The 144,179-nt window shown below is 29.5% G+C and overlaps 21 protein-coding genes and 1 pseudogene across 21 annotated transcripts; 14 read left to right on the top strand and 8 right to left on the bottom strand.

Annotated features, from left to right (window-relative positions):
* Positions 1-9,370: 9,370 nt before the first annotated feature.
* LOC132923747 (uncharacterized) lies at positions 9,371-10,830 on the bottom strand. The gene is given in 3 exon segments (XM_060987704.1): positions 9,371-10,297; positions 10,300-10,467; positions 10,753-10,830. Coding segments are annotated over 3 exon segments (1,155 nt in total). The 5' UTR covers positions 10,813-10,830.
* A 15,618-nt stretch (positions 10,831-26,448) lies between these two features.
* On the top strand, positions 26,449-27,808 carry LOC132925817 (uncharacterized). The gene is made up of 4 exons (XM_060990181.1): positions 26,449-26,458; positions 26,752-26,926; positions 27,401-27,554; positions 27,611-27,808. Exons 1-4 carry the CDS (start codon positions 26,449-26,451, stop codon positions 27,806-27,808), a joined length of 537 nt encoding a protein of 178 aa, XP_060846164.1.
* Positions 27,809-27,835: 27 nt separating this feature from the next.
* On the top strand, positions 27,836-28,620 carry LOC132925816 (uncharacterized; the record flags this gene model as incomplete). The annotated part of the gene is given in 3 exon segments (XM_060990180.1): positions 27,836-28,003; positions 28,005-28,042; positions 28,317-28,620. Coding segments are annotated over 3 exon segments (510 nt in total), but the record flags the coding sequence as incomplete, so codon positions are not given.
* A 2,366-nt stretch (positions 28,621-30,986) lies between these two features.
* Positions 30,987-33,030, top strand: LOC132927308 (uncharacterized). Its single transcript, XM_060991820.1, has 2 exons — positions 30,987-31,377; positions 31,485-33,030. The coding sequence occupies exons 1-2, from the start codon at positions 31,258-31,260 to the stop codon at positions 32,805-32,807; spliced, it is 1,443 nt and encodes a 480-aa protein (XP_060847803.1). The 5' UTR covers positions 30,987-31,257; the 3' UTR covers positions 32,808-33,030.
* A 2,579-nt stretch (positions 33,031-35,609) lies between these two features.
* On the top strand, positions 35,610-41,645 carry LOC132926566 (uncharacterized). The gene is made up of 6 exons (XM_060990935.1): positions 35,610-36,514; positions 39,736-39,940; positions 40,014-40,241; positions 40,322-40,441; positions 40,976-41,200; positions 41,481-41,645. Exons 1-6 carry the CDS (start codon positions 36,503-36,505, stop codon positions 41,600-41,602), a joined length of 912 nt encoding a protein of 303 aa, XP_060846918.1. The 5' UTR covers positions 35,610-36,502; the 3' UTR covers positions 41,603-41,645.
* An 829-nt stretch (positions 41,646-42,474) lies between these two features.
* LOC132925815 (craniofacial development protein 2-like) lies at positions 42,475-43,533 on the top strand. The gene is made up of 2 exons (XM_060990179.1): positions 42,475-42,671; positions 42,714-43,533. The coding sequence occupies exons 1-2, from the start codon at positions 42,475-42,477 to the stop codon at positions 43,531-43,533; spliced, it is 1,017 nt and encodes a 338-aa protein (XP_060846162.1).
* A 2,327-nt stretch (positions 43,534-45,860) lies between these two features.
* On the bottom strand, positions 45,861-46,748 carry LOC132925814 (zinc finger MYM-type protein 1-like). The gene has a single exon (XM_060990178.1). It carries the CDS (start codon positions 46,746-46,748, stop codon positions 45,861-45,863), a length of 888 nt encoding a protein of 295 aa, XP_060846161.1.
* Positions 46,749-63,637: 16,889 nt separating this feature from the next.
* LOC132926886 (uncharacterized) lies at positions 63,638-65,782 on the top strand. Its single transcript, XM_060991309.1, has 3 exons — positions 63,638-64,544; positions 64,991-65,122; positions 65,579-65,782. Exons 1-3 carry the CDS (start codon positions 64,353-64,355, stop codon positions 65,738-65,740), a joined length of 486 nt encoding a protein of 161 aa, XP_060847292.1. The 5' UTR covers positions 63,638-64,352; the 3' UTR covers positions 65,741-65,782.
* Positions 65,783-66,148: 366 nt separating this feature from the next.
* On the top strand, positions 66,149-68,776 carry LOC132925813 (zinc finger MYM-type protein 1-like). Its single transcript, XM_060990177.1, has 3 exons — positions 66,149-67,372; positions 67,490-68,266; positions 68,747-68,776. The coding sequence occupies exons 1-3, from the start codon at positions 66,149-66,151 to the stop codon at positions 68,774-68,776; spliced, it is 2,031 nt and encodes a 676-aa protein (XP_060846160.1).
* A 7,931-nt stretch (positions 68,777-76,707) lies between these two features.
* LOC132926314 (uncharacterized) lies at positions 76,708-77,779 on the bottom strand. The gene is given in 6 exon segments (XM_060990664.1): positions 76,708-76,737; positions 76,739-76,848; positions 76,946-77,073; positions 77,199-77,387; positions 77,476-77,530; positions 77,626-77,779. Coding segments are annotated over 5 exon segments (474 nt in total). The 5' UTR covers positions 77,493-77,530; positions 77,626-77,779.
* Positions 77,780-81,394: 3,615 nt separating this feature from the next.
* LOC132926493 (uncharacterized) lies at positions 81,395-83,679 on the top strand. The gene is given in 2 exon segments (XM_060990858.1): positions 81,395-81,966; positions 82,050-83,679. A coding segment is annotated over 1 exon segment (1,557 nt). The 5' UTR covers positions 81,395-81,966; positions 82,050-82,062; the 3' UTR covers positions 83,620-83,679.
* Positions 83,680-86,267: 2,588 nt separating this feature from the next.
* LOC132925812 (piggyBac transposable element-derived protein 3-like) lies at positions 86,268-87,612 on the bottom strand. Its single transcript, XM_060990175.1, has 2 exons — positions 87,459-87,612; positions 86,268-86,941 (listed from the first exon to the last, which is right to left on the bottom strand). The coding sequence occupies exons 1-2, from the start codon at positions 87,610-87,612 to the stop codon at positions 86,268-86,270; spliced, it is 828 nt and encodes a 275-aa protein (XP_060846158.1).
* Positions 87,613-108,173: 20,561 nt separating this feature from the next.
* On the bottom strand, positions 108,174-108,819 carry LOC132925811 (E3 SUMO-protein ligase KIAA1586-like). Its single transcript, XM_060990174.1, has 2 exons — positions 108,723-108,819; positions 108,174-108,601 (listed from the first exon to the last, which is right to left on the bottom strand). Exons 1-2 carry the CDS (start codon positions 108,817-108,819, stop codon positions 108,174-108,176), a joined length of 525 nt encoding a protein of 174 aa, XP_060846157.1.
* Positions 108,820-109,247: 428 nt separating this feature from the next.
* On the top strand, positions 109,248-111,533 carry LOC132926693 (uncharacterized). The gene is made up of 2 exons (XM_060991090.1): positions 109,248-109,616; positions 109,730-111,533. The coding sequence occupies exons 1-2, from the start codon at positions 109,536-109,538 to the stop codon at positions 111,059-111,061; spliced, it is 1,413 nt and encodes a 470-aa protein (XP_060847073.1). The 5' UTR covers positions 109,248-109,535; the 3' UTR covers positions 111,062-111,533.
* Positions 111,534-114,674: 3,141 nt separating this feature from the next.
* On the bottom strand, positions 114,675-115,271 carry LOC132925810 (protein FAM200A-like). The gene has a single exon (XM_060990173.1). The coding sequence runs from the start codon at positions 115,269-115,271 to the stop codon at positions 114,675-114,677; it is 597 nt and encodes a 198-aa protein (XP_060846156.1).
* A 3,905-nt stretch (positions 115,272-119,176) lies between these two features.
* Positions 119,177-120,678, bottom strand: LOC132925808 (uncharacterized). Its single transcript, XM_060990172.1, has 2 exons — positions 120,630-120,678; positions 119,177-119,643 (listed from the first exon to the last, which is right to left on the bottom strand). Exons 1-2 carry the CDS (start codon positions 120,676-120,678, stop codon positions 119,177-119,179), a joined length of 516 nt encoding a protein of 171 aa, XP_060846155.1.
* On the top strand, positions 120,677-121,349 carry LOC132928014 (uncharacterized). Its single transcript, XM_060992574.1, has one exon. The coding sequence runs from the start codon at positions 120,677-120,679 to the stop codon at positions 121,340-121,342; it is 666 nt and encodes a 221-aa protein (XP_060848557.1). The 3' UTR covers positions 121,343-121,349.
* A 4,644-nt stretch (positions 121,350-125,993) lies between these two features.
* On the top strand, positions 125,994-128,215 carry LOC132925807 (zinc finger BED domain-containing protein 4-like). The gene is made up of 2 exons (XM_060990171.1): positions 125,994-126,173; positions 126,446-128,215. The coding sequence occupies exons 1-2, from the start codon at positions 125,994-125,996 to the stop codon at positions 128,213-128,215; spliced, it is 1,950 nt and encodes a 649-aa protein (XP_060846154.1).
* Positions 128,216-137,091: 8,876 nt separating this feature from the next.
* On the top strand, positions 137,092-137,772 carry LOC132925806 (zinc finger MYM-type protein 1-like). The gene is made up of 2 exons (XM_060990170.1): positions 137,092-137,104; positions 137,186-137,772. The coding sequence occupies exons 1-2, from the start codon at positions 137,092-137,094 to the stop codon at positions 137,770-137,772; spliced, it is 600 nt and encodes a 199-aa protein (XP_060846153.1).
* Positions 137,773-137,928: 156 nt separating this feature from the next.
* Positions 137,929-138,815, top strand: LOC132925805 (zinc finger MYM-type protein 1-like). Its single transcript, XM_060990169.1, has 2 exons — positions 137,929-138,750; positions 138,795-138,815. The coding sequence occupies exons 1-2, from the start codon at positions 137,929-137,931 to the stop codon at positions 138,813-138,815; spliced, it is 843 nt and encodes a 280-aa protein (XP_060846152.1).
* A 43-nt stretch (positions 138,816-138,858) lies between these two features.
* LOC132927905 (uncharacterized) lies at positions 138,859-139,637 on the top strand (annotated as a pseudogene).
* Positions 139,638-139,767: 130 nt separating this feature from the next.
* Positions 139,768-142,068, bottom strand: LOC132925804 (piggyBac transposable element-derived protein 4-like). The gene is made up of 2 exons (XM_060990168.1): positions 140,953-142,068; positions 139,768-139,842 (listed from the first exon to the last, which is right to left on the bottom strand). The coding sequence occupies exons 1-2, from the start codon at positions 142,066-142,068 to the stop codon at positions 139,768-139,770; spliced, it is 1,191 nt and encodes a 396-aa protein (XP_060846151.1).
* Between the last annotated feature and the right edge of the window lie 2,111 nt (positions 142,069-144,179).

Raw genomic sequence — 144,179 nt, 5'->3', positions numbered from 1 at the left:
TTATTTATTTCAGAAATTTAAACGAAAATGATTCGTTTAACTAATAACTAATCATTTTGTATTTTTAGTAAAAGTAACTAAGGGAGATTGGTTACACTGTAAGGAGGACATTCCCGCTTAAACTTTTTTCGTCTCCCTGTAAAAATGAAGCCAGAAGCCCCACGTTTTTCAGGGAAATTTTTTACACTGCAAGAGGACATTTCCCCTTAAAGTTTTTTCGTCTCCCTGTAAAAATGGAGCCAGACGCCCCAAATTACTACTACTAGTGAGTTATATAAAATCAAAAGAAAAGAAGTTAAACTTTACTATAAACAGAATTAACTTAGCTCTTCTTTTATTATATTACCAAGTGTATCAACGTGGACTTCTTTTGATTCCGTAAAACTATTAATATCAAAACCAATAGCTACTGACCCTTCAGTGCCGGAGTTCATTTTTTTTTTTTAATTATTGTTTTTTGGCCTAATTAGTCTTATTAAATAGTATTACCAAAAAAAATAAGTTTTTATTCAAATCAATTATACTTTTTTTAAAACAAAGCGTTACCATTTGGTTACGCTAGGCGCTGACATTGCATAAAAATATTATTAGTATTATATGGTACTATTAATACAAATATAAGCATAAAATATAGTAAAAATGTTTTTTTTATTATTATTTTTGAATTAAAAATTATAAATATAATAAAAAGTAAATGTATAAGTTATTATTTTTCATGAAATACTCTAAAACATGGAATACAAAGTCCTAAATCACATTTCATACACATAGTTCGAACATGTGATTTACAGTTGTCTCCGGCACAACGACGTCTTTTCTTGTTTGGTACTTCACTTACCCAATGATTCATTTGGTCATATCGCAATTCATCGGAAATTCTAGCATTTGAAATTGATGTTTTTGGTTTAGATGGTACTTTCCTGTTTGTCCATATTTAGTTAGATAGGTAGAGGTAATTTCGCGTTTGAACTCTAACTTAGTAAAATTACTTCCACTTTTTTTCGACAAAACCCATGCATTATTTATTGCCACGTCTAAGAGCCAAGTAAAAATAGGCTACCACCATTTTTTTCCACGAATCCCTACTCGATATCTGGCCATGTCTTCATTCATTCGGTCAACTCCACCCATGTGTTTGTTTATAATTAGCAATTATTGCTGGCCGAGGAACTTGAATGAATTTTTTTTGTTGTTTAGAAAATCGTCTGACTGTTGATACGGGTTCAGTTCCATGATTATTAGAATACATTGAAACAACTGAATTATCCACCCAACGAACGACAATCAACCCATCTTCTCGGCTAATTGTACTTTTATACTCTCCTCGTTCCTTAGACATACTATTCTTACTAATAGGACAACTTTTTGGAATACGATTATCTCGCATTGTACCTGTTCCTCCGTAACCACGTTCACGTAAATCAACTAAGAGATTAAATCCAGTGAATAAGTTATCGAAATAAATAGAATATCATAAACTTTTTTTTTCATTTGGTAAATCATCAAGCATAATCATTAATGGGGTAGCAGCTTTACCATATTCATCTTCGTAAGCTGTGTTTGAATTCGGAGATTTGCCTTGATATATATCAAAGTTTAAAAGATATCAAAAAATCTGTAGTTAAACACCATGCTTTATACCTGAAACGTATAGGCTTACCCCTTAAAAATTGTTTGCAACCATGTCTACCGTAATTTTTAATCATAGATTCATCATACGATAAATATTGATAAGGTTGTAAGCTTTTGAGAAAGTTCACTTTTAATTTTTCAATTAAAAGTCTAAGTTTGTAGATTTTATCTTTAGTATTTATATTCATATTATCCGCACAATGTATAAACCGCAAAATTTTAAGAAACCGATCACGACGCATTGCATTGCTCACTATTTCATTTTTCATCTTTTCCGTCTTCCCAATAATATCGCTTACCCGGAAGTGAATTATAACCACTTATAATGAGAATAGAAATAAAGCATTTTAATTCTTCTACTGTGATGTTAGGGTCTCTGTTATTGCAAAACATGGCATATTTGTTTGACTCGGAAACCAAATGCTCAAAAATGTCATTAGTAAACATTAGTTCAAAAAGTTCTACACAAGAGTATAGAGAAAATTTTGAATAATCAGTGACTGGAAATGGTTTAAAATTATTTCATTGAAGATCTCCTTGTACCCATGCAACGAGCTGACTTTTCAGCCAATATCTTGCGTTTTTTTTTTTATCTTATTTTATGGTTTCATTTGTTTTTTTATGATCATTTATAAATTCTCCCGATTCGAGAGATATTAGAAAATACAAGCTCAGCAGTTGAAGCTAATTGGGGACCAGATAAATTATCTAATATTCCCCCTTCTTCCTCATCACCAGAATCTTCGTCAATAAGTAAACTTGGATTAGGGGGCGTAATGTATACATCTGGAGTACCAAATTCTTCACTAATTTCGGGCTCATTGTCTAATATATTTAAAAGTTCTTCTAAAGTAAAATCATTCCAAAAATGTTGACAAAAATTACTTATAGTTATTTATTTTGAAATATATATATTTGTCTTCAATACAACACGTATAGTATTTTTTTTTTATTATTCAAAATAATTAACAACATTTTTCTGTTATGATATGATCATAAAATAAAATAATAAAATAATCTTTTTTTATTTATATGATTTTGTTTTATTTTTATAGTCTGCAAAGAAGAGATTCCAGATAAATTAGTATAATAGTGACTATCATGGACTACTCAAAAAAAATGTGTTGTTCGTATACAAACTAATCGCTATCCAGCAAGTTGTCAATATTACTCTATTGATAAATATCTGATAATTGATTATCAAACAAAGTTTGTCGGTTTAAATAAAATAAAAAAAAAATTGATACGAATATTATTGTTACAATTAATATTACTTTTTTTTACTTTAACTCCTTATAAGGTGTAAAAGGCTTTTATTTATTGACTTTTTAATGTGTCAACAAACTGGATCTAGGACATTTTGGCGTGGCCGTTTTGGCGTGGCCGTTTTGGCGTGGCCGTTTTGACGTGGCCGTTATGGCGTAGCCGTTTTGGCATGAAGCCATTTTGGCGTTAGGCCGTTTCGGCGTAAATGTTTCAGATTATTATATTAATTAATTTACTAATTAATTACTAATTTACTAATATTTCTATTTTACTATTATAAGTATATATATTTTTATTTTTTAATAATATTTATTGTATTGTTGAAATTTAATAATTTAATGATAAGTTTGTATTACTATGCTGTACTTGAGCCCTATGGACGTTTATAAAAATAAAAATTAACCAGTTGACCAGACGACATTGTACCTATACTATCGATTGACTTGATTATCTACGTTTTTAGTGATACCTACGTATGTTTAATAATAGTATACCTTCATCGATTCTTTTCTGCCTTGGGATAAGTTTATCATTTTTTCCATCCTACATTATGGTCATTTATAACGTGCTTAAAAAAGATTCAAGCTGGAAGGGATACATATTTATTACAATTGGAATCAGGAAGATCTCCCCCTAAAAAACTTAAAAAATATATTGACACAGATAAACGATTATTAAAAATAATTCAAGAATCAGATACACGAGACATGTTAACATATTTAAGAGGTGTAGCACATAATATTTCTTTACAATAGTAAGTTTTTTAACTATGAACTTTTAATTATATTTTTTTTATAGACTGAATTTTTTTAATTGTATAAATAATAATAAAAAATTTTGATAAAATAAAAAGAAGTATTTTACGCCAAAACGGCCTAACGCCAAAATGGCTTCATGCCAAAACGGCTACGCCATAACGGCCACGCCAAAATGTCCCATTTCGATTAAATATAATTAAATGAGATTTTATGTTTAACTTATTATTACTACAACAAATATTATATAGGTAACTAAATTACTAATTTGTAAAATTTTAATATTCCAATTAATAATTGTTCAAAGAACTTTACATGTCAATTTTTCTAAAACGAATAATTTATTAATATTAATTATGATAATAATCTTTATGTAACAAAATATATTTCCAATTTAATTTTTAATATACAATGTAAAATATACAGAATTTTATATTTAAAATATAAATTTACAATAAATAGTTTAAATTTAAATATAATTATAATATTAATAATGACACAGGTTAACACTAAACCATAATAGTTTATATCAGTAGTGTTCCACAAATTCTGAATTTTTTTTCAATTGTATTCATTACTTTTATAATTTTTAGTGACTAATATGTATGTAAAACTGTTTTGTGCTATGTATGCATTGTTTAATATATTATAAAATTTAATAAATTCTATAAATACTGTTATTATTTTACAGCTGTGTTACACAAAAATCTTATAAAATATTAACTGTTCAGACATTCAAAAGAGGTTAAGAATTGGCCTATATTATACATAAAATGTTATATACATTATTATTTATCATATACTAAAATATTATTACTTTTTTGAGATGTTGATTATAGTTACCGAGTGTAAAAATATAAATTGCACTTAAGTAAACAGTGATCTGTAAATAAATTCAATATTGAATTAAGCAATAGTGTTATACATTTTATTAGTACATAATATTGTCATAATTGTCTATCATAAAGTACTGTTCAGACTACAATTAAAGATACTACTATCTTTAATCGTGGTTTAGACTTAAACTATATATTTATAATATAAAATATTTTATTATTATATATTCATCAATAAAGATTGACTACCTGTTTTACATAATTAAACATATTATAAATTATTATATTTGTATAAAGGTATGATTTGGTAGTAATTTGTTTTGAATTTCTTAATATAACATCAGTAGTATTTATATGAGAAAGATTTAAATTATATTGACATCGAACATAAAAAATGTATAATGATTTATTTACATTGTTAATTATTTAAATAATGAATTGTCATATGTAAGATCGTTTATTTAAGTTTGATAAGTTGACCTATGGACTGTAGAGTCTGGGAGAATATTAATGAATTATAAATTAACAATCTTATATTATACTTACTTACAACTGTCTAAGTACATAAATAATGCATAATTATATAGTTTAATATTATTACTTTTTGACTTTTGTCTTACTAGTTAGTTACTATGTGTCTATATTAAGATTCATAATCTATATACCACTGCCTACTAAATATACTTAGTACACAATATTATTGGAAATTTATTTCATTATATCATTCTCAACTTTGAAATTGTATTTATATCTAATAATATTATAATATAAAAAATTTTTGAATTCGGCGGCCAGTGATAATGTGAAATGTGTTGATTATTCCAAGCCGAATTGATATGATATTTTTCTTCCATGATAGTGATATAAACCGTTTTTTTACTGTCTGGTATAAAGGTATACATCTCTAAGAGAATTAAACTTATGGAAAACCTTGTATTCGGATTTTTAACTTTTAACATATTTCGTAAACATTTGAACTTTAAATACTCATCAACAAAAATTGTGTTCGAACGCGGATCTACTAAAGCGCATTATCGCGACTTATCAATTTCCCCCCTCCCTCTTCGAAGTTCGCCATCGTACCGAAGCCGTGAGTGCTAATTTTATATAAGCTGTGCCGCCATCGGCCAGCCTTTATATTAGATATCACTTTTTTTTCCTGGCGTTCGGGCCCGACGCATCGTTGCGTCTGTTCGCCGCCTTGTGCCGGGTTGTGCGGCCAAACCGCGTGTGCGGTCAACGCGTTTGTTCGTATTTTAAGCCGTTGTGCCGTTTTTTACCAATTTATACGCGTCCCTGTTTGCGTCGCCGCCTACAATTCAATACCTTTGAGTGCGCGGTTGAACTCGTCGGATGCTACGAAGTCTATCGCCCTAATAACGTCGTGGCCAGTTAGCTCCGTTACTTGGCAGGAATTAATATTTATATATTACGTGCCGTCGGCATTTACGAGCCGGACACACCGTATATACATATCGTGTATTATTGTTCATCATCCCGTGGATTGCGTACCACGCGGTTGGATCCGCGATTGTTCACATAATACGTAGTTATCTACCAGGCCAATTTCTTACCCGTGGAGAAAGTGCCGAATTGAAGAACCCATTGCAGTCCCCAGAGTTCAGGTGTAACCGGCGGAGAGGTCTTCTGCGTGTTCGCTCAGCTTCAGACGCGATCAGGTCGTTTTATGTTATTTTATATTCTATTGTCTATTTTAATCAATTAGTATTCGTATTTTTTTTATATACTCTGTTATATTGGCCGGAGTGTGTATACTAATATTATAATATATTATTATTACTATTTTATTAGCTATTATAATCTATTATTACAGGGCGCCCGTTAGGTCTGACATTATATACTATATAGTTATACTTTGTTGTATATTACGGTGTTGATTCGATTATTATTATTATATAAGTATATTTGTATCAGTTTTATTAATGTAATTAATGCCATTAATTTATTTGTATGTACACATATACCGAGTAACCTTTTCCCGTTTCCAACATCTCGCGAGTCGTGTCCGATAACCGCGAATTTCCAAAAGTAGGATCGGACGCGGCGCCAACAAATTGTGACTAACGATTTTTGATTTTTTTTTACTACGATAAGCACAACTTATAATAAACCTTGTATTAAATTTTAAAGATTTTTTGGATAGCAAATTTTTTTTTACAGTTATTTAAAAAAATAAAACTTAGAAAAATCGAAAATTTCAATTGTCTTTAAATAGCTTTAAAAAAGTCAAGATATTTTTAAAATTGCTGTTCGCACTAGGGGCTCCTCACACTGCGGTTGGCACCTAGAACTCGCACACCCTGGACCAGGTACAATAGAGCTAATATAAATATTATACAAGTGAATTATAATAGGTGAATATAATAGATCTTTATTATAATTAATACCAATAAAATAATATACTAGCTGAGATGATCAGTCTCAGACTAATAAACATATAAAATAACAAATGATAATTAAATAAAACAAATAATAATGTCAATGGAATACACTTCGTCCCATACCGGAGTATATAACAAATAACAATATATCAATAAAATAATAAAAGGGGAAACGAGACGGCTGCTCAATACATAAAATAATAATACGAGGGGAATGCTGAACTGCGTCTTGAGCTGACTGGTGAGAGATGAACTTGAGATGAAACCACGAGGTTTTGGACCCGAGCTGGACCATGTGAATAATATATTAAATTAGTTCACACTAACACTACTGCGAACTGCTAGCTTGGAATCAATCGCCCACGAGACTGATGACCACAATGGATGAGCTTCCAATCAAAAACAATATTTCTGCACGGAACGGTGCGTTATACACATAAAGACCAAGATGGCGTATATAAGGTGTTGTTGCGAACGGCAACCAGTAAAAACAGAACTGTCCGATAGAACGGCAACGAAAAAACAGAACGAGCGATAGCCGCCCAACCAACGCGACGTCAAAAACATCGCGACCGTTGCGAGCTGCAAGTAGGCGACCGGGGTGAAGAGGAGCGTCTCTTCAGTAGTGTTACCAACCTGGGGCAGTGGGACTGGGCAACACGAACTCAAGTTGACGAAGTCCGAACAATTGCAAAACGACATTATTGCAACACCTGAAATTTGTTTGGTGTTGCAAATGTAACACTTGCAACACCCCAATTACGCCCCTGCTTCACTCCTAAGTTTTTTCTATTAAGCTTCAATATTATAATAACTATAAAGATAAGGTTTTGTTCCTAAATAAATAAAAACAATACAAAATGGTTAATTGTTACTTATAAATTAATTTTAATTACACTCTGTATCATTGCAGTTGTCATTAATTACAGAGGTATTTGAACTTGTGCTGGGGGCTGTGGGTTCTGTAGGGGTAATAGGCGTGGTTGTGGTAGTTTTTTCGTTGCCGGTATTATCGCCTCCACTCAATTCATCTGCCCTGGCCATTATTGATACTAGAATATTATAACATAAATTAATTTGTACATTTCATATAAAAAATTATTAATTTATATGTATTGTTGCAGTGTTGAACAAAGTTTGGAACTTACGAAATTTAGGGCACTTTATGATCTTATGGCCTTTTTCTTTGCACAAGTCACATTCTGAAAAAATAAATGAATATTCACTTTGAATAAAAAAGATTATATGTTATCGTTAGGATGGGGGACGAAGTGGCCGAACGTTCTAAGGCGTCGGTTGCAATGAGCACCGTCGCCGGTTCGAACCTCGGTCACGGGCGGGGGGGAACCTCTCTCGGGACAAGTCACGGTGTCTGGAGAGAGAGACCGCCCCCCCCCCCCCGGGCATAGCAGAAACCTACGGGTGCCCAAATAGAAATATAAAAATCGTTAGGATATGTGTTGTATTACTATAAAATGATCTAATACAATATCGCAAAACTACTGATTTATGATTTATTTCATAAAATTAATTTATTTATATATTTTTATTTTTTTGGTAAGGGGGAAGGGCGGAAAAAGTATTTTGCCCCGGGGCGCCACTGTTGATACCTCGCACACCCGAAAAAACCTGAAATGACGCCCCTAAGTCCTATTGTTTTTTGAGTTAGCTATATATGATACTTACTACCGGTAATTTTTTTTTTTTTTTGGGGTCCTGGCCACGACTACGGCCACGCCCACTGCCACCATCACCATCACCGTCATTTGAATTATTTGAATTCACATTAGAATTTCCACGACCACGGCCGCCGCCGCCAGAATAAAAATATATATTCCCATACATCTATAAAACAAAACAATTGACATAAGTAACTAAACTACTAAAGTAAGTACTTATTTAACATAACTACACATATAATATGATTATAATATTTAAATTAATTATAATAATATAGTGTATATCAATAATTATGTTTATTTGTAATAATTTGTTAATATATATTTAAAAAAACGTAAATATTGCGTTTTCTAGTGGACACGAGTGCGGCGCGTTGTCAACTTGCCGCCTATACATAGTATTATAGCTCGACGTGTCTAATATTATAATACATGGATAAATTTTTCTCTTAACCTATTCAAGCTACAAAAAAAATAATAGAATCATATTTGTAAAATTTTGCGGTCTAGGACGTTTTGGCGCCGCTTTTTTGGCCCTGCCGTTTTGGCGCTAACAAGGTTTGGCGCTAGCCGTTTTGGCACCAATTTATATCAAAATTGTACTTAAAAAATTATTACAAGATATAGTCAAAGTATAAACATAAATATATAGTAAAAATAAATAGTTTTCAAAAATTATTACAAGATATAGTCAAAATATAAATATAAATATATAGTAAAAATAAATAGTTTTAAAACATTATTATAAAGTAATATAGTCAAATTTAAAGTTAATTAAAAAATTATTACATTAAAAATAGTTACCCTAATGAAACATTGTTTGCAATGCCTCTTAAAAATAATAAAATTCTATTTTTATCATAATTAGACACTAATTTTAAAATTCTTTTGTTATTATCAATGTATTTCTTCTTTTTTTTTGGTGGACTTCCACCAGTAACTAATTGTTCATAAAAAACGTCTCTTCCTGTTTGGATTTTTTTAAGGCAATTTATAAATGACCATATTGTTGGATTAGTAACCCCCATTTGAATATTTAAACGCCTATTAGCAGCTTCAGCGTGATTATTTGTGCGGTTTTGGTTTGTTAACACCCTTTGATATAAATTCCATATTTCTGGAGGAAATCGTGGTGATCGACGACCCTCTTTTCTTCTATTTTTTCTTCCTATATAATATTCTTCAAACCATTCAAGTAACGGAACAATGTCGTCATGTAAATCATCAGCAAGCAAATCTGTTGCCACGTCCAGATCTTCAATTGGTACAAATGCTAATGAAATTATCATTTTTACCATCACAGAAAAATTAGCATCATTGTTATAATTTGATATCATTTCTATGTCTCCCATTTTTTCCCGAAAATTTTTGGTTAAATGATAATAACATCCATGTACGTTTACTTGAGGAAACGTTTCTTTAATTGCACTAATAGCAGCAATTTCAAAATCAATAGAAATTGAATCTGGTAATAATCTAGGATTTAGATCGATCAACATTGTAAATAATTTGCGATAAGTTTCACCTTTTTTATTTGGTAATAGTGCGTATATTATTGGATGAATACCACCTACGTCTTCTGCCAAAATAATGTATACTTGCGAAAATAATGAAGGACTAACGCTAAATGTTCTATCAACAAACCATGTCTTGGAACGTTCCAAAATATTTAATCCCGTTTGTCTTCCAAATATTAAAATTCTATTAATTTCTTTACCACTATTTCTTTTTCAGCTAATAAAAATTGTTCATTGATACCTTCTTCCGGCGAATAAGTTTGATACATTTCAGGTATTTCTAATGAAATCAGATCCAATGGTGCTGGTGGAGCAAACTGAGCAACTCTCCTTGTTCTTCTGATTTGCTTTTTTAATGCATCGTTATTTGGAAGAACACCCTAGTATAAAAATGTAAAAATATAAATTAAAATACGCAAATCGTAATATAAAATATAGGTTTATAAAAAATAGTCCTATTAATTTAGTACATTTTAAATTTAAATATAGGTTGCTAGTGGTTTAAATATTTAATAAATATTTAATAAATTACAAAAGGGTGAAAAACATAAAAGTTTTATACAAAAAATCAAAAATATTTTTAATAAGAAAAAAGTCAATATTTGACGAAATAACGAGTATTTTATTAATCTGTATAGTAATATTGTATAATTTTTTTTTAGTACCTTTGCTGCTTGTGATAGACTTGATGTACATTCATTGATAACGCATGATGTTTGTTCCATCGTGGACAATGCCCGTTTTTTAATGTTAGTAATAGCAATTTGTGTTTCCACTTTAGCAGCATCAGAACCATGCGTGTGTAAATTTTCAGATTTTTTTAAAATCGTTAAGTTGTCAATACTTGTATGAATTCTTGCCAAACAATCATTCTTTTGACGACATCTCCAAAACTTTTATTGTTTGTCGACACTAAATTTATCAAAAATATACATGAAACCGTCATTTGCAAGCATTTCTCGATCACGTTTAGATTGAATTTTCTCCATTTTTTAATTTGTTTTGTATTTAACTGTTGTCAAACTTTATTAACACTTCACTAAACGCGTGCTTGTATACTGTATTAGAAAAAAATGACACCGAACTATCAGGTGAACACCAAATTTTACTTTTATTGTTATATTATTTTTATCATCATATATAGATAACGCGCGACCTTTCTTTTCTAATCGACGTTGTAGATTCTATGCAATATATGATCTAATGGTTTTGCGTGTGAACAGCATGATTTGCTTTTATCGTTATACTTTATTACAGTCACAATAGATAACGTGCGATCTTTATTGTCGATTGACATTTTTTCGTCTTGGATTATATGCCAATCATTTATATTATAAATTATTAAAATATATAAAAATTCATGTTTTGCTACAATAATTATTTTTAATATTTCAACTATTTAATTTTTTACTATACTATATTTATATTTTAACTAACTATTTACTATATTTTCATTTCAAATAAATTGTAATATTTAACAAAATTGTAATTTTAAATTATATAGAAATATTAGTTGGCAACAAAACGGGTAGCGCCAAAACGGCTAGCGCCAAAATGGATAGCGCCTAACCGAGTTAGCGCCAAAACAGCAGGGCCAAAACGGCAGCGCCAAAACGTCCGTGTCCGAAAATTTTGTCAGCTACATTTTTGTAAAGAAGTACTTTTGAGATAAAATTAGTATTTTCAAAGATAATTTAAAAAAACTGAAAAAACGGATATAAAATCCAAGATGGCGGACACTTCCGGACAGGGGCGGACTGGGAGATTGTCGGCCCAGGGGGAAATACAGCTTAGCGAACCTAAATATTTTACTATATTATTACCTACTATTTCAGTTGTGATTTTATAAATAATATAAATGTTTTATTACTATAATTTAAAATAAATTTAAATTTTACTTGTAGAACTATTTAAAAAAAATATAAATACCAGAAATACCTTTATAAAATACAATTTCCTTTATTTATCTTATGAATACAATATTTTTTATTTTTTTTTACAATTGAATGTATTTTGATGTTTAACTTAACATTTTTTTCATTAATGGTGAGCTTTGTTTCACATGTTCTAAAATATCATCAAATGATACTTCCTCCAATAACTCTTTCTCAACACTCATCATCATAAATGATTCTAATTTTTCCTGGCTTGGTGATGAACGTAATCTATTTTTTATAATTTTTAACTTACTAAAATACCGTTCACAGTTAACCTGTGTAAACGACAATGTTAATAAATATTCATAAGCTAAAAATAAATTGGTAAAAGCCACTGAATGCATGTTATATTTGTACAGCAACTTATAACAACAAACTAAACAACCAGAACAGTTTGTATTTTTACAACTTGCAACTCCTGTAAAATTAAAAAAAATCTTATATCAATTTATTGATTCATATATTATGTCTTTAGAATACTTTGCTTACCAGGTTTATTGTTAGAATTTCTACCAACCATATTTTCGTCATCATTCAGAACAATATTGTCAATGTATGTTTCGTCATCACTCACATCCTCAACATCAAGTTCGTTTGATTCATTTTCATTTAAATAAATATTCGTTGTTCTTTCACAAATATTTCCAACTAAACCTTTGAATATTTTGGAAAAAGCAATAAGTTCTTCAACTAATTTTTTGTGATCAATACTTACTAATTCTGCTAATTTTTGTAAGCCAAGTTTAGAAATTGGTTGTATGAAATCTTCTTGAAAACAACTAGGGTGTAAAAACTGTGCGTCAGCTATTAATTCTTTATTGTTGGAAAACCTTTCGTTCAAGCTCATATTTAATTGATCAATTATATTCTGAAATGTTTGTACTCTATACTGGTCAAGGCAGGTTGAAAATGTGAAATCTTGGTTATTTTCATCAAAATATGTTTTTTTTCTCCTTATACGGTGTTCTGGAAATGTCTCTTCTATGACTATGTCATCTGAAATATTTAAGTTTGAAAGTTTGTCGTTCATATTTGTAGTAAACAGTTCAGCATTTTTTACAACATTATGAAATGAAATAGTTTTTATATCATTTTTGGTTCTTTCAACCATTTTCCATGCTGATACAAAATCAAGATGTTTTGTCTGTAAGTAGTCAGATGTAGGTCTGATAAAATAAAATATATCTAAGAAAATATGTGCTGTTAATATAGTTTTAAATTCAATTAAATTTTTTAATAAGGAACTTGCCTCCGAGGATGTAATATTATCAATAGAGTCATCCACTGTAATATGTTGTGTAGCACTTATAATAGTTGGAAATAAACAATCGTTACCTTTGAAAACCCATTCTAAAGCTTTATGTCTTGCCCACCATCTAGTATTTGTTTCGGCTACTTTTTGCAATTTTCTTAGTTTATGTGGACCAATATTAGTGTTATTATAACTTTCACGAGTCCAAATATTCATCCGTTTGTAAGAATAGAGTAAAGAATAGATCCGCAATTATTTATTAAGTCTAAATACAAACCAGTTGGAAATTGATCGCATGTCAATAACCAATAGAAATATATTATTAATTATTATTTATTAGTTGATTACTTGACTAAATATATTACAAGTTTATTGTTGGACGACCAGCCCAAATTTCACAATTTTGACCGGCCCAGGGGGATATTTCCCCCTAGCCCCCCTGGGCAGTCCGCCACTGCTTCCGGACCTCGGATGGTGACTTTTTTTTGGTTAATCAGGAGGCTATAACGAAACTTTTTGCAAAGTTTCAAAACTTTCCGATTTAATTCCTTAAAAAATCGTTAAATGACTGGACTAATAGATATAATTAAGTTACTTCAACAAACAAACTTGTTCAATCAAATTTAAATTATATTATTATAAAAACAATAGTAAATAATCAAACTTAAAAATTCATACTTTTTATTATACAACATACAACAAATGAGAAAAAATAATGTAAAAAAATAAACTATTTAATTTGTTTGCGTCTTACTTTTAGTACGTACGAATATATTATATAAAAATATTCACATTGACTGGTTTATAATTAGATTATCGTTCCAATACGAACCGATCGTCACCCGTATTCGTAAAAAATATATCATATTGTATGTATTGTGCGTGTAGTGTGTACGCCGTGTGATCGAACGATCCACGACTGATTATTAATAATTTTTACGAATTAGTAAAAAAAACAAAATAATGAAATATGTTATCTATGGTTTGTATTTAGATTATATATATACTTTCTGGCAGTCGTTCGATAATTTACTTGCGGACGTTTATTGTTATGTATTATAAAATAAAGAAGAAATATTAACAAGAATAATATGTTATATTTAAATATTAAGAGGCCGTTCTGGTAAAAGTGAAACGTATACAACGCTCAAGAGATGGCGTTGAATTTCATATCGCCGCGGCGGCGGTCACCCGTAACCACGCCCACTTTTACCAAAGAGGGGCTACGCGCAATAGTCTCAGGAACGGCACATTATTATTTCACGGACCGCCGTCTAGAACGTTTCGCGTCAATGCTATTTTGTATTTATATTACTGGGGTAATTTGAAATTTGAATTTGATAAGCGCGCGCTCGCTTGCACGTTCATAAACTAATTTTATGATATTATTTATCGTATTATTGATTGAAGTTTCTGTTCCCTAAATATGTATGGAAATACTTAAACTAAACTATAAAAGATATTTTACAACATATAGTTATTATTTAAAAAACTATCAGTAACAATTTAATAATACTAATAATTTATAAATTATTGCCATCGATTAGTATAACGTTATGAATAAAATATAATTACAATTTAATTTATAGTTATAAATATAATAAATGTACATACAAATTAAACAAATCAATATATTAATCACTACATTCAATCATATAAATAAATACATACATTATTAATTTTGATGGTTTTAAACCATTTGTAGCATAAATTTGGATAATTATTGTTTTTTTTTTATGACACTGAAAGTTTATTATTTCTAACGCATCAAACTCTTGATTTTTAATGTACCTATAGCTGTGTTTATGAGACCGAAGTATTAAATTATATGGGTAGGTAATGCTAGAAAAAAGTCTTGCCAAAAAGTTTGATACAAAAATGTGTCCACAAGTATAGTTAATATAACTATTGCAACGAAGAATATCCTCATCATTAGCCCCAACACGCCGTAAACCAACCCCATAATTTAAAAAATTTGTCTTCCACCATTTTTCCAAAAATGTTTTTGTCTATCAAATATTTAAATTGAATACCTTGGTATTCTCTGATACTAAACCTAAGAAAATACATTTTATTTATAAATATATGACCCGGAAATTCATGTATTAAAAATTAGTTAAAAAGGCATGCACTAATACACACTTAAAATCGTCAAAACATGTAGATAATATGTCTTTAATAAATATAGATATCGAATCGAATTAAAAAAAAATATACCTTTTAAATAATACGATTTTACTTTCAATTTATGTTTATTTTAAATGCAACATAATAATATAAATATTTGACAACTTTATACTTTTTACCTCGTACATTTAAAAAAAAAACTAAACATATTATAGTTGAATAAAAAATGTATAAAATAATATAAATGAATGTACTATATGTATTCATAAATTTATCTCAAATATTAGATACCAATAGACGAAATTGGTGTGTATTTAAAATATATCAAATCCTATTTAAAAAAAAATATTTATTATAACAATAATTAGTAATTACTACTATATATTATCATATTATGATATACAAATAATATTCTGATATACTACATAACTTTATTATTTTAATATTTTATACGATTTGACGATTTATTTTGTACTCGAGTGCTTCTCATTCTCGTATCAAATGTACTTATAGTATATTATATTGGTTGTAAATATAATTATTTAATTAATAATTTTAAAAAAAAAATGTATATTGATTGGTGTCAACTAGTTTTGTCATATTTTGAATTGGCTTCAATTTGTTTATTTGTTATTATTAAATTTAATAAATAAATAATCTGTAATAGACGTACCTACTAATTAAAAATAATTACAGTATTTGACTGATTTATGTAAATAATTAATATAATTAGGGATTTAAATCACTTATTATTTAGACTATTATAAGTTATCGAGTTATATCGTAAGTACATTAATTACATTTGTCACTTTATTCAACAGGCTATTATTTATTCATATGTAACCGTGCAGATTGTAGGTATCTAAGGTGTTTTTTTGTTATATCGATTTAAATTTCATAATTTTTTTTTCATATGTGGTTCAGCGTAAATAAAATTAACTAAATTATCAAATTCTCTTCAAGATTATTCAAATCATACTTTTATTAAACAAATTATAATAATTTTATGATAACGTGAGATCTTTAATACGGCGTGCAGAATAAAAATACACGAAATATAAAATTCGATATCGGTTAAAATATTATTCGGTCACCAACATAATTGTTATCGTATTGACAATATTTATTTATAAACTGCGATATGAAAACCAGTTTAAACCTATGGTGCGGTACGGCTGCAGTCGCGCGCGGGGTGGTGGTATGAACACCGTTCTCGAACGCTGCCGCTATACTTAGTAGAGCAGCACATGACGACTTTAAATTTATGATTTTTTAAGCAAAAACATGTTTTCGTACTTCCCATTTTCCTCAGCTCTCAGTAGTCGTAGAAACATGATTTATACACCAAAATAAACTTGAGAAGTTCCTCTAGATAACCTCGTTCCAGATTTTTGATATCTTTTTTTTTCTATTTTATATGATTTTTTTGAAAATTTCAAATGCAAATATCTCTGGTTTGAAAAAAAATTCAAAAATCTGGAACGAGGTCGTCTAGAGGAACTTCTCAAGTTTATTTTGGTGTATAAATCATGTTTCTACGACTATTGAGAGCTGAGGAAAATGGGATGTACGAAAGCATGTTTTTACGGTCGATTTTTCGCTACCAGAACGGTCTCTTAAACACTTTAATTTGCCATCCTTCAGAGTAATCACCCTGCATTAGAAAATAAAAATTAATTAAACTTTCAGTGTAGCAAATTATTTTTATTTATTTATGTACTTACTTATAAATAATTATAATTATAATTATTATAAATTATATTATATTAAAAAAACAAAATTCGTATTCGTATATTAGTTACATGGTTATAATAACATTATAATGTACCTAAGGTATGGTGATGAACAAAAAAAAAAATGTTCAACATCAACAACAAAGATCATTTTATGAATTTATAGTAAAATATTAAAATATTATGTATCTTTTTGTTTTTCACTGTTGATTTGCAAAAGCTTTTTTTGAGGCCCTCAAGAATATTTTGCCTGGGGCCTCGCAAAACCTAGAGCTGGCCCTGTGCGTGGGTGATTACTATTTAGGAAAAACGTAATTAACTATTAAATAATATAAGTAGGTAGATAATATAGCGTAAGAACTTTTTAAAAATAATGAGTTAGGTTTAGTATGTATTAAAAAAATGTAAATTACTCACGGTTCTAACTAGCACGATGTCTCATGTATATTGTATACTCTGTACTAGTTCGCTGGCGTGCAGACGATGAACAAATGTCGAAAAGATTGTTCTACGGTCTCGTATTCGTTGTATACTTGAATGACAAAAATGGTGGGGATCGATTGAGACTCGATAATTAATATTATTTCCATTTTTTATTTTTAGTTTGAAAGATACCAAGTTTACAACACCAAAATTTAAACTTTAATATAAACTTATTTTTGTACAATCAAAATGTAATTAAATATACACAATTATAATATGATATAGGTATTATATTCTCTTCACTACAAGTCTACAAGCACTGATGAGGGTGGGTTATAAATTATAATATTTTTTAGGTACACCAACTATTTGTAACGTAATATTTAAAATCGTTTGTAAATAATGGTACAGTATATTTCTAATTTCTATCATCAATATATTAAATAATACACAAGTTTTAAACCACGTTAATTATTTCACTACTAGCTATATAAATGTATAATACTGTTATAGTGATCAAAATATAAGTAATAAATTAATTTCAGACCACACCAATAGATCTAATCTTTTTCTTCACTCAGAATCTAAAAATAAATAAAAAGATTTAAAAATGGTTTTGTAAAAGACACTTTTAATTATTAAAATGACTGCGGGAGTGCGGGCTGATTATAAATTATAATAGTAGAAGATTTATTTGCATGTGTGTGTTATTTTTGTACACAAGTAAATAATCAGAGACGGCGTAAAACGGTGAACCAAGAAGTTCACATTTTGAGTATTATTTACCACAAAATTTAAGGTGAGGCGCCGCCTCACTTGCCTCACCCTCAAAACCGCCACTGTAGGCGGCTGGTAAACACGGAAAATGTTAAAATAAAATTAATCGTAAATTTATAAATTAAAATCTGTGTCCCATTCGTAATGTCATAGTTAGTCGTTAGATGGCAGTTTTAATTCCCTATATATTGAATATTGTTTTAAATTAAATAGGTTAATTAATTTACAATCATTTAAAGTAAATAAAGTACATTTTTACTTCAAAATTCCTCATTTTTTTATCTTAACTTTCTCATGTAATATAAATGAACCATATAATTAAGATACTTTTTTAATTTACAAGAAGTGGAGTTTCTTCATCTCATACTGTCTGATGGAGGACATTCTCTATAAGTTCATTCGAATTTTTATTCCGGATTTGTAGTGCGTGTAAGTAACATTCGAATAGTTACTTGCATGTTCTACCGGTTGTGTTTAAAAATGTTTGTAATAGGGCTGGCCCTTTGGCTGCCCACCTTCCAAAGCAGTGTTTAGGTTAACATAGACGCTGTTAAATTATAAATTTCCAAATACCTACAAGGAACTAGGAAGTCGAGCCAATGTATTGAACATTTTTGAGAAGTTGATTTTCTTTGAGACAATTCTACAGACCAAGTAAACATTACAAATATTGGAATTCAAGTAATAAAAACATCAATATTAAAGTAAATACTATAACTTAATGGTAAGAATATTATTATTACCTCATGGAATTTTATTGATTTATTAATTGCTAAGATATTGTTAATAGTCTGCCATTTAAGTTTTGAGTTATTTCCAGCTTTTAGTAATTCTGCTTTGTAATAAAAGATTTTTGCATTTTTTATTATTTTTGTAATTTTTTTTCTAAATTTTAAATAGTAATCTTTTAGTTTTAGATTGAGAGGGTGTTTCTTAACATGTAAATGTAGACGGTTTCTTTGTCTTATTGAGTTAATAATCGTGGTAGTGGCCCATGGTTTCAATTTTTTGGTTTTAGAGGAGATGGATATTTCAGCTGAGGCTTGGTTTTTTAGGTTATTTAAAGTGCTAGTGAAATATTGAGTGGCTTTATTTACATCAGTGAATTCAAGTATTTCTGACCAATTGTGGTTTTCAATTGATTTTGATATATACCTTACATTACAATGTAATCTAGCTCTGGAACAAAATATTTACCTATAAATATTTTTATATTTCAAACAAAATTCAAAAAATGTTAAAATCAATAAAATATATTTAAACATTTTAAACTAGGTAACTAATATTAAAGAAAAAAAAAACAAAAATTTAACATAACATATTTATTAATATCAAATATCTTATAATATATTAGTTATAGATGTTAAAAATAAAAAATAAAATTATCAACTACCTATGCTTCAAATGAAAATTTTATTTTTTATTTTTAACATCATCATGATCATCATCTCAACCTACATTATCGTAGATATGTTTATCATCTGCTTCCTTAAATAGTCCATTAAAATAATTTTGTTTTTCCCCTTTATTCTCATAACTCTGTGTTTTTTTTAGTTAACCAAATATGTACAGCTTCTTTTTGATTCCAATCATATAATGGTGGCGTGTTATAATTAATGAATAAATACATATTTTCTGTTTCTAACGACATTCTTGAATGCATTGAAGATTTTAATAAATTACTTGCACTAATCAAGCGCTCTACGTCAGCACTATGTGGTTTAGCTGCTAATATTCTGGCTAATAAAATAGTGATATTTTTAAAGTGTATTGTTGATGTAAACAATTTTGACACTATTTGATTTAAATGCATTTTTTGAAGTTCACAAATATTACTTATATTCAATAATTCATCATACTCTAGTGATACATCTCGTAGACTTAAATCTTCACCAACTACTGTGAGAACATCTTTTAAATTTGCATTAGGCAATAATTGAACAAATGGTTTGACAACGGATAGAAGTTCCTGATCAATTGAAAAGCGTTGAGTGAGAAATTCTTGGAGTGAACACAATATTTCTTGATTTATAGAAGATATATTTCTTTGATATGTTACAAATTGGTGATGTTTGTTTCCACGAAGTGGTTTTTTTTGTTATCAAAGAAATATTATTTAAAGTAAATGTACCATTTTGTTGTACTTTAATTTCCTTATTTAGAGTTTCAACCCATCCACCTAAAAGTGGATTCAATTTCAGTTTCAATTTTTTTTTATAAAATTATTAGTTTTTTCATCCATACTTATGATATATAAGACATCAGATTGAAGTTGTTTTTGATATCTTGAAAATATATATAATACATCAGACAAGATAGAAATTAATCGAATGTTAAATTCATTTGTCAAAAATTTGTAATGTCCAATATACAGATTATCTTTTGAACCTTGAAAAAATGTTACAAGGCAAGTCCATGAAGTCAATACATTATTAAGTATTGAATATGTAAATTGAGACCACCGAACTTCAAACATTTTTGGAAGTTGAAGTAGTTTCAAATTATGCATAGATGCAATATCTTTTAACTCTCTAGTCCGTAAGCCTGACTTGCGGAAAAATTATGAGAGCCCAAAAAGTTTTTGAAATAATAAATTTACTTCATTTACTGAATTACTTACTGATTCCCATGCCAAGTTTGTCCTATGTGCATCACACCATAATGTTATTAAAGGACACACTATTTCGTATTCACTAGCATTTTGTTTCAATTTTTTAAAAGAGCCCATAAACCATTTTTTTCACCAATATTTGAGCTAGCTCCATCAGTGACTAAAGATGATATTTTTCTTAAAATAACCTCAAAATTTTCATTTCCTACACTGTTAATGCAAGCAGTTTTTATAGCGTCGTATATGCCTTCAGCCCCTATTTTAACTATTTCTGTTGCACCTATAAAATACAACTTTTCTTTACCTTTTAAATTTACTGATTTAATTAAAACATACATTTTATCAACTTGTGTTTTGTCAACACTGCCATCGCAACGCAGAGATAAAGCAATTGAATTATCCATAATTTCTTCAATAAATTAAGATCTATGAGATGTAACAATACAATCAAGAAGGTCTTTGTGAGTATGAGGTGTTAAATATTGCAGTTCATTATCGTCAATATCATGAAATATTTCTTTATTAATGCGGTAAATATTGGACGTATGAGACACTATTGCATGACTAGGAAATGTATAAGCTGACAAAGTTAATTTTTTGTTATCATTATATACATGGATTAAAAGACTGCCATTTTTTTTCCAAGAGATTCATTTGCATTATTTATAATTTTTCCCATTAGGGTTTTAGCCATTACTTCTGAAGCATTAAGAGTTTTACACTTATAAGCCTTAAGCGCTTCAATATGAGATGAATTACTTAAATGTTCATTGAGTATTTTTTCTCGGTATACTCGTATTGTTCCACTTTCTTGTGCAATAGCTAGTAATTTTGATTTATTTGAAAATCGTCTAACAACACTTGGTTCTTCAAAACATGCAGTAAAACGTATATAATGTCGTCTATTACTATGAAAATGAAAAATAAATAGATTATATTCATTTGCATTCGAAAACCTTATTTTTGATTTTGGTAAACTACAATTTGATTTTTCTATAACAGATTTCTCAACATTAATATTTGTAGTTTTAAGTTCAATATCCAATATCTTTGATAGTGATGCTTTATCATTTTCAGTACTTGCTTCATTATTTAACTCTTGATTCAAACTTTGATTAATTTTAATTTCTTCATTTGGATTTATTTGATCAGGACTGTCCAGATCTTCTTCTAAAATATATTATTAAATATTATAATTGTTATTTTTTCTCTGTTAAATGAATAATTATAAAAATAAATTTACCTGATGTATTCTTATTTTTTTTTAAAGCTGTGTTAATTTTGTTACTATTTTGTTTTAGAATCCACGATTGCATAAAATTTGATTTGCTTTTGCTCTACATCAAAAGTTAAAAAAAAAAAATGTTTAACTAAACATAGGTAATCAAAATTAGACAACCAAAATCTGACTATGCCATTGATTTTATTTTCAAACACTACTGAAGTTTTTTAAATACTTTAATAAAATATGTAATTTTAAATAAAGTTAATTTAATAATTAACTACACAGTATTTATCACAGCATTTACTTAGCAAAAGGAGTGTATGTAAATCACCGTTTTATTGTTTTCAGTTTGAACTTTGATAAATATACAAATGAATATATTAAAATAAGCTTAGTAAATGTATAGAAGCTATAAGTTTTTCCACTAATAATATTAGTAATATGTAGTTAAAGTATGTTAAAGTATATTACTTTATGAATTTTGTTTATTCTTCAGTAATATTTTTACTTAAACCACTAAGTTTATTTTAACTGAAAAATTAAATTGTTATTTATTTCAATTTACATCAAAACTGGCTATCATACCTTAAAGATAGGTAATAATATTAGTCATAGTAGAATGTAAACACATTTAACTACATAATAAATAATATGAACTAGGTAAAAGATAGTAAAATAAAAATATTAGGGCCGTATTTATAGTCGATTCTTAAGAATAAGTATTGCTTAAGTCATGCTTATGACTTAAATGTGATTCATAAATAGTACTCGAGCTTAAGAAAATGAAAAGTACGACTTATTCAGAAGATTTTAATAAGACTGGTCTTGACCATGCTTAAGAAATTCTTTTAATAATAATGATATTGTATACGAGGTACGTTCATGATTTTTTTTTTTGTTTTTGATCATATCACATTGATTAGTTTTATAAAAATTGAAAATATGGATATAATACACAGTGGCGGCGCGAGGTAAAATTTATATGTGGGCGAAGTAGACTTAAAGAGGCCCTTTTTTTAAAAAATTTTTTAATAAACATTTAAGTAACAATAGTTATTAAGTAAATATTAAGATTTACAATTTTTTAAAACAATAAACTCTAATTATTAACCTTTTATTTGCAAAGTAGTCAATATAATTTTATTTATACATAATTATAAAATTAAACACATATTTTTTTAAATTAATAATACTGTTAGAAGTTTCTTTTTTTTTATTTACAAGAAATGAACTTTTCGGCTTTTTGCTTCACTAAATGTTTTAAGTATATCTTCGTAATTTAAATTATTTGCAATTTTCGTTTCAATGGACAAAACTGCTAATGCTGAGAGTCTTTCCTGTGTCATCGTATTTCGTAGGTAATTTTTAATTATTTTAAGCTTCGAAAAACTTCTCTCTGCTGAAGCTGTACTGACAGGAATAGTGAGCATAATTCTGACTGTTATATAAACATTTGGATATATTTCTTGTAAATTATTTTCTATTATGTATTTGATGAGTTGTTTTACATCCTTAATAAAGTCTGGTAGACTTGAAATTATAAGTTGTAATTCTTCGTATAATTCAAATGATTGAATGTCGCTCTTTTCACCCTCTTCATCATTTGAAGAACTGTACCTAAATCACAACAATGCTTATAAAGATCTTCTTTGGAAATGGATCTTAAAATATTCATATCATAAATAAAACCAAAATATTCAAAGTATTCATTCAATGATTTAAATCTCCATTTAATGTCATGTAGAATTCCATCAATCATGCTGTTAAAAAAGTCAACTCTATACTTTTCTTCACCATTCTCTATAGGTTCATCAGTGTGTTCATAATTAAACATTTTTTTCTTCTTTGCTATTCTCTTGTTTTTAAAATTTAATTCTATTTCATAACTACTTTTTTCTATGAACTGGCGAGATTCTATAATACTTTTATTGAATCCTATATCACGATATTCTTGAATCCAATTGCAAAAATTATTTAAAGAATCAACAGCCATTTTTAAATTAACTTGAACTGATTGCCAGATTTTACTTATATTATTTACACGAAGTAAAATTTCATACCACACATGTATTGCAACAATAAATTCAAATGTTAACATTTCTTTTAAAATGGCTTCACAATCACATAGAGTTTCTGCGTCTACTATTTTAATTTTAAGTATATTTATACAATCAATGATATCGTCAAATTGAAATAATATTGCTTTGACTGCAGCAATTCTACTTTCCCACCTTGTTTCAGATAAAAACTTTAATGTTAGTTTTAATTTATATTTTATAAGATCCCATCGTTTACTAGATTTTGAAAAGAGCAAATAAATTTTTTGAATAAAGCCAAAAAATGTTTTAGCTGTAATAGAAGACTTAGCAGCATCTACTAAAATCCAATTCCAGCTGTGACAACCACAAGGTGCAAAGAATGCTTTTGGATTAATATTTAATATTCGTGTTTTAACACCCTTGTTTATTCCTACCATATTCGCGCCATTATCAAAACCTTGTCCACAACAGTCTTGAATATCTAAACCATTACTTTTTAGCTCATGTAGAATAATGTTTGTTAAATGTTCCCCTGTTGTGGAATCAACAGCAATAAATCCAATAAAATGTTCTTCTATATCATCGGTTGACGTATTACAAAATCTTAAAATAATGGACATCTGTTCAACGCGACTTATGTCTCTAGTGCAGTCGAGCATGAAAGCATAATATTTCACTAGTTTTACTTTACTAATAATCTCTTCAATTATTTTTTTAGACATAAGTTTAATTAATTCATTTTGGATATCATGACTCAAATAATGTTGTGCCAGTTGTTTTTCATTAATTAGTTGAAAATGGTTCTGTAATAAATGATCATATTTGGACAATAATTTTAATAAATCAATAAAGTTTCCAGAGTTATTGCTATCATCTAACTTAATTGATTCTCGATGACCTCTAAATGATAGATTATGTGAGGCTAAGAAATTTATTACATTAATTAATTTTTCAAACAAATTGTACCAATGCTTTTGTGATTCACGAATCGTTTTTCATTTTCTTGATCTATTGTTTTCCCGAGTTTAATTCGTTTGTCAAATTCTACCCATTTAATCATGCACACCATGTGCTCTTGGCTCTTTTCGTGTCTTTGCAAAATTGTACTTAGATGTTTCCAGTCACAACATCCTTCACGAATCATTTGTGTTTGTAAATTAGAAAAAACTGTACACGGAAAACAATATATTTTATCTTGAGATTGAGAATAAACTAGCCATCTGCGATGTTGAGTTTTGCCATTACTTAATTTTCTTGTATAGTGGAAGTTAGAAAAATGTCTCTTATTATTGTCTAAAGGATAATTTTCATCGCAAATATCTAGCATCTGTTGAGGACCATGTTGAACTAAATCGTGACGCTGTGAACCTGATAACGGAAACACCCATTTCCCTGGGTCTAAACTTATTAGTGGTTCACTTAAAACAATTTCTTGTTTGTGCATCTCTAAATCGCAAATATTATTTATATTAAAGTTAACATAAAGAGTAATTTCTTTATTTTCAAAAGTATTTATTGGCGGAGAAGTTTCAAGATCAGACTTAGTTTCAACTTCTTTTGTCAATTCTTCATTGTATTTTGAAATTTTATTGGATAAATTTCCTTCATTTAAATCCATTTTGGCATTAGGTTCGTCTAAGTCTGTAGTTGTTGATGTACTGGTTTTGTTTAGAAATTTCATCATACTAGTACTCATAGCTTGGTTCACTTGCATCATTTCAGCTTTTCTCTTTTTTTTGGAAGCACCAGATTCCCATTTCCGACCGGTATCTCTGTCTCTACTAGATCCAGACATGATACCTACATATGGATAGTTATATTTTAATAATAAATTATTATGTAAAATTTATAAAATTATGTATGAGAAGTGTTAAATACAAATAATATTCGATTATAAATTACAATTATTTACTAGTTCTTAAAGATTCAACTAACATTTCCAAAACAACATACTAAAATATATTATTACTTCCCTATTATAAAAAATTATTATTATATATCTATATTTATTTTCATATTATAATAAAATAATTTTATAACTAATATCATAAAACAAAAAAAAAAAAAACAATGGAAAATGTAAACACAATTAATAAAGTTTTATACTTACAACTTAGGTACGTGTGGTATGATTTTTGCTTCGTTAAATATTATTAAATTGAATATAATTTTCGGTAATCGATCGATACAGAAACGAGGATAAAACACAACCAATTGAACTAACAACAACTGTCAAAATGAAATTACGTTATCGAGTTTAGATAAAATCGGTTCGCCGAATCGGTCAGTCTGGCCCCGATAACGCGGTTTATATGTTAATTATAGAATAGTTGCGGTCGTTTGCCGATCGGCAACCGACAAAACGCATAGTGTGATCTGGTACTTTTAGTAATGACTAAATATGACGAAATATAACATTTATGTTTATGATTTTTTTTTAATAAAATAATTTCATGGATACAAAAATTTTTGTATAGATACTTCTCCCATATTTTTCTATGGTTAATTATAAGTCCCTTTGGAACGCGAGGTCCTTTGAGGTGCGAGGCCGTGGGCAATACGCCTAGCGCCGCCACTGATAATACACTTTGTAGAATTAGTTAATTTTTACAACCGTGCTGAAGAAAATAATGAACGCGTTCCTAAACGATATATTAGAGACATGCAAAATCCAATTGATTTTTATGACGATAAAGAATTTTTTAACAGATTCAGGTAAGTGAAATAATTTTCAATAGAAATCACCATATTATATGGTCATATGGAGGCCATTAATTTTATTTTTATTTATGCCTAAAGCCTAAGTTAAAACAAAAATATTCCAAAGAGTAATTTATTATCATGTGAGTGAATTTATTATAATAAATAAAAATCAAATGATAACCTACCTATTAATAAAACAATATTTTTTTTTAATATTCACTTTTTACAGTTTAATTTGTTGAACACATTTTATTAATACGAAAATATTCATAGTATGAAAAAAAAAGTGTAGAGTAATAAAATGCTATATATGAATAGCATATATTATAATATAATATCCAAGAAATAATTAAAATGCATTTATACAGACCGATTATTTTTAGCTATGGACATAATTCTACCTATATAAATTAAAATATTTACAACAAAAATTATAATTCATAATTTCATCTTACTAAAAATGCAATTTAAATTTAAATTTAATAGATTTTCTAAAACTACAGTATTACAAAGTTTAATGCCCCTCGTATTTAATGACATTGAAGCCGAATTCAATGACAATTCAATGAGAGGCCTTCCAATTCCACCATTATTGAAACTACTTGCAGTGTTACGGTATTATAGAACTGGAAATTTCCAAGTGAGTAGGTAAATTGAGTGAGTAATGATAGTGATCTACTCTATTTTTCATTACAGATAGTTACTGGTGATTTGGTTGGTATTAGCCAACCAACTATAAGTAGATGTGTAAAAGATATTTCAAGAATAATAGCAAGTAAGTTACCGACTTTTGTAAAGTTTCCTGCTACTCTAGAAGGAAAAATACATAATCAAGTGTTATTTTCTAATATTGCTGGTAATTTCAAAATAATTTGTTCATTATGCTTTAAATAAGTATATACACAGTTGAAAAATTATTCTTATTCAGGATTTGTTGGTGTTGATGGTGCAATAGACTGTACCCATATACCAATACTAAATCCTGGAGGTGACCAAGGGGAAAATTTCAGGAACAGAAAAGGCATATTTTCAATAAATGTACAGATTGTGAGTGGATCTAGATGTGAAATACTGGATATTGTAGCTATATAGGTGGCCAGGATCTGTTCATGATAATCGAATTTTTAGGTACAAACATGTTTTGTTATAATAATGCTGGGTATATTTTTATAACTCTAGACTTTTCTAGAATAAAGAATTTATTTAAGTTGTAAAAACTGAAATACTCAAAATATATAAAATATATTCCTTAAGTAATAACATATTATATGTTGTTTATTTATAGCAACAGTAATATCAATATAATTTATGAACAAAAACAATTACCAGGACGTCTCTTGGGTGATGTTGGTTATCCACAATTGGGATATTTATTTACTCCTGTGCGCAATCCACAAAATAGAGCTGAAGAAAGATACAATAAAGCTCATATAGCCACAAGAAATACCGTAGAACGACTAAATGGAATAATCAAAAGAAGATTTAGTTGTTTATCTAGGAAGTTAGCTACAAAACTAAGTACAACATTGTTAATAATATCAGCATGTGCAGTGTTACACAACATTGCAATATTTAGATATGAAAACCTACCATACACAGATGAAGTTTTGAATAACAACCAAATGTTTCATCAAGAATATAATGGATTACCTAATTTGTATGGAAATATAGTTAGATCAGAATTCATAAATATGCATTTTTCTTAGAATATTATTTAATAATATAATTTGTAAAAATTAACAGAAATACAGCTAATAAACAAATTATAAAATTTATTGAACAAGTATTATATTATATATCAATCTCATAAAAAAGTATATTAAAAAAGTAATTCTTCCTTTAACAAGTTATGTATCTCTTCATCATTAATTTTTTAGATCTCAACTCGTTCAATACGGCTTGTCGCTTCAGCTGACAAGTTTGATTTTTTGTTTTTTAAATACTGCCTTGTTAATTCCACATGCTTTTCAATAGATTTACTTGGGACAGCATTTGTAAAATTTGCATCAGTATCATTAATATTTGAATCTATAAAATAATTTTGTTTTTGAATTTATATATCTAATTTTAACATTATTTTTGTTATTACCAGATAAATTATCATCACTAGGTTGGATATTAAACTCCAAATATCCATCAGATGTAGTTACCCATGTAATATTGTGACTAGCGATTGTATCACTGTCAATGGCCCCAGGAATTTCACATGCTATGTTAGCAAATTCATCGATCAATGGATTCTCTACTAATTTTTCAACTGTTGGTCCACCTCCAGTTCTCAAAACCGCTTGTTTATGAGAAGTTATTTCAGAGTTTCTTTTTGTTTTGATGTTATGCCAGCATTTTTTAACTTGACTTACAGTTCTCTATAAAATTAGTAAATAGTAAAAAAATTGAAAAAATGCTAATTTTACTATAGTAGACTACTAACATATAAAATGTAACAAAAATTTTGGAAGTTCCTAAAATAATGTATTATTTGTATATACTATATGCAGTTTGCAAGATTGATTCCAAAAAAATTATAAATAAATAATAAATTGTTAAAATCAAATAAATTAATAATATAATTGTTTTAAAATAATGATGGGGTGTCAAATTAATTATAACAAATTGTTCGTATCACTTATAGAAAACTACCATGGTTTACCATATTATATTATTTAAATAATTGGTAACAAATTAGAAGTAGATACAACAATTATATAACACCATCAATAGGAACTTAGCAAGCTGTCTAAATATTATCTTTGATAATCAAAATAGGTATAATCCCTATCTAATACACGTCTTCTACTTCAGAATACTAAAAACGTTAAACAATGATTAAACATAAAATATAATATTTAAAATTCAACTCACTTTTGGATGATCACCACTCGCATTGAAAGTTTTGGTAATACTTTCCCATGCTTTGTTTTTATCGTGAATGCTAAATGCATCGGTTTTCTTATTTTCCACCACTTTATTTAATTGTATCAATTCAATAATTAAAGATTTTTCGGATGCTGAATAGGCAAGTCCTTTACCCATTTTGACTAGTCGTATTTAAAAAAAATGATATTTTTTTTGAAAATCTAATATAATAAAACGTGAAGCGGTTCTTCTTTTGTCCTCTTGAGCGCTGCCGGTACTTTAGCGGAGAGCCAATCGGAAAATTATAATTCTTATCGCCCTTCCGACGGCCGCGCGACTCTCGAAGCCCGCTCTTATCACACCGCCGTCCCGCGATGTTTTTACCGCGTCGTTTTAGTTCGTTTTCTCGGGGTCGCGATCGCGTTGACCGATCTCTCGATTACGATTTTTGCGTGCTAATACGCATATCACGTATTGTAATACGTGGTATGATTTATATAATTTTTTTTTTTTTTATGACGTGGGAATTAATTCTTTGGATAAAATAAAATATACATATATGTAATGCTAAATGTGATTGAAAACATTACGATGTCGCGAACAAATAAAAAAACGCGTTTAGAGTCGAATCGTACGGATTTCGTGGGTAAAAAACGGTGCTAGACGCCCGATTCGTCGCGGCTCGGAAACGGCTCAAGTGCTCGAGATTCGACGTCGGTCTTCAACTCGGACTGTAGTCGATAGGTTTAGGCGTTAGGATAGGACATAGGATTAGGCAGGTGTTACGAGAACGAATCCCGCTCCGGCGGTATTTCCGGCGGCGCTTTGATTAACACGGCCGCCCACATTTTTTGCACTTTTTTTCGATTTTTTTTATTACGCGATTTTATATTTTAAAATTTCGACATTTTTTTTTTTCCGTCATAGATCGTTGAATTATTATGACTTAATAATAAATAACCTCATTATATTGGTTTTACGTACGATTTTATTTTACGCGTGTGCTCATTGCCGTCGTCGAGAGTCCAGTGATCTGTCGATAGCGGTGTACTGATATAACGGAAGGTTTATTCGTCGGTAAATTTCCTACGACTTTATTATATATCACACGTATTTCGTTTTTTGTACGTTATAGTTAAGTCTGTTATACATACATAATAATAAAATATTTAAAAACACGTTACGTTTAACGATATTAATAGGTTTAACTATATATAGTCTATTCCAAATGAGATCAGCCTTGCGCGGCAACCAGTTTTCGTCCGGAGGCGGTTCTGGCTCCCCCACCTAGTAGTTGTTCGACTGGAGCTCTACCAGCGGCGGCGGCCGATGTCGACGCCGCCGGTATGTGTGTATCGTGTTTACGTGCCTGGCGCCTGCATTTAACGACTCGACGCCTTCGTGTTTGCCGCTGAATTACGCGCCTGTCCGTTTTATTTTACTGATTTATTTGTTTGTTATTGAAATTGTGTTTTGCATATTGTATAATGAGTGATAATAACGAAATAAATACGGGTGATATCCCTGAAATAGAAGGTTGTATGCCTCTGCAGCCTGAAGAAGGTGTACCTACTACTTCTCCAAAAACAAAAAATAAAAATGGAAAAGTAAGTAACAATGATTAATATAATATTCAAATATTTACTTATTTAATATTTGATATTTCAAAATGTATTACGTATATATTATTATTTATATAATATGTTTTTTACAGTTTGTGTCCAGTCGTCAAAAAATAATGATAGTCAATATTTATAAAGATATCATTTCTAATACACCAGACAAAAAATATGGGGACATTATTAACCGTATTAGAGAGTTAACTGGTTTGGGACGAGACACAATAAGGAATACCATCAGCGAATATAAAACGACGAAAACAGTATCATCTCCTAACAGAAAAAGATTAAAGGCTTCACTATTTGAAAAAATTGATGATCTGGACCGCACAGGATTACGTCGGACAATTCATTCTATTTGGTTAAAACGTGAACTACCAACTATCGATCGAATTTTATTCGATGTAAACGCAGATCCATCGCTTCCAAATTTTAAAAGGACGTCTCTGTATCGGGTTATCAAAAAATTGGACTTCGTATTTACAAAAAGAAAAAGGTGCAGTGTGCTGACCGAGAGGGAGGACTTAATTGTTTGGCGTCGTAAGTATTTATACGACATTCGGAAATATAGAGCTGAAGGTCGATCTATATATTATCTGGATGAAACATGGTTGAACGCCGGCGATTGTGTCGATCGTGTTTGGAAGGACAATACGGTTCTCTCTAAACACGATGCATTCAACAAAGGTCTTTCAACCGGTTTACCAAATCCATCAGGTAAAGGGAAACGACTCATTGTATTACACATTGGGTCAGAGCATGGTTTTCTGCCAGGTGGCCTACTATGTTTCGTTTCCAAAAAAAATACAGGAGACTACCACGACGAGATGAATGGGGATAACTTTAAACAGTGGTTTGAGTCCATTATCCCTGTACTCGATCCAAATTCAATCATCGTCATGGACAATGCGCCGTACCATTCAGTAGAGCAAGAAAAATATCCAAATAGTTCTTGGAAAAAGGCTGATATATTGGAGTGGCTCATTTCCAGAGACGTTGTTCGTGAACGACCGCTATCGTCATTGTTGAAGCCCGAACTTCTGGCGATATCAAAAGAAATGCGACCACAACAAAAATCGTATGTAATCGACAACTTGGCAAAAGACAACGGGCACACCGTACTCCGATTGCCACCGTACCATTGCGAATTCAATCCCATTGAATTAGCATGGGCGATGGTAAAAGGATACGTGAAACAAAAAAACACGACTTTTAAAATCGACGATGTTCGCCAACTGCTAAATACAGCGATTGAAAGGGTTACACCTGAAAACTGGAAAAACTTTATAAAGCACGTAATTGAAGAAGAGGACAAAATATGGAAAGCGGACGATATCATGGATGAATTGATAGATGCAATGGAACCTTGTATTATGACGATAACAGGAGAAACAACCTCAACAGATGATTCGGAGTAATTAATTTTTATTTTTTTATCATGTATTATATTTTTTATCATGCTTTATGTTTTATCATTTTTTTATCATGTATTATATTTATCATTTTTTTTATCATGTATTATATTTATCATTGTTTTATCATGTATTATATTTTTTTATCATGCTTTATGTTTTATAATTTTTTATCATGTATTATACTTTTTTTATCATGCTTAAATATAATAAATTGTTACTAATTAAATTATAGGAATTTGTTTTTACATACCTATAACATTAGGTAATAAAAAAAATATATAGGTGTTAAAAATTGAACAAAAGAAATTGGTGTTGTACCGATAGCGTACACTGACGTACGTGTGATCATGCGGCGCGCGCGACTGTGCGAGTGACGGTACGGAAAAATACATCACGACGTACAGCTCCGCAGTCCATCTGTTTCAGAGTATACAATGCAATTTAAGTTATTTGTACAGGTCGCTGGTCTATAATAGACTAATTACGTCGCTCTAGTCATGCGCCGCGACGACAAAGTTCGAGACCGTGCTCGTAGTGAAGCCACGCCTCCGTGCGCACAACCGGCCGCCGAAGGCTGATCTCATTTGGAATGGACTATACATATAATTTAATATACGTCCACAATATATAAGTGGGAAATCGTATAAATATATTTGTGCGTGTGTTTGTGTATGTACTATGAAAAAAAATGTGAGTAGGTATCAAATATAATTAAAATTATTAAAAAAAAAAGAATCGAATACATTACAATAATAGTAAAATAATTTTAAACATAAATGATATTACTTATATTTTTTTATTTTTATCATAATAATTGTACATTGACAATGTTCTGGTGGACTTAAACGTTACAAACATGATATGTTATAAGTGTATTATATGTGTAAAACTCATACTCTCCTCATCTGTACACAAATTATTGTTACACCAATTATGTAATAAACATTAAATAATTAAATGAATTATATTTCTAATGTTTTATATAATATCTACCTAATAAAATACATGGGATTGTATGTAATATTTAATTTTTTTAACACGATACATTGCAAATTTAATCATGTGTATTATATTTAATAATAATATATAATATTAACGAGTGTATTGGCTGATGTTAGTATTTTATCGAAACGGGGGTTAGAGAAAAGTTCTTATTTCACTGATTGCGCCGACATTGTCTGCGATCCGACGTAGGCGGATCGCCTACCTGGCTGGTTTGGTTTTCCTTAAAGCTTTTTGAAAGTTGAGTTCATACAACATTTTGATTTCACTTATTGCGCCGACGGGGTCCGCGATCCGACGCAGTCGGATTGCCTACCTGGTAGGCATAGTAGTTGCATATAAATTTATTTTCACGAGTGATTACTGATTATTCAACGCTCAAAAGACGACATTCGACTATAACATTTTTTCCTACTTTCGACGCCAGGAGGTCAGACAATCCGCCGTAGGCGGATTCCGCAGCCGGTTATCGATTTACACCGGTAGAGGGCTGATAGCTAGACACTCAAAAGTCTACGTCTCAATCTCGACTTTCAAAAACTTTTCACATTCGAAAGAATACCGCCAAACAATCGACAACTTATCATCATCCCGATAGAAGACTCGCAGTATTACTAATCAGTGGTACCAACACCGCGGACTTATTACCGCTAAATCTTTCTTTTTTTGAAAACTTTCCGCTTTCAAGCTCTTCCATCCGTCCTAGGGTATTCACTTACAGCGAGTTTCACTCAAAGCGAGGCACACTCACAGCGAGGCACACTCACAGCGAGGCACACTCACAGCGATGCACACTCATAGCGAGGCACACTCACACCGAGGCACACGGGCAGCTAGTCTAATATAATAAAACGTGAAGGAGTTCGTCCGTTGTCCTCCGGAGCGCTGCCGGTACTTTAGCAGAAAGCCAATCGGAAAATTACAATTCTTATCGCCCTTCCGCCGTTATCGCCGCCGTCGCCCGTGCCGACGACCGCGCGACTCTTGAAGCACCCTTTTATCACACCGCCGTCCCGCGATGTTTTTACCGCGTCGTTTTTGTACGACGCGCTCTCTTTTTACGCGTTCGTTTTCTCGGGGTCGCGATCCTGTTGACCGATCTCTCGAATACGATTTTTGCGTGCTAATACGCATATAACGTATTGTAATACGTGGTATGATTTATATAATTTTTTTTTTTTTATGACGTGGGAATTAATTCTTTGGATATAATAAAATACATATGTTATGCTAAATGTGATTGAACATTACGATGTCTCGACGGACGTCGTGGGCGAACAAATAAAAAAACGCGTTTAGAGTCGAATCGTACGGATTTCGTGGGTAAAACGGTGCTAGACGCCCGATTCGTCGCGGCTCGGAAACGGCTCAAGTGCTCGAGATTCGACGTCGGTCTTCAACTCGAACTGTAGTCGATAGGTTTAGGCGTTAGGATAGGATGTAGGATTAGGCAGGTGTAATGAGAACGAATCCGGCTCCGGCGGCGCTTTGATTAACACGGCCGCCCACATTTTTTGCACTTTTTTTTTCGATTTTTTTTATTACGCGATTTTATATCTTAAAATTTCGACATTTTTTTTTTCCGTCATAGCCCAGACAGCAATTTAGTAACGTTTATATTATAATAATAATGTATATTAAATTATGTTAAAATATTTAAATACAAATGTTATTATATTATTATAGAAACATTTATTTGATATCATTATTTGAAAAACATTTTTTAAACATTACCATAATATTCAGTTTTAATTTTTATAATTTTAAAGTTACTATAACATTTTACATTTATTATTTGAGAAATGTTGTAAAAATGTGGTTTTGAAAATATTGTATACAAATGATTTTAATAATATTTAATTAAAAACCTGAGTAGAATATTATAGTAAATATATTAAAATTATATGGAATAGGTAAAAAGTATTACAAAAGCTGTCCTCACGTTTAAAATGAAAAAGTAATAAGTATACTACACTTTATGTCTTTATGTATATAAATCCCTGGTCTGTAGACTTGATCGATATAGGTACACGGACATCTCCCAATCAAATACACCCATTTGGCCATTTAATTTTAATGTATACTGTAATGTAGGTATCTAATAAAATGATACTAATTATAATTTATGTATTGTATTAAATACATAATTTTCCATTATTTGAATTGAATTTGTGGTAAGTATTATTTTAGGTATTTTATATAAATTCATGTGTTCATGACTTATGAAATTATGATAATAAAACTGTTAAATATTATTTTATACGTCGGTGAACTGTGCACATTACTACGTAACTATAACTTGGATATTTTCAATTTTGTATAATAAAATTATATAAATAACAAGACTAGTCGTGCTTAATGCTTATCTCAGTATTATCGATAGTACACGACACGCGTATGCCGTCTCTATGGACAGTTTGTATTTACCCAGCTTGCCGTCAAAAAATATATTTTTAGATTTCTCAAAATTCTATGATATTATTGTTTTTGAACGCGGATTATTGTGACGCGGAGTGGCGGAGTGGCGGAGTGTTGATACCAGTTCGCGGCAGTGCCTAAAGATTAAACATTTAACGATTTAACGTTTTAACTATTTATCCGCACGCCATTACGACGATACGTGTCTTCTTTCACACTACAGTTTACACTACAGTAACAGTGTGAACTATTATTACCAAAACCAAATATTGGATTTTATGCTGTTTGTGGTAAGTGAAATTCATTAAATTATAAAGTTAACATTTTAATTTTATATTTTTATAATAGGTATATACTATATAGTGCTTTATAGTGGTAGATTTAAACATTTTTAAATACGGGTGGGTACATACATTATTTGGTAATGCCAGCTAATAGTACGTCCTGATTTTTCTTTTCCGATTCAAGCACTGACTAGAATTTAATATAGTATTTAGCATGGCAAACACCTATTGTTATACTATGTTTTTTTAACTCGTTCTTCCTACTATAAAATAATTAATTAATTGTAGGAACCTACTACCTAACTATAGTATTAAATTATCATAATTATTAGTTCCTATATATATTGCATACATTTTACCATAATTTATTGACAAATTTAAAATGGTTTATATTTAAAAAAAAAAACATATTGTTGATTTGTGAATATCTAAAGTTTGAAATAATATATAATATATAATTAAAAAGATATTGAATTTAATTGGCATACTAAAAAGAGTATAAAGATAGTAAAAAGATCAAGTCTTTGTTTATTTATACCAAATCTATTCACTCTTCTAATAAATATTTTATTTAAACTGTTGCTGATTTCCTGGTTGGGTGACCATAACACTTGTATTAGTTGTATTACCATAATACTTCTCTATTTCTCATTATAATACATATTTTAAAAAGTATAAATTAATTTAAATGATATTAAACTTAAATAAGTAAATTATAAACTAAATTAACTAGTACTGTAAAAAATTAAATATGTATTATTGGTGTATTTGATAGGAACAAATTTAAGTATATTATATTACTTTATTTTTTTGGTAGGTAGATACTTACAAAATTACCATTGTATAATAATAATAAAAATTTGTATTTTAATAATAAATTTGATTTTGTTAAATTTTTATTGGTATTTGGTAGTGATTACTGAATCATAATGTCTACTAGAAGAATAGAAAGTGTACGCACTAAGAGAAGAAAGATTATGAAAGAAATAAATGATGTCGAGGAAATGCTTTCACACTCAAATTCATTGGAATATGAACCGCCAGAAAATGTTTTGGAAATAAATAATTTAAATCTTATGCCTTTGTTTAAATATGATAACTTAACATCTAGCTCTAAGAACCAATACAATATTTCAAATGAGTTTCCGTCAAATGCTTCAACTGATTTACCATTACCAGTTATCAACACTTATAATGAGCCAACAGATACACATATATTTAATAAAGATAAATTATTCATAAATTCATCTAAACAATTTTCAGTTCAAGAATTTTTAGCTTCTTGGGCAATAGATTATAAAATTCCTCATAATGCAGTTAATGGTTTGTTAAAAGGTTTAAAAATGCATGATTGTTTCAATAATTTACCAATTGATTGCCGCACAATTTTAAACACTCCTATTAATAAATCAAAAGAAAACCGAATTGTCAGTCCTGGAGTTTATCATCATTTTGGTTTAGAAAAAGGAATTAAATTATATGCCCCATCAAATGTACAAGATATTCAAATTGTCATAGGAATTGATGGATTACCAATTTCAAAAAGTAGTAGTTCTCAATTTTGGCCAATATTAGCTTCCATTTTGGTTAAACCTCCACTAAAGAAATCAGTTTTTATTGTTGGCCTTTATTGGGGAATTGAAAAACCAAAAGACAGCAATGAATATTTAATTGATTTTGTTAATGAAGCTAAACGTTTAGAAACTGAAGGTATTATATTAAATGGAATTAATATTAAAGTAAATATTACATTGTTTTGTTGCGATGCTCCTGCAAAAGCATTTGTTTTAAAAGTGAAAGGTCATACAGGTTTTTATTCATGTACTCGTTGCACTATAGAGGGAGAATATGTATGCAATCGAGTATGTTTTCCTTATTCCCAAACAAAGTCAATTGAAAGAAATCATCATGCATATCTGAATACTGAAGATGAAGAATACCAGATTTCAAATCAAACTTCTGTTCTAGTTGAATTACAAAGTTTTAACTCTGTAAAATCTTTTTCACTTGACTACATGCACTTGGTTTGCTTAGGTGTTTGTAAAAAACTCATCAGCCTTTGGATTAAAGGACCATTAAATGTTAGACTTCGGTCTTCAAAAATAAATGAAATATCAACTTTATTGTTAGCATCCAATACATATCTTTCTTCCGATTTCTCTAGAAAGAACAGATGTCTTCCAGATGTATGTCGCTGGAAAGCTACTGAATTTCGTTTATTCTTATTATACACTGGACCAGTTGTGTTAAAAACCATTTTGAGTGAAGAAATGTACACCAATTTTATGGTTTTGAACATTGCAATGTTAATTTTATTAAGTCCTGATCGAAAATTTCTTCTTCAATATGCAAGAGAACTATTAGATTTTTTTGTCAAGAACTTTCAACATATTTATGGACAACAATTTGTATCACACAATGTCCATGCCTTATTACACTTATGTGATGATTATGATTTATTTGGTCCACTTGATAATTGTTCAGCTTTTGGTTTTGAAAATCACATGAAAGAAATAAAATCTAATCTTAGAAAAAATGAAAAACCTTTGGAACAAATTGTTAATAGATATTATGAAAAATATGAAAAATGTGCACTAAATAATTCAAGTAATAAATCATTAATGGACAATCAACCAGTTTTGAAACATGTCCATGATAACGGTCCACTGGTTGATGATTTAATAGGTCCACAATATTACACTCTTATATTTAAAAGTTTAACCATCAAAATTAAAAAAGATAGTGATAGTTTTATACTAACCAAAAATGGAGAAATAGTAAAATGCATGAATTTTGCTCAAAAAGATGGTATTATCATGCTTATTGGAAAAAAGTTCAACATTTTATTACCCTATTTTGTAGATCCCATTAATTCAACAATTATTGAAATATTTGAAATTAAAAATTTATCTGATCAACTCAAACATTGGGCAATATCTGATATTAAAAAAAAAATGATGATATTTCATCATAGTGGGAAAAAAATAGCCATGCCCATTATTCACACAGACATTTAAATAAATTGTAACTGTAAATAATATAAATAATATAAATAATTAAATAAAATTTTTGTGATTAATCATAAGTTGTATAGGTAGATATACATTTACCAGTATAAATTTCTAAATTATTACTTCAAAATATCAACATATTTTTAACAATGGGTACATAATTAAATTAAATATTTAAAACATCATAATTTGAATTATTTCCTTTTTTTTATTTAGATGGATGATCAAATAGGATGGATTATTGTTGAGTTTGTTGATGATGAAAGTGTTGAAGTGGTACCAAACTGTTGGTTAAAAAATAATTCTTGCGCTTGGCCTAAAGCTTCTAAACAAGCGAAAAAATATGTCCAAAAAAGAATTAAGCCAAATATGAATGATTTTATATTTTACAAATCCAGACAAATTGGACATAAAGTTTATAGTTAAGAAATTTTGATTTTAATAAAGATTATCTAGTGAATTATATACTAATTAGTTTTATACAAATTATTCAGGTTCATATAATGAAGCAAAAATAAAATTGCCATTGGCAATGCATAAATCAGACTTATCAAGTGCTGATGACATTATTGATGGTATGACAAAAAGAAAAAGGAAATTTCCTTATTATAGAGGTCAAAGTTTGTCTCCTGCCACAACTATAAAATCAAAAAAACTTGAAAAAGTTAATAATTCAAAACAAATAAAAATGTCTTCTAATAGCTGTCCCCCTCGTTATCACGGTAAGATTCAAAATGTTTTTTTTCTTATTCATTTGTAGTTGTATGTAATAATTTGTATTTTTCTAAAAACTTTTTTTTAGATGTTTCTCAGTCAGTTAATTTAAACGAGGAAACAAATATTTTTGAACCTTCTGATGATTCAAATGATGTGTCTTATGACTCGGACAAAGATCCTCTTTGGAAAATCGATAAAAGCCAAAGTATAAATATATTTTTATAATATCAATAAGATGAATATTTGAATTATATAAAATTAATAAAATAAAAATATTTACAAAATTTTAATTTCATTAAAACATTATAAAAAGAAAATAAAGTAAATTTTGAAAAGAAAATAGGAAACTACATTGAATTGTTCTATAATCTTTAAGAAGTTTTACACCCTGTTTGACTTAGTATGCAAATTAGAGAATATTATATATGTTAATATTATTACCTATTAAATAAATCATTTTAATCTTCATTATATATAATGTTAGATGTAATAATCTATATTTAACTTAATGTAACTCGTCAAATAAATTACAATTTACTGTATTTAATTATTTATATTAATATATCTTTTATGATATATATGTTTATTTTTATTTAAGCTTAAAAAGTTGTCGGCATTATCATGTCTTACTAAATTTGTGTTGTTATAATAGGCATTGTATTAAAATTGAAACTTTTTTCTAGTAATAATTGTGTTATTGTATATTTAAACTTCTGACGGTAACTTTTTTATTTTATAGGCAAATCTGTTATTGATGGTATTAATTGTATAACACCTGAAAAACATGCCTCTTCATTAGTTAATAAACCCATTGATGATATAGAACATATAATTTCATCTCCTGTTGGGACTTGGACGGTTGAAAAAAATGAGGATACACAATTATTATATAAAACAAGTTCTGATCGAAATAGTATCAAAGTTAAAAAAATATTATTTTGTGATCAAAATATTGAAAACACAGGTAAATATAATATAATATAATTATACGTTTACATTTTAATTTAAAATAATCTAATAAATGTAAAATTTATGGTTCAAAAACTTCATTGTATGACGTATGATTAAACTGTAGAAGTATAAGTATTAATATTAATTTTCTTTAGTTTGCCATTGTATAAAAAAAAAAAATAAACCTATAGTTTTATCAAACCAATATAATATATTCTATGTACCTACCCACGTATTTACACATATTCTTTTATAAATTAAGATACTTATTTCTTTTTTATAATACTATATAGGATCATCTGGTATTACAGCTAATATTTTAAAACTGCCACAAGATACTACAATTTTACAAAACCAGCCAAATATATCTAATGGTATGTGCACTGTTTTAGTAATATACTATAGTAAGATATAATATAGTTAATGATGCTATAAAATTCTATTTGACTAAAGATATTAAGTTATTCACAAATTTTTCTTACATCAAATATTATGTTATTAATATTATGATAATATTGATAATATGTTGTTAGGATAACATGAAAATAGCGGCCAAATAATTTTGTAGTAATGTTACAGTAACATCTACAAATATTATTATAACATTGAAAAAATATTTTACTAAATGTTACTGTTGAGTAAATAACATTGGTATAACATTATAAGAATATTCTATTGCTGTCTGGGAGATCATTGAATTATTATGACTTCATAATAAATAACCTCATTATATTAGTTTTACGTACGATTTTATTTTACGCATGTACTTATTGCCGTCGTCGAGAGTCCAATGATTTGTCGATAGTGGTGTACTAATATAACGGAAGGTTTATTCGTCGGTAAATTTCCTACGACTTTATTATATATTACACATATTTCGTTTTTTGTACGTCATAGTTAAGTCTGTTGCAGATAAAACCAAAAACTGCACTATAGCAAACACCTTATAATATATTGAAAATATTGAGGACAAATATATATATATAGTATTATAACAAAACTGATAAAATGTACACCCCCTGTGGGTAGGGGGCCAGAATACACCCACGGTAGTCCATGCCCGTCGTAAGAGGCGACTAAAATGGACCTGAAGGTGAGCTGCAGCGCCTTCAGTACTGGCTACAGGTGAATGCTTCGTAAGCAGGTACAGCTATAGCCAGGTAGAAGTAGTAGACGTGCATGGAGACCATGAACACGGCCACTACACTGCGATGTGGAAGGCAAGAGGAAACCACCACATTAATCTCCTTACTCAAATAACAAATGACCAGCACAATAAATGATAACATGTATGGAAACAACCTTATCGGAGAGGTCATTCCCGGCAGGAGGCCAAACAAGGTACCTCAGGTCGTCACCAAGCGAAATCCTTGTAGTATGATAGGAACATGGAATGTCAGAACCCTGTTGCAAACAGGGAAACTAGAAAATCTTAAGATTGAGATGAAACGCCTCAAAATTGATATTTTGGGAATAAGTGAAATGTGATGGAATGGTCAAGGTGACTTTATATCGGGAAATTACAGAGTTATCTACTCCGGCGGTGACAATGGAAGAAATGGAGTTGGCATTATTCTGAATAAGAAATGGGCACAATGTGTGAGAAGTTACATAACTTACGATGATAGATTGATAATGATCAAATTAAAATCTGTCCCCAATGACATCGCAATAATACAAGCATATATGCCCACAACACAAGCGAACGATGAAGAAGTAGAAGAAATCTACGAAAAGATAGAAGAACTCATTAGCCTAACAAATAGTAAGGAAAATTTAATTATCATGGGAGATTGGAATGCGATTGTGGGTGAAAGTACAGACGGCAGAGAAGTTGGCAAATATGGACTTGGAACAAGGAATGAAAGAGGTGACCGTCTTGTCGAATTCTGTAGACAACATGATTTAATTATAACTAATACTTTATTCATGAATCATAAAAGAAGACGCTATACGTTTAAAATGCCAGGTGATATCAACAGATATCAATTAGACTACATCATGGTAAAGAATAGATACAAAAACCAGATCAAATCTAGCAAATCTTACCCAGGAGCTGATATTGACAGTGACCACAACCTGGTAATGATCAAATCAGTATTGAAATTTAAGAAATTAGAAAGACCAAAAAACAAAGGACCTGATTGGAATTTGTGTCAACTAAAGCAACCAGAAATAAGAAAACTGTTCGAAAAGAAATGCAAAGAAAAATTTGATACCAAAGACAAGCCGAAGACAGATGACTGTAATAATATAGAACATAGATGGCGTTGCATAAAAGAATCCATTATCCAGTCTGCAGAAGAAGTATTAATTAGGGGGAAACCAGCACCGAAACACGAATAGATCACAATGGAAATAGTTCAAGATATAGAAAGAAGAAGATTGTTTAAAAACAAAATAGATGAAGTAAGTAAAAAACAATATAAGACGTTAAGAAATAAAATCAACCGTGAAGCGAAAAAGGCCAAAGAAATGTGGATCGAAAAGAATTGTGTAGACAATATGATGAAATACAATCAACAGGACAAGGCATATAAACTCATCAAACGATACTTTAATGAAAAAAAGTCACAATGCACACACGTAAAGGATAAAGAAGGAAATTTACTCATAGATGAAATAGCAATAGCGAATAGATGGAAAGAATACGTAGAAGAACAGAGAAGAAGAAAACAACGACCTACTCGTTGAAAACCCAACCGACGGTGACTTTGATTTAAATGCAAATACAAGGATCCTAAAATCAGAATTTGAAGACGCACTTCAAACAATTAAGAAAAACAAAGCACCAGGCCCGGACAAACTAAACACAGAACTCCTACAACAGACAGATGATGAAATAAAGAACGCTCTGTACGAACTGTTATGTAAAATATACGAGACTGGAATAATTCCAAGAGATTTTGGATGCAGTAGATTAGTCATCCTACCAAAAAACCAAGAGCCAATCAATGCGAAAATTTTCGGACCTTAAGCCTGATATCGCATGCGGCTAAATTACTGACAATAATTGTAAGTAAAAGGATAAGTAAAAGGATAGAAGTTAGATTAGACAACGACCAATATGGTTTCCGGAAAAACAAAGGAACCAGGGAGGCTATTTTAGGTCTGAGAGTAATACTTGAAAAACAAATCGAGAGGCAAAAAATCACTTATATGGCTTTTATAGACCTAGAAAAAGCATTCGATAGCATAAATTGGACAAGTCTCTTTAAAATTTTGGAAGAAACAGAGATAGATTTTAAAGACAGACGTATTCTCTATAAGATTTATGAAGAACAAGAAACCACTATCAACATTAATACAACAACAGTGACTGCTAGAATCCAAAAAGGTGTGAGACAAGGGTGCCCACTTTCACCTGCATTGTTCAATGTATTTATTGAAAGAGCAATAAATGTCATAAAGCATTGGTTAGAACAAAAAGGAATCGGAGTGAAAATAGGAGGGGTACTAATAACCATGCTTCGCTTTGCTGATGATATAGTCGTTCTCGCAACATCTGAGGAAGACCTACAAGCAGCATTAAATGTAATGAATTTTACGTTTAAAGAATATAGTCTGAAAATAAATTCAGCTAAGACCAAAACCTTAGTATGCTACAAGAAAAACGTACCATCTATAAATATAACATTAGAAAACAAAGAAATTATCCAAGTAGACCATTTCAAATACTTGGGCAGCATTATAACAGACAACGGGAAATCTATTAAAGAAATCAGAAGTAGGATAGGTCAAGCAAAGAGCACATTCCTTAAAAAGAGAAAAATACTAACATAAAAAAATATGAACATAGCAACGAAGAAACGGCTCATAAAAACATATGTCTGGAGTGTGGCATTATATGGAAGTGAGACCTGGACAATTAATAAGAAAGAAAAAGATATGTTAGAAGCTCTCGAGATGTGGTGTTGGAGGAAAATGCAGAGAATAAGCTGGACTGATAGAAGATCAAATGAAGACATCCTGAGAACAATAGATGAAAAACGAACATTGATAGACACCATAAAGAGAAGGAGATGGCAGATGATAGGACACACGTTGAGGCACGGAGACGAACTGCATAGTATAATAATCGAAGGTATGATAGAGGGTACAAGATCAAGAGGAAGACCTAGGACGAGATACATTAGTCAAATAATGCAGGATGCAGGAGTCACTTCCTACAGGGAGCTTAAAAATATGGCGAATGATAGAGAAAAATGGAGAAGTCATTTATTGTGAAACATTTGCTAAAAAAAACCAATCTCCGGATTGAAAAACAAAAAAAAAAAAGATAAAATGTACGATATATACATAATAATAAAATATTTAAAAACACGTTACGTTTAACTATATTAATAGGTTTAACTATATACATATAATTTAATATACGTCCACAATATATAAGTAGGAAATCGTATAAATATATTTGTGCGTGTGTATGTGTGTGTTTGTGTATATACTATGAAAAAAAATGTGAGTAGGTATAAAATATAATTAAAATAATTAAAAAAAAAAGAATCAAATACATTACAATAATAGTAAAATAATTTTAAACATAAATGATATTACTTATATTTTTTTTTTTTACCATAATAATTGTACATTGACAATGTTCTGGTGGACTTAAACGTTACTTATAAATTGTATACTGTTTGAAGAAGGGAAAAATATGTCAATGTATCATCTCAACTATCAGCTGCACAAGATCCTACTAAATTCAGCGAGTGGGCGGAACAAGGTACATATTCAATTAAAGGATTTAACTCTTTAATCCTTGCCTGTAGTCCTGAATATATTCCTGACATGTTTCGGGCATTGTCATAGGACTGACCTCGGCAATTTTCTATTTCTATTTCGTAAGAATTAAGAAGCTTTGTAACTGAATCAAATAACTCAATAGCTTTATGACCAGTGTTTGGAAGAAATTGAAGAAATCGTTCTATTGGCACGCCGTTTTCTTGAACATAACGAATAACGAAGGATAGTTGGTCTACATGTGAAATATCGGGACTACTATCTACTATTATCGAATAATACTTAACTGTTTTTATTTCGTCAATAATTTTTTGCCTGATTTTATCAGCCATTAACTGAATAATTTCTTCGTATATGGTAGACGATAAATAATTCGTGTGACCACTACCGCACTGGCCAAATTTACCAATGTGTTCAGCAAGAAATGGATCAAACTCAGAGATAAGTTCCATAGCCATTAAATAATTACCATTCTGAGTTGACCCAAATTTTTCGTTGTGACCTCTAAGGGGAAGACCTCTGGATGATAAAGCTTTAACTGTAGCAACTACCCGTCTCAATACATTTTCCCAATAATTAATATGTTCATCTAACTGTTTTGTTAAACTAACGTTTATTGTTCCTAATGTATTTGCTCTTTCTTTTAAAGTAATCAAATTCGATTTATGTTTGGTGGAATTTTCATGTTGGCTTACTCTACTTTCTGCATTTTTCCAATCATTAAAACCATCTTTTGAAAATTGTGAATAATTATCTCTATCAAATAAAAGACAAGGTCCACAAAACACACATCCTTTTTTTCTGAATAAACTAACCATGTTCGTAAACATTTTTCACCATTTAGCAATTTTCTTTAATGAAATAATGAAATTGTTAAATATCTATTAACATCATTGTATTGTCTTTTACTGTTTAAGAAGTTCAAATTTTTATTTTGATTAAAGCCATGCATTACAATATAATCACAAGTAGTGTTATTAATTATCCAATCTATTGGGTCTTTTGGAACACAAAAAGTAGTTTTGGATAAAGTACTAGTATTATTATTGTTGCTTGGAAGTATATTTTCAGAATCATCAATTATTTTAATATTTTCTATTTCTGAAGGTTTATTATTTAAGCTATCATCAATAGATTTAATATTTTCTGTTTCTGGAGGTTTATTATTTAAGCCATTATCAATTATTTTAATATTTTCAACAAAACTAGAATCTGAGTCGACAATTATTTGATTACTTGTATTTGTTGTATTAATAGTATTATCAATACTTTTAGATATAAAAAAAGAATTTATTTTCTTTGATCTTTTAATAACTTCCTGTTCTTTTCTATTTTTTTCTTTAGAACGTTTTCCATATTCAGAACCACTCAACCTTTTTCTTCCATCACTCATTATAACTTAAATTTAAATACCTACACAAAATGATAATTATATAAGAAAACCATTTAATTTAACAACCTTACTAGTTACTATCCTTGGTACGATTTAAAATATTTTTTAGTACTTACCAGTTGCTTAGGTATTTTCTAGTTTCTTGTAGATTTGTAAAATACACGCAGTACGGACACACGACACGTGACTCGATGTTTCAAACACAGATTGCGAAATAATATAATAATCGTATGTCGAATTAGTAATATAGTGTGGCAGTGTGACTGTGTGAGTATTTATTTTTATCGAAATTACGACGACGCGCGACGTCGATCTCCGATAAGAATAATAAAACCATTGTTGCTTTATATATTATTATGACCCATGCGGGCTCTGGGCGGACTATACCAACGTGTTAAAATATATAGTACATATTATCAAAAACTGTTTTCTATATAATTGTTTACTATAATATTTATAGGTAATGACTATAAATTATAATGAACCAAAATAAATTGGTATACTGAATATCATATACGATGTACTATATGTTTGATCGTTTGATGTTTTTTTAATAAAACACTACAAAAATTTGCCGCCCCCCAAATTTTGCCACCCTAGGCAGCTGCCTACAATGCCTAATGGGAAATCCGCCTCTGTCAACATCTAATGATACATAATGTAAGTTTTCATTACAAACAACCAATTTATTTTCTATTAAATTAAGTTCTAAACTATTGTCAACTATATTATTTGTTTCACACTCAAAATTATATTGTAAGTCATCATAAAATATCATATTTTTATTTGATTCATTTTCTACACAATATTGAGTTTTATCAAGATCAAAAATATTTTCTGTTTGTAACATCATATTATTGACATCATTTTTTACAACATTTACATTACCCAAATTAACCAGGTCTGATTCAAAATATTCAAACACAAACTCTGCAGCAGATAAAAAATCTTTAAATGTTTGATTTCCATGCTTTTTATTTTTCTCCAAATTTGTATTTGTTTTCCCACTATTTCCACATGATAAGTCTAAAATTGTTTTTAGTCTTCATTTTGACATATTTATCTACAAAATAACAAAAATAAATTCAGTAGGTATAATTGATTTAATATAATAATAATATTATAGTGTAGGTTAAGACAAATATCAGTAATTGTATAAGTACCTTAATTGGCGATCTGTAATACAATGTAAGAACTAAAAACTGTCCCTGTTGATTATGTCAATAAAACGTATCTGAGTCTAAATTAAAAGTAACAATCGAAGCTTTAATCAAGTTGTTAATAGCAAAGCTATTGTTCTAAATATCAAATAAGTACTTAAATAAATTACTAAACGCGTAATAATATAGTTAGGTTATACCTAACCTGATATTGAATAAATAAATTCAGACATTTGAAACTGTCTTCACAAAAGCTTACGTAAAATTGTGCAGATAAGTTGTGACGTCTCGCACAATCTTGTACCCAGGTTCGGTTTGTGGTGCGTACATTGACGTGGTAAGGTCGCCAACCCACAGCCGAGATTTTTAAACCGGAGCGTGTAGGATTTTATAATATTATAGAGATGAAGAAAATAAAACAAATAGGGAAGAATAAATAATAATGAACGCATTGTTTTAGGTATAGGTATTTTTGCGGAATTTATTAGTAATTAAAAAAAAAATAAGAGGTAAGTTATGGCCAAGAAAAGCCATACGGCATAAAAACTTCGCCCCAAATAAAGGTCACACAAAAATAATAATAATAATAAAAATGTAATACGGCATAATAATAATTTAATAGAGCACGGTCATCAATTCGATCATCGGTTACCGGCACGTATACCAATAATAATAAATAGGGCCCGGATTTTTATGCAAAAATTTTAGTTAAATATGCACATATATATCAGTGGCGGCTCGCCGGGTAAGGCAAGTGAGGCACAGCCTCACCTAAAATTTACCATATCTAATAATTTATTATGAGCCTATTATCAGTATCTAATAATCTTTCAAAATATTAAAATAAACATAATTTATATTTTTTTTTTAAATCGTAAAAGACAAAAGTTAATGGTAAAAAACTGATAACATACAAATTTGGCGCGAAAGTGCGAAGTACTGCGCCAGTACCGGTGTATGGCACTACATACTCCACGCCCCGCGGTCACCGCCATAGGAGTGTATACTACTGTCTACTACCACTAGAGTGGGGCCGCGAAGTGACGTGACGAAATATTATATGAATACTCGGTGGATGGTGTTTACGAAGCGAACCGATGAGGCCCGAGAGGCAAAAATTTTTATGCTTCAGTTAGGTATTGAAATAATAACATTATGTAGTGGGGGTAAATTGGAAATATAGTATATGTATACGGTAGAATGAGGCTGATATAAATTAGCCTCAGTGGTATTAATCATTCTGTGCAATCTAAACGACAAAACTGCAGATAATAGGAATTGATAATACATCCGTATGTTCCATAAGTCATTACTTACCCTACTATTTTTATAGATAATAATTTATCATTTATCAGTTATCAGTGAATATTAATTTAAATCATAGACATGATATAATAATATAAATAATATACATTCTGTGTCTATGATTTAAATGATACAAATCTAGCTATTTTAACCATAGACTTATTATATTATTTGTCTTACGATTTTAGGACATTATACTATTATAGTTAGAATCGTTTTACGTTATTCGCTAAATTCGTTTTTTTTATTGCAGTTTGTTATTGGTATAATTAATTAAAATTTCTATCGAAATATTGAATATGTTCCCGTTCAACGATGTGGTTATGTCTTTAATTGAAACTCCATTTTCCCGTAGAAATGAAATTCAAAAAAAACAAATTTTATTTAATGGTCGTCCTACAGAGATGTTAGATACCATTTGCATACCCACTCAGAAAACTAAAACTAAAGTAAGTTCTCGGTCTTTCAATATATCTTGGTACAATAACCATAAGTGGTTGTGTGGTAGTTTTTATAAACAGCGACTGTAGTGTTGGCCTTGCATTTTACTCGGTAAAGTTAAAAATGTTTGGATTACTGATGGCTATTATGATTTAAAAAATCTGGCCAGAAGTTTTAAAATGCATGAAGCATCAAAAGAGCATATACATAACTATATGGGATTAGTTCGTTTAGAAAAAAATAAAAGTACTATTGCTGATGCGTTAAATGAAGGGGCTCTTTTGAACAAAACCATTTACAATGAAAATGTAAGAAAGAATAGGTTAATTTTGTTGCAATTGATTGAAGTAACAATACTTTTGGGGAAACAAGAGTTGGCATTTAGAGGCCATGATGAGAGATCTACTTCCTTAAACCAGGGTAATTTCCGTGAAGTGTTTAATTTACTTATTAAAAGGAATGATGAATTACCATTACATTACAATAAAATAAGTAATGTTTTCACTGGACAATCAAAAACAATCCAAAATGAAATTATTCATTGTGTGTATGAGTATGTACTAGATGTGATTAAATCAGAAATTAGTGAGGTATCTTTTTTTTCTGTCATATCCGATGATACTACTGACATTGTTGAAAAGTCACAGTGTGCAATAACTTTGAGGTATGTTAAAAAAACTGGTGAATTAAAAGAAAGATTTTTAGGCTTCCATGATGTTAGCAGTAGTAAGAATGCTAAAGCTCTTTTTAGTTTAATAACAACAGTACTAGAACCTTTTAATTTTAAAACAAAATTGATAGCTCAGTGTTATGATGGAGCAAGTGTCATGGCTGGGCATGTTAATGGACTTCAACAACAAATAAGAAATGAAGCACCCCACGCTCTTTTTACTCACTGTTGTGCTCATCGGCTTAATCTTGTTCTTCAGCATGGGAGTTATTGTATACCACAATCCAGAATATTTTTTTCCACACTTTTAGGAATATCTGTTTTTTTTTAAAAAATCTCCTAAACGTACATTCGTGTTAGATACTATTATTGGTAAACGTATTCCAGTTGCTAATGAAACTCGTTGGTGCATCGTTCAAAAATATTAAACTTTGTTTCTTTAAATTTAAATAAGTTGATTGAAGTAATGCAACATATAATGGATAATCCTGAGTCAGGTATAGAATCTATTGTTGTGAACCCCTGTCTGTATGCTATACACAGAATAGGATATTCTATATATCAATCTCGGACATCAAATCACTGACGAAAGAGTCAAGCCAGATCTTCAGAAGATAAGTTGTGTGAAACAATTTCCAATTCCAAGAAATGTGAGAGAGGTTAAGTCATTTTTAGGACTTTCAGGCTACTACAGAAGATTTATTAGAAACTATGGGCAGATCGCTAAGCCACTGACCTCATTGTTAAAAAAGGACGCAACGTTCAGATGGAGTGACCTTTGCCAAAAATCTTTTGAACAGTTAAAAGACCTCTTGACACAGGCACCAATATTACAATATCCGGACTTCTCTAAACCATTTAACTTGACTTGTGATGCAAGTGACTACGCGATCGGATGTGTACTGTCGCAAGGACCGATAGGAAAGGATTTGCCGATAGCATTTGCATCTCGTACTCTAAATAAGGCAGAAATCAACTACAACACCACCGAGAAGGAGCTAACCAGCATAGTATGGGGAATTAAGATATATAGACCTTATCTATTCGGGCAAAAGTTTAATATAATTACCGATCATCGAGCACTAGTATGGTTGTTTAATATTACCGATCCAGGATCAAGACTCACTCGTTGGCGCCTCAAGCTGGAAGAGTACCAGTACACTATCCATTTCAAACCAGGAGTGAACAACACAAATGCTGACGCACTGAGTCGTATTCAAACGGTAACTACGAGAGCTCAGACCTCATCGAGTCATTACAACCAATCAGAACCTCCAGAAACTCAAGGAACCTCTTTAAAATCAGTAGACAACGAACACTTAGACCTAGAATCGAAAAGGGAAGTTGATACTGGTTATCAAGCATTTCTGGAAGCAGATGAAATTAAACTGGGTCCTACGAAGAAAATTTCCGAGCTAACAGGAGATCTGTTTTCCGTAGAGGCTGGAATCTCATTAGCACATTGTGTATCAGCAGATTTTAAAGCAAGGAAAGGAATTGCATTTGAATTCCGAACCCGATTTGGAAAAGTTAATGAACTTCGTCGACAAAAATGCCAAATAACAGAGATTGCAACAATCAATGTGAGCAATCATCAGGTGTTTTATATAATCACAAAAGAATTTTTCTGGCAAAAATCAAGTTATGAAATTCTCTTCCAAAGTCTACAGAACCTCAAGTCAATCTGCGTCAAGTATAAAGTTACGCAGCTCGCTTGTCCACGTCTAGGCTGCGACCTAGATGGACTGAAGTGGGAAGTCGTACGAAATATGTTAAGGTATACCTTCCGTGACTCTCCTGTGTATATTCAGATATACACTCGCGATAAGTTAACGACAGATAACAAACTACAGATCATAAAGGAATTTCACGAAAATCCACTTGGTGGACATCAAGGTGTAACGCGCACATATAATAAAATTTCACAGCAGTACCAATGGCAGGGTAATTTTTTTTTTTTAATAATTTAATTAGTTAATAAATTTAATAAATAATAATTGTATTTTTAATAGTAACACAAATTAATTTAATATTATACTGGAACGTTTTTTAAAAACATGTTTATATTTAAGTACAAGTTTAGTAAAAATAAAAAAATAAGTAGAAATATCTCTATAAGTTTTGAAATATGGACAATTCTTTTTAAATAATTACATAAATGAATATAATCTTATGATCAAACATTTTTTAAAAGCATGTTTATATTATATTAGATTATATTTTTCATTATTTTAAGAATAGTACAGATAGAAAAAATATCGATCAATCTTATCTGTACTACTTTCGCCGATTATAGTTTATATACCTATGTGAACAATCTTATCATATTTAGTGTGTGTTCTGTATTCTGTATAGGTACGTCTATTCGACAATAGTCCTCATAATTTTGTACAGTATACTGGGATTTTTCTTAGTGTTTATTGTGGATATCCACACGATACAAATTTCTTTGCGCGTGGTTTTTATAAGTTTGAATTATGCCACTAAAATGTATTAAAAGCCAAAAAGGCAAAAATATATGGTGTATAACGGTTTTCTGTACAGCAAGCATGAAGTATACGAAAATAAAATTGTATGGCGTTGCTCTTGATTATAAAAAATTTGCATGAAAAAACCGATGTCACACTACTTCAGAAGATGAATCAGGTAATTAAAATCAAAAATTAATGTATTAAAACTGCTCCAATTTGCTTGAAAATAATTTTCTTGAAATTTTTATTAAATATAATTTTTTTTTTTTTTTAAATACTTATTAGTTAAAAAAACTATTTGTTTATTCACTTTATTCATAGGCGAGATTCTAAAACACACTGACCATTCACGTGCTCCAAATGTAGCAAAATCTGAGGCTAAGGAACTTGTTAATGAAATAAAGAAAAGTGCTGAAAATGGACAATTTTCAACTAGAAACATCATCTCAACTAAGTTAGGTGAAGCTTCTACTTCAGTAATTGGCCAACTATCTACTATTAAATCGATGTCGAGAACAATTCAACGGACAAGAATAACTAAAGAAAATCTTCCAGTAAATCCTAGTAACGCTAATGATCTTCTAATACCAGAAATATATAATTTTACAAACAAAAATGAACTTTTCCTATCATACGATAGTGGAAATAATGAAAATAGAATTTTAATTTTTACAACTAAATCTAATTTAAACTTACTTCAAGAATCGGATAATTGGTTAGGTGACGGAACTTTCAAAACAGTTCTGTCAATATTTTCGCAGTTATATACTATACATAGTTATAGAACTGATTGTGTTGTTCCAGTAGTTTATATCTTGATGACTAACCGTACAAAAAATAGTTACATTGAAGTTCTAAGACAGTTGTTAATATTAAATCAACAACTTAACCCATTATCGATCCGCATAGACTTTGAGCAACCATTTATTTCTGCATTTGGCGAAATATTTCCTAATGCAGTAATAAAAGGATGTTTTTTCCATTTTGGACAATGTGTTTGGCGTAAAATACAAACTAATGGTCTACAAAAAAAATATGGAGAAGATTCTTTATTTGCGCTCCAAATAAAACACTTGTGTGCTTTGGCTTTTATTCCGGTTCAAGATGTAGCAAATGCTTTTAAAGAACTTTTGAATTCCCAATATTTTGTTGATAACGAAGAAGTTCTTCAACCAATAATAGATTATTTCGAAGAAACATGAATTGGGCGTACAGTTCGTAGAAGGAAAAAAAATCCAATGTTCCCCTTAGAAATGTAGAACTGTTACAATGATGTAGTTATGGATTTCCCTCGGACTACTAACGCTGTTGAGGGTTGGCATCATGCTTTTAATACAAGTTTGGGATCTCACCATACCACGATATGGAAATTTATCAACTTCTTGAAAAAAGAACAAGGGCTGCAAGAGGCAAAAATCGAGAAAATTAATTTAGGTGAGATTAATCCAACCGAAAAACATAAGTATAAGGACCTTGACAAACGTTTAAAAAATGTTGTACAAAATTATGATTATACCAATTTGCTAAATTATTTAAAAGGCATCGCTCATAATTTTAATTTTTAATTTTATAGTTTTAAGACTTATAGAGATATTTCTACTTATTTATTTTTACTAAACTTTTACTTAAATATAAACATGTTTTTAAAAAACGTTCGATTATAATATTAAATTGATTTGTGTTACTATTAAAAATAAAATTATTATTAATTAAATTTATTAACTAATTAAATTGTTAAAATATAATAAATAAATTATCTGATATTTTTTCACCGGACCAAATGTTGCGGATATTATTTACTGGATCAAATGACGCGTCACCTGTTAGGCAATTTATGGGTCCCAGGGGCATTAGCACATATCATAATTGTTACTCTTTCTTAAAACCACGCTCTGCATGTTCTTGGCAAGAAGCAAGTGATTTTCTTGGTAGTGCTTTCCAGTTTAAGCCACTTTCATCGGCATTGTAAACGGAATCTTGAGAATATCCTTAAATAAAAGAAATATACGAAATATTCGATCAACTGTCCACCCTAATTTACCAAAAACTGTAATTGAAACGCATGAAGTTATTAATAAATTAATAATTAAAACTAATACGGACGAACCCTTTCTAATGGTTAATGATCACGATAATAATATTATCGGATTTTCAACAACGTCCAACTTAATGGTTTTATGTGAAACAAATACGATTACGTTGACGGTACTTTTAAAAGTTTTCCCAAATATTTTTTACAAATCTTTACGATTCACGCACTTGTGAATGAAATGTATGTCCCACTAGTTTTTTTTTATTGCCAAACAAGGAAACCAAATCTTTTTTTTATTCCTTTAAGTATACGATGGATCAGTGTACAATTGTTGGTTTAACATTTTCACCAAAATATATTTTTATTGACTTTGAAAAATCTATCCATAATGCCGCGCAACAAGTTTGGCCAACAATTAATATTAAAGGTTGTCGTTTTCACCTTGGACAAAGTTGGTGGAAAAAAATACAATGCCTTGGTTTAAGTACAAATTACAAAAAACGAAATTCAGAGGAGAGTAATTTTTTAAAAAATTTTTTTGGTTTACCATTTTTAAGACCGAAAGATGTTTACGATTGTTTCATTGAAGATATTATGCCAAAGCTTCCTGCAAATGAAAATATAAAATTATTCACCGATTATATTTTAAAAACATACATTGCACCAGATTCTACATTCCCGCCTAATCTTTGGGCTGAATTTTCGACATTATCTAATCGTACAACAAATAGTTGTGAATCATTTCACGCAAAGCTGAATAGTTTATTTTATACTTCACATCCAAATATTTATATTTTTATTGATGCACTCAAAGAAATCCAATCTAATACATATATTCAAATAAGAAGTAAAGATTTATGCAAAAAATCAAAACACAACATAGAAAAGGAGAATATATTAAGAGAACAAATGACGAAGTACAAAAATAATGAAATTAGTAGACTTCAATTTATTAAGCTCGTATCATTAAAATATTTACCCGTTTAATATCAAGAGTATTATTTATTATTATTATTAAAAATATTAATTATTATAAATTATTATATGCAGGGTTCGGGACTTATAGCATTTGCATATCCATCATAGGTGATGTAAAACATAGCAGAGTGATCTACAAATACGTTTTGTAGTACAGAGAATTAAAATATGAAATTTTATTTTGCATATTTTTGCATATTTTGGGGGGTTTTGCATATTTTAAAGGTTTTTGCATATTTTTTGCTTATTCGACGATTTGTAATGATTGGTGGTTAATATAATTGTTCAAAATGTATTAATTAAAATGTTGAACGATTAATTGCGAAAATTTGTTTTGTAGTAATACTATTTGTGTAGCTATCTGTCACAAAAATGTAGTACGTGCACTTGATTTATAAATACCTACTCAACAAATCGAAAACCATGTAGTTATCTGAGTTATGGTTAATTGAAAAATGTCTGATATGTGTACTTATCTACAGGCTACATTCATATCGCTCGGCAAGTGATTAAAATAATCTAATTTATTGAGAGATCGATAAACTGCACCGGTACACCAGTACAATTACCTATTAGTTCGTTGTTTGTCATCGTGAGTTCGAGTTCGATTTATTGTGTGTCTGTGCGTTTCATAGCTTTAGTAAAATAATGCCAAAAGAAAAACAATCAGTATGTGGTCGTTTAAGAAGCTATGTAACAGAATTTGGTTCTGATACTTTTTCGATAGTCGCGAACAGTTTATTTTGTAAAGTGTGTGAAATTCGAATAAGTTCAGAGAAAAAATTTAATGTTAGCCAACATATTAGTACTGTTAAACACCAAAAAGCTCTCAAACGACAAAAAGACCAGGAACAGAAAAAAAAACAAACACTATTGACCAGTTTGCCAACAAAGTCAGAATTCAATACCGATTTATGCGAAGCTTTAATGGCGGCAAATATTCCTTTGAATAAACTTTCAAACAGTAAATTTCGAGAATTTTAATAAAAATATACAGTTAAAAATATACCATTTGAATCCACTCTGCGTAAGGGATATATTGATGATGTGTACAATAAAACTATTGAGAATATTAAAACTGAGATAGGTGAAAATAAAATTTGGGTCTCTATTGATGAGACGTGTGATGTCGAAGGACGTTTCATAGCAAACGTCGTTGTAGGAGTTCTCAAGACTGATAGTACTGGCAATATATTTTTACTACACTCGGAAGAACTGGATAGAACTAATCATACAACAATTTGCAAACTATTTGATAAGGCAATGGGAATCTTATGGTCTGGAAGTATCAATTACGACAATGTTTTGTTATTTTTAACAGACGCCGCACCATACATGGTAAAAGCTGGATCTGTTTTAAAACGTTTTTATACTAGAATGGTTCATACTACATGTGTTGCTCACGGGATTCATCGTGTAGCCGAGGAAATTCGAGGACAATTTGATGAGGTAGATAACTTAATATCAAATGTAAAAAAAATTTTTAGAAAAGCCCCTTCTAGAATTTTATTATTTAAAACTGAAGCACCTGGAATTAAATTGCCACCAGAACCCATAATAACTCGTTGGGGAACATGGTTGGATGCCGCAATTTACTATTGCGAAAATTTTGAAACAATTGTTCGCATTATACATTTATTAGACGAAAATGATGCAGTTAGTATTCAAAAGGCAAAACTATGAACTTACAATGTAACTTGGCTTTTATCAAATCCAATTTTGAAGTGTTAACTGTAGCTATAAAACAACTACAGACACAATATGTTCCATTAACAGATTCGATAAAACTTATAGAGGATATTGAATCGAAATTATGTAATTTACACGGACCATATGGAATTGCGGTGTCAAAAAAACTTGATCAAGTATTAATAAAAAACAAGGGTTTAAATAGTTTAAAACAAATATGTAAAATTATCACCGGAGGAGAGTCTATGGATCTTCGTTCAATTGCAGAAGATCTAACATGTAATGATCTGTCATTTTTCAAGTATGCTCCCATTACTTCCGTCGACGTGGAACGTTCATTTTCGGCATATAAGTGTATTCTAGTCGATAATAGAAGAGCCTTCCAGTTCGAAAATGTTCGAAAACATCTAATAGTTCAATGCAATCACAAAGGCACTAAGATTTAAATTACAAATTTTTTTATTTTTTTTTTATTTTTTTAAATATAAAAAAAATAATATATTATATATACCTATTTATTAATACATATTATATCAAATAAATCTTTTTTGTTAATGATTTTTAATTTTTTTTTAATTTTTTAGTGCATATTTTTAAATTTTTTAGTGCATATTTTTAAGTTTATTGGGTCATATATAAGCGCATATTTTAGTGCTTTTTAGAGCTATAAGTCCCGAACCCTGATTATATGTATTATGTATTATTAATTTAAAAGTTGACATTGATTACCTATTATTATTATTATTATTATTGACAATATTAATTATTATTAATTATTATATTATGTATTATTTATTAAAAAGTTGACATTGATTACCCATTATTATTATTATTAATTTAGAAAATAAGTACTAATTATTATAAGCATTATTAATTTACTAGAATAAATATTTTATAAGGGACTCAATTGAAGACCACGGAGCAACAACAAGACATCCCCATTTTTTGGCAAAATTTTTTTTTCAGCTTTTGTTATCACAAAAAAATTTTTACGTCGTTTGGTGCAACAATCAGACAAATCCGATCATTAAATACAGAGTTATAATACTTATGGAGATGTCTGGTTTTTATTACGGTGCAACAACCAGACATATCCGGAGATATCTTTTTGTTGCACCGTACAATGGTACCACTGTATAAAAACGTGTTTATCAATTTTTTCCATACCACACTTGTCTTATATCATATAGGAATATTCTCACAAAATAATAAATAATAAATATTTAGATTTTGTTACTTTTAAGTTTTATTATTTTATTAGTTATTTATAATTTATAATATATATTTTATTTGATTGTTGACTTTTAGTTTTATTTTATTTGTTATAAAATACATATTAGTTTAGTCATGAGTGATATAAGTTTAAATGGTTCGAGCATTGATGATTGGTTTAACGATTCTGATTATAATCCTAATTCGCCGATTGAAGTCTCCGAATTTGAAAATATATCAGATTATTCAGATTATGAAAATGTAATGATCAATCGATCATTAATAACGACTGGCTGTAACAATAGTAATGTGAATACGGAATATGATGAAAATATACGAGTTATTGAAGATTCCAACGAAGAACAAAGTGACAGTGAGGTACGTAAAAGTAAAAAAAAAATTACGACAAGTAAATAAATGGAGACGCAATGTATCAAAAAATTCAAAGGCCCAAGGGCTTTCACACATTAGTTTACGTGGAAAACATGTTAGGGCTCGAGTTACAGGTCCACCTTGTAAATGTAATAAAAAATGTTTTACTAAAGTTATTAATTCAGAAAGAGATATAATTATAGATTCATTTAATAACATTGCTAGTAAAGAAAAGCAAGATACATATCTTGCTGGTTTGATCAAAGTTCAAACAGTTAATAGACATAGACCAAAAAATAATAGTAAGCCAAAAAACTGTTCTTGTTATTATAAAATTCGCATTGGTTCAACAGAAAAAATTGTGTGTAAAGTTGCATTTTGTTCATTTTTTGGAATTGGTAAATCAAGAGTGGAAAGAATAATAAAATCTATACAAAATAATGTTATCTCCTGTGGATAAGCGAGGGAAACAAATAAAAAGAGGAAATCAAAAGAAAGATCAAGTCATTTTTCAAATAGAAACCCACATTGATAGTTTTCCATCACGTATATCTCATTATAGTCGTCATAAAAATGAAAGTGTACGGTATTTATCAGCAGATTTAAGTATCAGCAAAATGTATGAACTGTACATGGTAAAACATGAATCAAATACTTGGAAAAGTATTCAAGAGGGAGATAAAAATATAAAACCTAATGTAACATATGATTTTATCGTAATCATTTTTTGACAAATTTCAATTTGTCATTTGGATATCCACGTTCTGACACTTGCCAGAAATGTGATAAACTACAGAACTTTATTACAACAGCTGTTGATGAAACATCTAAAAAAAACTTTGAAACCGAAAAAAAATTACATATTATGAAGGCTGATGTTTTTTATGCTGATATTAAACAAAAAACATTGGAAGCAAAAATTGATACAAATAAATTGGAGGTATTAGCATTTGACTATCAGCAAAATCTTCTTCTACCACATATCCCATGTGGAGATGTGTTCTACAAACAGCAGCTGTGGGTTTATAATTTATGCATAACTTCAGGGAGATTAGGAAAATCATATTTTTTTCTGTATGATGAAGCAACAGGACGAAAAGGCCAAAATGAAGTCATAAGTTTTCTTCACCACTATTTTTCTGAAATAATGGACAGCCAAGTTGAAACTGTATTTATTTTTACAGACAACTGCAGTGCTCAGAATAAAAACAATGCCCTTGTGCAATATTTATACACATTAGCAATGGGAAACATATTTGGGTTAAAAAAAATTATTCACCGCTTTAACTTTTTTACAGGGGACTCAATTCACCGCTTTCGTTTTTTTACAAGGGACTCAGTTTACCTAAAAATAATAATATAGGACTCAATTTACCAAATCCGGAATATTCATTACCAAATCCACCATTAGTTGCTGTTACAATTAAATCAAATTTAAACCAAAATACAGGTAAATAAATGTATTATTTATTTTGTATATTATTTTCTACATAAATTCATTTTTATGACTGCATTGCAGAAAATTATTTGGATCAGAATGATTATAGATCTTCAACTCAATCAAATCCAATTAAAAATAATGACTAGTTTACCAAATATTGATTCATTTTATGCGTCAAGCTCGTGGAAATATTACCTTCATAATTTTTTTTTTCAAACAACATTTATTTAGTTAACTTTATTATTTTTTTTTTTAGCTATTTGCAATGATGGGTTGGATGACACTGAAGCAGTTCTTGAAAAAGACATTATTTCAAATTTTCCAAACGAAGTTAATAACGCTGAAGATTTTTTAGAATTTAAAGATGATTTTGTAATTACATATACAAATCTTGATTCTACATCCAATTGTAATAAATTATCTAACACATCTCTCACTATTTCTTCTTCAATTAAAACAGAAAATACCACTAAGTCAATTAAATTAGCCAAAACTATTATTTCTGAATAATTCATTTTAAGTATGATTTCATATTTTTTAGGTTGTTGTTGCAAAAGTATTTCGGATTTAAAATCATATTTTAAATCTAAAGACAAACAATTTATGGTTCAAATAATGATTCTAAACAATTCTTATACTAAACTTTGTAAAGCTGTGGAAAATATGGACAAAAAAATAGTGAATATCATGAAAGCAGATTCTCGAATTAGAGCCATGGCTGTCCCATTACCATATATTCCTCCAGCATTCATTGGTATCTTAACTGTAAAAACGAAAGATGAACTTAAAACCGTAGAAAAACTATTATCTGATAGTAATGAAGAACCTAATAAATATAAAGAAGAACTGGAAATTCAAAATTATTATTTAAATAAGAAATAATGTAAATATTAAAAAAATCTGATTTCTTCAATTTAATAAAACTGTTAAGTACAATTTTAATACTAAATTAAAAAAAAAAAATTATAACTTAATTTTAATATCTTTTATAGATTAACTTTAAATACATGTAATTTCAAGTAGACTACATATTTTATATTATAATGGCTAATGTATAAGAAGTTATATTTCAGATTCAAATTTGATTTTATATATAAACTCAAAATACATCAGTGCATGTGTATTGTGTATAGGTGAAAACTGATCCACTATCATAGATATTAACATTTTATAGATAATTTACAAATGGAAAGTTATACTCTAAAAATCATGTATCAAGGATACATTTAATTGAAAATTATTTAATAGTTATCGATTTATCATGCATTCGTATTTGATAGTAAATGTTTTTAAATTTGTATCGTCTCGTACATTTAGTCATACATGTTGGATACAGCATATTAACTATTGGCTCCATCCATATTATATATTTAAATAGATTCTAAATAATTGTGTTTTCTTTTTTTTATGGTTTTATTTATGGCATTTCAGAAGTATTATTTGTTGATGAAAGTTGGTGGAATGTCATTTAATGCTGCTATTCGAAAAACAACCGACTGTTGCTTTGAAAAGGAAGTTTTATCAGAATTTAGCTATAAAGGAAAAACAAAAGATAAATTTATTGGTCTACAAATATTTTCGGTTATTTATGGTAACAACACTCATTTATACTAACAAATTATAATATTTATACATCAGATTCCTTGTCAAGTTTTCGTCAAAATGCAGAAGATGAAACTAAATTTCATTCTGTTGCTGATAATTATATAAGACATGCCCCTAATAACTGCAGCATTAAAGAAAGAAAATAAAAATGAAAATATAATTTCCAAATTTTTTTGTTATAAATTGTTTAAGTCAGAAGTATTGACAAATGTATTTTTTTTTTAGTTCCTACTATCATAAGAATACTTTTTTTATTTTATTAAATCAAAAATAAAAGGAATGTTATATTATTAAATAATATTTATATGTATTTTAATATTCATGTTATTTTTTTTAACTGATTTAAAGTTTTATTTTTTATTTTTTTTACAAGTTGTAATAAATATTTTTCATTTTATTTTATAAAACTTTGTTTTTACTTTTAATAATTATTATTTTTCCTTTAGTTTAACATACATTATCATTATTATATTATTCATTATAAGTAGGGCTATAACTAACCAATATTATATCACAGGGAGACTTGAATAAAATTTAAAAAAATTATCTGGGTTTATTAGATTTTTTACAATATTTCAATTTTAATGTGAGATGTGTTCATTTTTAAATTGTTGTTCATCACGCGCATCATAACGTGCATAAAAATTGAAATATTGTTAAAAAATCATAGGTGTAATAAGTCGGTTTTTCAAGACTAATAATTTCCGTTTATTACAAAACTTTCTAACATATACATATATTACAATATTTTCTTTTATATGTAAATGTCTTTTAGTTCATTCGAACGTACAATGAAAAAATAATATTAATTCACACACAAATATATGTAAATAAATACGACTCACGGTTAGAATCACCGGTACCGGGATACCGGCACTCACACAGAGGTGTTAGTACAGGCACACTGTACTCAGGGGCGAACCTAGTGGGGGGGTAGGGTGGTCATAATACCCCCCCAATAATTTGTTTTTAACTTTTCAGTTGGCCATTTTACATTTATGAAAATCTCAATACTCAATATTGAGTACATAATGGCCAACTGATAATTAATTGTACCTATACGGCTACACGATTATGATTTTGATGTTGACTAGAATTAAGCTTATTAGTATGCCTACTAATAATATATTCTACTAACTCTGGACTAGAATATTATCAATTACCACAGAACAAACCTATATTATCTATAGGCTATTATTGGAAAAATAAGCTATAAATTGTTATCAGTGCGTCAGTAATAATAATAGGGATATAAAGTGGTGAGAGCCGAGGGAGATTATAAATCCCAATGTTAGTGGTACCAGTTGCTATAAATAGACAACCGAACGTGTTTGACTTGATTTCTTCTATGGCATCTAATTTGTTATTGTTAATTGTTATATGTATGTAATATTGTGATCAGTACAGCAGTCTAGCGGCAACCACTATTATTTACAAAAATTATAGGTTACGTTATGCTTTATTTATTTAATATAATAATATCGTTTAATTTAATGTGCGTGATTTTTGATTGATGAATACAATTGTATAACAGCCATTAACAGGTAATTATTGTTATATTATTCCGTTAAATTTTTATTTAATTCACATGGCATAAGACATTGTAAAAATATGAACTTAAAATTATATACTTAATTAGATACCTACTTTTAAATGTTAGATATGGGGAAAAGGAGAAAAGTCCAATGTGAGTCATGTGGAAGCATTTTTAATAATGACTTTCAAAAAAAGCATGAAAATGCTCTTCATGGTGGAAAACGAGTGAAAATAAAAGTACCTGGAGCTCCTGCTAATCCATTTGTTGCATCCATGAGTTCTAATATGAAATCAAATGTATTAGAAAATGTAAGTTTTATCTTGCTTATTTTATTATTAAATTCTTTGATAGTATCTACTACTTACCTAATGTAGCCACTTACATAATATTATAATATATTTTGGTTAAAATATCTTTAAAAATTTATTATTATTATGTACTTTACTAATTTGTTCCAAAATTATTTATACCTACTCAGACACCTAGTACCTACATGTCACATACTATTTTCTTTAAATGAATACTTGTATTTATTCATTAAGATAAGTTTATAAAATAAAATGTATTTATTAACAGTAAATTATTTTATAATAAAAAAAAATTGCTTCTATAATTTTTAATTTATAACAAAAATGTTATTATTATAAACATACATTTCAATTTTTAACAGCACCTTGTATGTATAGTATATAATATAATTTTCCATTTATTAAATAAATACAAACTCTTTAAATACATATTTTATTTGTCTTAGGTTAATTCGGAACTTGCAAGTACAACTAATGTTCTAATAGATAAAAATGATGTGTCAACTGTTGCTAGTATTAATGTGAATGACGTTAGCCACGACATCAGCAATGGCCAACATATAAACTTATTAGAGAATGTAAGTACCATATTTCATTTTATAACATAGAATTTATTAAAGAAAATTTTGAAATTGTAGGTTAATCTAAAATATTTTCCATCAACAACTTCTGAAAGTAAAAATAGTAAAACTAATAATTTAACAAATAGTGTATTGAATTGTGCTGGACAATTCAGATACCTTTTTGATTATATAAAACTTTGCAAACCTATTATTCACAATTTTCAAGAATCTGAAGTATTAAATGCTTACAAAATAGTAGTTGAATACTATTTTCTTTAAATGAATACTTGTATTTATTCATTAAGATAAGTTTTAAAAAAAAAATGTATTTATTAACAGTAAATTATTTTATAATAATAAAAACTTGCTTCTTTTAATTTTTAACAGCTCCTTGTATGTATAGTATTTAATATAATTTTCCATTTATTAAATAAATACAAACTCTCTAAATACATATTTTATTTGTCTTAGGTTAATTCGGAACTTGCAAGTACAACTAATGTTCTAATAGATAAAAATGATGTGTCAACTGTTGCTAGTATTAATGTGAATGACGTTAGCCACGACATCAGCAATGGCCAACATATAAACTTATTGGAGAATGTAAGTACCATATTTCATTTTATAACATAGAATTTATTAAAGAAAACTTTGAAATTGTAGGTTAATCTAAAATGTCTTCCATCAACAACTTCTGAAAGTAAAAATAGTAAAACTAATGATTTAACAAATAGTGTATTGAATTGTGCTGGACAATTCAGATACCTTTTTGATTATATAAAACTATGCAAACCTATTATTCACAATTTTCAAGAATCTGAAGTATTAAATGCTTACAAAATAGTAGTTGAAATAAAAGAAGCTATAGATAATATTATAAAAATTTCAAATTCTGTACTAGAAAAATGTAATGATGTAACAACACAACTTGAGAGTCAATCTGGGAATGCATCTGAAGTAGAAGTGATTGATAGTGTAGTTGAACATGATCCAGGAAAAAGGACAAACATTATTTCTGATAATCAACGTCAGTATTTAGTAATGTTGGGGCCTCATCAACCAATGTTGAATGTTTATCCACGAACAGCAAAATATAGTTTTAAATATTCATGGTTTGAAGAATTCCCACATTTAGAGTATAGCATAGTTAAGGATGCAGCGTTCTGTTATGTTTGCTATCTTTTTCCTCGTGGCGTTGGAAGGGAAAAAAGTGAAAATAACTGGACTGTTATAGGAGTGAAAAATTGGAAAAAAATGAAAGGTAATAATGGGACAAACAATGTTGGAAAGTTAAAAAAACATTTTGGTTCTGAAACACATAAGGCGGCACTTTATGAGTTTTGTCATTTTATGAACAAAAATAATCATATTGACATAATGCTTGATAAAAATAAAAGACAAAAAATTATTCAAGAAGAACGAGACCGTGCTTTTCACACTGAAGTAATATCTATTTTACTTGATGTTGCCAAAACTCTCGGTAGACAAAATTTAGCATTTAGAGGTCACGCTAATGATGAAAATGGAAATTTCAAACAAATAATATATCTTATATCTAGACATTGTCCATTATTGAGAGAGTGGTTAGATTCTTCTAGATTTAGACCATATCATACCAATTATATGAGTCCCAAATCTCAAAATGAGTTTATAAATATTTTAGGAAGTTCAATAAAAAGCAGTATTTCAAAAAAAGTTAATGACGCTAGGCAATTTGCAGTGATGGCAGATACAACACCAGACTTATCGCACAAAGATATTTTATCTGTTGTAGTCCGCTTTGTTAATGACAAAGGAAAACCAGAAGAAAGGTTGCTTGAAGTTCGTGAAATTGTAGACAAGACCGGAAAAGGAATGGCTAATGAAATCTTAGATACATTACGTACTAATAATTTAGATCTTCAAAATTTAGTTTTTCAGTCATATGATTTTGCAAATAATATGTCTGGTCAATTTAATGGTGCTCAACAAAAAATATCTGAAGCTATTGGACGTAAAATTCCATATATTCCTTGTAATGCCCATAGAATCAATACTTTTATTGAGCATGCGTGTGATTCCAGTTTAATAGTATCTGACTTATTTTCAATAGTTCAAGAACTATATGTTTTTTTTTCATCAAGTACAAAACGATATGGACCTCTATTGAACAAACTAAATGAAATAGAAAATTCTCTTAAATTGAGAAATTTATCACAAACAAGGTGGACAGCACGTGCTGAAGCTTTAAAATCATTATGGACATCATATCCAATTATTATTGATGTATTGGATAATATTGTTGAAGAAAAGAAAATTGATAAAAAAACTAAAAATACAGCTTTCTCCTTGTCAAAAAAATTAATTTCTGTTGATTTTGTTGTGAGCCTAATGTTTATGAAGAATATTATGTATAAACTAAAACTGTTAACTGAATGTCTTGAATCAGTTGAATTAAACATAACAGATGCTACTTTATTTATTTCAAGTACTCTAAAATCATTAGATATTATAAATTCTGATTCTGAAAATATGGATAACCTTATCCAAAGTGCTGTAGTTTTTTTGAAAAAATATGAAGTTGATGCAGAAAAAGAATTTTCTGTACGACACCGTCGTCGAATTGCACCAAAAAATTTGGACAGTAATAGAAGTAATGCTTCTGAATTTTCCTTTCACTCATTTTATAGAAAAGAGTTTAAAATGGTCTTAGATAAATTGAATGGTTTAATAAAAGATCATCTTGAGAAATCTATAAATGATATTAAGCCATTATACAGTATGTTTAAACCACCATTTTCAAAAGAATTGTTGACGGAAACTCTTATTCAAGATGCAATACAATTTTTACCAAATAATGTTGAAATTGATCCATTAACAGTGCAGTGTGAACTGGAAGTGCTCTATGATCAATGTCAAAATAAAAGCACTATGAGTGACCTAGCAATAGTTTCTCATGAATTGAAAACTGCTTTGCCGTTGGCCAATCTATTATGTCGCTTATCATGTACAGCACCTGTAACCGTTGCTGGCAATGAAAGGTCATTTAGCAAATTGAAAACAGTCAAAAACTATTTAAGAACAACCCAAGAAGACTCTAGATTAAATAATTTGATGTTGCTTTCTTCTGAAAAAGATTTAGTAGATAAAATTTCTTTAAATGAAATGGCTCAAAAATGGGCAACTCTAAAAAAAAGAAGAATACTAATAATCAATAATGATGATAATGAAAAATATTTATAATAGAATTAATAATTTTTATAACAATAATAATATACATTTTTACTATTTACTTTGTTTTCTTTTTTTTAGTACACACACACAATTTGCTATTACTGTTTCACTATGAAACCATTTTACTGTGTCTATTTAAAAAAAATAGTATTTTATCATAATATGTGAATAATTGTAGTTGTATAAATGAAGATTGAAAATTAAAGACAATAATAATAATTAACAAAATGCAAAAAACATCAATAATTCCTAAAGATCCTTTAGGTCATCTATTAATATGTTAAATTAGTATATATTTTATTATTATTTATCATTTTATTGCACCTAATGGAATAATGTTAAAATGGATATTTTTTCATAATCTATTAGTATTATAGTTTGAATTTTTAATTTACTTAAATAATTAAAGCATTTTATCTTTAATAGTTTAATGATGAAATGGCTCCAACAAAATAACAATAACAAGTTGTCCCGGATCAATTTTCTGAGTTGGCCAAACTATTAACTTTGGCCCCCCCAATAATAACCTCCTCGGTACGCCCCTGACTGTACTCCTACTGTGTGAGGCGGCGTTAATACAGGTGAACTATATTCCAACCGTTTAAAGGTCGATAGTGGTCCGGTGAATCAGATGCGGCTTGTTGGCTGCTGCTGAACTGGGCTGGCTGGGCGGCGGCGGCTCCTCGCTGATTGACGGGTTGGCTGGGCGGCGGCTCCTTGCTAACTTGACCGACGGCTTTAGTCACTGGTCTAAGCCGGAAAACATACAGCGGCGTTAATACAGGCACAGTATACTCTGTATTCCAACTGTACGGGAATTCCGACCTAGTCCCGGCTTCTTCAGCTCGGCGGTGAGATTTTATTTGAGTGTCGCGGCCGGGTCCCTTATCTGCACCGGTAACAACTCACTGTTTTTGCAGATGTTCTTTCGTGTGCTGTGACCTTTGGCGACTTTTCGGTAGTTATTCTCTTCTTTTTATGAATGAAGTGTATTGGAGATTGATCAGGAAGATGTACTTGTTATTTTTTGTCTTGAGGATAATTTTTTTATTTAATAAAAGGTGTGAACCACGACTGGCCATGTGGTTAACGAAATACATATAGTCGCGTGTGATGATTGTCGACACGATCGTCGAGGTAACGAAATACCGGTTGCGCGCTCTAGCGGTCATAGTATTCGTTACCTAGGTTAAAGCCACGGTAGATTATAGAGGTGTACGCACGGATATCAAAACACCGTCCCATCAAACGTGATATTAAGAATGTTTAGCCACTAGAGCGCGCCTTAATCTAGTGGCCTCATTTATTCACGGTCATAGTCATGGCATTCGCGATTATATAAATACAACTTACAAGACGTATTCAACACGATTTAATATTACAGTTTAAATTTACAATAATTTTCTGAACATTTAATTTAAAAAAAATATTTTAGCAAAAGTTAAAGTTGAGCTTAAACTATAACAGTTTAACTAAAATATTAAATATTAAGTGTTCTATATTATCAGGCAAAGTTGTAAGTATGGTGAAATGTTTTGTAGCGTTTTGTAAATCCGGGTATAGTTCTTGTAAGGAAAAGGTAAGATATTTTGTATTAATTATTATTACAATATATAGTTAGAATAAATGTTATTTATGTATTAGATATCAATGTTTAAAGTCCCTCATGGCAATTTATTTGATGACTGGAGAAAAGCTATACCAAAAAGAGAAATTGAACTTGGGCCAAATTCGTATATATGTTTAAAACATTTTAAAAAAAATGAGGTACTTTAGGCTTGGACATCTGGAGCCGGAGAATCACAAATTTCTGTAAGTGTTCATAATAGCCTAATTTATTAATACAATTAGTTTTTATTTAATATAGTACCTATTAATTTTGAATATTATTAGAAATAGTTCCATGTATAAAAACAAATGTTTTTGTTCATAGATTTATGACATATTAGTTAAATAGGTCTTTTAATTTCTTTTATGACTTGTTTCCTTTAGATTCCATTACAAAGACCAAAATTACTTAAAGGTGCAATTCCATCTATATTTCCTGGATGCCCTTTATCATGTATACCAAAGATCACAAATAAAAGAAAAAGTCACAAAAAAAAGAGTTGTTCATTCAAATACAGATAGTTGTGTTGCAACAACATCTATTGTTAAAATATCTGAATATGATCAGGGTAATGTATATTCAATTAACTATGATTTCCTATGAACATGTGATAAATTTAATAAATTAATTTGGAGACTTATTTAAGGAATTTAAAAAATATATTTTGTTTATAGAATTAAACACTACTAATATTTCATCAACATTGGAATCTGGTATTGACGAACAACTTATTTTTAATGTTTGGGATACTTTATTGACAATTGAATTACCAGATCCATCCTGGGTTTCATATCAAATAAATGAAATGAAAATACTTGCTCAAATGGAACTGTGTCAGAACCAATGTCTGTAGTTGTTAAGGAAATTCGAACAATGAAAAACTCCAATGCAATTATTACATTTATATTGGGAAAGCCATTTGAAACTTCACAAAAAGTGACTTCAAGTTTTCAATTAAAAACTATTGTTTATAGTTTACACTCTGTTGCTATTTGTCGTGGTGTTTCACCTGTAATTTCCTATAATGCTGTACATAATATGAAAAAAGGATACATAAATATTTTAAATTGTTGGCAAAGTGTAGAATGTGTATTTCAAATTAAAGAGCCTAATAAGAGCATATGCTCTAAATGTGTTTTATTAAGTAGAGCACTTGCTTCAAAAGTGTCCAGGTATGTTAATAAAGTTTTGGAAAAATAGTATTAATAAAATATAATATTCATTTTATGATATAATTTATAGGTCATATAAAGATAAAGGTAAAAATAAGTCACTGTCTACATAATTAAGTGCCGGAAAGAGAAAAAAAGTAATCCGCACACGCCAGGCTATTAGAAAGTCCAGAATACGATTATTACACAAAAATAATCAACTTGAAGAAATGGTAAAATCCTACAAGTATAAAATTGATAGTATTTCAGAAGAAACTATACAACAGCATATAAAACGCTCAATTTGAATTCTTCACAAAGTATGGTAATAAATGAATGTTTACGAATTGGAAAATTTAATTCCAAAACAAGTAGAAGGTATTCAAATGATTGGTTGCTTACTTGCTTGCTTATGCAGATTCGTAGTCCTGCAATGTATAAATTTATGCTAAAAAATGAAATTTTGCCACTCCCTTGTGTACAAACTATTAAAAGGCATCTTAGTTTGGTAAAATTGGATTTTGGATTTGATCCGGCATTCTTTGAAATGTTCAAGAAAAAAATTAATTAAAAAACTGAACAACAAAAGTATGGTGTTCATATTTTTGACGAAATGAGTGTTCGTAAGTCATTGAAGACTGATCCAAAAACTCTTCGATATCAAGGGGTGGTAGACTTTGGTAATGATGATATTGCCAGTACAAAAAATGAAGCTTTGGCTGACCATGCTTTAGTATTTGGTTTTTCTTCTCTCTGTGAAAACTACTTCCAACCTATCGGATGCTTTGCTGCTAAAGGTGCTACCAATGGTGTGACTTTGGCAAAATTAATAGTTCAAGCAATCCTATTACTTGAACATGCTGGTGCTAAAGTAACAGGGATAATATGTGATGGAGCTAAACCAAATAGACGGATGTGGAAAGAATTTGGAATAACTGGTGAACTTGGTGCGGTAAAACATTTTTTTAATAATCCTCACGACGAGAGTAGAAAAATATTCGTACTTTCAGATACACCACACTTATTTAAATGCATTCGCAATCGCCTTCTAGCAAAAGAGCTTATGGTATCTATAACCTACTAATAAATTTGTTACTAAATAATCATTGAAGATTATAGTAGATATAATCTACCATGGTATAAAATTAATTTTTTTTCTTTTTAGACTAGCTTTGGATTAGTTTGTTGGAGGCATTACCAAATTCTTTATAATAAAGAAAAGATTCTACCAGGTAATACAAGGGTATGTCCAAAACTTACTGAATCACATGTTAACCCATGTAGTTTTGCCAAAATGAGAGTATCATTTATGACACAGGTAATTTTTCTATTATAATTATGATAAACTTTTCTTATATTAAAAAAATTCATTTAATTTTAGATATTTAGTAAGTCAGTTTACGTAGGATTAAATATGTACAGAGAGCGTCTTACTGAAGAACTGGAAGATAGTGAATCAACTGCTAAATTTTCATTATTTTTGAATAATTTATTTGATTGCCTGAACAGACGTTATCCTGGAGAAGGAATTAAACACGATAGTCCTGATATTAATGTGAGCAAAACTCTGTTTTATAACAATAATGTTTTATTATTATTATTTATTTTTTAATTTAAAATTTGCTATAGTAATAGTTTGATAATTATACCATACCAATATATTTTATTCTAGACTATAAAAGATGGTATAGCTTGGCTTAACTGTTGGGAATCGGAGGTTTCAAACAAAATTATTACACCTGAACAATTGTTATCGAAGGAAACAGCTGAGGGTCTTAGAGTTACTCTTCATTCAACAGTTGATTTGATTGAATACCTTCATAGTGTTGGGTTTGACTATGTTTTAACTTCAAAAGCTAATCAGGATAAAATTGAAATAAGTCACATTTATAATATTGTTTTAATATGTTAAGTTCTCAAAACTAAATGTGCATATTTATTTAATTTTAATTATTGTGGTTATAATCTATTCTACCATTTGTATATTTATTATTAGTATTTACACATATTTTGTGATTGAATTATTGAATTATTGAATTTTACACTAATATTTACTATATTGTACTTAATTGAATTTATTTTACAGCCTATTTCATTTTGAAATCATATGAATTGATAAACAAAGATGAATTAATGTCATATAACACAAGGACTTAAAAAGATTATTTTCAATAAATTATAGAGTTTGTTAAAAATCTGTAATTTAAACTACGGTAGATTCTAAGATCTACCGATCTACCGTGTTTGAAACTAATCTCAATAAGTAACAGTATTTACCTGATTCTGTGATTTAAATCAAAGGGTATATTTTAATCATGGTGTATTATAATCAGCCATGATTTTAAAAATACAAGATATTAATTGTATCTTATATTTTGTGGGTAAAGTATTAAATAAACTATCTATTGTATTTAATTTGTTTGCAGTAAATTAATAATGCACTTGCCAATTTTTAATACTTGAGTAACGTATGCACCACAAAATATATTTTTATTATAAGTCAACAATTATATGCTTATTATTCATCAAAAATTATATGCTTAATATTCGTCAACAATTATATAATATATAATTGATGTCACCTTTTTAATTGCAATGTTTATTTAATTCTAAAAATTGAACATGTTATAATTTATAATTTTTTTTTCAGCAATTTTTTGGTATAATACGACAAGCTGGTGGTCAAAATGACCATCCTGCAATGCCTACATTCCAACAGTTATATCGTCTTATATCAACATATAAATTATTAAAACCTCCAAAATTTGGTAACTGTTCAGTCAATAATGATGAACTAATGGAGAGCTCTATAAGTTTTGATGACTATAAAAGCATCTTTGGAGGCGATACTGGTAGTACTGTCCTTCAAAAACTAAAAAATTGTTTAGATTCAATTGTAGAATATGATGATTGGGAAGGAGAAGATTTAATAGCCAATAATTATAAATCACTAGAACTAGTGGAAATTGTAATTTATTATGCTTCAGGATATTTGTGTCGTCGTCTACTTAAGACTACAAAATGTGAGACTTGTCTTAGTTCCTTTTTAACCAACCTAGATACTTTCAATTTAGCTGTGGCAGAACTTGTAAGTATGAAAACGAAAGTTTTTTTATTGAATTGCAATATTTATTTATATGACATTTTCTTAAATGCTGAGAAATTTTTTGTAAAAAATGTAATTTACTCGGATTGTTATGAAAAAACACTCACAGATATTATTATAAATGTGAACTTAAAATTTCCATGCAATGAACATAAAAGCAATGTTTTAGCAAGTTATTTACATTATTATATTCGTATGAGAATGAGACAATATGAACGGGAACAAAATCGGTCTTGTAAAAAAAAATCAAGAGACAAAAAAAAGAATCTAAACTATATGTTACATAAGCATTAAGCACACATCTATTTATATTATAATTTAACTTCTTATTTGTATTATTATGTATACATTTTGTCTTAAGCAAAATTATATTTGACATTGTTATTATTATTATTATACAGGTACTATTCTTAATATTCATTTCTTTTTTTCTAATTCATTTAAGAAAACATATTTATTTCTTATGTAATTTTATGTTAATGTTTGTGTTTATAATTTAAAATACATTAATATGTCTTTTTTATATTTGCAATTATTATTTTGTATATACCCAATATTGTACAAATGAAAATTAGGGCCACTCGATTGCAGCGCGATCTACCGGTTAATGCTTGACTCAAACACATCCACTGGGACAATTGTGTGCATTATGAATATACGGCTGTGCGTATACCTCTATAATCTACCGTGGTTAAAGCATATAATAATGTTATTCTTAACTTAAACTTTAATAATTGATTTAATTAATCTAATACTATATAGCTAACAACATGGTATACCTACAAGGTTATTTCTAGTGAATGCTGGGGAACTATTTATTGGGAGAGAATGATAAAAAATTAACAATAATTTAAAAAATTAATTAAAATATCTAATATACATTATGCGAAAATTACTTTTTTGATATAGTGAATTTATCATAGAAATATATAAACACACACATTGATTTTCAGTTATCTTTTTAATATTGTATGAATATTACCTATCGAATGTACAAAAAAATATATACTGAATATCAAATATATATCAATATAGGTATCGCATTTGCTATATGGGTACGCGTAAGCAAGTAAACACGAATCATTGTTAGGTATACTAATTTCATTTTGTCACACTTTTTTTCTCATTAAACTTTTATTTTATTACGTACATATCAGTGGCGTGGCGTGGGTATTAAAAGAATGTAATCAGTGTACTGTGTAAACAAGAAAAAACGGCTACAGTCTACAACGCGTCGGATTACGAGCTGGTCGCTACTTGTTTCTCGCGTAAGCAATATCAAATGTGCTTACAAACGCTAGTTAAATACGTGACCCCTTCTATGACTATGACGTTATAGGCTATTCGTAAACAACAGTTCCGCGTAAGAAATTTCAGAATGTGTTACACTACAAATCGTATTATGATATGCCGTTAACATAATGGATTAAAAATAGACCGTCAATCGATAATTTTCCCTAAATATAGTACACAGTACACGACACAAACAAAACAATAACAATAACCACTATTTACTACCAATAACTTTAAATATTTTATAAATAAAAATAAAATTTTAAAATTTAATCATTTATTATGTACCTACCTATAATATAATAATATAATATTACATTATATTCTTAAGAGGACGTGGCACCCAAAGCGAAACGTATACAACGTCCAAGAGAATGCGCTGTTAGGTGTTTTCGCGATCCGCAAGCACGCGGCGTTAAGCCACGCCCACTATTCGCAGTCGACGGCTGCTCGTTCGGGAGCGTCGCTTATTATTATATGAACGTTCTTCTGAATACTTATATGTCGCAATGTACTATTTTCTTGATAACCGCGCGCCGCGTACCCACCTTCTATTTTTTAAATTAAGTTACTGCTAGCATTTGTATATACACTAAAATATAGATCGTAAAAACTGTAATACAATATAGCTTGATTCGTATTTATACCTTTATTACTTCTAATTCAAATAAAATAAAATAAAATAATAATAATCAATATAGTTAACATAGTAAATAAAAATAACACAATTGAATTAATATTAAATTTTTGTTTTTCGTCTTTCACGTTAATCTGTTATTAATTAGCTGTTTTGCGATTTTCATTTGCTGTAAAATTATTTTTGACTCTCTTATGTCTGATTTCATAAATCTATATTTATAAACAGGATCCACGATTTCTAGCAGCAAACAGTTTAGATAAAACCTATAAGTATAAAATTGAATATTGATATACTTACTATATTTTATTAATAACTAAATATTGGATTTAACAAAAGTTAAATCAATATTAATTCTAACAATGTTTACGTTTTTAATTTATCGACCATATGTGTGCTCCAAAAATCATCATCATATTTTATTATCTGGACTGACATCCAATTAGTCGTGTATATAATAAAAAAGCATTGTTCCTTTTGAGAAATATGCAATTGTCCTTGAATTTGGTAGTAGTAAATATGATTTTTACTTAATACCAATTTGTTTTCTTTGATGGAACAATACTTCAGCTGTGTTAAATAAATTAGGTTTTAAAAAAATAAATAAGGAAAGGTATTTTTTTAGTAGAAAACAAACTTTGCCAGTGGATACAGCCTCCATCTCATTTTCCGTGTCTTTTGTAGCATAAGGACATTTAATTTCAACGATAGCAGTATCACCAATAATTCCATCTAAAATAATTTTGAAAAAAAAATATCGTAATATTAATTAATGAATTATTTTATTATATACTAGAGAAAATAGTAAGAAAATCAAATCTTGTTAAACCTGGACTAGCAGCTAAATATGGAATTTGCGTATCAATCAAAAGACCACATTTTTTTATTTTGTAACCGAACTTTTCTTCAAATTTTGTTTTTGCCTCGTCTTCCATATCCCTACCATACTGGACAGACCTATAAAATAAAAAAATATAGAATCTATTAAATAAAAAAAGAAATAGAAATAAAAATATTCTTAATATTAACAATGCACATTTTAATTATAGTGCGGTATTTTAAGTGTATAACATTAAACTAACTTGTTATTGAATGTTAGATATAAGATTGAATGCACTATATTTTTGCAACTAGTATTACGACGCATTTTGCATACACGACCAAAGTTACTAGCGGTGAGTCGAATCATCCTTTCTGCCCTCCAGTTTTCACTTTCGGCTTGATGTCTTGTAGTTTCTTCTACTGTGGTGCGGTTGACGTCATATAAAGTCCTTTAGAAACGAAATTATTGAATAAAACGAATAATAGCTAGGTATTGGGTATTCAGTATTTATATCGTTGTTTGCCTATAGTACCTACTTCAGAAACTGTTCCATATCTTTTACAAATGATGGATCATCGACTTCTCTTATACCTATAATAACGTAAACAATACGACAGTTATTAATTAGATATAATTAAGTTTATTTATTACAATTTACAATAATATATGAGCTTATCATTACATACCGTCTAATATGTCTGCGTTACCATAATGTTCGTCTGGTTTGGAACTAGCTTTTGGTCGTCGTTTTACTTTATATTTAAGTTTGGTCGAAAGTCGTCTTCGTTTTTGGCAAGCAGAACGTTTTTTTATTACTTTACTCAAAAATGATTTAGCCGTTTTTCCTAACAAAAAAAATAATTAATAGGTTATTTTACATTTGTATATAATAATAATTTTCAAAAAAAAATGTTATCTTACCAGGACTTGTTTGAGTGATATGTTTTTTTACAGCTCTTAAATACTCGCTAGAATTAAAACTAACCACGGCTGCTAATATCCTTGTATTATAAGAACTCCTTCGATTATAATTTATTCTTTTGCCACCAAGAAATTTATTAATAACACTATTAAATTGTTCGCAAATGTTATTGTCTACGTCCAATATAAGACTCTTTGCATTATTAGCCAAACGAGAAACAATTATATTAATTTCTTTGACTATACCATCATTTTCATTTGTCTTGCAGTTATCAACTAAGTTATCTGCAGATTTTTCGCAAAAATAAGGAGCACATTTTTTATGGCAATCAAAAAGTCGATGGTTTGGTGCGTTGGTTATGTCGTATTTAAGATCTAAAAAGCCCCAAATAAATAAATAAAATGTAATAAACAATAACATAAATTAGGTAGGTACTTACTTAAAATTTTCTGTTGTAATGGTTTTTCCTCAGATTTTCTATACTGTATAGCTTTGGTTATATCAGTTCTAAGCCTAACAAGGTTATCAGCAATTTTTTTTCTTATTGCAATAGGAAATTCTGTCCGTTTAGTGAGTGCAGACATTTTTTGGGAATAGTTCCTAAGCATATGATTTCTGCATTCAATTTTTTCGACTCTTAGGCTCGGACCATACGGTAGTATTTCATTTAGCCTTTTTGTGACACTACTGTCACCGTCACCTAAAACATTTTTTTAGATTCTGAACGGAGTGAAAAATACAAGAATGTTCATAAGTTGTACTTATTGCCATTAAAAAAATCGTCGGTCACATTTTTTTTATTTCTTCAATTTTTAACAAAATATGATAAAATCGCATAAATTTAAAGTTATTTTGTTGTTAAAAATTCATAAAATTTGATTATAAATTTTTATTTATGTAATAAACGTAATTGTATCTTACCAATTAATTTTGAATATTTAACGCCATGCATTTCGAAACTCTTGGTAAAACCTTCGGCTACTCCGTCCGCTTCAATACTTGTAGCACCGTGTTTCCAATTCAGGAAGCATGTGTGTATAGGTTTTTCAATATTTTTATTAGAAGAACGTTTACAAATTACGCAATATCGGTTTCTGATTCCGACAAAAAGTATTTTTTTTGTTTTGTATCCAATAATACTTGCCTAAAGTCACGTAAAAATTAGTTAAGATTAGTTATAGATTTGTCTATTAATTTAATTAATAGTTATTTGAATTTTATTTTATTATGTACTTTTTAAATTGTTTAAAACACTTACCACTCCGGAAAAAGCGTCGTATTTTGTTTTATAGCTCCGCTTGGACCACTGAGCGTCCGCAACAACTGTAATGAGTGGTATACCATTATTATCAACAGAACCCGATTCTATAGCATATTTTCTTTTTTCATCTCCTGCCGCTTTCATTTCTGACCAAGCTGTGCCTTTAATATCATCTTGGAGAACTGACTTAAATGAATGGTACATTTTTGCAGACATGTATGGTATTTCTAAACCAGCAGAAAATTCGGCTAGTTGGGTATAGCCAATTCCTACTCGTACAATAAATTACTATTTAATTAAAACAAAATCGCAAAGCATTACATTTAAATCAATATTTTAATTACCAATTGCAATAGTGCTATTTACAATAGCTTTATTTATTGACCATTGATTTTGAAGATTTTCATTAAATTTTGAAGAATATATTTTTTTTTGAATATTGCACATTTTACATTTGAACAAAAATTGTGAATAGTAACCTCTCCTAAATTCTGATATATATTCCATGTTCATAAAATTACATCCATACATTTCTTCGTGAGTACAATCAAGAACTTGACTAAAAACATATCCGATGTCTACAATCCTACACCCATTTATTTCACCTGCTCTTTCACTAGATAAATATATAGGTAATTAATTTAAATTTTAATTCATAAAACATTACGGATGGTAACAAAATTCTTACATGAGGCTTTTTTCTACCTCTGAGACTGAACTGACAGTCAGTGCGTGAGAGTCAATAAATTCGACATGGATTTTAACAAACCTATACATAATGAAAATATTGTCTAGACTCTACACTACAATTTATTTAAAATACATAAAAAACTACTATATGATTTAATATAAATTTTACTCGAAAGATGAATTTATTTCAGTAGCCGTAGTTTAACAGTTAATTCAGGTTCATCAAATTGGTTTTGTACTTGCAATTTCAGTTTTGGTGTACTTGTCTCTGCTGTAAATTCTACACAACTCGCTATTTGTGGTGAACTAATGCAAAAATCACTGTAGCAACACCACCATAATATTAATAAAAATTTAAATAAACTGCTAGTTGTCTCTTTACAAATAATAAAAATATGTTTAAAATATTTAACTTACGGATTATTATGAGTATTATCGCAAGAAGTTGTAAGTTCGTAACTTTCCACATTCGATATATCCAAATCATTGGCATTTATATAAGTTCTATTTGATGGTGTACTACTTATCAATAGTGGTATATCACCCTTTGTACTATAAAACAGTTAATTAATTAATAGATATATTATTTTTAACTAAAATATTAAGTATATAGTAATATAGTATTGTACATAATAAGTACATAAAGTGTTTAGTATATTATTACCAATCGGAAGTAGGGATTGATGTCGAAGTACCTGGAAGACAGTTATCGGCGCCTAAAGTGGGCGAGTCAATATTTTTGTTTCTAACAGAAAAAAACAATATATGACATAATATTATGTTGTAATTTAAAAAATAGTTATGATTACTTAATTAGTTCAATAGTTGATTGATTATCCATTATTTCTTCATTACTTAAGTTTTTGAATATTTTTAAACGATCTTTCATTATACTTTTCATAGATCTCTTTTTAGAAACAAACGATTTTGGTTTTTTGATTTCAGTTTCAATTTTCGGTGAGTTAGTAATATTCAAGTGTGAAGATTCCACATAGTTGATTAAAATTGCATTATATCGATTTTTTTCAACTAATTTAAAGATACTTTTGTGTACATTTTCCGATGCAAAGTATTCGACATGCACAATAGGGTTTTTATCGTTTGGTAATACATTTGTGCCTGTTACTTGCCATTCGATGCCATCTGAGGTAAATTCTGTTTGATTACAATTTATACAAATATACCACTTACCTGGCTGTGGCTCAAGTTTTGAACATTGAACAACGTTTGATACATTAGTTGGGTTCCTAAGCATTTTTTTAGCTTCCAATAAATTAACTTTAAAACAATTAGTTAAAAAATACACTTTTACATCCTTCGTATTGCATTGTTGATTTTTTGACTTAAACATTTTTCAATTTTTGTATATCAATTTTTAAGAAATAAAAATAACAGACCAAAGTAGATCACAGTTAGTGTAGTCGAGTCACACGATCACGTCTTACTACATTGTTATATGTTACAGCTATTTACAACATATTATATTAAAATTAAAGGAATCTGCTGAATAAACCCTTTTTGAACGGACGACCAGCTATATATAGCTGTATAGTCAATATATTGCTGTATAGGCATATATATATATATGTATATGCGTATGCGTATAGTTATATAAGTTTTTTTTATCTTGTCCAAAAGACTAGTGTATATAATGTTGGAATGTGTTGACTCGGGCAAAATGAGTGTGAGAACACTTAGATTCCCACGATGGTCTACGTGACCAAAAAGGGCTAGATCAGCACATCCTAAGAGCCTCGGAGAGACCGTGACGACGGGCCCTGTTGGTGGTCAGTAGTCGAGTCTGGTCTAGAGTGTGAGCAACAGCCGTGTTGTTCAGCAAAGCATCTTTTTAATAGTCTTAGCAGAACCTCTTATAGTTTTTAATCAGTGCCTCTCAGAATATCTTATAATTATTAGTGTGCAAATATACAATTAATTAGTGTTAAATTCAATAAAACAGTAATATTATAAATCACGCAATTCTCGTGTTCTTTATTGATACCAATAACAAACGTTTGAACGTCTTACGTCGGTGTACTACACTTCAATATAGAGCTGTATTTGTAAAATACGTACAATATTTTTTACATCTATCATACTTGTTGCGATAAAATTTTGCTAAAGTACCTATATAACGTCAAAATAATAAACCAAGTAAGTACGAAATACCTATAATTTATATACATATTTTTGTTATTATATATATTTTATAATAGTATAAAAATTATTTATCATAGAATTACAACAAAAATGGATGCCTGGAATATGATTTGTCGTACCATGCTACTATTGCTGCTGACCAATCATATTATTTCCAGTGAAAATCGAGATGCTGCATTTTATAACCTCACTCTTACCACCAATAGTCCAGGATTACAGTACGAGATAATAGGAGAAGGTAAATTATGTAAAAGTAGTTGGACCATCAATACATTTATAGATTTAAAATATCTAATCAATAGCCTTATCGATGTAAATACCATGTTAAAATCAATCAACTCATTTGCAATTAATAACACATACCAAATAACTCTAAATCAGTTGGAGAAGCGTGTAAAAAAAATTAATACAGATACACAGACTATTAGACAAATGGCTAGGCATAGTAAAAAGGTTAAGCGATCATTTGAATCTGGGGGTTCGGCATTACAGTGGATGTTCGGCATTGCCGACGCTGATGATGTAAGAAGGTATGATAGTTCGATTAACAAATTAGAGAATGATCAAAAAGATATGATACACATAGTTGAAGACCAAGTTTCTATTTTAAGGAGCACAATAACAAATTTTAATGAAACCATAACAACATTTAATGACAATAAAATATTATTTGATTAAAATATGAAAAAAATTGAAAACACTATTAACACCATGAGTATTGAATTAACAGACGAAAATAAACAAATTATTATTCTAAGATTAATATCCCTGATTGAAAATAATATTAGTGAATTAGATATATTTGTAACGAGGTTACAAAGAATAATTTCAAACGTTCAAACGAATAAATTGGATGTTTTTATAATTACACCAGATCAGTTTTTGTCGGAAATAAAACGAATGGAAAATATCCTGCCGGAAAATTTACAATTCCCTATAAAATTTAATGAAGATAATATACAAGAAATATACAAAATATTACACATAGACCTTCACCCAATGAACGATAGACTAATATTTTCAATAAAAATTCCATTATGTATCATCGACATTTTCAAATTATATTATATTCTACCGATATATGTTCCAATCAATGAATTAGGACAATTTATACATATGACTGAAAATCCAATGTACTTAATAACAGACGATTTGGTGACAAATTATTTTATTTGGTCTAATATCAATAACTGTGTAAAAGTTGCTAACACTTTTGTTTGTGGTTTTAATGAAATCATACACAATAGTGTTACTGATCCCATTTGTGTAACAGAAATATTAAAAAATTCTATAGCCAAACCTACCCAATGTGATACTTATATCACTGAATTTAAAAAAGAGTTATGGTACCCATCATATTTCAAAAATAATTGGTACTTTGTATGTGTAAAGCCTACTATAATCACGATAATTTGTAATAAACGATCTTTTATTCATAGGCTAACATTAAAAAGTTCTGGTAAATTATTCCTGAAAGCTGGTTGTCTTGCTCAAACGACTCAGGGCGTTATAATAACAGAACAAATATTAGAATCGTCATTTGTAACACAACCTTTAGAGTTAAGCCTTTTAAATGATTCGTGCTGTAATATTGCAGTTAATCGACTATATCCGAAACCCATTCATTTAGATGAAATTAAAAATTAAAAATTTGATAAAGAGTCTTTCGATAAAATAAACGCAAAATTAGATCAACAAGAAAAATTATTAAATTCACTTACATTAGAAAAAACCTATGAGTTTGTATATACAAATAAATATTTGATTACGATAATAGCTGTTATATTATTATACTTAAGTATAAAATGTTGTATAAAAAAAAAAAAAATCAGCTTTAGAAAATATAAATTTAGGTTATTATCCTAAGCCCATGGTTCAAACATAATAATACACTTTAATAATTTAAAATAAAATTATATTTCATGTAAATTTAAATTTATTCACACTATGTAGGCAAGTATAGTTATATATATTTTTTAAGAATACATATTATATTCTATATATATTTTATTTTTAAGTGTATATCTGTATATTTGTTAAATATAAGTTTTAGAAATTTAAATCATGATTTTTGTGAATTAATAATTAGTCAATATATTATAATTTTTTAATACGTCTGTTATTTATACGATTAATAATTATGTAATTATATATTTGTATAATAATATTCAAATGATTATAATTTAATATTTAATTTGTAATAATTATATGATTTTAGGTACCTATAGCCTATAGGTACTAATATATCATATATTTATTTATATATATATATATTATAATGTAAAAAATAAAGTGTTAAAACATTTAAATTTTGTTTTTTTCCTTACATAATTATTTCGATATTATAGAGATTATTTTAATTATTGTTTTGTCATGTTTTTATCATTTTAAAATGATAGGAATCAAAAGTGACAATAACTATTATAATATCTATAATATATAGGTATATTTATCTATATCTATATCTACCAACTAATATTACGTTATGATTTTAAGTTTATCTGGTTCTTTTGTGTTTAATTATGTTTGCTTATTGTATATGTAACAAAATATGTTTGTACATATTGTGCATGAGAGTCAAATATTTTATAATATTTCAGATTTTAATTGAATCGTATGTATTTAAAATTATTTTTTTTTAACAAATTTACCTATATATTACCTATACTTATACCTATTAAGACTTACGAGAACAATAATTAAATTATAGGAAAATATAAAACAATATTCATCATTGTTATTCCTGTTTTTCCTTTTACATTTTTTCAATTATTAATAATAGGTGAAATTTTTACTGATTTAATTTTTTTATTAAAAAAAAAAAATTTATCAACAATAAATTATAATACAAAAAATATTCTACTTCAATTGAAAAAAAAATTATTTTAATCATATGTTGAAAAACTTCAACATTACGATAGATGATTTTATACAGTAGCAGTAGCGCAAATAATATGAATAACGAATATAAATACGAACAATAATATTCATACCAATCATACATTCATACTCAGTATTATTATTTCACGTATCGATAATTATTTGAGTATTTATAAACCATGCGCGGTCACGATAAGAAAACTCGTTTTGGTCTATGGTACGGTACTGTACGCGGGGTGGAGGAATGAAGACCGAGTATCGAAGGCTGCCGCTGACGATGAGCGCAGCACATGTCCGAGCGTAATTATACTTTTTTTTACCGTAAAACATGGTTTCGTACTTCCAATAATACGGCTTACTGAAGGGTTATAAAGCAAAAACACCTATAATAAAAAATGTAGAGGAGAATTTTATCTAGAATCGTATAGCCTCTTCAGACCGAAGGGAATATTTAAAAATCATTGCAGATAACTAATGTGTACAAAATAGGACATGCAATAAATCGACGAACCACCTGAAAATTTTTCAACAATTCAGTGTGACCAATCTTATTACATTTTATTGTACACATATATTGGATAAGAAAAATACTATTTGTATACGATTTGATTACAATTATCAATGGTTTTCTGAACTTAAAATCATTGTCCTCAAAAAAGGACATTAGGTTTACATACGGTTAAATAATAATTCAAAATAAATTATTATATTTTTTTAATTAAGTTAATTAAAATACATTTTAACTTTAAAATAATAAGCAATAAATACTAATTGACAAGTAACAGTTTGACTCTAAAGATACTTAAATTTAAAAGATAATAAAATAATTCATATAATTTAATAGAAATACTCGTCTTGTATGAACATTAAAAAAAAATAAAATATTAAAACCTTTATACTACTAACTGTAGGTAGTTGACAAAAAAATACAATAAGTTTTTTATTATAAAAAAATTAAACATATTAACAAGTATTAATTATAAATTCAATTGGAAATTATATAAACAGTTGTTATTTTTATTAAGACACAAGAATAAATTACATTTGTCACATTTAATACGACTTTTAAATTTGCATCCTTCTCTACGACATCTATTAGGGAAATTAAGTTCCTCTGCTACTGGTAAATGTTGTCCACTTTTACGAAATTCTTTTGGTGGTAAATTATTATACCAGCCTCTATTTTCCTCTTGTGAATTATCTTCTTCGCAATCGCTAACGGAGGTGTCTTCTCCACCATCAACAATGAGAGTACGAGCTACTTCAATGCGAAAATCTAACAATGGCATAAGTTTTTTCTTAGGTATATTTTTACTCTCACAATCTATTTTGTATAATATCCATGCATTTACAATACTCAAGTCTACAAAATGGAAAATTGTACGAATTGTCCATTTATTTGTACGAGATTTCATTCAATAATGAGCTATCATGCGATCACACAAGTCGACACCTCCCATAAATGTATTATAATTTTTAACACAATTAGGTCTTTCCACATCAATTTTTTTAAATTCTTTTTTTGACCATCGGCGGCAAGTATCTTTTGGTTCTTTATCACTTTCCGAAGATAATAAATGGATTGGCTTATTATCAAACCATTTTACCAATACCATTTTTTTATCTTCTCTCACATATTGTTTTGAAGTACCTCTATTTGATTTCATCATTGCTTTATCTGACATTAATGTTATATTTTTTGGCAAATGATTTTTCATTACTGTACCCGTAGAAAAAAAATTTTTTTTTAGTAGTATCTGTACTAATTTTTCAGTGGTGAAATATCGATCAAAATATAAACACGTTTTGGGTGGGACTGTTTCACTTAAATGCCACACAACTGATTCAGCCAAAGTTAATGAAAATTCACAATCGTCATGATCAATTGTAGTTTTTTTACCTTGATAAATAAAAATATCTAAAACTAAGCCATTTTTATCAGCTAATACGAAATTTTTAAGTCCTTCGGGGTTAGGTTTACCTTTGACGTATTGTATTAATCGAGTGCTGCCAGTAAACGGAATAATTTGTTCGTCAATACTAAGATGTGTATCACTTATTAATTGAAGACAACCATTTTTTACACTATCTAAAATTGGTCGTATTTTCCAGAGAAAATCTTTTTTTTTTTATTTCATCCGAGATGGAAAAATCATTGACAATTTTCAAATTAAAGCGGATTAAAAAATATCGATCTCGTGCCATATTATTTGAAACTAAAGGAACTCTAGTTCCTTTGGTCCAATACATTCGAATTTGTGGATAACCCATATTCGACATAAAAATCGAAATTCCAAAAAAATTTTTAATTTCAATTGTTGTAGTTTTTAAAGATTTTCCACGTTGTTCCGTTGTATCGAGAATTAGTGTGGAACGAAAAGTTTTCCATAATTTGATCGGGAATAAAATGCTTAAAATAATCCATTCAGTTCTTTGGTATTGATTAAAATCATTAGTCGATTTTCTAATAAACTTACTTTTATTAGAAAATTTTTAATTTGATCCCCATGCAAAGTCACTAGTAAATTTATTTTGTATAGATGAATTTATAATATGTGGTACCTGATTATTTTCATCGTCAATCGAGTTTTCATTCACTAACATACTTAAGTCTTGGTCATTTGAATTATCTGCTATTTCCAGCTCTCTTTGAAGTACGTCGAGTTCATCCCAATTAATAGCATCGACTTCAAATTCATTTACATAAAAAAAAAATTTAATCGTCACTGCATTCATTAAAATCGGATGTATTGCCACCATGTATTAAAGACATAATTTCTTGTGGTGTAAGTTTCGACATTTTTAGTTTTAGTTATTATTTTAAAATAAAAAATATAATTACGATTAGAAATAACAAAAAAATACGACACGCGTAGACGGAGTTGAGCGTCAATATGTAATTGTAATAGTGATGGTTATTTACCGAATGTCCTACTTTGAGTACATTATTCTAGTGTACATTTAATAAATAAAAAAAAATATCATCTTATCTATAACGATTTGTAATATTTGTTTGAGATCTCTAGTTTAATTTGGAATAACATTGGTTTTATTTACATTGTAATATTTTATGTTAAAAGTATTCTAATTTTAGAAAAAATGTTCGAAGTTTATTTTGGTATTTCATTATGTTCATGATTATTATAAAAAAATAAATATACACTAAATAGTTGCATAAACATGATAAAAATAAGATTTAGCTGTTACAGCAATGATATAGTATCTTCTTAAAATAATATAATGGTAATTCACTCGCAAAATCAATTGTGTACAAATTGGGACATCAATATCTACTATGGTTTTCTAAGTTGGTATCAGGCATTTGGTACTACATAACATTGTCTTGTTTTGAGTACACTAGGTCTGAAGAGGATAGAGCCCAATTTTTGATATCTTTTTTCAATCGTCCAATATTTCACAATGAATTTTATGGTTTTTTTTACTATTTATTGTTTTAATTATTTGAATAATTAATAAAAATATCGAAAATCAGGCTCTATACGATTCTAGATAAAATTCTCCTCTACAAATTTCATAATAGGTGTTTTTCTCGTAAAACCCTTCAGTAAGCCGTATTATTGGAAGTACGAAAACATGTTTTTACGGCATATTTTTCTGGGGTGCCACGTCCTCTTAATATTAGTTGTGATCTATTTTATTATTCCTTTGATTTAAAGTGTAAGCAGTGCTTACAGTGCTTAGCTTGCACGCTACGCCCCTGGTACATATGTATTACGTATATGTATGTTTTGATTTTTTTGATTTTTGAGTCTGTCATCACGTTTTATAGTAGTAATAGTGCTTTGATTTTTGACTTCAGCCCCTCTTTGAAAGTTTGAAAAGGAAATTGAAACTAGTTAGTACTTTGGGGTCAAAAGTAAAATATAATGTGCAGTAGTTTTCAAAAGCGTCAGGAAAAACCCTGAAAAAATGACGGAAAAACGGGAATTTTTACATATAACCACTTTCGACAATATCGGTTTTTGATTATATATTATATATAATATTATTATTATTATTATATATTATATATTATGTTATATATGTAATATGTATGATTACATTTTCAAAATATTTAGAATTTGTTTAAACTATTTATAGACCATTGAAATTTTCGATTTTACTAATTTTTTTTTTCTTGAAATTGGTACCAATAAAAAAAATTCAGCTTTCAAAAAATCTTTAAAATTTAATATAAGGTTTATTATAAGTTGTTCTTATAATAATAAAATAAAATCAAAAATCGTTAGTCATAACTTTTGCTTATAAGCATTAAAACTTCAAATGTTTACAAAATATATCAAAATCGCGAAAAGAAGAAAGGCATTTTGAAGTTGAAAATTCATAACATTTTTGTAATTTATATCTATGGTTAAAAAACCCAACACGAGGATACCCACAACTTTTTCTTCAAATAACAATAAAAAAAAATTCCAACGCAATATAGAAAAAAAATTATTAGCATATGAAATTAATTTTTTTACGAAATCAAGTAAAATAACAGTAGGTATATCACAATTATTTAAATATAAGTTATCATATAATATATCCTACTAGTTATCCTAGACTGAAAATTCATCTTCGTACGTAAAATGAATCTATCAAAAACAAAAACTGATATAAAAAAAAAACTGAGTTCTTGAATGAAGACATTTGTGCAATTCGTATCCAAAACAATATTTTTATAAAACATGAATATTTTTTTTAATAATTAAATAAGTATTATATAATTTAATTCATTTTTATTTTAATTCAAGCCTCAAGGCACAATTCTAAGGTATAATCACCGAATAGATTTAAGAATTTAATCTATTCTGTGGTATAAATGTATAATCAAACCTGTTGTGGAACTTTTCCTTAGGTGCTGATCAGCCCTTATTTTTGTGTGCAGTAGCAAATGACAAATAGACGATAAAAAGTTTATGTTTACTAGTGATAACCCTTAAAAGATGTTTGTCTAGATATGCAAACAAAAAAAAATTAAGTGTGTAGTAGCAAAATTTACAAAAAATAGTGACTGGTGCTAATAATTAATTATCCTGCGTTCATTGTGGGAAACAATTAGGAAAACTTTAAATGTTTTTAGTATTATTTATTATTTAAGTCGATATTATATGCATAAACACAATTTAAGGGACTAAAATGAAGCTTAAACTTCAAATGCATTTATAAAAAATTGCGCTTATGTATTTTTAATATTTTTATGCACATAAAAAATAAGTTATATAGGATCTTGTATTAAATGTTCAAAATGTTGAACCATTTATGGAAGAAAAAAAATTAAATAGATGAATATTTGTCATGCCTATATAAATAGCTCAAAAAGAGTTAAAGAATTTTGAAAATTTCAAGTATAAATACCTACTGTTATTTTGTTTATTTACGAGTATTATTTATTTTAAAAATGAGTATTACAAAATATCAAAATTGTCGGAGAAGACATTTTATGAATTTCTAATGAAATAGTTTGAATATTTTTGAGATTAAACACGTAGTAAGGTATAGGTACGTATAGGTAGTAGGTACCTATCGTCTATTAGCTATCACGATTTACAGTAGACGATGACGTCGGCGTGACAACGCGATAGCGATATCGATAATTATTGAGCAAATCCTAATGGCGAGACAATTCTCATAGCCTATATAGTAAACCCCACTTACACTAATATTTCCCTTGTACCCACGCGCCAATAATTGGTGACGATGCATCACAGTCTCTTTGATATAATACCATATTTGGAATGACCCGCACCGCCGCACGCCAGATCATACGCACGGCCGTATCGCGCACATCTAATCTATTTTAAGAATTCTAAAAAACTATAACTATACAACGAAAAACCAATTTTAACAAATATTAAAACATATCATATCATTTATATAATATATAAGGCCCCGGCTATATACGGCGTATTCCGCCGCGTTTTCCGTCGAATTCAAAATTCATTGTCTTATATCGGAGTAGCTATACACGATGGATGCAACACGCCGCGTTTTAATCCGCGGCAGGCACGTAGCTAGGATTAAATAATTCGGGTGTCACAGTTATGGCCAATATTTTTCTTGAGTGGCCAACATTTTTATTTACCACCCCCCCCACATTAGACACTTATAGAATTATGTTTATGTATAGGTATATTGTTTATAATATAATAAAATTGTAGTTTCTGAATATAATAATTAGTGTAATTAGGTACAAAAAAAATAATATTAAGATCAATATTACAGTGGCGGCTCGTGGGTCTCGTGAGTGGTGAGGCAGATATTTATAACCACATCGTTGAACGGGAACATATTCAATATTTCGATAGAAATTTTAATTAATTATTCCAATAACAAACTGCAATAAAAAAAACGAATTTAGCGAATAACGTAAAACGATTCTAACTATAGTAGTATAATGTCCTAAAATCGTAAAGACAAATAATATAATAAGTCTATGGTTAAAATAGCTAGATTTGTATCATTTAAATCATAGACACAGAATGTATATTATTTATATTATTATATCATGTCTATGATTTAAATTAATATTGACTGATAAATGATAAATTATTATCTATAAAAATAGTAGGGTAAGTAATAACTTATGGAGCATACGGATGTATTATCAATTCCTATTATCTGCAGTTTTGTCGTTTAGATTGCACAGAATGATTAATACCACTGAGGCTAATTTATATCAGCCTCATTCTACCGTATATACTTTATTTCCAATTTACCCCCACTACATAATGTTATTATTTCAATACCTAACTGAAGCATAAAAATTTTTGCCTCTCGGGCCTCATCGGTTCGCTTCGTAAACACCATCTACCGAGTATTCATATAATATTTCGTCACGTCACTTCGCGGCCCCGCTCTAGTGGTAGTAGACACTAGACAGTAGTATACTCTCCTATGGCTGTGACCGCGGGGCGTGGAGTATGTAGTGCCGTACACCGGTACTGGCGCAGTACTTCGCCCTTTCGCGCCAAATTTGTATGTTATCAGTTTTTTACCATTAGGTTTTGTCTTTTACGATTTAAAAAAAAAAATATAAATTATGTTTATTTTAATATTTTGAAATATTATTAGATACTGATAATAGGCTTATAATAAATTATTAGAATGGTAAATTTCAGGTGAGGCTGTGCCTCACTTACCTCACCCGGCGAGCCGCCACTGCAATATTCTCTGTATGCAATTCGTCAATTGCACTCAAAGGAAGACTAATAGCAAATATTTTTCCAATAATACGAATAAATATTATAAATTCTGATTTTTTTATGGCATCAAAAAGTCGATTTGCTTTAGATGATGTTTCTATGTCCAACCATACACTAATCTTTTCAAGAGCATCAACAACTGCTGAAAACAATTAAATTAAAAGTATTACTGAATCATGGTTCTAGGTCACTTTGTACGGTCAGGCATTAAAAGTGCGAAACGCTGACACTTTGTACGGTCTGGTAAAAAGGTACTTTGCAGAACGCGGACACTTTATACTATTATATACTATAAATATAAGTTTTATACATAAGTAGTAACTAATAATTATGTATAGTGTTAATTATTAAAATAGAAAAAATAAAAATAAAATTGTTATAAAATATTGATTATATTTGTATAATAATAATCTAAATAAAAAAATAATCAATAATATCATTCAAACTTCATGTAAAAATGTGTACAATATAAATATCAAAAAAATATCAAAAAGTAGTATAATATATAAATAGTATTTAGATGTAATGATTTTTATATTATTAGCTAATAAAAAATAAAAATAAAAATAGGATAATATAGAAATATGTCAAATTTGAAATAAATGTCTAACGTCAAAAAATAAAATATATTGAAAAAATGTGTACAATATAAATAAGTCAAAAGGTAATATAATATGAAAATAGTTTAGTAATAGTTTTTACTATTACAAATTTTTAGAATATTAGCTAATAAAAATAAAAATAATAAACATTTTAATAATTAACACTATACATAATTATTAGTTACTACTGATGTATAAAACTTATATTTATAATATATATACTTTATGTATATAATAGTACAAAGTGTCCGCGTTCTGCATTTTAAACAATGGACAGTACAAAGTGACCGTTTACCATGCATGTAACATGCAAAAGAAATTTATTTGAGGTCACCTGTGAAGAAAGTTCTTCCAACAAAGGAATATGCGTATTGCGTTTTATCGGATGAAAACTCTTCACCAATTACTACACCAATTTTCTTTTCCGTTCACTTTTTTTGTCAGTGCTGATATACTGTGTATTGCTGTCGTTAATTTTTTTTGATATTTTTCGTTTTTTTACACTTGGCATTTCTATATTGTGTTCATTACAGACTTCTAAAACTTTGTTATACAAACTTGTGAAATAATTGTCATCAGATCTAAACTTGGTTAATGAATTTTTTAGACCATTTATTAATTGAACGGCAGTTAAAAGATCCAAATTTGGTGATTGTAAACTTGCACTTACAATACGTATTTTAACCATTATAGGTTTTAAGACGGTTAATGAAAAAATAAAATGAAAACTCATTACATACTGTACTTTTGAGTTAACCTCTTTGACTTTCATTTAAACTCCATTTATTTTTCCAGACATTGCACTAGCGCCGTCGAAACACACAAATAAAACTGATTGCCAAGTCACATTATTTTCACTAATTTTTGTAGTTAGATTACTAAAAGTTGATAAAGAACGCCAATAAATGTTTTAACAGGTTTGTTCTTTTCATCATCAAAATATCTTATAATTACAGCCATTTGCTCATAATGACCCACATCACTAGTTTCATCAGTACATACTGACACTGATTTATTACATACATTTAACGCAATTTTTCTTTTCATAACATTGTTGATAGATTGTGGCAAGTCGTTTTGTATTCTATTACTTAAATATGATGCATTTTTCTTGCCATGGGTTAGATGATCTCTAAGTGTAACATCATATTTTTTTAATACATCCAGAAAATCTAAGAATAATCCTTTACTTACACTTGTTGAGTTATCTTGATGTCCTCGAAAAAGTTTGCCACTTTTAGCCAAACAAATTGTAATGTCTATTAAACGATGTAGAATGCTACGGTTAAGAAGACGTTGTTTTTCTCTTTGTTGTAAAGTTTTAATTCTGGATTCCTCTTACACAACATCAATTTATTGATTTTGAGTTCAAATAATTTGCTAGTGATTCTGTGCTGTTTATATGGTACTTAGATTTTTGATGTTCTCTTAATCTGGATGTCGCATTATTCAAATTTTAAAAACTTATGTGAGAAAAAGTCCTATCGATTTGTCCACTATTTCGGCCATCAGAAGCATCAAAAACTCAACATGAAAATCAAAAAATTCTATCCATCATAGGACTATATTCAATCCATTTAAATGTTGAAAACCAGGATTTTAATGAAACTTCTATCATTTTTACCAAACTTTGTTCTGGGATAAAAATAAAGTACTGGTTGATAAGGTCCACGGTGAATGCGAGACTTAAGTTCTAACTGAAAAGTTGGTAAAATATTTGCTGGGTCATCAGGATGGCATGGTAGTCCAGATGTTTTTTCTTGCTCTATAAGTTATTATTTTTATAAGAAACAATAAATAATGTAATAGTTTTATTAACCATTAGTATGAATGATGATACGGTACGCCGGTGTTCGACGACCTATCTTTGAGAAATAATTTATAATGCCAATTATTATGGTATCACGTATTTTTATTTTTACATTTATGTGGATAGGTATTTTTAATCCGGGCCGTACAGCCGGCTTGAGTAAGCAGGCGTTACGGGCGGTATCGGACCTATAGAGGTGCTACTATAATAAAATTTATTAGGGGCTCATATTATATATAATTATTTACAATAAATTGGGATGAGCTCGCAGTACCTTCCTGCGGTCTTATGTAAGTCACAGCTCAGAGCGAATGCCTGAATAGGCGCGCCGGGAGGGCCTGTGTTAATAGTCCTGAAAAGGACTTTTTTATGGTCAATCGCAATGGCAGTTCGATTGAGGGAATTGGGGGCACTGCCGCAACCACGAGAGACACTGCGTGACCGATGGCAAGAGTGGTAACACCGCGTGTAAAGCCGCTGGTAGTCGACCGTTCTGCAGGAGGTGCGACTGGTATCGAGGTGTGCAGTTGTCTATTTGATAAACTACGGTGTTGTCGTCGATCATAGCCTCTGTTCAGGTTTGATCTTCGCCGCAACGTTCTCGGATTTGTTTTACCGCCTAGATCCAAATCATCTAAATAATTAATAAAAATGTTGACAATATAACAATAATAAATAATAATTTATTGAAATTTAAATTGATGGAGCCAGTTAGATATTTACTTACCTTTTGAATTCTCAACAATACTATTAGTAATAGTATTAGTATCATCACTACATTTTTATTTTTTTTGAAAGAAACTAAATAATGTGTTTTTTCTTTTTTCACTCATATTTTATACACGATTAAAGATAAATATATAACAAGTATATAAGTATATCTTTAACCTTCAGTAGGTCGCGTGGGGTAATTTTTTACCCCACTAATTTTAATCGATGTTTTAATATTATTTAGGTTGGTATAAGAGTGTTGGATTAGATTATATTAAGTTTGTTCAATGTTTTATCTGTTAGTACGTTCAATACCAGCGCTAGAAGTGTAAGTGTACGTGTACCACCAGGCTCCTACGTAAGGCGGTTAGCCTAGGATGGCAAGCTAATAAAAACCCAGACTATATAGGAAGCTATCGTACATGGAGTGGGTGACCAATATTATAACGAATAAACTATTAATTTATTTGCACCGTCGTGCTATAAATATATATTGTAACACTCGTCATATAAAATACACAGACACAATATGAATAATAAAAATACGGGCGCCCAAATAAAATAAATAGAAAAATAGTATAACTGACAATCAATAATAAATAATAATAATGAACGTGATCGATAACACTGTTATCACGGATAGTATATAAACAAAATTAACGATACCAATAAGCTGCTAATCTCCGCCGACGGCTGATACCCTCGCAGTGTGACCACCAGACTTGCTGCGTTTAATTACTGGATCCGATATCACTCTATTTTAGGTGACAGGCGCCAGGTCATTGACACACTAATTTGCGTAATATTTTTACTACGTAATTCACGTACTCGTAATGCAGCAAGGGATGAAACGAAGATTAATGACGACGTCCCGCACAACGACACAATAATAATAGCATAGACGATGCAGTAACCTTGCAATTAATAAATAAGCATTAATACGCGGTATCATGCATCAACGGCTCACACGGCCAAAATACGACTAAATGCGCCCACGCACAACGCACAACAGCGGCGATATCCCGCACGACAGGATACAAAAACCGGTATAATTAAAGAAACGGTCCGCAAACGTTTTTTAATAAAACTACGTCAACGATACCGAATGACACAAAAATGGCACAAAATGGCCCACAATGAAAAACGCCGCACACGCGACAAAGGCGACGTCTCGTAGGGCGGAAGAACAGTACGTACTGTGCGTAGGTGGATGTCCACGGTTGTCTTATAGGCAAGAGAGGAGGGGACGACTGTTGAACTTGCCGAGCTTAATCTGTACAAAGGTCGTCGAACTTGGTCTCGGAATAACGCGATAGATAATAATAATATTATATCTTGAACAGTACGAGTTTGGCAAATTTTTACCCCGCGCGACAAAATACGTATTTATTTTTTCCCGTACTTTTATATTATATTTGAAAATGGATGAATTAGAACGTCGACGAATTGAAGCGTTCATTGACGATTTCGATGATAATGACGATATTTGGGGAGGAAACTCAAGTGACGAAAATGAGGATAATGTTGACATTTTACAAAAAGATCATAACACGGATACTGAACAATCCGATATTTCTGATGAAGAAAACTCAGGACAGAATATAATTTTGTAGATAATGCGATTCCAAATGATGATAATTACCATGAATCAGATGATAAGTTACCACTCAGCATGAGAATATTGCCATACTTCGTCGGAAAAGATGGAACTAGGTGGAATAAACGTGCCCCAAACCAGAGAGTTCGCACGTCTAAAAAAAATTATGTTACCGAAAAATCGGGTGTTTCACCAATTATTAGAAACAAAACAAATGTTCTTGAATGTTGGCAAGTGTTTTTTACCAAGCCCATGTTGGATAAAATAGTAAATTGCACTAATATATATAAATCATAGGCACGTGCAAGTTATAGTCGCGAACGTGATGCATCGGATACCAACTACAAAGAAATAAAAGCATTGATTGGAATTTTATACATGACGGGTGAATACCATATTTGCCATATAATATATTATTATTAGATTTATCTACTATTTTTCCCAACTAATCGTTGCGGCAATCGCATAGTAGTTTACCGATATGTTAACGATAAAAATAATAATTGATATTTTCAATAATCTTACGATTCGTCGCTGTATAATACAGAAAGCTACAATAAAGAAAAATAAAAGAGAGATTCCAAAAGAATTTCTTCTTACTAAAAATAGGGAACTTTGTTCTTCTTACTTCGGATTTCAGAACAACAAATCTTTAGTATCATATATGCCGAAAAAAAATAAAATTGTACTAGTTTTGTCAACAATGCATAATAGTAAAACCATAGATGAAAGTACAGGCTTAGCAAAAAAACCTGAAATTATAACATTTTATAATGCCACAAAAGGAGCAGTTGATAATATGGACAGGATGACAGAGAACTATACAGTTGCAAGACGAAGTAATAGATGGCCACTTACAGTATTTTATTCAATTTTGAATATCGGTGCGGTAAATGCTCAAGTTATATATCACGAAAACAGTCAAACTAAATATACTCGTCTTCAATTTTTAAAAATATTAGCAAAACAACTAATGGATAACAATTGCAATATCGTGCAACAGTACTTTCACTTCCACAAAATATAAAAACGCGACTAAATATTTATGGGTACAAACCAACATTACAAGTAGGTGAGCAGCGGGTAAGAGCGTCAGGAAGATGTAAATTTTTTGACCGTCAACGTGATAGAAAAACAACAAAAGTATACACTAATTGTGCAAAGCTTATATGCAGAGACCACCTAGTAGAAGTATGTCCAGAGTGTTTTAGTGAGATGTAAAAAATAATAATGTTGATAATTTTTAAATTAGTTTAAAATAATATATCATTTATTTGTCTAATACGTAAAATAACAAAATAAATGTAAATTAAAATTATTAATTATATTTCGTATTCTTTTTTTGTTATATACAATAAAAATTAAATTTAAAATAAATAAATATTAAAGAAAAATGTGTTATGTTTATGATCAAGGAAAATTTTTACCCCGCGCGACGGAATAGGTACTCATAACCCGCGCGACCTACTGAAGGTTAACCGTGGTTATACGACTCAAAGTTTGACGATTAAAATAAAGATTTCAAAAAGTAAAAACACCAATACAATTGTTATCACTAATATCAAATACTATACTACTATAGATAATAATATAATATAATAATATATATTATCTATATCATACGTGCGATGAGAACAACTTACTTTACTACCATAGAACAATATGTTCTATGAAATTACCACGGTCCGCAGTTATAGAAACTGAAATACAACCGTGGTTACTATAAATGCATATGTACGATAATTGATAAAAAAAAATTTCTAATGGCATTTATACTTTTTCAATATTAATTTATTCCAAAATCCAAAATTATTAAAAAATGTAAAATTAGTTACATAATTGAATAAACAATTTGTTTCTGTTACAAACACCAAAAAGCCGCAGGTAGTGTTCGCACCACCAGTGCGCACACCCATGAGTAAGTATATTATAAGTTCTATAACCTATCTTTTCAATGAAAAAGGTTATAAATTATTATAAATAAATGAAATTAAAATTTAAGTAATTGTTTACATTTTTAATATATTGAACAAATTCATAGTAGGTAAGGTACTTCAAATAAAATAAAATAAATACATTTTATTATTTAGATTTTGAAGAATCATTAAATTGGTTAAAGCATAACACAAATCCAGATAACCAACTACTTCAATTTTGGAAAGAAACCGCGCCTTATTGACTTAACAAGGAAAGAGATATAAATTGTTTAGCTAAATACCCGGGTTTGTCAAAGCCTGTAGGACATTTGTTAGTTAGTACTTATTATTTTTATTTAGCTACCCAATAAATTTATCATTTTTTTTTTTATTGTGCTATTAAATGCCTAAACTATATATTTTAGATTGATATTAATTTTGAAGAATTTTATCCTAACAAAGGAATGTCACTTTTTAATAAATTTGATTTATTCAAGCAAAAATTAAAGATTTATGTACAAAGAAATAACATTAATTCGGGTGCTCAAGATACTTTAAAAAAAAAAAAATTAATGAACCCTAGAATACCAGGCAATAATTTAACTTAACTATTAAATCATATCAATTGATTCCTAATATCTAAATTTTTGTTTTTAAAGGACAAGACGACTTTGCTGCTATAAAAATTATACCACTGTTATTTCAACCGGTAAATGTTGTTATAAAAAATGGGAATAAAAATCTAAAACCAAAGTTTTGGAGGCCTTCAAAAATAGAACAAGCTTCAGCTTTTGTGATCAGCATTTCGGTATATTTTATATTTTATTTATAACTGTTGTATATTAATAGTGTTTTAGAATGCAAATGAGCTGAAAACAATCCAAAGCAACAAAGTTGAAAAGGCATTTAACTATGGACTAACTGTGCAGCCATACATTGTATTCATTGGCAGTGACGTAGAAAATGACTGTAAGATTATATTTATTTGCTCTTGAATAGAGGTGGCATCAGTCGATTTGACTATATGTTTAGAGAGCAGAGAATCAAGGTGAACACGAGCGAGATCACGCTTATTTCCGTAGCGGGAACGCAAGATTTTCCAAGCACTACTATAGTTGGAAGCTGTTAAAGCGAGATGGGACACAAGTGATAGAGCTTCACCCGTAAGAGACATCTTCAGGTGACAGGTACTCAAAACGTTCAACGTCCGGTAGTTCAGAAGCGTGTGATAAAATAGATGTGAACAAATCCTCGAAACCCTGCCACTCAGTCATCACACCGGAGAAAGTAGGGAACTTACGCTTAGGTAATTGAAAAGCTGACAAATTGTGTATACTATTAGTTTGGTTTGTGAATGAAGTCGTAGCTGCGATCATAGACGGTGACATTGTCAATTTGTGAACGTCAGCAAAGGCAGCTAACTCGTAGTAGAGACTGTCGAAGGATGTAATAAGCGCTTGACTTTCACTATTATCTGTTATCTCAGCAGGGGCTGTTTTTGAATTAACGGCTGATTCCATTCGTTGCACGTCATCCTCAATGGAAATACGAAGAGGGGTAAGTTCACTGATCATTTTTGCGATTTTGGCGCGTTTACCAGAATTTGTACGGTCATTATTGAAATCAATCGACGCTTGTACAAAACTTTTTAATTTAGTAATATAACGAAGAACATGCGATTTTGCGTCGCTGTAAATAGTTTCCGACATTATGATCTGAATGTACTCAACGCAAGAGTAGGACTACAAAATCGAGAAGATGTTCGTAGATCACCTACAGCAGAGCAGTTTAGATATATAATACCTCAATGACAGTACAGAATTTACAGATGTAGGTACTACCTATAACGATTATATCACGAACCAAATTGATCGTGTGTAAAGACAAAAGTGGTGTAATCCTATAAATATTCGTGGTTTTTATTAACTACATCCGGTTCGAAGGACCAAAAAATGTAGGCGCCCAACACAATGGGCTCTCGAAGGACCATTCGGAAAATGCCCGAGAACAATAAGTGCCAAAAAAACGGCCAATCCTAAAACAACAACGCCGACTAATTGGCATGGCATATAGGCAACCAAATATATTTACGCCTTATAAATTGCGAGTAGGCAATTTATGCGCACGACGATGACATGGAGGAACGGGAAGAGATATATATTTATGTAAGGGAAGTAGGATGATGCAAGTTATTTAAATGGGGCCAAGGGGCCCTGTGGTCGATCCGGTCTGGTGCAATAACCACAGGGAGGAACTATCAATATTGGGACAACTTAAAACTACTTATAACTAAGGAAGGTGCTGGCGGGCTGGTGGCTGGTGGGCTAATGACTGGTACGACTAGGCGACCGGGGCGGCCTCTCACACAACCCACAATGGGTGCTGGCGGACTACGCGGAAGAACTCTCTCGGTGGTGATGCGGAGTTGAGCACAGCGACACACAGCAATCGGTAGACGCTGGCTATGTTGATCGTAGGTATGAGGTAATATATAAAAAAAAGTAACTTACGAGAGACAGTTGTGAAGTATAAAATAGTATTTATTGTCCTTTCACAATATAGGGACTCAATATAGCAATGTGTGAGTAGTAAGGCTCACTGCCTTATAATAATACAAACGATTGCGCTCAATGCGATTTAAAAACAGTATAAAAACAAACCGCTGCAATAGCGGGAACAAAAATGTTTGAAAAAACGACAAAGTAGTGAATAATAATAATAATAAGGGCGTTGGCCGCAAAACAATAATAATAATTTTCAAATGATATGAAAAAAAACAGCGATAAATGATAATAAGCATATGTGGCAAATATCGACCAATAATTGTTCGACAGAAAATAATATATATATACAAAGAGAATAAATAACAATATTATAAATTAGAATAGTAAAATGGTTATAAGGACGGAGTGGAGTATGGAGAGGAAAAGAAGCAATTAAGACGGTGTCATCGGCGCGCATAAGCGATAAGCAACTTGTTTGGCGCGAACAATGACACAGATTGTTTTACAGTGGTAAATGATATACATTATAAATTAGAGAGTCCAGTTAAAGCCTTGGACGTATGCGTCTTTTCATACATTTAATTTAAAATACCCTCCTGAAGCTGAAAAAATTTGGTATTTGATTCAAAACATTTTTTTTGATATAACTGGGCCCAACAAGAAGTTTTTGGCTGTTCAAAGTTTCATGAACGATTTCAATAATTTTAAATAACTCATTTATTCTATTAAATTGTTGTATAATATACTTAATAAGTTTAAATATGCTTAAGTGTTTTTTATGTTTTTAACAATTTCAGGCAGTTAGTCACCTGATGATACATTTAAATATATTTCACATTGTTAATAATATTAAAGAGTTTAAATGTTTAGAGCAGAATTGTTTTAGAAGTTTCAGTAATTTAAATTCGTTTAAGAAACATTTAAATTATCATCCTATAAATTTAATTTTTAATAGTATTGATAAAGTAGTTCATACTTATTGTGAGTTAATACCACCTGCTGTTTCAAACATTTCTCCCAATAGCAATGTTAATATTAATGAAGATCAAAATATTGAATCAGTAGATGACATAAAAAACAAATTTATCAAAATAGTATTGCTTTAATTTCTAAATGGTATAGTTACTCTGGTTTACCTAGAAAAACAGTTCAAAAATTGATTGATGATTTACAAGAGTTTAATAGTATGATTTTATCTATTTTGAAAGAAAAGATAAATCAAGTAATAAGCGTATGTAACGATGCTTAATATTGGCAATGAGCCATCACAAATTAAAGAGATAATTTTTTATATGGGTTCACCATTTGAGAATATGCAAACTGAATATTTAAGACTACAGACACTTGATGAACAGGGCCTTTTAGTTCGACCTGAAGAAATATCCATTGGATACAGGATTAATGATAGATTATGTAATGGTAGAGTAATATTGGAACCAAAAGCAGTTAAAATAAGTGTAATTCCTCTTAGATTAGTTTTCGAAAAATTCTTAGAACACAGTTATATGTTTGAGATAATACTAAATTATATATCTTATTTGAAAACAACTGAAAGTGAGTTGATATCAAGTTTTCTACAATCACAATTATGGAAGGAGAAATTAAGAATGAATCAGAACAAAATAATTTTACCTTTGTTTTTATATTTTGATGATTTTGAAGTGAACAACCCTTTAGGTTCTCATGCTGGTTGTCAAAAGCTAGGTGCTGTATATGTTTCATTATCGTGTTTGCCACCTGAATTATCTTCTTCGTTAAGCAATATATTTTTAGCTTCTCTATTTAAAAGTGATGATTCAAAGTATTATGGAAATCATAAAATTTTTTATAATCTTATAACAGAACTAAATTATTTAGAAGAGACAGGGGTCACCAAACATAAAGAACATATCACATCAAGTATATTTTTCCTTAGGTTTAATTTTGGGGGATAACCTTGGATTACATTCAATTTTGGGTTTTTCAGAAAACTTTATTGCTAGATACCCTTGTCGTTTTTGTAAATGCAGTAAAACTGAATGTCACTCTCAGCTGAAACAAAATGATAACTGTCTAAGAAATTTGAACAATTATAATGTAGATGTAATGGCTAACGATTCTTCTCTTACTGGTATAAAAGAAATATGTACATGGAATGATGTTCATTCATTTTCTGTGGTTAATAACTTTAGTGTAGACATTATGCACGATTTATTAGAAGGTGTTTTTAAGTATGATTTAGCTCTTATATTAAATCACTTAATATTTTATAGCAAATATTTCTCATTAGACAATTTAAATAATAGAATTGAAACATTCAATTATGGACCAGTTGATATACGAAATAGACCAACATTAATAAAAGAAGACAATCTTAAACGACAAAAGACTATAAAAATGACAGTAAGTGAAATGTTATATTTTAGTAGATACCTTGGGCTAATAATTGGAGATTTAGTTCCTTCAAGTTCACAATCCTGGTCCTTAAATTTATTGTTAAAACAAATTTTAGATATAACATCATTAGCGTCAACATCGATGTCTGGTGAATCTTTTTCACATGGATTTGAATTTAAAGCTTCGAAGTGATTTCGTGTTGTAAAAAGTTTTTTGCTCGGCGGAGGGGGGGTTTTCGTATGAGAAACGTCAGAAGAAGAACTAGAAAGAATCTTTTTATTTTTCTGCGAGGAATTCTGCAAGATCCATTCGCCATCTGTAGTGTTGTTCATATTACGACTCTGAGAGCTGTGTTCAGAATTAATTAAGGAACTTTTGTTAGAATTTGTAGGAATTGTTAAACGAGCAGGCTGTATAGTGCTGTTTTTAGTTTTAATTTTATCCGTAATAGTTGATTTGGTTGTTTTTTTTTGTACACTATTTATAACTGGAGTAGGCGGCATTACTTACGTGAGCAAGGTCACGGACCGCTGGGCGACGGACGCGAAACCGCGATAACGCGGCGCGTTATCTGCGGTTTACGCAACGACTGTTAGATGTTTCACTAGACACTTATATCATGTAGGTAAAATAAAAATTACATTTAGTAAGCATTACGATAACAGTACACTCACAGTACAAATTAAGTTACTAATTTGCATAGAGTTTAACGTTAGTAAATTTTCGCTATAAATTTGAACCAAATCGGTTGCACAGAGCGAGAATAACAACGAAATTATAACGGAGTTGGAATAAGACGTGTGCATCGAACACAGTGCGAACCGGGACTGACAAATTATTGTTAAATCAAAAAACAAAAGAAAAAAAAAAAAATCGTTATGTTCATCACAACCAACTAATAAGATGTGGAGGTATATTTGTTATAAACAATTTACTTATTGGATAAACTCGTGGAATTCTATAGGAAAAGGTAGGATGACTATAAGTCCATTGATAATATAATGCAATATGAAACGTATAAATACAAATGTTTACATTTTTGGTTTTGTATAGGTAATCGCATTGTTATTCCATCCTGTGTTGTAAATAAAATACGACAGAAATATCCGGAACAAGACAGTTGTTATGTTGGTTATAAATCATCTACACTGTAAACAAAATATATTAGTTATAATAAATTATCATACATATTATATAATAAATTATTATTACTATATAAAATATATATATATTTCAATATTTGTAATATTAATAAGAACACTTCTTATAATTAAATTTTTAAAAATAAAAAAATAAATATATCTATTTTAATGTAAGCCCATTTTATAATATTTTATTTATGTCCTATAACCATATCAATTAATATTAAAATATACTTTATGTTAGGATATTAAAGTAGGTAGGTACATATAAGTAGTAGGCACTCGTACATTAAAATTTAAAATTAAAACAAAATGGTGTAATTTATTTTAGGGGTAAAATGGTTCTTTGTTCTGTATTTGGATGTAATTCAAATAGCGATAAGAAAAGGGCAACTTGCAGTCAATCTGAAAATATAAATTTTTATAGTTTTCCAAAAAGAAATAAATCACCACTTAGATTTAAACAATGGTTAGTGTTTTGTAAACGTAAAGATTTTGTTCCGGGTAATGGATCTAGAATATGTTCAAAACATTTTCAAGAACAAGATTTTACAGAATCGAGTAAACTAAAAAAACCGCTACTGCCAAATGAAAAAATAAAATTATATTTAAATTCCGATTCTATTCCAACTATTTACAAAGTTGATGATCTTAGACCCAAAACATCTCGAAGTATAAGAATTTCCCGAAAAAGAAACGTAGAAGATATTATATCAAAACAAAATTCAACAAGCACATCGGTTAAACAATTTAAAATTGACAATTTCGTAGACAATTTTAATGAATCTGATTCCGATGAAGATAATTTACTAGATACCGATAATCCAAATTGTATTTACTTCAATGATAATCCGAATGATAAAGGCATACAGTGTGATATAGGCAATGAAAACTACAAATTATATAAGCCTACAAATGACATATCTTTTGAAATAGAAAACCAAGAAGAAGAAGAAGAAGAAGAAATATATGAATGTAAACAGACACGGCAAAAACCATCATTAAACATTGAAGATAATTCTTGTTTTTTTGTATTTTGGGATTGTTTATTGCTACTTTTTAACCGTTGCCGTCAATGTAAATCTACAGTTGTAACCGTCCAACATTATATCCAAGGGGCATTGCTATCTGTTATAACTATATGTGATAGAAACCATAAATTAATTTGGCGTTCACAAAATAAGATTAATAAACGGCCATTGGGAAATATATTAATTGGATCTGCTTTGACTTTATCCGGAATTCTATATACACAAATGGTAGCTTTTTGTGATTCATTAAAACTATCATTTTTTTCTCGTCCGGTATATGATAAAATAATTAACCGTTATACTGGACCAATCATCTGTAATATTTGGGAAGATCATAAGAAAAGTACAATTGATAGTATTAAAAATTCAGAAAATGATATTTGGTTAGCTGGAGATGGGCAGTATGACTCTCCAGGCTTTTGCGCCAAGTATTGTATCTATTCGGTAATGGATTTACGTAGTGGTAAAATAGTAGACTTTAAACTTGTTCAAAAAGGTATGGTAAAAGGTGACTTGGAAGAAAAGGTTGTGAACCATTACTTAATGATCTGAACAAAAATCAAAATTGCAATATTAAATTATTTCTTACTGATCGACATATAGGAATTCGTTTTTACATTAGAACACAACATCCTGAAATACAACATGAATTTGATGTGTGGCACCTATCTAAAAGTTTGATGAAAAAAATGAAAACATTAGAAAAAAAACATGAAAAAGCTTATTTATGGAAAAGTAGTATAAATAATCATCTCTGATGGGCTTCGCAAAACTGCAAAGGTGACGGTCAATTATTAGTTGAAAAATTCACGTCTCTACTACATCGTATAAAAAATGAACACGAATGGGAAGAAAATGGAGTAATAAAAACATGCGATCATGATTCATTAACAGATGAAGAAATAAATAAAAAATTGGGGTTAAAATCTGATGATGAATCATATTATGCATTAAAAAAAGTTATAACTGCAAAAGATTTTATAAAAGATTTGCCACATGCAAAAAATTTTGTGCATACTGGCCGTTTGGAATCTTATCATAATGTAAGATTAACCCTTTCAAGCCCAACGATAACTTTTGGAATCATGTATAATGTATATCAATGACGTATTAAACAGTCCACAATTTTCCAATAAAGACTAAATACACATAAATAGACGAGAAATTGTATATTCTTTCAAATGGGTACACTGTTTTTTCTTATTTGAATGATAAAGTGATAGTAAACTGTCAGTTTGTTTTCGTTATCAATAAACAACCACGATGCAAGAAACCAAATTTTAAGTATTAATTAAAAGGTAAGTTACTTTATCCAAATCAATTAAAAAAAAATGTAATCATGTTAAAAATTACTTCATCTTTCTAGTTAAAGTATTATTATAGATATAACTATTATATTATTTTCATTATAGTATCATAAACACCATGATTCCTATAATAATCATTGGGATTAAACAAACAATTCAATTTTTTTTAAATTATGTCTCAAATTCCCAATGATTATTTTTGGAGTCATGAACATTTTGTTGCAAATTTACATTTTTATTTTTTGATGTTACCATAGTAACTAGTAACATGGGGAAAAAACTAACTGATGAAGAAGTGGCTGAGTTATTACAAGGAGATGTATCAGACCTAGAAGAACTAGATGAAGGTGATGACATTAATATTGACAATCTAAATGAAATATTGAATCAATTTCCTGATAATATTGAAGTAAGTATCTCTATATATTCTATTAAACTATACATTTATTGACTAATATTAAAATAATATAATTCAGGAACTGTTTCCTATGCAAAATAATTTATTGGAAGAGGATGAAGTCAATTTTGAAATTAATTTAATTATGCTTAACCAGAGAGACATAGAAGCAGAGATTGAAGAGGAAAATAGACTTTTTGATGAATAAGTTAGGATAGGTCCAAATTGGGAAAAGGTATTAATTTTAAAAGAACAATTTGTCAACAAAAATGTTTGGTAATTGAATATTAACTATTTTCATATTATAGGTACCATATCAAAACCCTGATTCAACATGGAAAGGAAACTTACCTGATCCACTTACTCACATTTTATCTCCTTATAAATATTTTAAACAGTATTTTGATGATGATATTATTCAGAATTTATGTGAACAAACCAATATTTATTCTGTACAGAAGTCAGGAAAATGCATTGCTATATCATCAGCTGAGATTGAACAATTTATTGGAATTCAAATGTATGTATTTATTTCTCACTTATAAGTTAATATAAGCAGCGATGTTCCCATCATTTTGTATGAGAGTATACTACGCTGAAGAACGCCAAAATATAGGTATTTCATTATTTTTACGATAAAAGTGGTGGAGAGGTTTAATTAATAACTAAAAAAATTACTATTACATTTTTATTATATCAAAACAAAATTATAAAAATGAATTATTTAAATAAATTGATAAAAAATTGTTTTCTTAACTCATCTTCTTCGTCGACGGTTTTTTTTTGTTCTTTACCACGTGGAGCTGAATCTGCTGATCTGTGGTTTCGCAGCCAAATTTTTACGTATGGTTGTGGATTGAAGTCTTCAACTGGGGGGCCATTGATGGAGATAAACATTAAATCTGACACATTTTCAATTGTTAAACGAGTTCTAAGATCAGTTATGGTGAGATTCATATCAGAAAATCCTCGTTCACATTTGGAAGTTGCTGTTGGAAGTATGTTTAGTGTTTTTATAAGATCAGAAGACGCATTTCGTGAACGAAAGTTTACTAAACTTTCAAATTCATATAGACCAAATCTGCGTGACACTCTTTTAACTTCTTCTTCTCCTCTATCATCAGTGCCGCAACTAGAATTTTTGAGCCCTAGGGCAAAAGATTATTTAGTGGCCACTATCTAGCATCATTGCACCAGGGTTTAAATTAGTCAACAAATTTATTGGGGTCAGTTAGGTAAAATTTTTAAATTGAATAAATGACAAAATACTTCTATTCCCTTTAATAGATTTTTCTTTCTGTTTCAATATTTTTCTTGCTCCACCGGACAATCTAATTTTTTTCAACGGTTGTTGAGAAGATTCCATTATTAATGTACAAGTGTACAACATACAATAATAATGAAGAACAGAAGTCAAACTAGCCACCAAGTAAATAACTTAGTAATAATAATAATATAAAAACTATAATATAATAATATTAAATATAATATAATAACTATAATAACTACTATAATAACTAATAAGTTACATCGGTACTCGCACAGTCGCACCTTGCACTGCTCGCTGTACGCAAATGCCAAATGAAGAACGCGATGATTTTGTTTAATATTATTCCAAGTGTTCCTACAACGCTAGCCACACTTGTCTTGCAGTCGTAATATTATTCATTTATACACAATATTAATAGTTTTTATATAGGATTATCAGCGCGTGGCATACTGGCGTCACAGTCAAAACAAACAAATCGCTAAAGTCCATACCACGAGAGAACGCATACGGCGGCCGACCAAAACTCGTCATTTTCGCGCACGAGTGTCCCCTCCACTAAGCAGTCTTAAGCCGAAACAAGTCGATTGCTATCGGAGCTGGTCGGTTTTCGGTTGGCGCACGTGTATACAGGCTGATTGTTATTAGCTACGCAACTGACAACTGTTGATTCGTACGTCGCGCGTCGTTTACGTTACTGTCTTGTGTTTTTTTTACCAAGTATCTTAAGTTATTTTAATTTTTTTTTTGCGCCAGTGTTTGCGTTCTGTTTTATTTTGACTGTCTATTGTGTACGTTAATTTATTTTATCCAAAATGAGTCAAGAAGGTAGTGACAACACAGCCATCCAACAAGGAACTGCCGGTTCTCCAATGAAAAAAAACCCTCGTGGAAAAGTAAGCATTATTTTAACTATTATCATTGTATTATATTATACTGTACCATTTTTTTTTTTTGTAATATAGTATATTGTATTATATTATACTAATAATATAACTATTATTTTTAGTTTGTTGGATCTGGTCAAAAAATGATGATTGTCAATTTGTATAAAACCAAAATTGCACAACAATCAAGTGGAGATGGGCCAAAATTGACGGCGAAAGAAATGATAAAAAAAATATCCGAAGAATGTGGTATCGGACAACGGACTGTGAGCATTGCTCTGTCAGAATATCGCAACAAAGGAATCGTGACATCGCCAAACAAGACCAAAATTAGACCGAAAGTGACAGATAAAATTGACGAGTTCAACCAAAATGCTATCAGACAAAAAGTACATCAGTTTTGGCACAACCGTGAAATCCCGACATTAAATAAAATTTTAACAGCAATAAACGAAGATGATAGTTTGCCGGATTTTTCAAAAATGTCTTTGTACCGAGTACTAAAACATCTGAATTTTGAATATGTTCGTAAGTCTCGGAATAGCGCGTTAATTGAACGCAATGATATTGTATGTTGGCGTCGAAGATATTTGGAAAGCATTAAGCATTACCGTCAGTTGGGTAGACCAATATATTATTTGGATGAAACCTGGGTAAACGCAGGTGAAACTACAACACGTACATGGGTGGACAATACAGTGCAATCGACAAGGGACGCATTTCTACGGGGCCTTACAACAGGACAAAAGGCACCGTCTGGTAAGGGTAAGCGGCTCATTGTTGTGCACATCGGGTCATCAGACGGCTTTGTTGCTGGCGGTCTCCTATGCTTCGAGTCGAAAAAAAATACACAAGATTACCATGACGAAATGAACGGTGATACTTTTTACGAGTGGTTCAACAAGATTTTACCATTATTGAATGAAAATGCCGTGATCGTCATGGACAATGCGTCTTATCATTCGGTGAAGATGGACCCATGCCCCGTTATCTCCTGGAAAAAGGCAGATATTATCAACTGGCTCGAAAATAAAGGTGAGGTAGTTGATCATACAAAAGTTAAATCCCAATTATTGGAACGTGTTCAAGTTTTAAAGCCACAATACGATCTATATGTAATAGATGAATTAGCGAAAGCTGCTAATAAAACGGTGTTACGTTTGCCCCCATATCACTGCGAATTAAACCCAATAGAACTCGCGTGGTCATCGGTAAAAAATTATGTCCGTATGAATAATACGACATATAAATTACCAGATGTTCGTAAACTATTGGAAGAAGGCGTAGAACGGGTTACTCCAGGTATGTGGGAAAACTTTGTTTCCCATGTGATAAAAGAAGAAGAGAAATTTTGGAAAATTGATGTTGTATCTGATCAACTTCTGGACGAAGAACAAGGATCACATGTCTTAACGATTACAGGTGACACAAGTTCAGACTTCGATTCCGATTAAATCATTTGACAATAAAAAACATTTATTATAAAATGATTTAATTTGAATTCAGTTTATATATATTTTTAATTATGACTATATTACTGCAGTATTATTTATTATTTGTAAAAATTGTTGTACATATTGTTTTTAAATCAATCGTAAGATTTTGTACATATTATATATTTTTTAATTAATATTTTGACTATATTACTGCAGTATTATTTATTATTTGTAAAAATTGTTGTACATATTGTTTTTACAATACAATTAATAAAATACTTATTTACAATTTCATAACCAAAAAAAAATTTTTTTTTGCTCCAAATACGCATCAACTGATATACGTGAATACGTGATTGCGCGAGCGCGTAATAGTTTAATTGTTTGAGCCGCTGTATACACTAATCAGCTGACTTTCGTATGCGTTCTCTGGTGGTATGGTGGGAGAAATTTGGCCTCGGAACGACGGAGCGCGATCATTTGGATGCGCGAGCCGTATGCGTTCTCTCGTGGTATGGACTATAGATAGGCCGTTGTGGTGACGTAAATAGCGGGATTCCCGTTAAAATTCCAACAAACGATAATAATAAATCAATGCCGGACTACAATATTTTAATAATTACTGTTATAGTACAAACATTTTTCAAATAAATTTTATCTTACACAGTATACACAATTGTCACAAATTCTCACAATACAGTAGGTATTGGGTTTATAAAAATTAAAAATTGTGAAAATTATAAATAGGGGCCACAAAATAGGAATGGAGGCCGTTCCCGGGGCATTGCCCCGGCTGCCCGGGTGGATGTTGCGGCACTGATAGTCATAATAGACAATAGTGGCACTAGTGGCAGCGTGGCCGCAGGGATGGCAACGATGTATCGATATATCGAAAATATCGATACATGAAGTCGATATATCGAGAAATTTTATATCGAGAAATTTTATATCGATGCAACCACACTAATATATCTCCTCGATATTATCGAGTCTTGTGATATTTTAATACGATTAATCGTTGGGAAACCATTATATTATTATATACTTTAATAACAGTAACAAATACAATTATGAATTATTTGGATTGTTATATATTTTAGCTATTATAGCAGTATGTTTACTGTTTTTATGTAGATCCTACTATTCCTACTTGATTCCATTGAAAGTAGATAACGTCATATACTCATATATAGTACGGCTCACGAAAAGTGAGCGTTCAAGGTCAGTGGGATCAGCGACTCCCGTGGCAGTTTTAAATAAGTGATTGTCAAACCTTTTTGCCGCGGTTTTTAAAATTGTTGATACCAGTATACCACTATACAGCTCATACATTACAATAATATTAAACACATAATTTATATGAACGTTACGACTTACGATTAGGAAAAATTGCATAAACTATTTTAAATACAGATATTAAACATTTTATTTACAAAACTAATCATGATTTAATCATAAAAAAATATTAAAATGCACAAATATAAAATAATTTAAATTAAAGTAATTAGGTAATATATACATTTTTTACACAAATAAATTATATTATGTCGTCTTCCTCGTCGTCTTCATCACTACTTGTGTCACCTGGTTGTATTGTGAGAATAATAGGCTCCAAAATGACTTCTCTATGTTTTTCTTTTTCATAATCTTCGTCTTGTAATTTTTCGGCATGACGTACGCAATTTTCCCAATTTTCTTTTTTCACTGAATCTATTGCTTCGTTCATTAGTGTTTCAACATCAGCCATCTTGAAGGTTGTATTTTTAGATGCAACCTGTCTCTTTGCTTGTGCCCATATCATTTCGATAGGGTTGTACTGGCAGTGATATGGTGGTAGTCGTACAACTTCATGTCCCATTTTAAAGGCAAATTCATCCAGTTCGTATTTTTTTCGGTCGGTATTAAAACTTTAACTTTTTCACGAAGCTCAGCAACTGTTTCAAGTGGAGAAAAATTAATTTTTTTTTTAGTCAACCATTCTTGAATATCGGCTTTTCGGGCATTGCTTTTCGGAAAATTATCTTCCAACATTGAGTGGTATGGAGCGTTGTCCATAACGATGACACATGGTTCTTCAAGGGATTGCAATAATTGTTCGAACCAAGATCTAAAAACGTCAGCATTCATTTGACTATGGTAGTCTTCTGTATTACCTGATTTGCTACGAAAAATTAATTTTGCTTCCTTAATAAAACCATGATGACTTGAACCTGCGTGGCAAACAATGAGTCGGCCTCCCTTACCGGTAGGTACCTTTAAACCTTCAGTTTCCTCTTCATTTTGTCATATATCATTTTTGGAATGGTTTTGATTCACCCAGGTCTCATCTAAGTAAATGACTGGACGGGAATCATTATTTTTACGTAGTGTACACATAGTACGTAAAAATTTACATCTCAAAGCAACAATATCGTTTCGCTCCATTAAAAATCTACGTCCGTCGTTACATCTTTTGTACGTAAATTTTAATTTTTTTAACAACCTTTTCATTGAAGCAAGACTACCTTGATAATTAAATTTTTGTTGTACAGAATTTAAAATTAATTTCGATGTAGGATATTCACCTTTTTCATAAAACTCATGAACCGTTCTTCGTATAACATTGCTATCGAAATCGTCCAGTTCTGTGGCATACTTTCTACGTTTATATGTTTTTCGTGGTGAGTTAAATCAGGGTGGTCCAACCTTTTGTAGTTGGCGGGCCAATTTACACTTTCATAAAAACACCGGGGGCCGCCAGATGAAAAAAATTATATTATTACCTATTTATATTTTATTTTATATAATACACAAATAATTAATTATTATTAAAAAATTACAATAATACATTACAAAAAAAATAAACTATTAATATGATGATTGGCATTGTTTTTCAGTAGCCAATTTATCAATTTCAATTGAACACCCTGTGGTGGCTAATCTGATGCACGATTCTAAAGACGAATCGTGAATACGGTTTCTTGATTTTGACTTTATTAAATTCATTGTAGAAAATGCCGATTCACAAATATACGTACTGCCAAATAATGACAAAATTTCAAGAGAAAAATTCCGTAATGTTGGGAATTTTTCTTGTGAACACAGTTTTCAAAACTCTCCAGGAGGCAGATTTACTTTTGATTGAAGAAAACAGTCTGATTGTAAATCACATAACTCCATTTGAAAATCGGGAGGTTGTACTGAGATATCAACTGTCATTGGGTGGTTAAATAATTCAAATTTAGGTTTCAATATATAAAAATCTTTAAATCGTGAATTAAATTCTGTTATTAGTTCTGTAATTATATTTTTAAATTCAATAAAGCATACCGATTGATTTTCAATTTTTTTAATTTCTTGACATGATGGAAAATATGTAGTATCATTATTTTCTAATGCGTTTTTAAATATTTCTAATTTTTTCCGAAAACCTTCAATATTACTAAAAAGCTGACATATATTTTGTCCCCTACCTTGCAGTTTTAAATTTAAAATATTTAAATGAGATGTCAAATCAGTGAGAAAAGCAAGAGACTTCATGAATGAAATACTTTGTAAGTCTTCGTAAAACTGTTGTCCAATATTTTTAGATTTAAGAAATTCAAAAACTTCACTTCTCAATGCGAAAAAAGATTTCAAACAATTCTCTCCATCAAAAACTCTCCATTTCTTCTAAAAATTTAATAAATGCTCTGTGTCTTTGAGCTTTGTTACCACCACGAATAAAATTAATAATGCTTATCACTTTTTTCATAGTTTCATTAATTTTAACAAACTTGCCACAAAGTGCTTCTTGGTGAATAATACAATGAATAAATAAACATTTTAGCCCTATTTGCCTTAAATTTCCTACTAAACCAGTATGTATCCCAACCATAGCTTGAGCACCATCAGTGATAATACCAGTGCAATTATCAAATGAACCAAAATCTGAAATAATTTTTTTCAATGCTTCAAATATATCTACACCCCTAGTTCCAGTAATTAATGGTTTTATTTGAAGTAGTTCTTCATGTATATTAAATTCTTTATCAATTGTTCGAATAAAAATGATTAATTGACTGTTATCGGAAATATCATTACTTTCATCTAATGCTAAAGAATAGTACTTACAATTCTGTATTATATTACGAAGCATTCCAGATACATGATCACTCATTTCATTAACTCTTCTGCTAACAGTTTGATGAGAAAGTGATACTGTTTCAAATTTACTTGCCATTTCTTTGTTTCCAAAAGCATTTACCATTTTTATTGCACAACGTTTAATTAATTCGCCGTCTCTAAACCCTTTTTTTTGTTTGACCAATTCTAAACACACTTCATAAGAAGCTATTAAATTGTCACGATCGTAATTTGTTTTTTTAAAAATACATTTTTTTGTTTTGTTAATTTCAAAGAAAGGTCTTTTAATAATGCAAGCCGAGTATCTCCAGTATATTTATCATATGATTTGTGCATGCTCGTGTAATGTCTACTTATATTATATTCTTTTAGAACGCTAATAACTTGTAAACAAATTAGGCACATAGGTTTATTGTTATGTTCAATACATAAATACATTAGTTCCCATTTTGAATTAAACACTCTTTTTTCATCGTCAAATTTACGTTTTTTTCTTTCAGACATGGTAAAAATAAAAAGTATGTACGGTAATAACACGGGCACATTCACAAGAACACGACGCACGAGCACACGACACAGACACGGGGTCGACTGTTTAACGTCTTAACGATTGTCGATTACTGATTAGATTTAGTTTAGAGAAATATTTAATGCTCGCAATTGTGCGATTGTGAATAGTATTCACGTCGTCCATCACGTTTTATCGCGATATGACCGACTCCCGGGAACTCCCGCCGTATAACAATTCGTAAATAATTCGTATAAATTCGCAATAAGATCGTATAAATTTTATACCTTTTTATTACGATTTTTTTATAATATTATTGTGATTTAAAATATAAATTTTAAATTGTCGGAGGGGCCACAAAAAAAGCTTCGCGGGCCGCGGGTTGGACCACCCTGAGTTAAATGATGGTCCAGCTTGTGGCGAGTCCGAGACATCGTCGGTAGAATATCCTTCTGCACACACTCGTCTTACTGTTGTATAAGATACACCACACGCGTCGGCAGTAATTTTTTGTGTTTGTTTAAAATATTCTCGTAAAGCCATGTCGTCGGAAGAAGCCAAACATTTAAAGTAATTATACACATTAAAAATTACTTTTTTGGTTTGACTACGAGTGTCATTATTTTTAAAAGGCATTTTAAAGTAAAATAATTAAAAAACAGTATTAATTAAAAACAGACTACAAAAAATTATAACACCAAAAGCAGACCAAATATTTTAACACTGTTCATTAAACACGTGCGTTCACTACGTCGAGCTCACTAAAGACGAAAATTTTAAGGCTTTAATGCTATACATAATGAAGGGTCTACCCAAAAAAAAAGGTAGAGTAGGAGCTGCTAACATAAAAGGAATGTCTATTGAATACGGTCCCGCCAAAAAAATCATAGCTCATGAGACGGTCGGCGGAATATAGTACAAGACGGAGAACCCCTGGTTTCGACAATATTTGGTCACCACCCACTGACCTTGAACGCTCACTTTTCGTGAGCCGCACTGTAGGTATATTGTATTAGTACGGCCGTACGGTTCCACGGAATTCCAGTATTAAACTATTATTAGAATGCTGATTAGGCGATAAAGCCATGAGCCCATGAAGCCATAACCCTATAAAGGTATTATGATTATTGAATCGTTATTCATTAATCATTACCATTTCTTCGTTGTCCGTAGACCGTTGAACACAGTACGAATTTACAATTATTTTTTTTGTTCTAATTTAACTGTTTAATGTTTTTGGCTGTAATTTACAATCGAAATATTATTTTCATTATTTTGCAATTTGTATCATTTTTTATTTGCGTGATTATCTATTCCAAAAATGCCGCCGATAAGTGGTGTTTGGAAACATTTTACTAAAATGAATAACAACTTGGCTATGTGCAATATTTGTCGTAAACAACTTAGGACATCTGGAAATACGTCCAATTTACGTAGCCATATGAAAACGCACAATAAATCGACATCCCAAAGCCAAAGTATCCAAAATACCCAAGATGAAGACCACCCAATCAATGTTAGTATTTGTTAATTAATACTTATTAGTTATTATTAATAATACAAATTATTCCCTTAATATTATTATTAGGGCTCGGTCGCACGGAACTTAATTATTATTTAATTTATAATAATATTTTATTAATATTGTCTAATCATCAAATTGTATTGTATAATGGTAAAATTAAAAATATGCTCTTAAAACTATAGAGTTTTAAAATTTATTTAAATGCAATAAAAGTTAGCTATTTTATTTATAATGATAATATAAAACATAATTAAAATAGGTTGACGCAGATATAAGCGAATCTCATAGTATTGCAACTACCAGTACATCTGAAGCTGCTTCTACTTCTGGAGCTACTTCAGAACCAATCAAACGACAACAGTCTATTTCACAAGCTTTTACGAAAGTAGCTTCATTTTTGGGTAAATATTTTATTTTTTAAATATTTAATGTTTCAATTATATTAAAACTTTATTTTTTAGATGGGGGATCTCAACATTCTATATGTACTGAAGCTGTTATATATTACATTTGCAAAGATAACCAGCCATTTAGTACGGTCGATGGTAAAGCTTTTCGATATATGCTGTCACGGATTTGCCCACTATATAAAATACCAACTAGGAATACAATTAAAAAATATGTTGATGATAAATTTTATTATCTTTCAATGCGGTTTAAAGATATAATAATAATAGATATAGAAATAATTGTAGCCTACATAAAAATTATATTATAATAATTTAAACTAATTCGCTATTTATATTTTATACGAATATGTGATAAAACAATTCTTACAGTTCCGGATAACGCGTCAAACTTGGTCTTGTATCACCTTTTTCCCCATTGACCGTCAGCGATATAAGGCCTACCGCACACTAGAAAAGCAAAACTGCTTAAAGCAGACTAAAACAACTTTATCATGACTAATGAAAAATAGAACAAGTGTAATGTAATAGGAACGCTCATACACAATAATCATAGTAAAAAAAAAACATTTTTGCCTTTAGTCATTTATAGTCATGTTTTAACAAGATAGAACATGCGCTATTTTGGCTAGTCAAAACAAAAAGTTTTGTGTGTTTATCGATTATTATTTTAGTGAATAGCTACTGCCCGTTGCATGATCATCCTCCGGTCACGATAAAATAATATAATAAATACTATTTTATACAGGTAATTATGAATACACATATTAATATTAAAATTATAATAATACAGAGAACAATTTAAATAAATAATAATATGTATAATATAATATAATATATTATGTTATAATATTTTCAATTTTTAAACAATTGAAGATGATTTGAATACTAGGTATTCAAATTAATTTCAACTAATTCTAACCATATTTTAAAACACTCGTATATATAGTGTATAATGTATATTTGTAATAAAGTAAAAAATATATTATATAAATCTTATTTTATTTTAAATTTAAGACACCTGAAAAGCTACAATATGACAGCTGAACCGTTTGATCTGGAAACATTAATAACACTAGTCCAACAAAGATCATCCATTTATAACTATAGAGATAAAGAACATAGCAATAGAGATATTCAGGACAAATTATGGAAAGAAATATCTAGTTTATTAAAAGCTTCAGGTATGAAAAATAATTTTTAACTGGGTATTAAATATTATAGTATACAAATATACAATGTATAAAATCTTGTTATCATTATTATAATACATAAAATAAAACACTTAAATAAATTAAAGTAAATATTGTTATTAATATTATAATATATTTTATTATATTATATTATAAAATTATTATAACATAATTAATTATTAACACTTATAACACTTATATCTATTTTTATACTAAAAATTTGTCTTGCCAAGGGACTGAACCATTGTCTGAATTGAAGTAGTCCATAAATTTATTTCGTTGTTCAATAGCTGCTATAGAACATCTATTATGATTAACAATGTTTGTTGTATTTCTAATTTCCATTTGATCATGACTATTTTCAATTTGATTATGAACTTCAGCAAAGTTAGCTTCTCAAGTCATAATTAAATTATGAAGTACACAAATCGCCTGAGTTATTTTTGTAGCTTTTTCAGGGCCGACTAACATTTTATTTTCTAATACGTTAAACCTTTTTACCATAATTCCAAACGCACATTCGACTATTCTTCTCGCTCGGGATTGTCGATAGTTGTATATACGTTTTTCATTTGTTAAATTTCTACGAGGGAAAGGTCTCATCAAATTAGGTAAAAGTGGGTAAGCCTCATCGCCAACAAATACAAAGGGGAAATCTTCATTAATATTTTCGTCAATTTTTTGGGGTGCTGGCAAATCTAATTTATTTTGAATTAATTGTTTACCAATTAAAGATTCTTTGAAAATCCCACTATCACTAGACCGACCATAATCTCCAACATCGATTACAATAAACTTAGCGTGAGCATCAACTACTGCTTGCGGTACCCGCCGTTTTTCCCGAATCGAAATTCCCGAATGGACTTTTTACCGAATGTCGTTTTATCCGAAAATCCGAAAACCCGAAACCTTTTTTCCCGAACGACTTTTTCCCGACGGTTATTGTTCCCGAAATAAAAATTTTTAAAAATTTAAAAATGTTGTTATAACTGTGAGCTGTAATGACTAGGTATGTATTTTCTATACATTATAACTAAAATACAGCTGTTGCTATACATTCTAATCTTTTAGACGGGACTTTTAAGGTTTGATGGATTTTATTATATTTATTAGTCCAGGGCTTGCAAACGTTATACTCGACATAAAACGATTGAAATTTGAAACGTAATTATAACGAAAAACGATAAATACGATAATAACGATAATAATACATTTTTTTTTCAAATGCAACCCTGTTTATTACCTAGGTATATGTCTATGATGTGTTAATCAGTGGTGTATTGGTACGGGTGCGCCGGTATACGTCGTATACGTCGCGAGCTTCGCGGCGAACAACGGTGTCCGGGTGTCATGACGCGGCGTTTAACAAAAATGTCTCTTAAGATTTTTAATATTTGAAAAATTAAACGTTTTATTGAAATTCTGATACTTGCATCGTCTTTAACACATAAAATAACACATTGCTACGTAAATTAAATTTCAAAAATAAAATTTTTAGGTGGGTAAATCGTTGTGTGAAGCGAGCAACTTTTACACGTATGAGATAGGCAATTCCGACGAGTAAGGCCCAATGACGTCACGCGGCTATTCTTCATTTCTTAATATCTCTTAATTATCTCTTATTAATATCTCTTATTAATCTATTGAAGTAGGCATTGAATGTAATTATATAACAATATGATTTTGTTTCATAATTCTTAGGTGTGTCCCACTATTTTCACACAAGTTTTCACGATTTTGGGAACATGCAAACAACACGATGCTCATGACACAGTTGCTATTCCATTTGTCTATGCACTGTTGTCGTCAAAAGAAACGGTTCAGTATGCCACTGTGCTAAGAGCAGTACAATCTTCATTTAACGAACACAGGATTGTTTGTGAACCGGCTAAGATCATGACTGACTTTGAAAAATCTATAATCAACGCTTGTCAAGAAGTTTATCCAAATTGTCCTCTCAGTTGTTGCTTTTTTCATTTCGGTCAATCAATGTATCGACAAATTCAATCTGTTGGTCTTCAAGCCACATACAATGACCCTGATGATCGTTCATTAAAAATGTACAGTCATATGATGCTAGCGTTGGCATTCGTACCTTTGGCTGAAGTACCTCGCATTTTCTCGCTTTTGAAAAATGACGCGCCTGAAGATTTATTACCAATTTTGGAATATTTTGAAAAAAATTATGTTGTAGGAGTAATAGCTAGAGGGCGAAGACGAGGAATTCTTCCACGTTATCCGCCAGAAATTTGGAATCAGCACCAAGCCGCTCTAACTGGTTCACACAAAACCAACAATGTAAGTGAGGGGTGGCACAATCGCTTCCAGCTTGTTATTGGAAAACATCATCCAGATCTTTACTCCGCTCTCGGTGAGATCCAAAAAGAACAAGCTGATGCTGAGATAATGATCGCGGAGCTGAGTTTAGGACGAAAAGTTAGAGCACTACCAAAAAGAAAATGGCGGGATTTTCAAAAGCGAATAATGTCCATTACTGCTGAATTTAATACATACCAGCCGTTACAATTTCTGAGGGCAATCGCACATAATATTGTTTTGTAATTTTGTTTTTAACGATAACAGCATTTATTATGTTATTATACTTTTTAGTTTTTTTTAAATAATTTTTATTTTTATATGCATATAATTTGTCGATTTTAAAATATTTAACGATAACGCAACAGCATTTATTATGTTATTATACTTTTTTTTAAATTATTTTTATTTTTTATATGCATTATAATTTGTCGATTTTAAAATATTTAACGATAACGCAACAGCATTTATTATGTTATTATACTTTTTAATTTTTTTTAAATAATTTTTATTTTTATATGCATATAATTTGTCGATTTTAAAATATTTAACGATAACGCAACAGCATTTATTATGTTATTATACTTTTTTTAAAATTATTTTTATAGAACACCATTCGGGAAAAAGTTCATTCGGGAATTTCGATTCGGGAAAAAAGGTTTCGGGTTTTCGGATTTTCGGATAAAATACCATTCGGGAAAAAGTCCATTCGGGAAAAATACCGGTAACCAATATATCTATATAATATATTATATATGTTACGGTGAAAGACGAAAATTGGTAAATGTCGTCATTCCCCGGTCAATGACGTCATTAACTAAAATGTTCAATTATGTTGATATTAAAACAATCAGTGTATTATTTGAAATTTATCTTCATTTACCACAAGTTTTGGTAAATGACGTCAATGACCGGTGAAAGATGTACAATTGAATTTTAAAAATGTGTTATTACAACATTTACCTACATAATTGAATCATTTTAGTTAATGACGTCATTGACCGGGGAATGACGACATTTACCAATAGTTTTCTTCTTTCAACGTAACATATATATATTATATATATATATATATATATATATATATATATATAAGACAGTTTATTTAAGAAATTAAAAAAAAACATTGATCGCAGGTTTACTCAGGTTTACTCCTTAAATTAATTTTTAAACATTATAATTGAATATTAAGAAGTTTTACTCGATGAAAACCATATAGGGAATTAAAAATTATAAAATAATCAATATAAATATATAATTACTATTATAGGATTATGTTATTATAATTTATAGCCAGAAAAATAAATACAGTAATAACTTACGAATAAGGGCTCGGAAGTTGATGCATTTGCATTTTTTTTTTTTTGGAAGTTTTTAGACGATGCTCTCCCGGCCACAAATCTGTTATATCTGTTAGCATGTGAATCTGAATAACTAATTTTTATTTTGCATTTTTTGGTGTTTATTACTTTTAAGTCATTTTTTGACATTTTAAGTCAATTTTACTGACTTCACACTAGTTAACTTCTTATCGTTTCTTGTTGACAATTATGACGATAACTTAAAACTTGGAAATTATCACAAAAAAATATTTGTACATTTTTTATTTCCTCATTTTAAGGACATTTTTGTCATTTTTATGTCTTATTATGAGTAGTTTGAAGCTTTGATAAATGTATATAAAATTTTATAGTAAAATAGAGTAAAATATTTAAAAAAATGTATTTTTATTAATTTAAAACTAATATTTGGTATTTTTTAAGTCATTTTTTTATTGTTTTTAAGGTCATCAACTTCCGAGTCCTACTTATGAATAATACCTATATTATTAAGCTCCGTTAAGTACTATAAAGTACCTAGTTTATATATATAGGCTCATTATTATATTGAAGCCTTCATTATTCAACTTTTATTTATATTATAGTTTCAGAATGTAAAACAAAATGGACTACTTTACGTAATTCATTTTCCAGACAGTTACGCGAACAGAAAAAAAATCCATCTGGATCGGGTGCATCGAAAAAAAAGAAATGGTACTTATACGACAATATGGCGTTTCTGACAGACTATATGATGCAACATAAAAGCATGGTTAGTAATCTCATTGAAGACGATTTAAACGAATCAATAGAGTCAACCTCAGAAGAATCTGAAATACCGAATACTGTGGAAGAACATTATGCGTCAAGTGAATTAACCCCAAATTCAATTATGTGTGAAGAAACAATACTAAGTTCAAACTCTTCGCAGGTGTTTAAAAAACCAAAAAAAATTAAAAAAGTCTTGGCAAGTGAAATGGTAGCAGAACCAATGATTAATTATTTAAAAGCAAAAACAATTCAAAAAGTTGAAGATTCTCCTGAACATTTATTTTTAAAAAGTATCATACCAGATTTTAAAAATCTAAACGATAAAAATCAGCGGAGATTTAAAAATACCATTTTTAGTTCACTAGACAAATTACTTGATGAACAAGATACTTTGTCTGCTTCAACATTTATTTACTCAAATAACTTTATGCCATCGTATTCACACCAAGTACCAATCCAACAACATACACTTAATCAGTCTCAACCATCATTGAATAATGAAACCGAAACGGTCCACCATACCACACATTTGCACTATTCTGAAAGTCCAGAGTTTTCTTCTTCAGAAAGTTCAAGCTCATATCAATAATACAAGTTAAGTTACTTTTAAAAATAAAATCTATAACCACGTAAATACTTAACGTATTAAACTACATATAACCTAGCAGCTGTATATATTTTTTTTAATAACTCATAAAATTAAGTATTTAATTAAGTACGTGATTAAAAAAACTAATGTTATTATAAAAAGTTATATTGTATCACTTTTACAATAAAAATGTCATCAAAATCAATTTAAAAATTATTGTATTTCTTTATTTCCTACATACATATATTAAAATAATAAATCATTATGCACAGAACACTTGAAAAGGAATTTTGGTTATATAAGTAAGTTTTAGGTATATTATATTACTATACCTACTATATTATATTTGATAAATACGTATTTCAAATACATAAATGCAAATGAAAATTGGCTATTAGTTATATACTTATATTCAATCTAATATAGGTATTATTTTATAATTAATTTAACTTTAATTAATTCAATTTTACTTACCATAGAGTGACTAATAATTTTTCATCTGGTTTAATACTCATTCTGAAGTTGGTATCAGGTTTTTGAATTTCTTCTGTTATTATTTTCAAAATATAATCAAAGGTTTCAGAACTTACACGCGTAAAATTTTTAAATTTAAGCTCGTCATTACGAAGTTCACGTAAAAAACATTGAATTAAGTTACTTGTTGTACGTTTTTCATTTAAAGGATGAATCCACATTCTTTTTGGTTTTTCATGACGTTCAGTTTCCAACAACAAAGACCATAAAATTGGGACGACAACGCCCTCTTCGTCGGAAGACATGTTGGTGATTAAATATGATTTCACTTTTTTGCTTTTTTGGTGTGCTACATATGCTGTTTTATTACGACTAAGTCAACTTGGAGCAAAATTACACAAACTGCTTTAAGCAGTTTTGCTTTTCTAGTGTGCGGTAGGCCTAAGAAACCCTAGACGCTGCAGACCGGTCATAAAATGCGAATTTCTTATTGGTCGGCTGATCGTTATCAATAATAATTAAATATCAACTATCAAATACGAGAATCATTATATCCATTATCCATTATATTGTGGTGAACCGTCACCACATAATTCCTCTCCAGGGGAGGTAAACTTGTTGGACGGTTGGTCACCATGTTTTAGGCGGCACAACCGGTCGCCTACTCGGGCGGCGGCCGGCCTACCGCTAGTTAGTGGTGGTAAACTGTGATTTTTTTTTAGTAACAGTAGCAACTGCTACTGCTACTGAAAAAATAACAGTGAAAGTAGCAGTGACTGCTACTTCATGAATATCGATATTTTAGAATCACTGTGTAGTATAACTGCTGCTAGTCAGATATTGTTATTCCCTGCAACTGTTACTGAAAAATAACAGTGATGGCTACTTCGTGTTTGTGTATTAAAATGATTATAGCTTTTATAGAATCACTGTTATGTTATAACTGCTACTCGTCAGATATTGTTATTCTATGCTACTGCAGTACTGCTACTCAAAAATAATAATGACAGCTACAAGAACATAATTAAAATTAGGTTTTTGGTGTTTTTTTTAATTTTTAAACTGTATTAAAATGCCATTAAAAATATTGAACTGGTCTAGTTTGACCATGGATAATAAATTGTAGTTGGTTTCAAAAATATCCGTTTTACGATGTTTTTTTTTCTTCAAAAAAAATTGGTTTTGGCTGGTTTTGAAACTGCCTCTCGTTTATTTGTCTATTTAAATTCTAATAAAAAGTAGGATCCAAGTACAATATATATATATTAATATAATAGTACAATATTAACAAATAACAATGATATTAATAATACAAATATACCTACATTAAAAACAAAAATCTATTTATATGATTATTAAAAGATTCCATGGTAGTAAAATAAAATAATTATATTTTTGTACCCTTAGTAATAGCATAATTATATTGATAGGCAAAGCTAAAGAATAATTTCTTCTTTGAGAACCTATTCATGTATTAACTATTACAATAATTATAGCTATTTGGAATCACTGTATTGTGTGTAATATACAGAATGGAAGAATTTCCTTAATATATATCATTATGGTAATATTATTTGTTATTTATAGAAGTTAGTTGTTTACATGGATAAAAAAAAAACACCAGATAATAAATTGTAATGTAGTGAGGATATTTTTATTTTCTGTTGGTGTTGAATGTCAGGACAGTACACACTACATATTATAAATTACAAACTTAATATCGTTTATTGTATTAAAATTCAAAATGAATCAAGACAGAAGAACTAGTGATATTTGGAAGCATTTTTCTAAAGTTGACTCTAGTCAAGCTAAATGTGAAATTTGTAAAAAAAAATATTCGTACAAAACTAGTCTGTCAAACTTGAAAAAACATCTCAACAATTCTCATTTGATATATCTTTATACTGAAAATAATACATTACAGGTAACCTATGTACTATAATATAACATTTATTTATTATTTTAGTTTTATTTCTGGTAAAGCTTATAATATTATATTGATTTTTATGATTATAAATAATAATTTACATACAGCTTAATAACTATAAAAAGTAGTAGAAATGTTTTTTTTTAAATTTTTATCTCTACTTCTCATACTGAATAAAAATAAAAAATAATTTATTTCCATTCAGTGTTATTAAAATTTAATTTACAACAATTAAATTAGTTTTTAAATTTTTTTATTAATTTACATAGAATGAGCCTGATGTTGATGTCGTCAATCCCGTACCTTCTACATCTTCATGTGTACAAACAGTAAGGGACCTTAGTATAGGAAAAGAACCGGGCAGTAGTATTGTTAATCAGGCAACTGGTATACATGAGATGACACCAATTTTAAAACTGAATCCGTTGAAACGTAGGCAGTTGGCAATTACAAACTTTACTCCTAAAAAAATTTCTGTTGACGGCCAAAAAAAATTAGATAATTCACTCATGAAACTTTTTATAAAAGATCTACAACCTTTTAGTGTGGTAGAAGATACAGGATTTAAAGAGTTTGTGAACATGTTAAATCCTGGCTACAAAATTCCCAACCGGCATTCGATTTCCAAAACACTTATTCCAGCAGCTTATGAAAAATGTGTGAATGAGGTTAAAGAAACAATATCAAATGAATTAGTAACAGCTTGTTTGACGACTGATTGCTGGACATCTAGAGATAACAAAAGTTACATTGCCATAACTGTTCATTTTATTGACAACAATTTTAATTTGAAGTCTATATTATTAAGTTGTCATTCATTCATTGAGAACCACACAAGTGAGAATCTTGCTGAGCAAATTAATAAAACATTAAATGCATGGAACTTGAAAAGTAAAATTGTATTTTCTGTATCTGACAACGCTTACAACATTCAAAATGCATTAGCACAGTTAAAATTTAAACATTTTGGTTGTTTTGCCCATACACTTAATCTGATTGTCCAGTCTGCATTAAAAAAAGAAAACGATCTCATTGATAAAGTCAAAAACATTTGTACTCATTTTCGCAAAAGTACAAATGCAAATAACAAATTAATTGCATATCAAAAAAATATAGGGATCGATAATCCACTAAAAGTCTTACAAGATGTAGCCACGAGGTGGAATGCTACATTCTACATGCTAGAGCGCTTTGTACAGCTGGAGACTTCTATACGGGGAACAATGGGACTTTTAGATAATGCGCCACCTTGTTTGAATTCTGATGAATGGACAGCTATCAAGGAGTTCTGTAACATTTTACGACCTTTTGAAGAAGCTACTAGAGCAGTGAGTGGAGATCAATACATGACTGCTTCATTAGTTATAGTTATTGCTCAAGGGTTGAAAAATGTCTGCGAACAAATGAAAAATGAAAATTATTCTCTCAGAACTTTAGGTTTAGTCAATAATTTATTGAATGGTATGAGAGACCGCCAAAGCTGGAGAAATATTGAAAATAGTAAGACCTTAAAAATATGTACATTCCTTGATCCACGGTTCAAAATCATACCATTCAACCACAATGAAAACATGATAAATTCAGTAAAGAGTGATATAGTAGAGCGTACAGCACAGATTATTTCGAAATCCAGATCAGAATCTACATCGATTGAAGATGAACCACAGACGTCTATCCAGCCATCTGACACATTGACGCCTGAAGTAAAGCGATTTTCAATTTGGGAATCAATCGATAAATGTGTTTCCCAAATGCAGCCTTCAACTGGAACATCAACTTCAAGGGCTATAGTAGAGGTGCAACGTTATTTAGAAGAACCAGTATTAAAAAGAAACTGTGATCCACTAAAATGGTGGCAAGATCACAAGTATAATTACCCATTTTTAAATGTTTTGGCCAGGAAGACGTTATGTTGTCTAGGATCGTCTGTTCCATGCGAGCGGGTATTTTCTAAAGCAGGCCTTTTAATATCTGATCGCCGTTGTTGCTTAAACTCAAAAAAAGCAGAAATGTTGTTGTTTTTAAATCAAAATGCATAATTCATTTATCCAATTAACTTACAGTTATTTAATTTTTATTACTATGTTGTAACTATGAGTATTTTAAGTTTTTTTTTTAACATTTATTGCACTATTTAAAAAAAACATTTTTATTTTCCATTATTATATTTTAAATGCAGGTATCAGTGTTAATTTTCATAATTATAAATATGTAACTCATGTTTCTGAAGAACAGTTTATTGTTGTAACCTTTAGGTAACAGGTAAAATCACTAGTACAATACTTAAATTTTATAATTGATAATGTTCATACTATGACAATTTTATTAAAACAAAAATAAAACAGTAAAATACTAACATGGGCTGCAGTAGCTATTCTTCAAGTCTTCAAATCACAAGTAACAGTTGTACTCATGACAAATTAGCAACTACAATATTGTTTTATTAATTATTTTTAATATTTTTATCATGGTTGTATAAACATAAACATAGATAAGTAGGTACTAGGTAGAATCATGATAAAGTAAATTTACTTTATCATTGGTAGAATGTTCAACGTTCATGTGATTATGAGAATAAGTTTGCATAAGGTTAGTCATTACATTAAGGCTAGTCCGCGGTTAGCATTCAAAAGCAATCAATTTCTGATATTATAATAAAATAAATGTTGATAAAATGATAACTAGATAATTAATTCTGATAAGAGTGTCATGAACTTTTATAATATTATCTAATATCTATGCAAAAGTAGCAGTTAATTAAGTAGCAGTGAGTAGCAGTTTCAAAAAGTAGCAATATCTTGAGATGGTATAACATAACAGTAGCACTATATCAGTGATTTTTCACTGGTGATTTCAAAACTGTGACCAACTGGCAACTACTATATTATGAAACATAAGTTAATATCTATAATACCTATAACGCTATAACATATTTTTACAGAAAGTAGCAGTAGCAGTTTTCCAATGTGACCAACTACTAAGAATTAAAAAGTAGCAGTCACTGTTATTTTCATACTGGAGTAGCAGACTGTGATTGCTACTTTGTGATCACCAGTGAAAAATCACTGCTACTGTTATTTTATGCCATCACTACCGCCAGTTCTTTCCGATCCTCGCATTACGATTGACGCGTCGCACGAGCGACTCGCATCCAACCACCATTTTTGATTTTATTCGCGCTTAACACGAGCGCTAAAACCTCGTGACCACCGTCATCACCATTGTATAAACTCTGGTCCTCTGTAACTTTTTGTTGTCTCGCGTCGATCGACGTCGAATTTGTATTAAGTGTGTTAAATAAACGAACCTTAAACCCACGAAATACAACTACCTTTATGCCACCTCGTACCTCCATACCGCAATAACGCGAAGTGTTCGTCGGAGGTAAATTCGACATCGACCATATTCGCCCTCCATACGGTCCGACTAAGCCGTAACGCCAACGTTGGAGATACTACGGGGGAAACTCGTCGTACCTCGCCCGTGGATCTCCACAATATCATTATAACCAAATAATCTATTCTGTGTTATAATCATGATAACAATATAATAATATAGTTAACAATATATAACAATATAAATAACAAATATATAAATATATATAACAATATAGTGACATTCATCACAAAATGAATTATGAATACGAGTATGAAAAATATTTCAAAGATTGAATGGTAACAGGTATGTTTCTTCGTAGGAACTTAAAGTGATTATAATTTTAAAATTTGTACTATTGTAATTTGTAAATAATAAATAATCAAAATATTATAACATATAAGTACTATTCAAAATTAATTTATAAACAAATAAAATAAAATAAACTAGTTAAATATATAAACAAATGAAATGAAATAAACTTTTCAAGGTAAATATATAAACAAATGACAATTTTAATAGTAAGTAGGTTATTATTCCAATTTTAAGCTGATGTGCCGTGGTAAGTTGCATTCATTTGGTTTTTAGTAATATTATGGTTAAGATTATGAATCCTTTTTTTAATTTTACATTTTTCTGCTTTTGGAGGTCGCCCAGATATCTTGAACCTCGAGTTAATCCTTGTCTTCTAGAAATAGCAGTCGGCTGAACTTTTATTTGACCTCTTTTTTTGTTGACTGATGTTAGGCTTCTATTAATATTTACAAGAAACGATGTTAGCTATTGTGGATTTTTTATACATTTTAATTTGGTACCGTAAAATGGGGTGAATAGGAACGGTTTTAACGATTTTTTTAAGATTGTGCACACAATTTTTATAGTTTTCGTATTCTGAAAACGGTTTTAGAAAACCCACACACACATGAATATATTTAGAACTATTTATAAAATTTAAGTTCAATATTTATTTTTATATATTTTTCCAAAAACGTGTTCCTATTGACCCAGCAATGGGGTGAATAGGAACATACGTTAAAAATGATTAATATTCCTTTTATAAATTACGAATGGTGAATAGGAACTTAATTTATATTTTTAAAAAAAACTTATGAACATAATACAATATAATAGGTGTTATAATAAAATAAAAACAAAATATGAAATGGTCATTCCTTTGACAAATCAGTCTTGATTTTAATTCGAGATTCAAAAGTTATTCTATTAACAGTATATTAAATAACAAAATATAAAACTATTAATTATAGTATAAAATAAAAACAAAATATAATAGTCATACCTTTGACAAATCAGTCTTGATTTTAATTCGAGATTCAAAAGTTATTCTATTAACAGTATATTAAATAACAAAATATAAAACTATTAATTATAGTATAAAATAAAAACAAAATATAATAGTCATACCTTTGACAAATCAGTCTTGATTTTAATTCGAGTTTTAAAACTTATTTTAATAAGAACATATTAATTTTTAGGGTAGGTAACAAATTATAAAACATTAAATAAAACTAATTTAAACCTTAATACTTTTACCATTCGTTATAATCAACCATAAACTTCATGTCACCCCTTCTTTGAAGTTGCGGATGCTTTACAGTGCCTATAATATGTTCAAATTCTAGCCAACACAGGTCTTCTTTTTCAGGAAATACAAAAATCTTTCCAGAATCTATTTTTGTAGGACGATATTTTAAAAATGATCCGTATACTTTTTTTCCTTTTACCTTTAAAACATTTCCAATAAATTTTGTATTTTTTGATGAACATTGTTTTGCTTCTGAACAATTTTTAAAGTCACCAACAATCCAATCGTTAACTTTAAGATTACTAAATGAATAAACACCTATTAGGTTTGTAATATTGCTTAATAACTCGGTCGTTGGTGATTCATCGTCTTCATCCGATCCATTCCAATCTGATTCTATACGTATAACATCGTCTTCATCTTTTGAATAATTATTTTCGTCATTACTTAAAACAACTTCGTCTTCGTCCATTTCACTTTCATCACTGCTCTCTTTTAATTTGACACTCTTACCAGGTTCAACATCAAGTCGCTTACGTTTTTTTCTTGTTGTTTGTTGTTGAGTGGATGGGTATCGCATTTCTTTAAGAATTGATACCAACGAATCATTAATTATTTCACTATCAGAATTACTACAGTCAGGTCCATCTTCAGGTAACATATTTAAAACAGAATCCCTATTCATGGGTATAATTCCGCACTTTTTAAATCCAGATTGTATATTTACAATTTGTTTTTCTTTAATTGCATCCATTAAATTGTTCAATAGTTTCGGAAATTGTTCTTTAGGGACACTTGACTCCTTACTACCAGCTCCATACTTCCATATTGTTAAAATTTTACGCCAAGCTATTTTTAACGGACGGAAAAAAGCGACATCCAGTGGTTGTGTTAGATGGGTTGAATTAGGTGGTAAAAATACAAACTCTACATTATATTTAGAACACATTCTTATTCCTTCTATTGTCAAGTGAGTCGAAAGGTTGTCACCTATTAAGATTTTTTTCCCTGGTTTATTTTTTACAAACGGTATTACCACTTTTATGAGCCAATCTTCGAAACATTGTGAATCAAACCACCCCGATTTACTACGGTTATATCTCGATTTCGGGGGACCACCGACAATCCACGAGTCATACAAATACAATGCTTTGTACACAGTGTATGGTGGGAGGAGTTCCCCGTAACCAGTGCAAGCAAACATTATGGAAGTTGATGCTTTGCTCGAGTTCATAACTCTTTCCGGATACTTACAGCCTCTTTTAGTAATGACTTTTGCTCTACCAGGATCATCTGTAAGATTTTTTTCATCATAGTTTATGATGTTTTCTGGCGGCACATTATTTAACGATTTTTCTAAATTATCGAAATACGAATTTATACATTGTTTTGAAACTTGAGTTCGGGCCCGTTTAATATTCTGACATAATCTTTGACTTAACATTTGTCTGTGACGCTTGATAAAAGAAAGAGCAAAATCGGGTCCAGGCATATTATTTTTAAATTTTTTGACAGTCTTACCTTTCCTATCTAAATACGATTTTACAATAAATCTTAAGTCTATAACGCTTAGAGGATATCCCCACGAAGAACAAGTTATTAGTTGTTCGACTATTAATGTTTTTACCGACTCAGACAAAGCACATTGACCACCTTGTTTCTTTAAATGTTTACCTATATTAGCTTTTCTAAATGTATTGTGTCTATGTAACACAGTAACGGGAATATTATGTTTATCAGAACACTTACGATACGTCAGTCCGGCATCGATATCACCTAATGCAGCATCAATTTGTTCTGGTGTATACTTGGCTAATGGCTTTTGACGTACAGTTCTAATATATTTTCGAGGCATGTTGATAAATTATAAAATCAAAACATAAAATAATGTGTGTTCCTATTCACCCCAATTCATACTAAAAACGTAGTCAACATGTTTTAGATAACAATAAGTACCAAAAAAAACGTTTTTATTCGTTTTGAATGTTGCAGATCTATATTAATATATCATAACTATACAAATAATGTGTTTTCAAGTACTTACATTGAGTGTGTAAATGAAAATCTGATAATGTTTTTCATAAAAACAAAAATGATAACATTTGTCACATGTATGATAATGCGTAATTGTTGGAGGTAAAATAAATCTTATCAATAACGAGTACGATCAAAGTGATCCAAACGACATTTGTAACAAACTAAAATTGTTACAATCACAAAAAGTTGAAAATTCAAGTTATTATCATGGATAACAACATTTTTTTCTAAATTTGTTCCTATTCGCCTCTATGTTCCTATTCACCCCATTTTACGGTAGCAAACTTTTCACGAATTTCTAATGGTATATGTACTTAAAACCACAGTTAAAGGAGTGATGAGATCCACAAAATTGTCACACGTTACTTACAAGTATAATATATTCATAATCAACTTAATAACTTTTAACTACAATAACCAATATCATACCACCATGACACGTAAATGATAATAACGTAAATATTATAATTTCAAATTTGTAATAAACATAGACCATACACCACTCTTATACCATCTTATACCACTGACCATGACAAAATAGTATATCTATTTAGTAACATAGATAATAAAGATAACTAGATAGCGCTGTAATCGTATGGATACCCCCACCATAATATTTACATGACATTTTCGGTCATAATTTCCAGTCCATAATTTTGTATTAGATAATAGCAGGTTAGACTTTCGGACGACTCCGTTATTAATTATTATCTAAATTAGTTATAACAATTAATTTGTAACCTACAGGTACAAAGTTCATTGTCATTACTGTGTTGAACGATAGTCGATAACGAGTTTATTACATGTGAAAATATGTACCTATTATTATTATTTATTACCCATGTGGCTACTGGTCTTCAGCAATAAAAATCGAAAACCGCCCAACTTTGAAAAGCTATAACTCGCGAACGGTTAAATGAAAATAGTAATTTAAACGTTAGAATTCATAAAAAAAATATCCCTACTATTTTATAACATTTTAAGTATAGGTTGCCATTTGAAAATCAAAAGTTGATAGTGATTTCACTATTAAATATTAAAGTGAAAAAAATAAAAATTTTACATAGTTTTAGAAAAGCATAAAACTAAAAATTTTGAAAAAAAAAAATTGAAAAAAAGTTTATACTTTTTGAAATAATGAGTGTTCTTCGATAAAAAAAAATCACCCTGTATACAATATAGTTAATACTACTTTATCATTATAGCCTTATTTATTTTACTATTTTTATTAGGTTTCTATATAAAGGTTTACTCAAGATCAACAATTACAATAATATAACAACATTAAGATATCGCCAAACCTGCATAATATGTTGTCTCTGTCTTAGAAGCAATAAAGAATAACAAATTGTACATTCACAAAAATGCTTTTCACCGTTTTTTTTTCAAATTAGAGTGAATGACCTATTTAACATTTTAAGGTAAGATTAGTATATCCAGAGGCTTTTAAATTGATATTTTAATTATGAAGCAAGTTATGATTATTTTAAAATTTCTAAAAATGTTTAAAATGCTTATAATTTGCTTTGCAATTAAAATACGAATAAAAGCTTCAAAGATACCCTGTATATATTTAAATTATCTAATTAAGTCAGTTTACTATCATTTTAAAAATAACAAAGTAAAGCTCATTATTGTGAATATAAAATTGTCCATGTTGTATAGCTGCAAGACAGAAACAACACACATTTAATAATTACTTAGGCTAATTAATAATAATACAGAGAAAACTTAAAAAATTATAAAATTGTAATAATGTATTAAACTGACAATACGAAGAGGGGGCTCCTACAAAAACGTATACAATAATAATAAACACTCTAATTAAAATATTAACTATAAATAATATTAAATTAGTAACAAATAAAAATAACATATTTTCACTGTCACTGCTTAAATTATAATTATAATATATTATAGTTGATACCTACCAAATATAACTGAACAGATGAAAAGTGTTGAGAATGGTTTCTTACCCTTTTTACCAGTATAAGAATAATCAGATAAAAGATTATCAGTGAACAATTTTGACATAAGTCTTTTTACCATAGCTTTTACATGTTTTCCACCAATGTATGAAAGCTTGTTAACCTTAAATATAAAATATAAAATATATTCAACACATTAAGTTAATTAATTTTAACATAAAAACTGCAATAATAATTACCAAAAGTGATTTAAACTAATGATCGCCAGCAATTTTATCTTCTACGGTGTTTAAATCAATAATATTATCTTATGGTAATGGGCAATCATGAAAATCGTTTTGAGTCAAACTATTTTTATTATTAGTCAGTGGTTAAAGTGGGGGGACGGAGTCCCCCTTCTTATTTACAGTAAGATTCCGCATCCCCTTTAATTTAAGTCTCTTAAGTCTCCAAAGTCTGAGGGAACGCTTAACAAGAAATGTATTGTAAATTTATGTTGCGTGTTAATTTTAATAATTTATTAATTAAATGGTTTACGCACACACACACATCGATAATCACCAAATTTAAACGTATTTTATTTCGCGCGAATAATTTCCACGTTTCTGAAGACGAAGAAGCGTGCGATAAGCGATTATTAAACACGGTCTTATATACAGGTCGGGCAATTGGTCTGGATTAGTGTTCACTTAATGATTATGTAGATTTATCAAAAAGACTTGCATTGCTATCTAGGGAAGTGTTTTAACATCGCGAGCAACCATTTCTAAATTGCAGATTGAAGCACTATACTTAATACTCAACAAATGCATATTCATAGCTATAAATAATAAATAAATATTATATTTAAAATATATATATATTTAGCTCATAGGCGTGCGCAGGGGGGATGCCGGGTATGCCATGGCATCCCCTGCGGGTTTGCGGAGTTAGCTTTTATTTTTTATTTTTTAGTTAGGAGTTCATAAACGTTTTTATAAACAGAAATCAGTTTAGTAATTTTTGACAGTTCAGGCTACGTATTTTACTTTTTTTTTTTATCAAGTACATTTCCATTGATAATAGAAGTTGGGATAATCTAACGATATCACCGCGACGCCAGTCACGTAACCGTCGTAACCATGAAGTAAGCTAACCAATAACCATAAAGCAGTCTGATAACTACATCGTTCGAGCGAAAACTATCAATATTATCAATTATCATAATTGTTATCACAACCGTTTTGTTTGAACCACGGATACAAAATATAAACTACTGACTACTGTCTAGACTCTAGATGAATAGAGTTGTTTAATTGTTTTATATTCGCCATCATTCGGCCATTCGGTGTTATTTTTCTTTTACAGTTTTAAATATTTCAAATTTCAATAATATTAATTATTTATACATAATTGCGTTGTAAATTATAATATTAGAATACGAATATGAATAGAAACCAAAACAAAAAAATGAAAACTATGCATGATTTTTTCAAACCAAAATCATTAAAACTGTATTCTGGTAAGTTGATATTTTATATTGTGTGAGCTGTTTCTTTGTTTTAGTTTAAGCTTGTAAACTATGAACTAATATCTATAATTTAAATTAATTTAGTCAACATTGATCCAGATGATCCGGTACCATTTGCACAGAATAATAAAGTTATTGTTGAGCAACCCAAAACGGATCATGATAATTGGTCAAATACTGTTAATGTACCAGTACCACTAGGTATTTTAGTATTAATACAACATCAAACAATATTGCCTGTGATCTGTGTTGGATATTTGTGTTGAATATTTCAGTGTCATAATGTGATTGTATAAATGAAATATATTTTATAAATATGTTCATATTATAAATATTTAGTTAATAACTGTTGTATGAATTGTAATAATATTAATTAGTAGGTAATTATAATTAGCATTGAGTGTATTAATTGTATATTAAGTGTTCACTGTTAGATTGTTACATAAATATTTATTTGCATTAATAATTAATTCTAACATTTATGTCTAAACATTGTATAATAATAATAATTATTATAACGCTATGTGTACTAACAGTAATAACTAATAAATACATATTGTGAGTATTTTAATCTTTGAATTCACATTTACAATGTATTTTCTTCTAATCTAATTAGATTCACTATGTGACCCTGATGATCCTGTAAACCCAATACCATCTCTTCAGTTAGAACGAAAAGAGCGAATACTTAAAGGGGCATTCCAACCAAAATTAAAAATGTATCCCAGGACACAGTTTGGAAATAGAGCACGGAGTTTCCAAAGTTCCTGGTATGATGATTTTAGCTGGTTAGAATATAGTGTGAAACTTGACAGAGCATTTTGTTTCGTATGTCGGATGTTTAATACAGCTCCAGGGTTAAATGCCGGACAAGTAGACTTTGCTTTTTCACAAAAAGGTTTTAAAAATTGGAGTACTTCTACTACAAAATTTAAAAAACACCAAAATTCAATCTCCCATAATTTTAGCATGACAGCGTATCATAACTTTTCAAATTGTAAACCAATTGATGTTACCTTGGATGAATCTAGATTAGTATCTATTAGTGAAAGAGAAAAGCAGCGTTTGCACAATCGTAACATCATGCATCGATTGATAGATATTACTTTGTGTTTAGCTAAAAGTGGCAAACCATTTAGAGGGCACTTAGAAAAAAGTTCAGATGTGTGTAAGGGTTTATTTTTAGATATTGTGGACATTTAAAAAAAATATGATTTAACTTTGCAAAAACATTTGGAAAAAGGGCCGCAAAATGCTAAGTACTTGAGCAACCATATACAAAATGATTTATTGACTTCTATCAACAATGTAATGAAACGAAGTATTGAAAAAAAAATAAACAATCGCCTCGTCACGATAATGGCCGACGAAACTAGTGACGTGGGACACCATGAACAGATGGCTGTGGCTGTACGCTACTTTGATGAAGATTTATGTAAGCCCGTTGAGCAATTTATTGGTATTCAACGTTTGACTGCAGTAGATGCTAATACAATATTTAATAGCTTAACAAACAAAATTGCGCAGTTAAATATCAATTGGACATCGGTTATAGCTGTATGTTTTGATGGAGCTTCAGCTATGAGTGGAAAATTTAATAGTGTACAGTCTAAAGTCAAAGAAATCAATCCATCTGCAATGTATGTTCACTGCTATGGCCATTGCCTAAATCTGGTATTGGTTGATAGCTTAGGGAATAAAAACCGGGTTGTTTTTGATTTTTTTGGATGTGTCCAGCTAATTTACAGTTTCATTGAAGGGAGTCCAGTGAGGCATGCTGTTTTTGAAAAAATTGTTAATGAAACAAATTCCAGATTGAAAACTCTCAAAACACTTTCAACAACTAGATGGGCATGTCGTGCGGAAGCTGTTACAGCTGTAGAAAAAAACTTTTCTTCTGTTATTCAGTGTCTTGAAGAAATTTCTGAAAACACTAAATATTCAGAGGTGAGGGCTAAAGCAAATGGTCTTATCTGTCAAATGAAAAATTTCAACTTTATTTTTGCATTATATATGTTAAAACCTATATTAATACAAATCCAAATTGTCAGTGCTCAATTACAAGCACCCAACTTGAATTTATTAGATGCAGTATCTATTGTAAATGCATTGAAAAAATCTATTAGTGAGTTAAGAAACGACGAAGATAACTATTCTAAACTTTATGAAAAAGTTCTTACTGTTTGTAATGGATTTAATATTGAGATACCACCTGTGAAAAATAGGAAGATTGCTACAAAAATTGATGATATGAAAACACAACATACCATCTTGGATAAAAAAAGTGAGATGAAATGTCATGTTTACTTCACTGTATTAGATGATTTGTTTAACGGTCTTGAAAATCGATTTAATCAGGAAACATTAAATTTAATTGGTGCAATTGGTCGTAGAACTAAAAACTGAAGAATTTGACATTGAATTAATTTCACGGAAGTTTGTACTTAATAGTGACGAATTAGAAGGGAATTAAGACTTCTACGTTCTTTGCCCGATTTTGTAGCAGGACCATCAAACAAAACAATTCATCAGTGGTTAGAAAAATTATCAATTAGTAAAAATTTTGTTAATGTAAATAAAGCGTTGAAACTTTTTACTACCATTCCTGTGACAAGTTGCTCTTGCGAAAGAGCTTTTTCCAAATTAAGTTTGGTAAAAACAAAATTAAGAAGCCGCATGTCGCAAGAAAGATTAGATGCAATGATGTTGATATTTGTAGAACAAGAACTAGCATCAGAAATAAATTATGACGAAGTAATTGATGAATTTAAACATTTGCATCCTTTTGACCGAAGATTAGAATTATAATAAAGTATTAATTAAATTAGTTATGAAATGCAAAGTTTAAATTATATTTTTACTTATATTGACTATAATATATATATAATATACTATAATATATATTTAATATTATTATTTTACTATTATACTATTATTTTGAGAACTTTGTAGTTATGTAAATGTAATACAATAAAAAAAAATTCTGATTTGTGTGTTTTTGAAGGGAGATAATAAAAATTGAGTTATTTTTAAATATATTGGCATCCCCTGCGCAAAAAGTCTGCGCACGCCTATGATTTAGCTATAGACATATCAATATCTCTATGATACTCAACAATATATATATTTATATCATTGTAGGTTTTAATGGTGACATTGTTTTTTAGGTTCTCGATTCATGGATGTTCAGTTCTGTGTTCACGTCTTCTGATCTTGTATTCTTATGTAGGCTCCTAATTTGTAATTGTGTACATTCACCTCAACCAATACAAACTATTAAAATCATGCCGAAAAAGCAATGTATCATTAAAACCTGTTTAAAATCGAAAATATTATTTACAATTCCTACAAAAATGAGGATTTCTTAAAATGGAAAAATGCTTGTAAGGATTATGTAAATCTAAAACGAGGCATGTACTTGTGCAGTTTTCATTTTGCTGAAGAAGGTATTGTTCGAAAACGCTTTATAACATCTGCAGAAAGAACTGTTCTTGGTGTGGTAAGTTCACGAGTTCACCTTTATGATCAAATGCCAAACAGTTTATTATTATTATTATTATTATTATCATATTTTGTGTGTGGTATGGACATAGTCTATTCGCGAGTTGCGGCACTCGTCGCCACGCTCCTCGGCGCCGTCGCTCCGCTCCGCAAATCGAAAATATCCCTCGACTTGCTACGCATAACCACCTCAAGTAGGTAACAGGTCAATGTTTACGTGCAAAAACTTCAAAAGTAAGTATGTTAGGTAAGTTTTGATTTCACCAATCTATTAACAAGTTGACTGCCATGAGAACCATATTTGGTACTCACGTGGTTTATCTCCTGTGCCACACATTTTAAACACGTTTTATTCTACAGGCTTTGAGTATCAATTCTGGTACTCACACCGTTTGACTCTCAGGGTTTGAGGGTCAATTTTAGTACTCACTTTTTTTCGTGATTACGTCACTGAGAACCATTTCTGATGCTCAATTCGTTTAATGAAATAGAAAGAGGAGAAAATTTTAAACAGAATACAACAAACAACGCTCAAATTCAATGTTTTTTAAAATAAAAATGTAATTATCAAAAAAAAAAAAATTATACAACTCGTATTAATATTATACTACAGTATACACTTAAAACTTTTTCAGTTAAAATATTAATAAATCAAACATAAATATATTTAAAAAAAAGTTATATAACTTGTATTCATATTATACACTTTAAGCTTTTTTTAGTTAAAATATCAATAAAATCAAACATAAATATTTTATAAATATTATTATTATTATTATTATATAATATATAATTATAAATTATATTTTTTTTTGTTGAATGCAATTTGAAAAAACAATCCAAACAGAGATATTTAGAACAGCCTGGACACTTCGTTTGTACTTTACGTGTAATTTTTTGTGCGTGTTCCCTTCCACCTTGTTGAACCATTTCGAAATAACAATTTGAACACCTACCACGATTAGAATTAACAATCTTATGAATTTCTCCTTCAGTTGGTTTGGATATCATTGGTATGTTGGTTGTTTTCATTAGTAAAGCTTGAACTATATTTTCTCTAAATTCTGTCACACCCATTTTATTACCAGTCACAGTATTAAATAATGTCAATGCATTTAATAAACTTGTATTTAGTAAAATTTCGAATGCAATTTTTCTATACCATTTTAATGATCGACGAAGTGGTGAGTGGTAAGAATTTCTCAAATCAGAAATATCGACAAAACCTTTTGCCTTATTATAATCCATTACCATTTTTGGTTTGAATAATTTTTGAGCACGTTTATTAGTTGTTTCTATTAAATTGTCTTTGTGTTTTTTTGACAACATAAGTACATCGCGTTTGTCCTTCCACTTCATAATCACGGTATTATTTTCATTTTGGCTTGATTTTATTTCACCTTTCTTTAATTTAGCGTTTATTACGTCTTTTGGGTTAAACTTCCTGTTAGAACGTAATGTACCTACAAGATTAGTTGATCGGCTTAAAAGTTCATTTGCTAAACTGACTGATGTGTACCAGTTGTCTGTAAACATGGTTCTACCCTCATCTAAATAATCTGCAGCTAACTCCATTACAATTTTCGTTGAAACTGCCACTCCCGGGATAGCTTCTTGACCAGCATATATTTTAAATCCAATAGTATACCCATCATTTATACATAATTTAAATATTTTTATGCCGTATCGATGCCTTTTATTTTTTATGTATTGACGGAACGACAAACGTCCAACAAATGGAATCACCGATTCGTCAATACACAAATTTTCCCCTGGTATGTTGCATACTTTATATTTGCTCACTAGCATATCAACCAAACCACGAACTTTATACAATCTGTCACCTCTAGGACATATTTGATTGTTTGAACAATGAAAAGTTCTCAAAAGCAACTCGAATCTGTTTCTGGTCATATACTTAGGAATATGTGTTTGATACATTTCATTTTTGCTCCAATAACTTGCCAAAGTTGGTAGTGGATTTAACCCCATCCACATAACTATTCCCAAAAATCTCTTAATTTCAACTGTGTCAACATCAACCCATTAATTGAGTCTAGATTTTGGACCACGAGGAATTGAAAGTAAATCACGAGCATATCTGTTAGTTTCAATAACTAATAAATTTAAGACTTCGTCATCAATAAATAAAGAAAATAAGTCATATGGTGTACCATCATTATGTGTTTCGAGAATGTCTGGGTTGATTCCAAAAGACTCAGAATTGAACACTGGACTAGAAGCATTACTGTTTATAGGACCCCAACCAGACGAACTTAAAGTAGAAGCGTCATAATTTTCATTTAAACTATTTGAAGCAATTATATCATCAGTGTCAGAAGCATAATTTTCATGCGAGTTATTCGAAGGAATAATATCATCATCAGTATCAGAATCCTATATTATATAAATGAAATAGGTAGTATATATTTTATATTAAATTATTTACTATTATTAGTAAGGTCATACACGATAAAAGTTATGCATTATCTACATATTTATGATAAAACGATTGACGTTTGTACACTTAAAACGATATACAAAAAATATTATAAATTAGGCAATATTTACCAAAGCAAAGTCAGGATCTGCATCACTATCATCAAATTCAGATAACTCATCTGATGACCAAAGAGCTTGAACAATTTCGTTTTCGTTCATTGTAAAAAACTAATAAATAACGTCACAACTCGACGATGAATCGAATGAAAATAAACGGATAACTGAACTTATATGATACAATAGGCATTGAGTACCATATATGATACTCACTCCAAATCGGTTTATTTTTTTTTTTAATATTATTAAAATGATATAAATAAACAATTACGATAAAAAAATTATAAGAAATATGAAAAAAAACCCATGGCCCATGTTAACATCTGTCTAAAAATACAACAGCACACGGGACAAACACAGCGAGTACCTATTCTGGTACTCATAGCGTTTGAGGACAGCTTTATAAAAACACCGTGGCAGTCAACTTGTTAATCGGTAAAAACCACACATTTTTTTTTTTAAATGCGCGTAACGGAAAAATGAAGTTTTTGAAGTTTTTCATCAATAACTTCAAAACGAAGTTTGAGCGGGCCTGGAGTGTTCAGGAAAATAAGTATTTTTTTTATGATCTAGAAATAAGTTCACTAGCTTCTCCTTTGTATGATTACGTATTTGAATTATTATACCTCAATAATACATCTGTGAAACTTCTATTGGGTTGGAATAGATACATCTATAAACAAACCGGAAATTGTTGTTTATTTTCAGTTACTATCAAAAGAATCTAATGGTGTAGTTTCTAGTGTGATCTTGCCTGTTTTTGGAAAAACTGCTATTGTTGATTATAGAGGCAAGGTACAATGCAATTATTTAGGAAAGAATCTTTCTATTCAGTTATTATTACCCAGTTATGATTGTAAATTAGAATAAACTGTTGAAGTACTTACATCAATCATTTGTCAATTTCATAATAAAGATATCTGTGAGGGTGTTAATGTCAAAGATACAAATCTGAAGTTCAAAAGTGAAACAGTGTACATTGATGCTACTTACAAGTGGAGACATAAAAATTGCTCTATTATACTTTCAGAACATAACAAAAAGCTCTGTAAATCGTGCAATTCGATAAATCAATTATTCAGTAATAAAAAATATAGAAGAAAATCTAAACCTTTAAAAAGAATATTCTTGAAAGTAACCACCAGTAAAAAAGAAAACTTAGGACTTCTTCGAAAACGTATTTATTCAAAACAACGAACAAATAAAACGTTGGGGAAAAAAATTGTTCAGCTTGAAGCAATTATTGAAGATCATAAAAAAAAATTAGTAGACATTAACGTAGAGTCTATATTACAAAACATTTCATCGCAAACACATAAATTATTAGTTTATGAAATATTGGCTGCTTCAAAATATAAAAATTCTTGTGGCAACAGATACTCGGATAACTGGATAATGTTGTGTTTGCTACTTCATACAAAATCACCATCTGGATATTCTTTTTTGCGCGTTAATAATATTATTCCTTTGCCTTGTGTGAGAACTGTAAAAAATTATTTATCTACTATTAACACATCTTGTGGTTTTGATGATAATTTTTTGATAATAAT

Source organism: Rhopalosiphum padi, chromosome 3, assembly GCF_020882245.1.
Source record: "Rhopalosiphum padi isolate XX-2018 chromosome 3, ASM2088224v1, whole genome shotgun sequence".
NCBI lineage: Eukaryota > Metazoa > Arthropoda > Insecta > Hemiptera > Aphididae > Rhopalosiphum > Rhopalosiphum padi.
Note: the sequence above shows the minus strand (reverse complement) of the source record. Positions and strands in the feature narration are given on the sequence as shown.

What these genes read in the sequence shown, in the direction of transcription:
- LOC132928014 (XM_060992574.1), top strand. Translation starts at nt 120,677, where the DNA reads ATGACTGACTTTGAAAAATCTATAATCAACGCTTGTCAAGAAGTTTAT.
- LOC132925813 (XM_060990177.1), top strand. Translation starts at nt 66,149, where the DNA reads ATGTTGGGGCCTCATCAACCAATGTTGAATGTTTATCCACGAACAGCA. An exon ending in CATATCCAATTATTATTGAT is followed by an intron (nt 67,373 to 67,489) that starts GTATTGGATAAT and finishes ATGTTTATGAAG; the next exon opens with AATATTATGTATAAACTAAA. An exon ending in ATGAAATGGCTCAAAAATGG is followed by an intron (nt 68,267 to 68,746) that starts GCAACTCTAAAA and finishes TATCTTTAATAG; the next exon opens with TTTAATGATGAAATGGCTCC.
- LOC132925811 (XM_060990174.1), bottom strand. Translation starts at nt 108,819, where the DNA reads ATGGAATCTTCTCAACAACCGTTGAAAAAAATTAGATTGTCCGGTGGA. An exon ending in ATCTATTAAAGGGAATAGAA is followed by an intron (nt 108,602 to 108,722) that starts GTATTTTGTCAT and finishes CTTTTGCCCTAG; the next exon opens with GGCTCAAAAATTCTAGTTGC.
- LOC132925815 (XM_060990179.1), top strand. Translation starts at nt 42,475, where the DNA reads ATGTATGGAAACAACCTTATCGGAGAGGTCATTCCCGGCAGGAGGCCA. An exon ending in ATTTTGGGAATAAGTGAAAT is followed by an intron (nt 42,672 to 42,713) that starts GTGATGGAATGG and finishes GGGAAATTACAG; the next exon opens with AGTTATCTACTCCGGCGGTG.
- LOC132925817 (XM_060990181.1), top strand. An exon ending in GAATTTTTTAACAGATTCAG is followed by an intron (nt 26,927 to 27,400) that starts GTAAGTGAAATA and finishes TAAATTTAATAG; the next exon opens with ATTTTCTAAAACTACAGTAT. An exon ending in ATAGAACTGGAAATTTCCAA is followed by an intron (nt 27,555 to 27,610) that starts GTGAGTAGGTAA and finishes TTTTCATTACAG; the next exon opens with ATAGTTACTGGTGATTTGGT.
- LOC132926566 (XM_060990935.1), top strand. An exon ending in GAAAATCGATAAAAGCCAAA is followed by an intron (nt 40,442 to 40,975) that starts GTATAAATATAT and finishes TTTATTTTATAG; the next exon opens with GCAAATCTGTTATTGATGGT. An exon ending in TCAAAATATTGAAAACACAG is followed by an intron (nt 41,201 to 41,480) that starts GTAAATATAATA and finishes AATACTATATAG; the next exon opens with GATCATCTGGTATTACAGCT.
- LOC132925807 (XM_060990171.1), top strand. Translation starts at nt 125,994, where the DNA reads ATGAATCAAGACAGAAGAACTAGTGATATTTGGAAGCATTTTTCTAAA. An exon ending in CTGAAAATAATACATTACAG is followed by an intron (nt 126,174 to 126,445) that starts GTAACCTATGTA and finishes TAATTTACATAG; the next exon opens with AATGAGCCTGATGTTGATGT.
- LOC132926886 (XM_060991309.1), top strand. Translation starts at nt 64,353, where the DNA reads ATGTTAGATATGGGGAAAAGGAGAAAAGTCCAATGTGAGTCATGTGGA. An exon ending in AATCAAATGTATTAGAAAAT is followed by an intron (nt 64,545 to 64,990) that starts GTAAGTTTTATC and finishes TATTTGTCTTAG; the next exon opens with GTTAATTCGGAACTTGCAAG. An exon ending in ATATAAACTTATTAGAGAAT is followed by an intron (nt 65,123 to 65,578) that starts GTAAGTACCATA and finishes TATTTGTCTTAG; the next exon opens with GTTAATTCGGAACTTGCAAG.
- LOC132925808 (XM_060990172.1), bottom strand. Translation starts at nt 120,678, where the DNA reads ATGATCTTAGCCGGTTCACAAACAATCCTGTGTTCGTTAAATGAAGAT. An exon ending in GTGTTCGTTAAATGAAGATT is followed by an intron (nt 119,644 to 120,629) that starts GTACTGCTCTTA and finishes TTCGGTAAAAAG; the next exon opens with TCCATTCGGGAATTTCGATT.
- LOC132927308 (XM_060991820.1), top strand. Translation starts at nt 31,258, where the DNA reads ATGAGTGATAATAACGAAATAAATACGGGTGATATCCCTGAAATAGAA. An exon ending in CAAAAAATAAAAATGGAAAA is followed by an intron (nt 31,378 to 31,484) that starts GTAAGTAACAAT and finishes TGTTTTTTACAG; the next exon opens with TTTGTGTCCAGTCGTCAAAA.
- LOC132925810 (XM_060990173.1), bottom strand. Translation starts at nt 115,271, where the DNA reads ATGGTAAATGCTTTTGGAAACAAAGAAATGGCAAGTAAATTTGAAACA.
- LOC132925814 (XM_060990178.1), bottom strand. Translation starts at nt 46,748, where the DNA reads ATGGTTAGTTTATTCAGAAAAAAAGGATGTGTGTTTTGTGGACCTTGT.
- LOC132925812 (XM_060990175.1), bottom strand. Translation starts at nt 87,612, where the DNA reads ATGGTGGCAATACATCCGATTTTAATGAATGCAGTGACGATTAAATTT. An exon ending in TTCAAATGACCAAGACTTAA is followed by an intron (nt 86,942 to 87,458) that starts GTATGTTAGTGA and finishes GACCAATTTTAG; the next exon opens with ATAGTGTAAAAAATGGTTGT.
- LOC132925805 (XM_060990169.1), top strand. Translation starts at nt 137,929, where the DNA reads ATGGCCGACGAAACTAGTGACGTGGGACACCATGAACAGATGGCTGTG. An exon ending in TTTATGAAAAAGTTCTTACT is followed by an intron (nt 138,751 to 138,794) that starts GTTTGTAATGGA and finishes TGTGAAAAATAG; the next exon opens with GAAGATTGCTACAAAAATTG.
- LOC132926693 (XM_060991090.1), top strand. Translation starts at nt 109,536, where the DNA reads ATGAGTCAAGAAGGTAGTGACAACACAGCCATCCAACAAGGAACTGCC. An exon ending in AAAAAAACCCTCGTGGAAAA is followed by an intron (nt 109,617 to 109,729) that starts GTAAGCATTATT and finishes TATTATTTTTAG; the next exon opens with TTTGTTGGATCTGGTCAAAA.
- LOC132925804 (XM_060990168.1), bottom strand. Translation starts at nt 142,068, where the DNA reads ATGTGGATGGGGTTAAATCCACTACCAACTTTGGCAAGTTATTGGAGC. An exon ending in CACAAAAAATTACACGTAAA is followed by an intron (nt 139,843 to 140,952) that starts GTACAAACGAAG and finishes TGATTTTAATAG; the next exon opens with TTTGTATTGGTTGAGGTGAA.